Source organism: Electrophorus electricus, chromosome 14, assembly GCF_041902795.1.
Source record: "Electrophorus electricus isolate QZ-2024a chromosome 14, ASM4190279v1, whole genome shotgun sequence".
Lineage (NCBI taxonomy): Eukaryota > Metazoa > Chordata > Actinopteri > Gymnotiformes > Gymnotidae > Electrophorus > Electrophorus electricus.
Window position 1 is genome coordinate 13,530,071 of NC_137510.1, and position 144,179 is coordinate 13,674,249.

At 38.1% G+C, this 144,179-nt stretch overlaps 1 protein-coding gene and 1 long non-coding RNA gene across 9 annotated transcripts; both read left to right on the forward strand.

Moving 5' to 3' along the window:
- The first annotated feature begins 610 nt into the window (after positions 1-610).
- Positions 611-89,542, forward strand: tsnare1 (T-SNARE Domain Containing 1). Of its 7 annotated transcripts, none has more exons than XM_081696490.1 (14): positions 623-702; positions 1,878-1,926; positions 11,609-11,657; positions 17,536-17,671; positions 33,291-33,368; positions 33,462-33,531; positions 46,602-46,692; positions 47,126-47,200; positions 47,423-47,479; positions 50,422-50,580; positions 64,883-64,955; positions 70,134-70,216; positions 76,076-76,180; positions 86,641-87,130. In XM_081696490.1, exons 4-13 carry the CDS (start codon positions 17,587-17,589, stop codon positions 76,169-76,171), a joined length of 867 nt encoding a protein of 288 aa, XP_081552616.1. In that variant the 5' UTR covers positions 623-702; positions 1,878-1,926; positions 11,609-11,657; positions 17,536-17,586; the 3' UTR covers positions 76,172-76,180; positions 86,641-87,130. The 7 variants fall into 7 exon arrangements, 6 of the variants coding, with proteins under 6 accessions (XP_081552618.1, XP_026858199.2, XP_026858208.2 ...); XM_081696491.1 differs by lacking the exon at positions 11,609-11,657 and adding an exon at positions 3,689-3,782 and having other exon boundaries at positions 628-702; XR_014116944.1 differs by lacking the exons at positions 1,878-1,926; positions 11,609-11,657 and adding an exon at positions 83,572-83,718 and having other exon boundaries at positions 611-702; positions 86,641-87,131.
- Positions 89,543-102,175: 12,633 nt separating this feature from the next.
- Positions 102,176-114,684, forward strand: LOC113572859 (uncharacterized). 2 transcript variants are annotated; one of them, XR_003410161.3, is made up of 6 exons: positions 102,176-102,270; positions 103,109-109,208; positions 109,468-109,571; positions 112,039-112,152; positions 112,240-112,337; positions 114,278-114,684. It is a non-coding gene; the product is annotated as an uncharacterized LOC113572859 (long non-coding RNA). The 2 variants fall into 2 exon arrangements; XR_014117079.1 differs by having other exon boundaries at positions 109,468-112,152.
- Positions 114,685-144,179: the final 29,495 nt, after the last annotated feature.

Below are 144,179 nucleotides of genomic sequence, written 5' to 3' on the forward strand. Positions count from 1 at the left end.
GGAAGGAGAATTCCCACTGAGTATGTATAGTAATTTAATGAAAGATTAGCTTAACCTGTGTTTGGGATACAAAACTGGCATAAACGGCACTATACAAATGTATGTTTTAATGTTCAAAAAGCATTTATTCATTCATCTTCTAAACCATTTAATCCAAGTCAGGGTCACGGGGTTCCTGAGCATGTACCAACCGCAAAAGGCACAAGGCAACGTTCAAGAAACATGTTAAAAATATGTGTTCCAAGCAAATTGTATCAAGCCATACTATAGCACAAATATAGCTTAACTTGACAATTAAATAATTTTAAATATTTTATGTAGTGCTTTATAGGGATTCTTCTTTGTTTGTTTCAACTGCAGCACTGGTTTACTGGTAAAATGTCTTTTAGGGATTATTAATGCTTTTCCTATCTTAAAATGGTGCAATGCAATGCATTGCAGTGATGTAGGTAGTTAAATCTGACTACATAGATTGAGTCTCCAATGTATTTCTCATTTAATTCAAATGAAATTTAACTCATTACCTTTTTTATGATTATTTCATTCAAACTACACATCCCAGAAGCTCCCTTTTTATCCATGTCACATGACCAGGAAAGAGGAGGAAGTGGCACAGAGTCATGTGATGTTATTCTAGACTGAATCTGATTTCTAATACTGCGTCTGGAGTGAATGCTAAGACAAAGTGCTTGATCAAAAAAGGTACTGTTTCAGAATCTATTTCCTTTGCTGTGTATCTCGCTGAAGGTATTGCTCTCACTGTTGAGACTAGTGCAGGGAAGAGGTTAGTGGGAGAGGATGGAGGGAGCACGGAAGAGGAGAGGAAGGGGGGAGTAGGCCAGAGAGGAGGCATACTGTTTTCCTTCTACAGCATCCAAGATCAACAGTGTGTATCTGTGTCTGCATGTTTATGCATTAGAGCATGCATCCTGCAGTTAGATTACCACATTTAGGAACTGTGTGGATGTCTTTGTTTAGCAGATTAAATGGCCTTTGGGATGGTAGGTATGCTATGCTGTTGCAGCTGATGAATGGGCCCTCGGTACTCAACATCAGAGACTTCTTTATCAACATCTTTGCTGGTCAGGCAGATACAAAAATCACATGTATTCTTTCCCAGGCCAATTAACTATACAGAAAGAATAACATGAGTTTGGCATTATTTTTGCTGTTGTTTTGTTGATCAAATTTATAACATTTCTGAAATTGATTTCAAGTACTTTTTAAATATCAGTTTCAATGAATAAAATAATTGTCTTTATTGTTAAATACTTCTACTGCACTTACTACTGCTACTGCTACTAATGGTAACAGCATCCTTTTCTAGTCAATGTTCCACATATATTATACCTTACTCTCACGTGTCTTGCTTTTGTTTCCTAATTTGGGTATTTCATATGCTGTCCATGCTGGCATTTCTGATTTTTTGACTTTCTCTCCTCATTGAATCTGATTGGCATTAAAGGGGTATTCATTTTTAGTATCTATCCCAAATTGTTCCTCTAATGTGGACAGAGTATCATGCATCATGAGTTTTATGATCTCTTCACAATGAGCTACTACTAGTAAAACTGCATGTGATAAATTATTGCAACTCGGTTTAGAGTATCTTGTGTATTGTATTATATTAACTTACATAATAGTCTCTTTTGAATGACTGGAATCCCTTATAAAGAAAACAAAGAATAATATTCGATAATATATTTTTTAAAAATCGAACATATTTGATCTTCCTCCTATTAATTATACAGCACAATTTTAGCATATACATTTTCCCCAAAATAAAAAAAAACAATTGTTGGCACCCCTTTGTTCAGTATTCGGTGGAGCCTCCTATGATTAGGATAATGGAGTTTTTTCCTGCTGTGCTTTCTCAGGGTGGGGAACATGCAGTCAGGGAGCTTGTGGCAGAAACATTTGGTATAGGTATGTCCTTCTTTACAGTCTCTTCGGGTCAGACCACAGGTTTTCAATATCATTCAAGTCAATTGAATATTATAGCCATGAAAAAACACATACATTGGACATGTGTTTTGGATAGGTGTGCTGTTAAGACGGGCCATTTCTGGATCAAAATGCACTGATGCATTTTAAAATTAATGATGCAATTGAATTAGATAAGAATGACAATTTAAGATCCTCACAATTTTTTACAGTAGTTACCTTTCATTTTTATAGTAGTTAGGCATCCCCTTCATATGGTAAATAATTGTGATGATTATGGCCCAAAATTTTGGTCTTGGCTAACTACAACAACCAATGCCAATCAAAGTTACCATAGCATTGAGCACTCTACAGTATTCCTCTCACTTTGTTCCTATGCAACATCAGAAGGTTCCATCCTTTTACTGATAAACTTACTATAATTCTAATGGTATTTCTTTCCCACTTTATTAATGCTCTATTAAATGTCATATTTTGAATGCATTTGTATAATAAATGTTGTTCAGTTAAAACTCTTTTTAAATAATAAATCTTGTAAAGATGAGAGTGTAACAACAAAGAAAAAGGCACAGCAGCCAGCTCAAAAAATGAAAGTAAAAAACTCAAATATGCAGGCAGTAAACACTCAAACACTGAGACGCAGAAGAGCAGCTACACTTATGATGTCGATTCTGATACATTACAGGCAAGCAAAGCACAGCACTGCAGGAGAGTACCTGTAAGCTTTATACAGCACTGGAGGAGAGTACAAGTGGGATTTAAACAGGGAGAGGACAAATAAGGCACTGTGTGTGTGTGTGTGTGTGTGTGTGTGTGTGTGTGTGTGTGTGTGTGTGTGTGTGTGTGTGTGTGTGTGTGTCAGTCAGTGGCCATGCCTCTTCTGCTGGGTACCCTGTGCACCATGACACAAGCAAGGCAAGGCAAGGCAAATTTATTTATATAACATATTTCATACACAATGCAATAGGGTCTAAAGTAAATTAAATGAGTGGTAACCTAAATGAGTAGTGTTCTGAGAATCCTGTTCAGATCATATTGCTTGAGCATATCAGATAGTTTCACTGAATGTATTGGCCCCAAACTATTTACAAATAGGTAATAATATCTTAAAATCACTTTTGTAATATACTGGGGACCAGCATAAAGATTTCAAAATTCAAGTGATATATCCCATTCTTTTGCTTCTACAAAGAACATTTTGAATGCATTTTGAATGTACTTAATGTCTTTTTGAAAGACCCACAAGGACACTGTTCCATTAATCATCCCTGTTAGAAATAAGTACATGAATGAGTTTGCCAAATTCTTGTTTTGACTGAAAGTCAAGAAGACACTGGGGGACACCTTGGGTCATAGGCACCCACTCAGATAGGTTTGATAATTTGAACAAAGTAATTCTTACCCTGTAAGTATGATCTAAGGCATTGTAGAACTCTTCCTGAGAGTCCTGAGTTCTCAAATCTAAAATTATTGTATGTTTGATAGTATCAAAAGGCTACACTGTGATCAACCAATAAAAGATGATATTGCCTTATTGCCTAGATGCCTTATTTAAATAGATGTCATTAACAGCAGTATCAGAGCAGTTCTTGTTAAAATAGCTGTCAAAATAGATATTTAAAGGCAGAAAGTTAGCCAGGTGTTTGAAGACTACTTTCTCAGGTCCGATTCCAATAAAAGGAAGATTTGTATGTATCTGTAATTATTTAATTTTGTTGCAGCTAAATTTTTTGCTTTTATAAAGGAGATCACAACTACAGCCAAGGGATATGCAGCAGCTAACAGCAACACTATCATGAAAAAGACTAATAGAAACTGTGATTCAACATGTTTTTGAGGTAGAAGTTGAACAACATAAGCTGACCAAATTAAATAAATATCAAATGTATGACACATATATATTTCTTATAAACTCATGTCAGCCGGTGTTTTAGCAGTTTTATATCAGTACTGTATTGTTTTCTTATTTATATGTTTATTTACTTTAATATTCATTTATTTTAGTGGCAATTTTGGGAGGCCAAATGGAAAATGCAGCTCATTCTTCTGACTGTCTATATCACCAATACTTGCTACATTTGTTGTTTCAACTTGTGTCCAGAATTCCTTTGATAGTGATTATGATTATGATTATGATAGAGATTATGTATCAAACTGTAAATGTTAAAATATTAAACAGTATTCGTTAGCTGATACTTATCCTTTACTAAGTAGTTAAGCCCTGGGATATCCTGCAATATCATGAAAAGTAAAATATAAGAAATAAAACCATTAAATAATCACATTTAGGAAGGACATCTAGAAAAGAACAGCACCAGGAACACACACTGCAGTTAACAGCTGTTTCCCTCTTATCTCAATTTTTACCTCCGATATATCTTGCATTAAGTCCCTTAATTGATTTAAAGTACAAATACATATACAAATACAAATATTGTACTCTGGTTAAAAATAACTATTACATAACTATATATAAATAACTATAACAAACAATAGGTTTAAATCAATCAATCAATAACTCAAGCAAAAGTATAGAAGTACATGCTCTTAGATATACATAAAGTTTGAAAAAATCGTTTCTTTAAAAAGTAATGTTTGAGGGTTTTATTCGAGTGATTAGATGTACACAACACGTGACATTGTAAGTAATGGTCTATACTATACCTGTGTGTTACTATACCTGCTGTCAGTTTTGAGTGGAGGAAAAGCACCATACCATCTACAATAACATATGTAAGTACCACCATCCCAATGTAGCAAGAGCTCCAGAATGTTTTAAATCATCTAAGCAGTACTTATTTCTCAGTTATTTGGATCCAAGTGTGCTCTTTTGAGACAAAAAATCAGTTCTGCTTTGCTAAAACGTATCCTGCATGGTGCTGAGCAGTGCCTATAAGCTATAAAAGTAATCAATCACAGGTGACCTGTAGAAATGTGGAGACATATATCTCATAGGATCTCATACATCTGTTCTTGTTTCACATCCAGATGGATTTCGATTTGTTAAAACTATTGACTTTAAAAAAAAAAGAATAAATATGAAATATATTGACTCAAAGAAAAAATATGAAGTTACAGATATACCCAGATATTTAAAGTACAGTAGTACAGTAAGTACAGTAATGAAGTACAAAACATTAGTTAGTTCCCACCTCTGAAAATAAGATCATGCTATATGAACCACAAGTAAAACACAACTTTCATCAGTCAAAATTTCAAGAACTCTTTTTTATTACATTTTACCTTAATGAGGTAAAGCAGCACATAACAGTGACTCTGCTCTTCACGACACAAAAACAACACATCATGGAAAGAAGTAATTTGCTTGAAATCTGTGTGACTGGACAGCATTGTATGACCATGGAAGAGAAACATGGCTGTAATGTAATCTGTAATGCCATGCAGATGAGATGGCCCCAATCCCGAAAACAAGCCTGTAAGGTTGGAAATGTTAGCTAAAAATGAAGGGTGGTCAGGGCCTCACACCTAATAAACTAATCAGTACTCAAGTTGATAGAGAATCAGGTCTCATACAAATATGTGACACTCTTATTTGGCAGGAAAGGATGAAAGGGCTGTGTCAGTAAGACCCTGCTTCCAAAGAGAGCCCATGACTAGACAGTGCCCATTCACATTTGTGATATTGTTTATGTTGCTGTTTGAACATGACTGTTAAACAAGTTGACTGGCTATAAGCCAAGACCATTTTTCAAGTGTGAGTTTTCTAAGCATAAGTGTTGTATGCTTTCTGAGAGATTATTAATGTTTGTTTATGTATTTCCAACAGTTTATTTTGAATGCAGTCATGACTGCAGAAGTGAATATGTAGGAATTCATAAAAATATGAACTGGGGATTTTGTGTTCTAGTTTGTTAAAGGTGGCAAAATTTAATAGACATGCATGCAAAAGGTCACCTCTAAGGCAAATGTACATATCAGCCATTGTTCCTTCCAACAACTGTGACATGCTGTTTTAACATAACATTGTAATATTCTTAATGCCTTCACCTTGAACTGCAGCATGGCTAGGATATTCATATGGCTTGCTTATGTTCAACTCTCTCTCTCTCTCTCTCTCTCTCTCTCTCTCTCTCTCTCTCTCTCTCTCTCTCTCTCTCTCTCTCTCTCTCCTCTATTGTGATTGGAGAGACTCATTGATTGTATCAGATTGGCTGAGTAATTAATTGTAACTGGTTATTAACCTCTGAGAACTTTGTGTCCAGTACAGAGCTCTGTGAGAACAGGCCTTAATCACCCACAAATGGCAGCCACTAATGAAATTAGTTTCTGGTTCTGCACAGCAAATTTATTTGTTTGGGAACGTCTTTCACAAGGGCACCTGATACTAAAGTTTACTTTTCTGTGAAATATTTGATCCACAACATTCTTTATATTTATCCCAATAGATTTTAGTTAGCAAAAATATTCAGGGTAGTCATTTTACCTTATATATCACAGCTAGGTTTTTATCTAGGTCAATATAATTATGCCAAGGTTTTTAGTGTATGGCGGTTTTGTGTATGGTGGTTATCAGTACAGTGTGACTTGTAGAAGAATGGCTTAGAATATTTATGAGATACTTATGACAGGGCTACAAGGATTTGTTTAGACCACGCCCAGGGCAGGGCATTAGCATAATTTCTCAAATCTAACACATGCCAGTTTTAACCTTTTTAAAAAGGTTTGCTAATTTCTCACTGATTGTAGATGATGATATGAATGGGCAGTTTAGTCTCACAGAGAAATATCCAACAGTGGCATTTGGCCAAATTTCTCAGCAGTTAGAATTGAAAGCCACACTTTCATAATGGTATAGAGTGGTATAGAGTGAATGTCAACAAATGTCACACATGAAGTTTTCTGCATCATCCATTGTCTATAAAAGTTTTTGACTGAATACTAAGCACCAGGTATTTGCAAACCACTTGGCCTCCTTTTGGCCAGCTTCATACAATGGTTCAATTTTACTGTATTGAGACTAATGGTGGCACATTTATAACCAGGCTGTCTTTGCAGATAAAATGGATATTAATTTAATTAAGATATTCTTTAATGCTGGTTAAACAATTTGGAGCAATAATAGTAATTAGTAGTAGTAGTAGTAGTAATAGTAGAATAATAGCAATTTGCAAGACCATAGGGGTTTTGTAGTTGTACTGCAAAACTTCTATAAGGCTAGGAATAGAAACATAAATGTTAAAAGAATAAAAGAAAAAATGTTAAAAGAATAATAACATTGTTATTCCATCACTGATGTAGTTGCAGTAATATAATACTGTGAAGAACACAAACATTCTTTGTAATCACAGAGTTAGTATCTGCTGTTTTTTGTTGCTGATTATTTTAAATGGTTGGAAGAATATAAATTTACCATTTAGTTTGGAACTAAGATTGAGGCCTGACACTATAATGGATGTTTTAAGCAACTTGTCAACTGAAGTATCTGAACTAATTATGGATTTACTGCTGTGCTATTTTGAAAAAGAGAGAAAATGGGCTGGATATAGGACCAAAGCATTATTGTACCACCAACAGAGCTGTTCACTCACTTCTAAGCTCCTTAGACATTGGAAGACTGCTAGCTGTTAGCTTCCTCATAGAGCAAACCATTTCTTGATTGTTTTTACTTGATACAACCTCAGCATGCACCTTCTGTATTTTCTGGTCAGTCATCGACCATAATAATACTGACTCTCACAATAATGTTCAATAATGTTGTCTGAAAGAAAACTAGCTAGCTAGTTCATACATAGAAAAAAAATTGACAGGTAAAAAAAAGGAAAGTCCAAGTCAGGATTTGCTACAGATGACAGATAATTTTTAATGCTTGCAAATAATTTTTTCTTCACAAATGAATAAGTAAATAAATACACAAATGGAAAAAAAAACAAAAACAAAAATAAATGTGAAGCCAGTAAATGTTTGAAGTATAAGAGCAGATTCCAGACTGATCGAACTCTTTTGTTTAGCCTCTTGATTGCTTAATTAATACTTGATGTTTTATATTAACAATTACTTTTCTCAAGAAAGTAATTACATGTGCTGTATATAAAAAAGATTTTTAAAATACTTAACATACACCAAACCAACATTTTCACATACAATATTTGACCCAAGTCTGATTTTACAGTGTACAGAAAATAGGCAAATGACATGAAGCACAGATTTCACCTGTCATCTGCCATACTTTTGTTTGAGGAAGCTACTGATACATGTCTGCTCAAGACAGACCTGCCAGTGATGTCATAGCATAGGCTATGAATATTGGGCTGAAAATCCTTATTGGTACTGACAGTTTCTCATTGTTTCTATTTAAAATTCCATTAAATTCCATCAGTATCTACAATGTATACACAGTTTTTACTACATATACTAGAGCACAATCTGCTGGGTTAAATAAATAGTGATAAATAATAATTATAATTTCATGATGAAACATTATAATTTAAATTAAGTCTGAATTTGATGCACATAATGGTTCTTTGATCATGCATACTATAATACAGTTTATGTGGATCACTGACATGCAGGGCTCAGGTGTGTTGGATATGTACACAGAAGCGTACTCATAGCAGTTGGGCTCAGTAGCCATGGAGATGAGTATTTTGGATTAAGGGAAACCCATCACCATCCTGCAGGGGGAAACATATGTGGCAAGAGGAGAGAACCAGAAGGCTGCAACTTGGATGTCCAGTAGGCCATCTGTCCCTAACCCTGGCCAGGCAGCCATGACAACTCTGAGGGAGAATAACTCTTCCAAAGTCCAGCCCCAAAACAGCTTGAAATCCCTAAGGGAGAATTTCATAGCCATGTGCAACAAAGAGTCCTATAGACTGACAACACAGCTTTGAGCCCTGTGCAAATGTACACATAAAGTACATGGCATGCCTTCAACCAGTGGTTTAAGAACTGCTGGGCTGTTTTAGTAACTAAAATGTTACACCACTTATTCTCTTATTTTGCAATTTTAATGAAATTAAATAAAAATTTAATGAAATTGTTAAAACCTTAATTTTGAGTTAATTTTCAATTACAAATATCATTAGAAGTTGTACAAATGTGTTAGCTAATACATAGGATTAAACCCATAACCTTTTGAATTATACCCCCAGTTCTCTGGTCAAGATCAGAAATTTCATTGCAAAAATCCCTGTCTTTTAGGGCATATATTACTATGAAATCTTGATCATGCCTAGGATCCCACGGTCCCACTCAGATTTGAAAATATGCTTATCACCAGTGTTTATAGAGTTATTTGCTGCAACAACCATTTTGCCATCAGTAGTAACAAGGGAGTATGTCAGTATGTCAGTGCCAATAATCAGGTAGTAGACTGCTGGTTACAAGCTAGCATTAAAATGAGGGGAAAAATGTTTAAGCCTACCTTTTTCCACCAGTCTATTATATTTGTCCATTTATTTATTGTCTTTATTAAATATGCTGTAAAGCAAATGGAACAATGCATATATATATATATATATATATATATATATATATATATATATATATATATATATATATATATATATATATATATAATGTATATGTCCTGGACTGTCTCATTAGATGACTAGCACTATTCATATTGTGAGATGCAGTGAACTTAATGGGCATATTTTTCAGAAGCCTGTCAGCAATCTCATTATTCAGACAAGCTATTTGTGTCATTAATGTTACTTTCATCAATTAGTAATTAGTGTATGGTGTTTTTGAATTGATTAGTTAAGTATAAAATTTGTCATTTAACATTAAGATAAAATAATCTGTGAATGAGTCCTAATGATGATGAATGAGTAAATGATAATGGGGAATGACAGGTTAACAGACTTGTTTAATGTCATACTCATAAATATCTAACATGCCAAAAAAAAAAGAAAATAAATATTTTCATCCACCACCAATAATTGAATTAAATGGGCTACAGGTCACTGCCACCCTCTCAAGTAAATGAAATCATCAAGGTCTTTATCTCCCTGTTTAAGTGAAGGTTACTGAGCATTCTGAATTCTCCTCTCACCATGCGGACACTCAGTATTTTACACATTAGTGATATGCATAGACTAACTGTCTGCCCAATATACAAATTTATGTCTCATTGACTTTAAAACTAGAAATAATTTCTGCCTTGGCATAAATGTTTTTGAAATTACACAGTCCACCTCATTCATCACTGTAACTCCTTTTTAACACTTCTCTGGTAACCTGGTAACTGGCTTCTTTATGGAATGCTAGGACACAGGTATGTTCGGATCCAGATGCGGACATTTTTATTTCTTCTAGGCACAGATAAACTATGTAGGAAGGACTGGCTGAGACCAAGGCAGGTTCGACATTTGTGACAGGGAATTCGCTAGGCAGAGAGTAGTTTTTCCAATCCTGAGATCCATAGTAATTAATTAGAAGGCAACAGGTGTAGAACATCAGTACTGTACTTTGGTGAAGATGATATGGTTAGCTGGTGAGTCTCCCTGGTGTGGGAGAATTTGTATGTGACAGTCCTAGATGGCTGGGCAGAACTTGTGACAACCTCAAAAAAGATTTCATCTTCAAAAAAGATTCCATTTCTCCTCTTGTTCTCCTCAGACTAATAGATTTAGGGTTTTAATAAGCTATTTTTTGGCAAATGCAGCAAATAACTGCATTCTAACAAGCTGTAGAAGCTGTAGCTGACTAAATGAAGATTGGAAAGTTTGTTGATTAGTACATTTGTATACATGGATGCTGCAGATTTCACCATAGAAACAGAAAACTCATGTGTGAAATGTTTGCTTAGCAATAATCATGCAGAGCCATGCTTTGAAGTGTACAAGTATGTATAAGCACAATATGCAAGCTATATACTTTTTAACCAACTATGCACAATTGTATCTAACCCTTTGAAACTATCTGGATTTTTGCATGAATGGCTCCTAAAATATGATCTGATCTTAATGTAAGTAAGTTTCTATAATGAATAAGGGCAGTCAGACTTAACAAGACAATATTTTACATTTTCCTTTTTGTAGTAAATGAACGCATGGTTATATTTGGATAAATACTGCATAACAAAAACAGCCTTAATCTAATTGTGAAGCATGGTGCAGCTAGAACTGTGGTAGAGGTAGAATTGTGATGTGTTGCTTTGTTGCCACAGGACCTAGATAGCTTGTAGTGATTGAGGAAACATGAATTTTCCAAGAAATTCTTACCAGAAGGAAGATTAATTCTGAAGGTCTTTTTGAGAAATTTTATAACAGAATGTCAGGGTGTGTATAATTTAAGACTCATAAGAGGTTTGACCATCCTGTAACGTGATGCAGAACACAGGAGCAAATCAACAACAACATATTTTTCGATTGTCCTGAATGAATCAATCAGTTTTAATAAAAAATGTGCTATAATCTGACATGATGTGAAAACATGAGGCATATATTTCCATTTCACCCCCAAGAATGCCCTTCTGGGGACAAAAAACTGTAGTAACTAGATTATTTAAGTTATTACAGATATTGGCTATTCCACTAGCAACCTTGAAGGTTTATTATGGTATAATGAAAGGTTGGGTCAGTTTTGTTAAATAAGACTGTATTTATTGCAACCCTAAATATTAGATCATATTTTAGGAGCCATGCAAAAATCAAGATAATTCCAAAAAGGTTTAAACACTTTTTTCTCACATTTGCAGATTATACAATGTTGTTCTGGAGATAAGCAACTATGGAATCAAGAACAAAGTAGGTAATTCTCCCTACTGTAGTGTGTTCAAAGATGTGTATTCCCAGGACAAATTGTGGTGAGATCTTGCCCTGATAACCAATCCACAGCAAGGAAAGAGCCCAAGATTGAGACTGAGATTGTATATCTTACATCTCTACTTTTCTTATCATTAGCAAGTTTGTTGCACCACTCATTTCTATGCTATAATTCCAAAGTTGTTTGCCTGTGGTGTGGATACACAGCTGGACATGCTGCATGATTTGGATACAAAACCTGAAACACAAAAACACATCTCAGTGTGTTTTCTGAAATTATGAAAGAGTGAGTCATAAGTCAGTCCTCTGCAGTCTAATTGTCTAAATGGAGCTTGTTAAGGGTTGAAGGAGCGTTCATGAGCTTTTGACCACTATGCATTGAAACTAGCCTCAAACGTCTCCTGTAGACACTTTTTAGCAGGGCCTGTTGTGCTATTCAGACATCTTAATGTTTGTGTGGGGCTGATTGTGTATGCTAAATAAGGAAGCCTATGATGGTAGAAGGGCTGATGGGAGGTTTGATAGAATTACTCACATCAGCTCACCACTAGGGCTCAGGCCCCAGCCAGAGGCTGATGATGACAGCTTGTGGTGGTAAGGGAGGTGGGATCTGGTGTATTTTTGGAAGAAAATTGGGTGATTTATCTCAATAATGAGCTTCTTTTTGACGTGGCAATTTTGTGTGGCAAAGCGTGTATGTGTGAGTGTATGTGTGTAATTTTCAATTTTTGTTACTTGCTGAGAAGAGTCTGAGAAATTACTTGGCTTGAAGGAGTGGAAGAATGGACAGTCAATTATGAAGCTGAGGGATGTTGAGAGTGAAGTCGTAGACCCGAAAGAAGATATTTCTCTTTGCAAGATATACTCTTTGCAAACTGTTGTCTGGCGAAATAGGCAAGCTTAAATGATTTGTATCTTGTTTTTAAAGACCTTAATACCAAACCCAAACTAAATTTTTATTACCATAATAAAGAAGATATACATTTTATAACTTCTTGTCATGTTAAAAAGTGTCTTGATTTACAATTCAATAGTCAATATATTGAATATTGATATATTACTAAGTATCTAAATACTGTATTTCAGTATTTAAATTAATATATGGATTACATACAAAAACACATGATTAATAATGCTGAAAAGACATTTGCCCTCTTTGGTCATGCTTCACACTTCTGATAGTAAACCCAGGAAACTTGAAATGTGAGTGACACTTTCTCTGCTAGTATAATACTTAGATAAAGAGGTGCTAGAAGGTATAGTATCTCCATATGTTGAACTCCTTCTACCACAGTCTTATTAATGTATGTGTATTTGTTAGACTGTCAGAGAAAAGAACATGGCATATTAGGGAACATATGTACCACCACTTACTCCATAAAGGTGAATACCATACCAGCTTTTCTCTGATATCAAGAAAGTCACTGGATCCGCTGTGAACTCTGCAGAGTGCACACATCCACCTGAGCGAGTTGGCTGTGCACAGGCTGTATGTGTATGAGAAGAGGACGTGGCTGCTGTGGTGGCAGTGTCCTTAGCCACGCCTTCTCTCCGCTCAGTGACTGTGCTCTCTCATGCTGGGCTAAGCCTTGCTGTAGTGATAATAGGAGATGAGGGGGCCAATTCAGAATGAGAGGAAGTGATGAGGCATTCTATCATTCCCCTGTGGGCATTCACAATCCTGTCTGTCTTCCGATGGTTGTGTTTAGCGCCGCTATGCTACCACAGACACCACTGATTATACATACTCAATTCCATTACTCTACCACATATGCACACATAAACACATCAATGTCATCAATGAGAAATATGGTCATTAGTTAAAACAAAGAGAAATTGGAACTTGCTCAATAATTTTAACTTTTTCATACTATCTGTCCATACTTCCTGCAGTGGAAGTATATACATGCATCTATTGTGTATAATGTGTGTATATATGGCCAGTTTCTTTTGTGTGTGTATCTGTGTATGTGTTTTTTTTTCTCTAAGACTATATGAACAGTTGGATAAATTTGATTTTTTGGTTCAAATTAGGCTGCTCTCTCTCGCTCTCTCTCTCTCTCTCTCTCACTCTCTCACACACACACACACACACACACACACACACACACACACACACACACACACACACACACACACAGAACCTATATCTCCAGTGACTCTGTATAAAAAGGTGTTTAATATTCCATGTTCCATAATGTCTATCTTAGATACATAATTGACCTCTTAATTTTCACTTCATGAAAACAATCAACGTGATTTCTAAGGCCTGCTTGAAACGCTTTCCAGCTCATTTAGACTGAGTTCTAATTAGCCTCTTTTAATGCTGACATATTATCACATTATATGCACAGTGACCAGTGTAATTTAGCCCTTTGCTAGTATAAATGTAAAGTAACAGAATGTTACTGTGTATTTTTAAACTATTAATGAATTGCTGGCCTGTTTTTGTTGTTCTCCATTTGATGGAATTTACGTAGAGAGTAAAAAAAAAAAGAGAGGTGATAATGGAAACATGTTTAGGTTAGATACAATATCAATTGCAGTAATAGAGTTTTAGTCCTTTTGTTTTTGGACATTAGTCACACTTTTATGTTTTGGCTCTATAATCCAGGATATGACTTTTAAATTGATACAATAAAAGTTAAAGTGCGCACTATGAGCATCAATTTGAGAATATGCAAATTTATATCAGGTCAACCATGTAGGAATTACAGCCAAGTAGGAATTGTTATGCATAGTTATGAAATAGGTGACCACAATGTAAACCCTTGTCCTCTCAGTTGCTTTTGGTCCATGGAGTGTAATTGCATTATTTGTTTATGTACAAGAGCATACAAAATGTCTTTAGTTGATTTTAGATGGGCCGTTTGTATTTGTTGCTCTTGTATCTAAATTTGAGGGCCAAAGAAACAGAATATCTGGTACATAGAGGATGACTGACTCATTTGCAAAGAACATAATTTATTGGCGTATCTTCAGATGATTCAGCACAAGGAGCAAATCACCCAATCTGAACCCCAGTGAGTATACATTTCACTTCCTGGAGATAAAACAATTCAGGTAATATCCATATTAGGAACTGAAGGTGTCTGTATTATAAAGCCTAACAGAGCATTATAGAAAGAAATACCCATATTTATTAATATAGACCCATTGCCATCTGGTGGTGGTGAGTCTAGGGGATGACAAATATCCAAAGTTAAAATAACAAACCATCAAATAATACAATATTCATTAAAGTAGTTGAAATGATTAATTCATAACTCTCCACCCAAACCCCACCCCTGCCCCCACCCCCTCAAAAAACAAACAAACAAACAAGCAAACAAACAAACAGGTTTGGACAATGGTTGGTTATACAGTTATTTAAGTTTATACTGGACCTGAAGCAAGGCATTCAGAACTGCAGGCTTAACAGATAACACCTGTTATTTATTTATTTTTTATTCTGGGACATGAAAAGGTCAAGAAAGAAAATTATCATAGATAGTTTGGAAAGTGTAACAATACTGCCTCCCCTTTGGAGGACTGGAGTTCAGTCCCCATCTGGGAAAGTGCTCTATGCTATACGAATAAAAGTCCTTGAGCAAGACTCCTAAAATTACACTTGCTTACTTCTGTAACATGATTGAAACTTGTAAGTCACTCTGGATAAAAGTGTTGGCAAAATGTGTAAGGAAAAAAAAGTTTGCTAGCTAGCTAACACTATTCAGCCTAAAATTCATTTCTTTTGAGAACGTGAAAAACATTCGACCATGCCTATCTGCTTTTTAGCCTATTGTTGTCACTATCAAGAATACAAAAACAAAACAAACAGCACTCAATTGATGGATTGAGGACAATGCATGAAGACTATTGCCTTGCTCTGCACTGCACTCTTTATAGCTTTCCCTAGTTCATACACACCAGAGCGGTTGCATCCGTTAAAGTTAACTAGCTAAATTATTATCTAGCGCTGTGTAATCTGGAATGAGGGACATTGGTAAAAGTGCAGGAATTGTGGGTGCCCAAAACCCCTGGTTTCTTAGATACATTATTTACTTTAGAGGAACAAAAGGTTTTCCCTCCATGTTGAAGGTGAAGTCACAAAACCTTTTCAACATTAGTTGTTTTCATTATTGTACTTTTTTATGTTATGGTAGTGAGATGGAAACCTTGCCGCACGTCAATGCAAACACTGTTCTTATTAATTTAAATGGTCTGCTGCTGAGAATAACTCACAGCTTCTCATGTCCAGTTGCATTCTTCCACCATACCTGTGGGGCAAAGCATTTGTGTACGACAGGAGTGAGATGGAGAATCACTTAATTGAGAGTGACACACTGATTAACCTGAGATAATCAGCTGCTAAGCTTTAGAGATGAATATTCTGTCTATAATATCACTGCTATATAATCTAGAAAAACAACACAATCCTAGAGGCATCTAATGGGGCTAGCACCCTGAATGTGCATATGCACATGGGTTCAGGTGTATTCAGGGGCAGCCCCAGGGTTTGACTTCTGTAATGTGCAGACTGGACACTTTGAATAATGACTAGCCTACACTATCATTAAATTTACTGGGACATGTCAGTTAGGACAAGAAGTAACCAGCACTTCTGTACTTCTATGTTAAAGGGAATTATTATGAAATATTAAGTGATAGGAGATGAAGGTTACACAAAAATGACAAATTATGGATTAATGCTTGCAAAGTTAACCTGAACAAAATTTTTGCACTGGCAAAATTTAAATATATTTAATGCTGATAGTTTCTCTATAGTTCTCATATAGAGGCATGCACAACTTTTTCTGTCTAAAACCAAGAGGAGAAATATTTGTTGCACTGATCTGTCTGCATGTGAGAAAGAATGAGAAAGGCAATATCGGTGAATCTTCTGTGAGTGAAGCCAGTAGTCCACCAGCTAGGCTGAAAATAAAAGAGTGTATAAATTGTTTATTGGCTGCCAAAAGTAATTAATCCCTCTACTCTGTAAAAATTAATTGGATTATTTGGCCATGTGGCAGAACTAATCTGATGTACTATCTCCTCCATCATACAGCCATAACCAAATAACCCCACCCCCATTCCCCTTTACCCTACTCCCTCAGGGCCACCTGTAATGGGAATCTCTCTCAATCCATTCATTCATATGTATTCATTGCTTATCACATCTTTATCAAAAAACACAATACCCCTGATGAGGTTTTCATAAATATTTTTTCATAAATATTTTATAAAGTAGTCAAACTTCATACTTGAGCCCAGGCCTCCATGTGAGTGGTTGAAAATTATATATAAGGGCATGTATATGCCATGCTAGTAGGTGAGGACATCACTAAAGTCTGATGCCTAGGGCTCTCCATGCTTGCTGCCTGCATACTGCCTGGGGGGCAGAACAACAAACCTCACTGTGTTACTTAACCTTTCTAGCAACATGTCATGCATCTCGCACAGCTCTCATTGGATGTAAATGGGTAATCCATCCAGTACGCTAGACAGAATGGTCTCTATAAAGGAATGATTATTGTCATTGTCTCACATGGGATTTAATTACATGGGATTTAATGAATGCTATCATGGTCTTATCTTAAATACAATCTCTATGCCCATACAAAAATACACATATATGCATGGAAGTGCAGAGGTTAAATAGCATCATATATGCCTATCTTTCTTCTTGAATCATGCACCAAATGTCACAAGTTTAACAGGGCAGATAAATCAGAAGAATGAGCCCTAGGCCTCAGCATTTCAGGCTCATTCATTTTTTTGCATTTATCTTCAATAATAACAATCATGTATTAACGATAATAATAGCTGTGTAATATTTTACATCGAGCACCTCTGATCTGCAGTATTTTTCCTCTTTTAGTTCTTATAGAGTACCAAACTTCCTTCCCCGTAAACCAGAGGAAGCTCCAGGATGTCATATGGATCCATTGATGGCAGCTCGTTTGGCAGCAGGAACCCATTTGGTGGGCCCACAAAACAGGGCTACCAACCAGTCGGTAAAATCCCATCTACCGCCGTATTCTGTATAACTTCATAATATAAGCTTATGTCATATTATTTATCATCATGTATTGTTCATTGAAATACCATAAATCATTTGACAAAGACAAAGGGCAATTTCAAACTTATTTGTAAAGGCAATGCATTCAGTGTTTGCGCTTCATAAATCAATATGCAACTAATCAGCCATATGTCTTATTTTAACAAAAATCTGCTTCAGCACATTCAAAGTTACTTGGTTTGACATGTTATAGTATAAACTGTGACTTTGTCTCTAAATGCGTCTGTGGTAGTAGCTAATAAAAAGAACACAGTAGAAGTTTAAGTACACTGCTAGTAGTATATGCTTGTAATAACTGAAAAAAAAATTGTCTGATGCATCTTTAATAGCGTTTATTAAAGGAAAGGTATATTTATTTATAAACAAGGAAATTCAAGGTGCTTTAGAAAAGTGTAAAACATTTTGTAAATGGAAATAAATACGAGACAAATTAAAAGTCCAATGCTAAAGCTATATTTGGAATTGTTTTATACACACACACGCACAACACACATACTCTCACTCACTTTTGTATGTTTATATATACACCTCTACATCTTTTACTATGGTACACTGCAGTTACTCCCTGGAATTGTCATATATATATATATATATATATATATATTAAACACCCATTTCAAAACAGTCCATTCAGAGGTACTACACAGTCCAGTCAGAGGCTCCGTGATCCATGAGATATCCCAAACATAGTCTCACACATCACAGTCTATTCAAAGGCAGAAGAGATCCTGAACAGAGCACACAAATCCAAAGCTGAGTACACACACAGGAGATCAAAGGAGATAACAAAACACTCAGTAGAGGCCTCCCAAATGGCTGGCAAGACTTTGCAAAGGCTCTAAGAAAGAAGGGCATAAATGTCTGCTGCTAAGGTTGCTAATGGAGGGCAAGTGCAAACAATCTAGTAATGGGTTAGAATTCAGGTCAGGGTGCCCTCTGGCATCTGAAAAGATGGATGCTGGGAGGTGGTGTAAGAGTTAAAAGAAATATATAAGTGAAAAAAAGTACAATTCAAAATCAGAATTCACAGCTTTGGGGGCTACAGCAGCTAAAATGTAGTAGCAATAGTCTGGGACGAACCTGCAACTTGCTGGCAACAATATTATTAGTATATTGAACTCTAACAATGTAAATGTGCTGCGTTGAAATTGTCACAAGTCATACAGTTTGTGACTGGAACCCACCTTCATGGAAAATTAGTAATTAGTGAATTATCTGCTTTGAATTCACCTGTGAAGATAAATACACATCATCTGTAAGACCCCACAACATGATCAAGGTTTTCAAAGGAAATATTTGCTATGAGGACAAAGACCAATTTCTGATAAGAAAGGGATCTGATTACAGAGCAAGCCCATTTCCAAGCCTTCCACAAAAGGAGATGCAAAAGCACACCATTAAGTTCAGAGAGTTTGCAAACCGTCAACTAAAAGACAAGGCAGCTATATGTCAGGATATTAGGTCTAATCAGATCAGAATTTAGTGTAATAACTTTGCAGTTTGTGTTCATTAGTGCATTCATTATGTCAAGCAGACAACAGGTGCATATGAATCTGAATACATAGAAATAATAAGCTTAACAAATAATGGAACAAATATGAAGGAATTTTCACATTCACAGATGTGCTGGTTTGTAAACTGTGCCACTATTAGCAGTCTCTCTGGCTATGTCTGAACTTTTGGGGGCTGGTTATGGCTGTGAATACAAAAATACAGCATCACTTTAAATGAATTTCAGCTCAGTGTGACTAGAATATGTGGAAAACAGGCTTTCCAGAGATCTGAGTTGTGAAAGTACATGTCTTGCAGAGTTGAATGTCAGTTGCATGCTGTCACATAATATATAACTTCTGGTGCATTTTAATGCATTATAGATTAAATCCAGCATCACTTGATCTTAATGTTAGCTTTGTTATATGTCTAGGTAATGTTTCTGTATTAAGTGTTCTGAACTGAACTTTTATTTTTCATGCTCATAAACAAAGACAAAGACACAAATTCATTGTGAAATTAGGTAAGAGCTCTTTGAAAATAAATAATTTTAGATTTTTTTTTCAGAACCCATTTAAGATATCTAACCTGTGACGTGAACGAGCAACTGGGAAAAGGGGCAGGATGCAGGCACGAGTTTCCCAACGCAAAGACATTTATTCGGAATCGAAAGCAAAGCAATACGGTGCAACATGAAGAGTAACAGTGCACGATCATTTACAGTCAAACATGCAGATACGGCTGAATTTGAATGAACAATGACTGACCAAACATGGTCACACACAAGAGTTTAAATACATCACTGATTAGTGAGAGAAAAAGGGACAGGCCCAACAGGTAACAGGCTAATAAGGGGGCGTGGTAGCACGTGAGGGCTGGGTACACAGGAGCACATGGTGACACATCAAACAGAAACAATACAAAGGAGAAAGGAATGTGCCGTTACATAACCATTTAGTACTTTGCTATTAAGATAGTTATCTACCTAAATCTGCTCTACAGGAAACAAAGTAAAGAATAAGGCTGTTAATCTAACAGAAGTCCTACTTACTTACCTGAAAGCATCAAAACCTAAAAGGTGAAAAACTGTTACCTGCATTTTCCCAACTTAAAATAATAAAAGCTCTTTTGTCTTCATGACAGACTAATGACTACACTCATTACAGCTACCTCCAGTTACCATGAAATAAAACATATAAATGAAGTGGTTCACACTAATGTTCCTTGCCAGGTTAAAAACAGGCTGCAGTTCACCTACACCAGTTTGTATGTGTAATGGTGTGGGTGGATGAGGGAGAGAAGAAAACAATGTTATTAGTAAGGGGATATATAGGACGATTGATTTTATTAGATGGTCAATGGAATAGTTCCACATCCAACCATAACAAGAACCCAAATCATAATACTGTCAAAAGGGAGTTCCAGAACTCCCACACATGAAATGCAAATATTTAGCACGCTTTACAAAACATGACCGAGAGAAATTACACCTACTGAGACATCATCCTCAGAGAGTAAATGACTAATTGACTGGGCATCTGAGAGAAAAGAGTGATACAGAGAAAGAGGGAGAGTGAGATTAGGTCTAAGTGTGAGGTAGTATGCTTGGCTGCCACCTGTCCCAGAGGAGAGCAGAGAGAGTGCATGCAACTCCAGTTATTAGAGACAGGTCTTTGATCACAGGAAAACCTATGTTCAGGAGCCTGTCAGTTTTGCTGTGTATCGGCGCTCAGGCGTCAGCCCACTTGAAGAGACTCTAAGGCGATGATCAAAGCTGAGGTTAAGTCTTTAATGGAGTAGTCAGCTGAGCTAATCTTTCTCCTCCTTCCTCCTGCCAAACCTTTCAGCTTCCTCTAGCATATGCATTTTCTCTCCCTCACTTTGGCTCTCACCTTCTGTATCTCGTTTGTCTTTGTTCCCTATAGTTTCTTTCTCTTTTTGAATGTTTTTTTCTCATTTAAATGGGAATATTTCGGACATGCTGACTGGTCCCGTTCTATCCATATTCTCTCTGGTCTGCTTTAACATCTTTCTTTAGGAATATCTTTATTGATAAGACAGCTCCTGACAGAGCTGCAATTCTTAGGTTCTCTGTAGGCTCGGAACAGCAGGTACTGTGGTGTTCATTAATGAGGTTAACTTTAGATTTGCACATATGGAGAACCTAATGAAGGGGCACAGATGCTACAGCAGGTTCTACGTATAGCCATTTAAGTGGTCAAAACAAGAGCATGCACTCCAGTGCATTGATATAATCCTGGCACAGGAAAGCAAAAGTGATAGCAGGCATCATGCATCACGGACACGAGAGACATGACAGCCATCCAAGCTCACCCCCCACAGAGCACAGAGTAATGCTGCAAGTAAGACATGTTTGTCCAGTGCTTGCGGGGTGTGAAGAAGGTTTGTCCGTTTGCTCAGAGTGGTTGAGTGCCTAAGGGATAAGTTATGTGCTTGTTAATGGAATTTTCCACTGCCGTGGAAAATCATGACAATCACTGCAGCTCTAGTTTTTAGAACGATGCTACATATATGTTGTTGTAGACTTTATATATACACTCACAAGCCACTTTATTATGTATACCTTGCTAGTACTTGATAGCCTTCTTTTGCCTTCAGATCTAGCTTAATTCTTTGTGGCATGGATTCAACAAGGTGCTGGACAAAGACACAACAAAGGTGCAACAAACATGCAACAAGGTGTAACAAAGGCACTCTATTAGATTGAGATCTGGTGAAATGTAGAGGCCAGTTGAGAACAGTGAACTCATTGTAATTTACGGCATTTAGCTGATGCTTTTATTCAAAGCAACTTACACTTATGACTGAGTACAAATTGAGCAATTGAGGGTTAAGGGCCTTGCTCAGGGGCCCAGCAGTGGCAACTTGGAAGTGGTGAGACTTGAACCTGTAACGGAGAGCAGTGAGGAGGCAGACGCATGTGTGGAGAAGAGCGAGATTTATTAGGGGCAAATCCAGAGTTGTAGTCATTAGGGTTATCCAGGGTCATTGAGCCAATATGGAGATTACGGGGATACATGATCAAACAAACAAAACACACAAAGGCAAACAGGGGAAGCAGGCTAGGAACAAAGGCTAGGAAGCACGAAGGCTAGCATAAACACAAAGGCACAGAGTACAAACTTAAATACATGCATATACGGGCTTTCAAAAACATCCACCAAACACATATATGCAATGAAGTAAACAACTACAATGAATATTCAAAACCAAGGGCACAAGGCAGGGTTTAAATACATGAACTAAACGAGGGACAGGAGTCGAAAATCAAATGAGGGGAGGAGAAAATTAAACTATGGCATGGAACTAAAATACACAAGACAGGGAAAACACGGAACATGGAAGGTGGGAGGGACTAATTATGACAGACCCAGCAACCTTCCAATTACAAGTCAAGTACCTTAACCACTGAGCTACCACTGCCCATTGTCATGTTCAAGAAACCAGTTTCAGATCATTTGAGCTTTGTGACATGGTACGTTATCCTGCTAGTAGTAGTCCTTGGGTACACTGGGTCATAAAGGAATGGACATGGTCAGCAACAATACTCAGATATGCTGTGGCCTTTAAACAATGTTCAACTGATATTAAGGGACCAAAGGTGTGCTCAGAAAATATCCCCCACATCATTACACCACCAGCAGCAGCCTGAGCCTTGCTTTTATGAATTTTTAATGAAGAGCCATGCATTCATGAAGTATATACCAAATTTTGACCCTGCCATTCCAATGTGGCAGCAGAAATCAAGACTCATCAGACCAGGCAACATTTTTTCCAATGTTCTGTTGTCCAATTTTGGTGAACCTGTGTGAATTGTAGCCTCAGTTACCTGTGTTTAGCTGAAAGGAGAGGCATCCAGTGTAGTCTTCTGCTGCTGTGGCCCATTTACTTCAACATTTGATGTGTTGTGTGTTCAGAGATGCTCTTCTGCATATCCCAGTTGTAACAAGAGGTTATCTGCAATAGTTTTGCCTTTCTGTCAGCTAGAACAAGTCTGGCCATTGTCCTCTGTCTTTGGCATCAACAAGGCATTTTCACCCAGAGAGCTGCCACTCACTGAATATTTTCTCTTTTTTGGACCATTCTCTGTACATGAGAGATGGTTGTGCATGAAAATCCCAATAGATCAGCAGTTACTGAAATACATTTACAGCATTTAGCTGACACTTTTATCCAAAGTGACTTTTAGACAATTAGACTGAATACAGTTTGAGCAACTGAGAGTTAGGGGCTTTGCTCAGGGCCCCAACAGTGGAAACTTGGCAGTGGTGAGTCTTGAACTGGCAACCTTCTAGTCAAGTACCTTAATCCCTAGCTACCACTGCCCTAGCTATTTTTTGGTTTGAATTTCCAGCAGGTTGTTTTGACCATGTTGAAAATATGTATGAGCTAACAGAAATATGAATGGAACAACAAGCTCTGTTCTACAATCTTTATGATGCATCATTTATGAATCTTTTTTAATGTCAGACATTTTATATTAATTAGGTATATAATGTGTCAGACTAGATATTTTAGGATATGTCAGCAGGTTTTTTTTTCCATAGTTTTCACAAATGGGGATGTCAATATTTGCTTTCAGAAGAACAAGGTGTGATAACCAGTTAATAAAAGTTAATTAACAGTCAGCGATATCTGTATGTGATGCAGGCTAGTGCAGGGCTTACCATGGTGGTCATGCTGGTTTCCTTTTCAAAGTCTCTTTACATGCATTTTTACTTTTTTACCAAAAGTGTTACATATGTCTACACTGCATTGGTTCCCTGGGGGACAAGTTGGTGGTTCATGGCTTAGTGGGGGCAGTGGACCTATTGACTGAACGCTTTCTTAAGCCATTTCTTCTTGATGTCACCCTGCTTGATGGAGCAGTACTAGGGCAGCTTCATGATGATTCAAATGTCCTGATAAGATTAGAGTTTGCTGGGGAATAAGGATGAAGCTCTTTCCATATTAGATGTGGCCCCTGTAGATATGAGGGTAAGGTGTTGCACCCTACTTCCTATGGACTTCAATAATACAATCTAAATAATGGTGGGCTACAGCCATGGCAAATGAGAGTTATTTACTTTCCTGATAAAAGAGAATATGGTAAGACCATGACTTTTAGAATCGAGTAGTGACTTTTGCAGCCTACATCATCAAGTGCTTAATTAACAAACTTGACATTAGCCTAATAGGTAGCAGGAACAGCCCACTCTACATCCTCATAATGCTCATAATGTTTTACATTTAAGAGACTGTATTGTATAATAGGCAATGATGATAAAGTAATGGTACTCTTAAGTCAGCAGTAGGAATTTTAAAAAATGCAGCGCATTACTTGTGTATTTTGGCTCTGCACACTGGAATTTAAATGAAACGTGCAGGTTTGAACTCAAGTGTATGCATATGAAAAGCTTTCAATTATTACTGGTTTACTGGCATGTTCTTATAAAAATCAAATCTGTATTAAAATGGTTTCCATCTGGACACACAACAACATTTAGAAATTGCAGGCCTGCTTTCTATTCCTAGTTTTTAACAGGACAATGACACAACTCGTCCTGCAGAGGTAATCACTAAATCCTCTTCTTTTTGAGTCCACAGTCACTAAAAGCTTTATTAAAGAATATCGAAATAATAAAAAGTATATTACATCAGACATATCAAAGTACTCAGATAAAAGTAGAATCTAAGAAGTCTTATATGATAAAGATGAACTTAGACTGGTAGAAGCAAAGTCAGGATTAAACTGGAAACCATAAGTGAGGGAACTGCTCAGCACCATGAACTGCTAGCCATAGGTAAAAAAAAAAAAAAAAAGGAAATAATTTAAGGAATAAATTAATAATGCGCTCAGACAATAAAATTATACATGCAATGAAGAAACTGGAAGCAGGTGAATGCAATAGTTTTGATTCAATGTTGATGCCAGTTAGTTCTCAAGTGTAATCATAGTCTTAAGTGTAGTTACCCTGTGCAATCCTGGAAAAGCTGCTGATGAACCTCTGTGGCTAAACTGCAGGAACCGGTTACTTCCTTCTGATGTGTATAATGGATGCATCACTCTGGGAATAGCTCACTGGCCTTCTAATGTTCATTGTAGCTCATGTCACAAATTTAATTTTACTGCTCTATATGAGAATATTAATTGCATCCAGAGATCAGACTGTTGTTGCTTGCGGACTCAACATGCCATGAACCACTCCCTACTGCAAGAATTGCCTAGAAGCTCTGATTGAAAATTCATTCAGAACTCTACTTCACATACATACACTAAATTTGCACTCAATGCTTGTTCTCTCAGCAATAAAGCAGTACTTATCTCCAATGCTATAGTGGATCATAATCTTGATTTTATGATTTTGACTGAAACAAGGCAACAGCTGAATGACTATTTTACACTAAATGAAACTACTCCTCCAGTATGTTGATAAACAACACACTACTGGACATGGAGGTGGACTGGCTGTCTTCTCTTCCTCCACATATAGGGTTAAAAACTGTCCTGATTAATGTTTTGAATGTCTTTCTCTGAAAATCTCTGGATTCAAGCCTCTGTTGATTGTTCTGGTTCATCCTCCTAAAACCTGTTTTTTATTGCTTAATTGTCTGAACTGCTCACTTTGCTCTGTCCTTGTTACCCTAAAATGCTTCTCTTAGGTGATTTTAACATACTTTTGCCACATGTAACTGCTTTCTCAGATGATTCAATGCTTTGACCTCACTCAACATGTAAACTTTCCCACTCATACCAGAGGTCACATTCTTGATATTCCATTCAGTTCAGTACTCCAACCCATGGGGGACAGCTCTTCATATCGCTGATGACAAAATTATCTTGTATGATCTGTTTATTTCTCATATACAGGGATCTTAGAAATGTCAGGCCTCCTGCACTAATGCCTTGATCAGTCTCCCATCCCTCAGGCTATAATGCCATCTCCTGAGAGCCTGGTCAAGCTGATGATTCACTGTCTCAGCTAGCCTAAACCAGTATGCCCCACTCAGAACACAGACTGTGACATTCTGTCATTCTGCTCCTTGGTTTACCCCTGAACTATGGCATATGAAAGCTTCAGGGCACCAGCTATGACTGTCATATGTTTGAAAGATCTTAAAAAGGCCAATTCTGATTTTTATACCGCTGCTATCAAAAATTGCCAAGGAAATGCTCAAGCTCCTTTCTCAATTGTAAATAAGCCATTGTGGCATACTAATATATTGCCTTTTAACACCATCATCAGAACTCATGCTGTAAGTTTATGACATTTTTTAATGACTAGATTGATAATATCTATTTAGAACTCCAGCGGCCTTCTGAGCCTATGGATAATAACTATTTCTCTACTTTTACCTGAGTAGATGAAAGTTTTGTTTTTAGGCTTATCAGTGTATCCAGATCTGTTACTTGTGTCCTGGATCCTATGCCCAGTCTCCTGGTTAAAGACTGTCTTCCCTCTCTGTGCCCTCTGATAACTAAAGTCACCAATGCTTCTCTTAGATCTGGCTCAGTTCTGTCCAGTCTAAAATTGCCTACTGTTACTCCAGTTCTAAAGAAGCTATGGTTTGACCCTTAAGCCTTTAAGAACTACTGACCTTTTTCTAACTTTCCTTTTCTTAGCAAATTACTTGAACATGTGGTGGACTCCCAGTTGAAAGATCACTTCCAGCAACCTATTTAAACTGTTTCAGCCAGGTTTCAGAGATAACCACAGCACTGGATCTGCTCTGATTAAGGTTACTAATGATTTGTTTGTTGCTCAGGAAATTGCAGTATGTCCAAAGCTGCTAGGGTTCAAACCCATGCCAAGCTGTGAAAACATTAATCTTACTCTTAGTCTCCTACAATGGCTTCCTCTGCACTTTTGCAGTATGCAGTATAAAATCATTCTTATGGTTTTTAAATCCTTGCATGGTCTGGCATCTCCTTACCTTTCTGTTCTCCTTCACCTTCTCAATCGCTTTAGTCTTCTGATATTCACCTACTCTCTATTCCCCATTCGAGGAGATCGGCCTTTTGGCAGAGCAGGCCTTAAACTCAGGAAAACTCTCCTTTTACATCTCCACTGTTGTACGTTTACTCTTCTCATTCAAAAAACAACTAAAACCTTTCTCTTCCAGATTGCTTTTCCTTATATTTAGTCCCTGACTAAATATCTTGTGACTAAATATATGAAACATTTAGATCTTTTCATTAATTATCTCACTTTATTCTATAGTTCCATTTTTTTTATTTCATCTTGTACTAGGTTTTTAACATCTGATTTAATTTTTACTTTTAATGCTTAAATGTTTCATGTTTAAGTGTCTGTTTTACATTTTGAAGATATAATCAGTGTTCATGTACAGTGGGTATCCTGAAATAGTAGAATAAAATTATACTATTAATATTTAAAAATGACTAATAATCATAAATGAAATGTGTTAAACAGGTAAAGATTGCTCTCTGGAATATAGGTGTAAATATTGTAAGGCAACCATAAAGAGAATTTATCATCAAACATATATTTACAGCATTTAGCTGATGCTTTTATTCAAAGCAACTTACAATTATGAACACAGCTTGAGCAATTGAGGGTTAAGGGCTTTGCTCAGGGATATATATATATATATATATATATATATATATATATATATATATATATATATATATATATATATATATATATATATATAATATTATATTATATTATATTAATAGAGGCCTATAGAGGGTCCTGCGATAATGACTTCTAATTCTAAAAACAATTTGATACATATATAATCAATATGTGGCAACTTGGCAGTGGTGGGTCTTGAACTGGTAACACACACACACTCTCACTCACTCTCGCTCTCTCTCTCTCTCTCGCTCTCTCTCTCTCCCCCTTCCTTCCTTATGCACCCGTTTCTTTCCTCAGTTTGGACAGAGAACTCACAAAACCATTTCACTGCAAGTTATACCATGTATGACTATATATGTGACAAATAAACCGAACTTGAATATATATATTCCATCACAACGTAGAAGCCTCAAGAATAAAGAAATAATGTATAAAATACTTTGTCTTGTGAATGAGAAAGCAGAGAAATAGGAATGCCTAGAGAATAAAAATACATACTCATCTTAAACACATCTTAGCTAGCTGTGAAAGGTAGTAGTATGGGTATGTACGGCTGTGGGATTAAAGGCTTGCTTGTTGTTTCTGATGATTTGACTGCCCAGAGCAGTGGCACTATGAATGCAAAGGTATCTGAAATACACAGACCAAACCATATGCCTCAAAACCATTCGAAGACATGCAGTTTATCTTCATAGTCATTGATTAATTTCAGAACTAGTGTAATGGAGCACAGAGCCAAAAACCCTATGGCATAAAATACATATGACTGCATAATTAGCATTTTGTGATAAAGGCAAGTTGGAAGAAAATGAAAATTCTCAATTTACTGGGACTGGAGAGTATAAAGCCTCCATGTCATTTTCAATGATTCTCTTCATAGTTTTAAGTATCTTGATTAGAAGATGGGCTTCAATTTGTCAGTCAATAAGATTCTGTTCTGTCAAACTCTGGGCAAGCTTGGCCTGAACATATGGTATAGTAACTATTCTTCTCCAACTGAATATTGTAATGTAATATCAGAAAGGTTTAGAGATAATATATAAGGTTCACTGGATAGTTTGAACTGTTTTGAAGTCATTTCTACAAAGCACTATTTTGCAAGTTGATTTTGCAAAAGGTTTATTTGCTATACTCATGTTTATTTGATATTTCTCATATTAAAATATTATTGATATAAAATATAATAATCACATTCCAACATTTGGAATACTCTATGCTAACATGTGCATAATGTATGGTATGGCTGCATTTACTGGTGCACTGCATATGATTAGAAACATTAACTGTAGGGTGAGAAGTAACAAACATTGACATCTAAAAAAATCTTCTCTGGAAAATGTTCTCTGGAAAAATAGGAAAAAAGGGGATGTATTTTTTTGATAGTTGCATTGAGAACAACTTTCCAAACAAACAAGTTATACAGCTGAAAGCCTTTTTTCAAGAGTAAGCATCAGTTTATATTTGCCAAGCAACCATTTTACTTTATAAATGTAAAAATATAAGTAATCAAAATAAACTTCTATTAATTTAGGTCTATTTACTTAGGACCACTTAGTACTGAAATCGTTATATTGCACATATTAATTATTTTGCACATATTAAAATAAATTCAAAATAAGCAGTGGTTTTATATATATATATATATATATATATATATATATATATATATATATGTCTAGGTGACATTTTCAGACATTTTAAAAATCAATGTTTGAAATATAAATGTAGGAACCAAAATTGCACTTTTCCCTTTATCATATTCAGCCACATTTACTGAAATATTTATTTGGAAGTAACTGTAGGTACCATATAAAATTACATCTACTGTGAAAATAACTCCATAGTTGCTATATTCAGTTGCTGAATACTTATAAATCACAGAACACCTAAAATATATTTTTGCACACTGTTACCTCTGCATCAGCAGAGAGTTAATAAACCCATCACAACACCAATTACAAATCACCCAGTGCAGTAACTCAGTTCCTCTGCCTGGACTTGGTTGAATCTGGACAGCTTGATGTAAATTTCCAAAGCACTGAGCTTGAAGTTTGGTTGCTTACTATGTTCCCCAAAGATTGGAAAAGTGCTTGAACTGAACTTTATATATATATATATATATATATATATATATATATATATATATATATATATATATATATATATATATATATATATATATATATATATATATATATATCTGAGGAGGATTTGTGTGTGTGTGTGTGTGTGTGTGTTGGTCAGAATGGTGCAGTGAAGCAGTATACTGCTAAGCACTCACTTAAAGACTTGAAAGAACAGACTGAATTACATTCTAAAGAAATGACTCTCAACATAGCCATTCTTCCTGGAGATACACATACTGTACACAAAAGTACCATCCCTTGTGTTAAATTTACGGAAGCTAACATTTATATAAATAAATGCACATGAATGTTACATCTGTAATTACAGCATGTTGCACATGCATATGTTGTGTAAGTGGTGGTCATGTCCCTGAGGGCCATGATAGCCTTCAATTAGCATGATTGACTGGCTTCATAGTTTAACCATAGCCCTAAGTATAAATATAAACACAAGTGTAAACTTAATCATAACCCCATCTCTTAACATAACTCTGCCTTGTACAATTGCATTAACAAAAAATAGCTAAATGACCTTAACCACAACTGATCCCTTGCAATGAAAAACCAAATCAGCCATTTCCCCTTTTTGTGTAATTAGTTATGTTAGTTTTTGATTGGTTAATATGTTGTATATCTTTTACATTAAAATGCTTAATATGCTTTATTTATACTTACCTTACTTAATTTGTGTGGGCATTTAAAAATAAAACTTGCAATAATGATTTATATTATTGCTTTTTTTATGGCAAGGACTCAATAAGAAATTGCTACATTGTCAATCAAAAATAACTGGATGGCCAAAGAAAAGAGTAAAAAACTGTTTTTCTCCAAACTTGGATTTCTAGCTGCTTATGGAAAAAAATTGGATTTCATGCTTAAAGAATCATTAAGGTCAGTATCAATATTACAGGGTGATACCTGGGAGGTCCAAAAATTATTTAGTCAGAGTTTAAAAACCATTTTAATATCAGTCATAGTCTCAAGGTCATTACAAGGTGTGGTGGGTAAAAAAGAAATGTCTTTGAGTAAGAAAAATAAATAAAACATATTTCCAAGGGTCCAAGCAGTTCTATACACAAGCATTTGTCCCTACAGTGAGTCCCTCTGGTTTTTGGAGTTTCATACAATAACACTGAGTGTGGCCACACTAAGCCTGAAGCCCAATGTTCCCTCATCTGTGCTCTGTTGAAAGAATATGGCTTTTTACTGCTGTTCTATGGCAGGAAATACCCTGACTTGCCTTTGCTCTTTCAGTATGAGTTTGCCAGTTTTGCCTCTGAGAGACGCAAGAAGATGCTGACCTCATGTATAATGAGCAGGGAGCTTTTGATTAAGCCATTTTCTGGTTTGAGAATATAATAGAATATGCTACAGAATCTGCATTTACAGTATTGATCAACAAGTATTAATTCAAATATAAATGAATCCCCAGCAGGCCAAGATTTTCAGGCTCATTTCTTTTCTTTTTTTTTTTTTACCATAACAAAATTTTGTTATCTTAAGTATCAGTAAACTGAGCTGAAGTATGTGGATTCTCAATATTGAGGAATGAGTGGTGATCATGCATGCTTGGGTTTAATTGGTGTGTGCCTGTATCCCTTACAGAGTCCAGGCACATGCAGCCACATTCTGTGCCTAGTGGGGGCTGAATACAATGTTTGCCACCCGTAAGCTTGGAAGATCTGATGTGTACAGAGTGGCACGTGGAACATGCATCTGTCATAATGATGGAGAGGAGGGTCAAACATAGGGAGATGTGGAGGTCAGGAGAGATAACAATAAAGGCACTAAAGGTTATTTAACTGAACAATTCACTCAGAAACCTTATTGCCACCATTACACACACTGGCCGGATATGCAGTCACAATATCAGATACTGCCTAGGGTCATTTCTTAATCTACAATGATCATTATGTAGTTCCCTCAGTATCTGGGATAGAGTTTCATATTTAATTGTGTTTACACTAAAATACTGAAACACAGAGCGCATCACTCATACGGAACTTCCTGACCATCTATTACAAGCGGTGCCAGACCAAGGCCAGAAGGATTGTGAAGGACCCCACCCATCCCAACAATAGGCTCTTCTCTCTGTTGAGGTCAGGGAAGCGCTTTCGCTCCCTGAAGGCCAAGACAGAGAGACTGAAGAGGAGCTTCTTTCCACAGGCCATTCGGGCCCTGAATCAGGGAAACTGATAAACTGTGGGGACCACCACCACCATGTGACTGTAAATATGTAAATTTGTAAGCTGGAACTGTACATTGTGTACATACATATATCCACATATCCATATATACATTGTACATTGTGTATACAAACATATTATACATATATTGTACATACACTGTTATACATATTTTTGTATGTAGATAGATAGATAGATAGATAGATAGATAGATAGATAGATAGATAGATAGATAGATATTTCCTTATGTACCCCTGTTTTTTTCCCTCAGTTTGGACGGAACACTCTCAAACCATTTCACTGCGAGTTATACTGTGTATGACTATGTATGTGACAAATAAACCAAACTTGAAACTTGAAACAAAATCACATCTGTTATCTTTCAGCTATTCTTGCTTGTCCCAATGTGTATAATACCTACATTTTTTATCTTATGATGGTAGAAAACACCTCCAACAGAAAAATTCACAAAACATCAGTGTTTTTAAGCATCATTTGCCATTTTCATAGTTGTTCTCTAAGAGTGCATTTGATGAAGAGTCATAGAAAGATGTCAATTCTAGTCATTTTGGAGGCATTGACAGACAAAAGCCTATGAAGGGGTGTGTGTGTGTGTGTGTGTGTGTGTGTGTGTGTGTGTGTGTGTGTGTGTGTGTGTACATTGAGACAGAGGTTGTGAAGTGGATTTGTGTTTAATGAAGTAATGGCTATGTTCACAATATACATTTGGGTGGCTCATGACTTGGTCTATTTAGACAGAACTGATACCAGGAAACTGGTATCTATCTGTCTCTATCTTTTCCATTTGACTTCACTAGAGAGGTGAATAATAGAATTGCTCAGTATTATGTTAGTTAAAACTTATGAAATAGATTTTGTTTCATGTTAAACAATAACAGGGAACTTTTGTTGATATGCCATCAGTATGTGCTCAACAGCACAATAATTATAATGGACTTTACCTGCACTCCTGAAAAATTGGGGAATGCTAGTTATCACTGAAATTAGGCAGGTGCAAAAGCTTTTAAATCATGGTGATTACAAACCACTCTCACCAACTCACTATGTTGAGAGACAAAAAAGTTACAGTTTTTCTTTTACATGTGTTCCAATTAGAAAGATTGAGCTGTCTTTTATTTTTGCAGCCACTCAGGTTAGCCCCACAGAGTTGCAAGATGTGTTCCAGGAAACCTCCTCCAACATCTTTCAGATCAATGCCAATGGTAAGTTAATTTTCCATTAGTTTAATTGAATTCTATTGGTTATGAATTACTAAAAAAGGATATCTCAGAGTTTATGTTTCATTACTTTTACAGTGGTAACTTTAGATAAAAGCCTTCAGTCACTGGGAACATCTAGAGACACAGCAGAGCTACGCCAGAGTCTGTAAGTGTTTATGATCTTGCTGACATTATATTGTATGTATCTCAAGCAGTAGTATATAACTAAAAAAACAAAGGTGCTATTGACATCATTTTAGTATGTTCTAAAGGCAACGTTAAATCTGATTTATATATATATATATATATATATATATATATATATATATATATATATATATATATATATATATATATAAAAGGATATTCTGAGTTGTTAACAACAAGATCTCACCATTAGCCTTACCAAGTTATGTTATGTTGCATTATCTAGTCCCAGGTAGACATGGTCCAAAATAATGACCAGCCATGTACACATTGCACATTACACACATGCCAACTTAATTTGAGAAGTTAAATGTTCATAATAGTAAAGGTACTCAACACTTTAGTTTCTATGAAACATTCTGTGGTGAACAAATTAAAGTATTTAAGTGTTTAATGTGTGTTTAGTGTTTAATGTTAATGGAATGATCTAAGTAGCCTGATTAGACACATATGCATTTTGAATAAGTAGAGTAATTAAATTGATGACTGTCTTATGATATGACAGAGATTGCTGCTTTTGACCAAAGCACAGAGTATTCATCATCATAATAGATGATACGGCTTCACACATTTATGCACTAATCTTACTATCTCTTGCAATTCAGGTATTAATTCAGTAATGTGGAGCTTTTTTCACATTAACTGCTTAACATAAAGATGCCTGCATATGTCCGCTCTTTATACAGAAAGGTTAAAACCTTTTACATTTCATATACTTAGACTCTATTGACTGAAATTTAGATGAAATACTTACTGGCTTGAATCATTCCCAATATAAGTAAATGCCTCTTGACTCTAATTGGAAACCACTGAATCACAATGTGTAGAAAATGGGTTGTTTGTTCAGACTCCTCTTCTGGTTGGATGATCTGTGGTAATAACAAAATAATTAACATAACGCCTGAGTAATCAGCCATTATGAGCCTACCTTCTTACATTTAGCCTAATGCTTTTACCTTGCTTGTGGTATCAGTGTAAAATAATTCTTGAAAGAAATTCCCTGCCCCCCTGCTGCAGCATACATTGAATTATTCTGTGAAATTGGGAATGTTACATTAGCTCACTTACATGTCCTGCGCTTTAAGGGTTGTATTTCTGTATGTTTTTGTTTGTTAGTTTGTATTTGATTTTTTCACATACAAATGGGAGCAACAATGCAATTTGTAGATGTCTATCAGCCTTGGGAGAGGCCATGTGTGAAAAGGCTATATTGCTGGGTACAAGGTTACATGTATGATTATGCTTAATGTCCAGTAGTTATGGCTGCAAGATCCATACATACATGAGTTACATAAACAGAAAACTGCTTATATCTTTATGGATGCAGAAACTATGATAGCTTTCCTTGTAGCAAATAGGCTTTGTTTCTTTCAAGAAAAATAGCATAGGTTACAGTAGGTAACCTAAACAAGCTAAACAGTTAAAATGTTACTGTGAAGCTATTACTGCTGGTACGGCTGCCTTGTGTAGTGTCCACTTCAGAGCAGGTTGTGGGTTTTCTGTCCTAAAACATGACCTCTCTCAGACATTCAATTGATCAGCAAACTCTCCTTCTCAGTAATAATAATAATAATGCATGAAACTGAACAAAGCTGTTAGTGCCTGTTTTTCCTGGTTTATCACCCCTCCCCAAAGACATCGATTACTCTTTTTCAGTTAGACTGATAGCAATTGCAGAATTCATTGCTTGTCACAAAGTGGTCTGAAATAATTGCATTTGTGTAAATTGCAATATACTCACTGGAATGTCATCAGTTCTACCAGCTTTTTTATGATGGCTTTCAAAATCTACTGACATTCATGCACTGTCAAATTCTATCTATCTATCTATCTATCTATCTATCTATCTATCTATCTATCTATCTATCTATCTATCTATCTATCTATCTATCTATCTATCTATATTTATTTATTTAAAAAAATAATAATTTTTTTCCTCCTCATGGATCCACTATATTCAAGCTCGATACAAGTCTTCAGGAGCAAGTGGTTTGCCATTACTGCATGAGCAGATAGTGAACATCTGTTTGTAGCTGCCCCATCTGCTGTTTTGTAAGAGTGACTGCACACTACATTGATAAATGTTTGCAGTGGTATTTTGTGTATGGTAGACTGCTACTGTTAACCATGCAAATCAAATACAGCTTCATTATTGTACTGATCGATCTTTATCTTAATCCAGTTCTTTAATGCTTCGAGCAGGCTTAGTACCGTTGGTAGTTCCCTTAGTCTGATTTCTTATTGCTCTTATGTGACAAATAAGCAGGGAACAATTCTATTCTCATGGGCATATTTAAGGAAAGTGGACATTAAAATGTTTACTGTCATCATGTACAACATCTCAAGAAAAACAGGCTTCTGTGTAATGTGATACTACTTTTAGATGGTACATGGTAATATGAGTGTAAGCTTATTAAAGTCTACTTTAAGTTCAGAGACATCCAGAAACAATCTAAAATAGTGGTTAAGCACTCATCTAGTAATCTGTTGGGCACCTGAGCAAGGCCCTTAACCGTCAATTACTTAAGATGTATTCAGTCATAATTGTAAGTTGCTTTGGATAAAAGCATCAGTTAAATGTAATGTAAAATGCAGGCCTTTTGATTCCTGGTGCATCTTTTCTCTTTGACCAATTGTAATAGTCCTCAAACATATTCACAAATTTGGTCTTCTGGATTTTATATATATATATATATATATATATATATATATATATATATATATATATATATATATATATGTGTGTGTGTGTGCATGTGTGTGTATGTGTCCATATACATAAATTAGATGATGATAAAATCTGTAAAAGCTTCTCATTGCCTTCAGTTGAGTGCTCATGATATTCTTTAAAGTTTAATTCTGTTGCTAGCTAATAGACCCATGGTCTTGATCTCTATTGTTATATAGAGGACCCCGGTTCACAAGTAATTCATAATTAGCTATGTCTATGACAATGACATTAAATGTCAAACCATTGAATGAGCACATTTGCATGCACAACGATATCGGATAATAAACAGCCCACAACAATGCTCATGATTTATTATTATTTTTTGCATTGTTATGCTTGTCTCCACATGGCAGAATATTTATCATTAATTAAATATTGCATAATAGAATAATTAATATTCTAACATGCCTTAAAATCCTATCGGGAATTCCTGCAAGAACAATTTTTACTACAGAACAATAGAAGCTTTCAAATACAATCAGTGCCCCCTTTAAAATGTGCGTACAGTGTAGCACACTTAGTGCTAATCCTAGAGAGGTAATGGTTCCGTACACACTTAGTGGGGCTTGAATTTTTGCTCTCTCTCTTTCCTTTTAAATAATCCCCCTTCAATTTAATTCAACATAACTGAAAATCACTGTCTTACAACACTGGGCTGAATACACTGAAAATATACAGAACTTTCTTCCCTATTTTTATCTCCCATATGGCATAATCCTAAATTACTACTGGAGGGTTATATGTTTTGAAGCTATCTTGTAATATAGAATGGTGTGGCAAGCCAGAGGCACCTTTATTAGGATATTGATTTATGTCCATTCCAATATCTCATGTCAACTTTCTTTCTCTGTTCATTATTATTTCATTTTCAACATTATTTGTTTCATAATACAAGCCTGTAAGATTTCCCAGGTTGCTTAATATATTAATTTGCTGCAGAAAATGTTTCTTTTTGTTTTGCTGCTGTGCATTGTCCTAGTGAATATTTTATCCTTTTTTACTCATTCCTTCATCTCTTTCACTTCTTCTGTCACAAAGCAAGTTGGTTATTCTGAGTAGCTGTTTTTAGGTCTTTTGTCTGTATTTCTCTCAGTTGACCTTGACTGAGCTCCCCTCTGTGCCAGTCTTAATCCTCCACGCCCAGCTTCTCTGAGTAGGGCGCCAGACTACCCACCTCTCTTTCCCCCTTTCCATCTTTCTTTGCCCCCTGCTGCACCCCAGCCATGATTCTATTAGAGCCAGTTTCCACAGAAACCTCTCAGTTCTAGGGTCATACCTCCCAGATGGCGACATGTCGTCCAGCGACCCTGCCTGACTGGTGCCCCCTTACACACACTCACATACTCTATACACACACACACACACACACACACACACACACACACTTAGACTCTCTCTTTCCCTTGCACACCCCCTCCCTCCCACACTCTTTCTCCCCAGTGTCATTGGCCACTCATGGTTGGGGCTGTTTTTGCACCATAACCATAGAAATTCAATTCAGAGCAGTTTCTCCTTCCTAGTCTAGGTTATTAAGAAACTGACCAAAGGTGAGACTGATATGTGAGACCTAGTCTTATGTTGCGTAATTTAATAAGCACAATATTTAAAAATGTCCTCTAAATATCATGGCACAGAAATTATGTGACTCTTGTAAATCCCACAACTTTGTCTCTGAATCTGTCTACATTTATGCATTGTAAGTTAGTCACAATCACTTGGCTAACTGGATTTGACCCATCATTGTAATCAGGGAAGCACATGCATGGCAAAACTAAGTGTCTTAATAATTCACTCCCATTGTGTTTCATTATGTTAGCACATTATGCATTCTCTGCTGATGTGTGTAGGATGTCTGAGGGACACTGCTTGTCACTGGAGCCAAGGACAGATCATGTAAGCTTTCATGTTATCTGTTGAGCCTTCTCTTTCTCTCACTAAGGACTCTTGCACAAGCATAGTAGGCAAAACTTGTGCTGGGAGGCCTGAGAAAGCTTGGATAAGTGCACAAGTAAAAGCTACCTCACCAGTTAATTAAATTCTAACATTTTTTGCTTAGTGATGAGACATATATCTAATATTTTAGAAGAGCATAGAGCAAATTATTACATGTAAACAAATATGTGACATTATAAAATGGGACACACATTTGGTGCTCTAAATTATTGGTAATGGAACCCAAGGTCATTCATATATCATGTTATTTTTTAAAGGTAAAAGTTGGGGTAAGAATTTAAAGCAAATAAAAGTTTTTGCTCTGCTATGTTCTGGTATATGTATCTTGGTCATTGATATTAAGGCTAGGACTATTAAGCATTGCTAACAGGTGATGTTTGTTTCCTGAGATATTTTGGAGCCATTCTTCCAGCATAGGAGTCACAGCCTCAAGTGCCTCTATCACCAATGAGACAACCTTAGACTTAAATTTCCCTTAAACTTCTCATACTCCTTCCTTTGCATCTTCCATCACTTGGGATTGCCACACATATTTCTACTGCTGTTTTGGACATCTTATCTATTATCATGTTGTCTTGTTGATTCACCAGTACTTGTTTTGTCGATCTGGATCCAACAGTTCAACAGATCTTAGCTTTTCATCTTCCACGACTCTCTGTAGCTCCTCCCATTAGGACTTGTGAGTGTCCATATGTTTCTGCATATGATCTCTGCCATTTTGTTGTGCCTCTCAGTGGCAGCTTTCCTGGCCAGCATCTTGCATCCTGTTACTATGTGCTGGATTGTTTCAGGGGCTTCTTAGTATAGTCTACATCTTGGATCTTGTATGATGTGATTCATCCTGCTTTGATTGACATAGTGCTTAGTGCTTGTTCTTGGTCTGCCTTGATTAGTGCCTCTGCCATGATTAGTGCCTTTTCCTGCCTTAGCTCTATCATCTGTCTGTGGCTTATCCTGCTATGGCACCTCCTCTGCTTCAATGTTATCCATGTATCCTAAATGTTTCAGCCACTTTGTCATCAGCTTGTTCTTGGATGCCTTTCCTTGAATTTACTCATGGACATTTTGTGTCTCATCCTGGACAGTTTTACACATGCCCCTTCTCCTATCCTTATGGCTGGTGCACAGCCTTAGGATTTTGGAACTTGATTGGATCTTGAGTGCTCCATGCATTGTGAGGAGTTTCCTTGATGTCAGCAGTTTACCTATCTTCTCTTAGACAGCTTATTGTGCCCAGTGGAGGTTCCTGTTAGATTGGAGAACCACCAGATAATCAGGTGGTAGTTCAATTCCCTCTGTCTTTTTACTTTCATTCGTTGACACTGCTCCATTCCAATGTCCTTGCTGTATATCCTGTCAGGTAGATCACTGAGTCAATGTCCCTTTCCATCTTGGTGTACAACTTCATATCATTCATATACACTTGGCTGATAGTAGCTCCACTCCTGAATCTGTACCCATACCCACTCTCATTCATTACCTGGCTAAGAGAATTCAGGCCTATGCAGAACAACAATGGGGACAGTGCATTCCCTTTGTATATACCACAATTTATATTCACCCTATCCAGATATATCCTATAGTATCCAGATATGTGACATCGTGTTATTTACTTTCTTATAGTTGACCCAGGCAATGCTTAGAATTCTGGTGGACAACCTGGTGGACAAGATGGTGCTTTGAGCTTCTGGTGTTTTTTCCAGACCCCTTGAGAGCAGTGCTCATGTACTTGGACATATGCTCATTTATATGCGCATTTATATACTTGTTAGCTAGTATTCCTGACAGGACCTTTTGTGTTGTGGAGAGGTAGGTTATTGGTCGGTCAGGATTTGGATGGTATTTGGCCCTTGTTGGGGTGCTTCCAGACCAGTAATGTCCTGCCTTGTTGTAGCCAGAACTGATGGTAGCTAGCAGGTGATTCTTTTTTGCTCTGCAAGGCAACCAAGCAGAGCTGTTAGTTTCTTTAGCTAGTAGGCATGAATTATGTCAGGCCTAGGGGCTGCCCAGATTGTCATGTTTGTGACTTGCTCTTGGTCATCTGCTGTTGTAATAGTGAGCGGTTCCTGCTCTGAGATATTGTTGCGCTCTGTTTTAACTGTACCAGTCTTCCAAATATGTTTTCAGCACTGTTTTGTTTCGGTTTCTGGGTGGATCCTCCATCAGGATTTTGTTGCATTGTAGCTGAGACTTTCTTAGGCAAAGTTTATTGTTTGCGTATCTCTACAGACTAGCTGCTAGTTCTGTTAACCTACCTGTTAACTACTCTTTAGCAGACTTTAGGACCTAATCACACACAATATTTGATCTTTATACCTTTCTGGAACTCTGGCAGTTGGCTGACTTCCAACTTTGTCTTGGCTTCCAGCCTTTGTTTCAAATAGGGACATTAGTGGTGGCCTGTGTCTTGTAGGCTACTGTCTCAGTCTTGATTACTGCGAAGCACATACCAGTTTGTGACTTTCAGTTATACTGGCAGTTGGAATTGTGCTTATTGCTGTATTTATATCTCCTGGCATGCTGTTTGATAGCATCAACTATGTCAGTAGAACTGACAGCAATTCTTTTAGACCTTAGAAGTTAGATCTTAATCTTGGTCATCTTCCATATGTCCACAGCTGGATGACACAACATGTCCTCTATACACTTTAGAATTCTGGCATTTCTGTCTGAAGTACAGGCTTAGTAGCTATATTCTGACATGGCATTTCCTCCTAATGTCTGAGTGCTGAATAACTATTAATTTATTTACATTTACGGCATTTATCTGACACTTTTGTCCATAGCGACTTACAATTATGACTGAGTACAATTTGAGCAATTGAGGTTAAGTGCCTTGCTCAGGGGCCCAACAGTGGCAACTTGGAAGTCATTACAAGTCAAGTACCTTAACCACTGAGCTACCACTGATACTGAATTTGTTAATTAATTGATTGATTATTTTTATCGCCATGCAACATGTCAGTGGTAATTGTATCTAGTGCAACAAGATGTAACTCGACTCTGTTGTAACGCAATACACATAACACAAAATAGTGCATATATAAACTAAAGCAGATGAGTTTCTAAATTGGTAAAAGTAAATAAAAATGAAAATACTGAAAATCATTAAATAACAAAAAATGATGGACACAAACTGTTACAAATGTCAGAGAGTCTTTGCTTTATTGGCTTTTCTTCTGCCTCCATCCTTAATCTCTCCTTCACCTCTTTAATATGTATTACTTTGCCTTGTTTCTTGCATTTTATAAGTCTTTGTGTTTGTTCTAAATGGTTTCATTTGTTGAATCTTTTTAAACTATGTCTGGCAAACTAACTGATCATTTTGCCTGTTATGACGGTGCATTTTGTAAGGGACCTAATAAAGTGACTCACTTTCCACCAACTTAGCCTTTCAAGTACTACAACAGACTTCAAGTACACACAAATATCTGAAGGCAAGAGTTAACATCTCAAACTGAAAAGAAATGCAGTTCTATAAAACAAAGAGTGGCATACATTTCAGAAAACTTGGCAAAATCATCATATGCCTGATTAATTGCATGACTGATTTCAAATGTAAATGCATTATTAGGGTAATCACTGAACAAATTAATGATTAAAATAGATGTTTCTATCACCACAGGCTCACATAGAAATAGACTCAGTTTACTTGCAAGTAAATTTAGATGATTTTACATTTAATAAACAAATCCACTAAATTAATGTTGTGTGACATATATTATTTATAATGCCAACATACAAGATACTTGTTGATGAAAAATGTACCATTACTAAATTAAGTTGGTGCCAATAAAAATCTGTTTAGAATAATTCTCTTTTTTGTTTGCATACCTCATTAATCATCAGTACTAATAAGCCTTTTTGGTCATTTTAATGTTGATGAATCATTATGTGCTTTGGCTTGAAAAAACACTCTTTTATCTTGATTGCGATGAGATGATGATGTTGGTATGTGTCATGTTTTTTTCCTTTACTCAATGCTTATTGTGTGTGTGTGTATGTGTGTGTGTTTTGTATTTATTATTTTGTCTTTGGATTGTGCATTCTTGTCCCAGACTGAGAGACTGAGTAATAGACTATATTCAAAGTGATGCATGGAAGTTTACAGAGGTGTTTGGAGTTCAGCAAAAAAAAAAAAATAGAATCTAGACAAAGGTTAAAAATACCCTTTGAATGATTCTTTTTTAAAAAATATTAGCACATATTTATTTTATATTTATACCTTAACTTTATAATTGCTCATTAAATATTGTATGTGTACGTTACCATAACCTTTGATAGCACGAATATGGAATTTTCATTTTATTTATTTGTTTGGTTGTAATCATGCTGAACTGTATATTTTCACATTGCAACCCATGGAAATGACTTGGCAAATTATTACAGCAAAACAAGTAATTCAGTAATTACTTTTAATTGTTTTATATCATGTTTCTGGTAAATCAATATAAATTCTGTGATTAGACAAATGAATATATTTCTGCTGTGAAAAATAATAGTTTGTAACTTTTGTAAGTTTCCAAATTGAGATGTCAGCAGGGTAGCTGATTTTGTTACAGTTTTAGTAGTAAGAGGGTAAAAAATGACCCTAGTGGCTCATGAACATAGGCTATGGCCTGGTATCTACAGATGGAGAAGGGTTTCAGACCACAGAAATGTATGTACACAAATTTGATACAATATGTCACAACTCCCACTTGTACAGGAGTTTGTTATTCTGTCCAGTAACATCCATGTATAAATGAGACTGATAGTGTCATCATTCTGAATCTAATTGATAACACAAATGCTCAGTCCTGTCTTCCTTCTTCAGCTTATTCATTTGCTGGAGGAGCTCTGTCTCCAATGGCAACAGATTTACCACAGTGAGATTTACCAGTATTTCCAGTGTCTTTGAGAACATACTTGTGCATGGCTACTGCTGGCTAAGCCAGCATGTTTTAATGGTTACAGGCCTGCAGATTAAACCTAAGATTGTAATTAAACCTAAGATTGTATTGTAAGGCATAATTTGGTTTTGTAAGAGGGACTCATGGCCTTAGTTGTGCCACTAGCCCACCACAGTGCACTCCACTCCGGGGAAGAATTATCTCAACATACCCTTCCAGAAAGCAGCTACATGAAGATTTGGCCTTCTAATGATAAATCATGCACTGTGAAAAACTAAACAGTTTAATTTGAATGTGATGAGTAATACAAGAACTTTTTCATAACTGCGTCACTACCCTTGAGATGGTGTGGGGGCGAGCCTGAATAAATGATACCTCTGCAGTGCATAGGAAAGAGACTTAATTAGGGGCACTTTGAGGGTGTTCAGTGTATTATAGTTTGGTGAGTATATTTCATGAATATTTCATGAAAGAGCTACTTTGATAAAGGATGTTAGTGGTTTGTTTCAAAATGTTTGAGCAATTTTACTGAAAATCTTTGCTTAAAATAATCTAAAGTACATGAGTAGGCCCAAGATTTTTTTGAAAATGCAGAGAAAAAAAATGCTCAAAAATACATTGTGTGTAGCCTCATTCAAGATTAAATAACTTAGTTTTAATCATAAAATTTGCTGACTAAATCTAGAAACATAGAGCTAATTTTTCCAATGTACTGTAATGTGTTGTTTATTCAATCCAGTCCTAAATAATTGCCAGTTTCATTATTTTAATTGCACCAAAATATAACATAACTAGACAACATAACTAGAAAATTCAAGAAAAGATAAACCTACAAAACATAATATTCAGAAAGGAAATTTACAATGACCGAGCAACAGGACAGGAAGACATGGGGTGTAAATACACAACTATATTAGGAAGGAACAAGACACAGGTGCAAACAATGTAGGGCAGGGAAATGCAAAACACAAGACAAGGTGGAGACTAAAATGAAACAAATACAAAGCCAAATTGCATTTAGCACCATGGGAACTGCATCAGTCAAGGAGGAAACCTGTGACAGAAGGGTTTGTTTATTAAAATTTACTAGGTGTAACCATGTTCTCTAATGTACCCACAAATATACATGTACCACTTTCCTCTGCCTAGAAGACCTATTTCAGACTCTTCTCAAGACCTGCAGATAAAGATTTTACTAATCTTTTTCTAATTTCTTCATTCTCTTCAATTAATATCAAATTCTTTATACAATTGAATAAGACAGAAGATTTGAGTTCTGTTATCTCATCCCTTAGGTTAAGTGCCAGTAATATGGCATATGTCATGGCCTCATATGTATGCATATGACTGCAAATTTGTCATGTCTGGGTTTTGCACAGTGACATGATGATGTGGTGCCATTCCTAATCTTCTCACTAAGAATGAGAGTGGCGACACATCAGAGTAAAAATTCATCAGTAGTTAATCCCATATACCTGAGATGGAGCCAGGGTGCAAAAATTAGGCTACAGGTTAAATCTTGCCTTCAATCCTTTCCTGATCGGCTGGACAGAAAAGTATGTAAATTGACTATAGGTGGCACAGTATTAATATGCACTTAGAGAACATACACATACCCAACAATTTTATGTATATATTATTAAATATCTTCATCAGCTGTGCAAGCAAAGTGCTTGTGTGTGTGTTTGCTTACATCAAGGCTCTAGCTGGGGTCAGAGTGTTGGAGCTATGCAAGGGGCAGCCATATACTCCTGTACCCCTTAAGCAGATGGGGCTTAGCGGCAGTGGCTTGCTCAAGGGCACAATGACAGTACATAGAGCAGGACATTATGTGTGGACTCATTCACACCTGCCACAAGTGCTCGGTACTGCCCTGAAGCATTGGATGCTTGCCTGCTATCAGCAGTGGAATTTAAATCTGAATCTTTGACGTGAAAGTCTGTAGCCTGAGGGACCAACCACTATGCTATCACCAAACTGCTGGTGCTGTTAATATTTCTTTTATATATATATATATATATATATATATATATATATATATGTGTGTGTGTGTGTGTGTGTGTGTGTGTGTGTGTGTGTGTGTATAAACTATGTAGCTGCCCTTTCTGTTGTCAACATCTAAATCTCATACAGCAGCTTCAGTCAAGATTTTTGCATGACCTTATGAATGTATACAGAGCACAGTGCAAATGAAACAGGAAATGATCAAATGTTCAATACACGAATAGGCAATGTAATTCAGAGTGCAATCAAAATAACATTATGTGGAATCTAAAAATAGCACTGGCCCCAGCTAGTGACTACCAGTAATCACACTTTAAATATATAATTACACAGGACATAGGTAGCAATTATAGCTTTGTCTGAGCTTGCAAAATGTGGATCGCATAACCAAATGTCATCACACCACTGCATTTCTGTTATGCCCCATTGTCACTTCATGAGACAACAGGGAAATTAATTTGATTCGCCAAGATATTTTTTTTTCTCTCACCTGCTCCACCTTCTGAGCACACCGTTTCTGTGAAAGCCCAGTAAGTACTCTTCCTGTGGTCTGAGGACGACAGTGAAATGCCCATCATACCAAATACACTGAAGCCATCTCTTCTTCCCATCCTGTCCCTCACTTCCGTCTTCCATCTCTAAATCAATATTTGAGAGGAAGGTGGCCTACTTCCCCTGTGCTACGTATCTCTGGGGAGCAGAAGGCAATGTGGCTGCACTGGCTTTTAAAGGCAAGGATCAGACAGTACAGAACACAGACACTAAATCAATGGGCTTATCCCCAACCTCACTCCGCCTGAGGAGAACAATGCTTTTCTATCACAAGATTATATTTGTTCAGGAACCTCTGACCCCCTCCGCCTCCCTTACTGCTGTACTTTAAACAGGGAAGAATGTACATATAGTCTTTACTTTGTTGCTGTCTTCATGTCTACCTTTTTTTGCATTTTTCTTGTATCTTATTTTGTTGTTTTCTTTCATTCATTCTTTCCTTCTTTCATGTTTCTTCTTTTCTGAAAATTGTATTTTATCTTTCTGTTTCTCTTCTTCACATTGAATATTGACCTGTTTCTGCTTTGAATAGGATCAGTTTGTGTTATGGACAGGATGTATGAAAAATTTGCAGTACATGTTTTTTTTTGCTTGATTAAATTTTTTCCTTCCTTGACATTGGTTGTCTCAGCATTCTATCCAAATAGGAGGCAGATGGAGGCACTACATAGCATTTTCTTATGTTACTTACTATTACTGCCATAAATAATGATTCACTTTAAAGGGCTGAACCTAAGCTATGCAAAGCTAGCGAGGCCAGCCTAGTTAACATTTTTTTTTGCCATGCCATGCCATGTTGGCACTCATATGATTCACTTCATAACCCTGTAAGACCAATAACACACCAGCTCGCTCTTCCTCTCTCTCTCTTTCTCCTTCTATTCCTCTCTCACTAAGACACTCTACACAGCAGCAAACCAATAAAGTTATTACAAGCACAAGCCAACTTATCAAACAACTCTCTGACATCATCAGTGGCTCCTCACGGGTAAAGGCTTCCTTTCAATTTTCTGACCTTCCTATATCAGACGAAATATACCCTGTATTCATAGACTTGACATATAGACATGGATAATGTCAACCTTATTGATGGGGGTGTATGAGATTTTCAATAATGAAAATCCAGTCCTAATCTTAATTTGTTTCCATTAAACAAGCCAAGTGTAACCCCACTATTTATGGAAGTTTACTATATGTCATATATTATGTAAAATGCACTTTCCGTATCAGTACATTTATAATCATTAAGTAAGGCTACTAAAATATAAGTAAGGCTACAAGTAAGGCTACTAAAATGCATTATTAACAACGGGTGCAGTAGCTGAGCTATCTAGTGTAATGAGTTATATAATGGTTTAAATATGATAAGCATCTCATTAGATGTTCATTGTATGTAGTACTTAAGGTTTTTTCTTCTTTAGCAAGACCGTCTCCGTCTGATGAGACTGAAGACAGAGCTGTCAGAATCAGTGCAGCGATATGGAGAACTGCAGAAGGTGAGCAGACCCTACACTCTCTCCTTAACTTCATGCATCTCTCTGTCTACATTTGGGAAAAAATACAATTGCTTTAAGGTCAGTTAATAAAGACCACATGATGCACTCCTATGAAATTCACATTTAAAGTGACAAAATAAACCCATTTCTAATATTCCGTTGTGTAGGTTGTTGTATGGTCTGTTTGGTCAGATTTTGTACTAATAACGTGTTTTTCTTCAGAAAATTGCAGACCGAACAAGGGCCTTGCTTCCTCCAGCAAAGAAAGACAGAAAACAGGTTAGTGGGTGTAACCTCCTCTGCGGCGGCCTGAGTCTACTTGGGTCTTCCTTGGTCTTTGTTGTTTTGTGCATGCACTGCTGACCAAGTGACAGTAAGATAAAGAGTTTGTCTCTGTAACTGACTGCTTGCATACAGTGTAAGAGAAACTCTCATACTCTTATACTTCTCTGGCACAGCATGGGCAGCATGTATATCTTTGCATAATCTTTTTCTTTTTCCTTATTTTTCTTTTTATTATGTAGATCTGACTGGCTTTGGGATATCACAATATGCTCTACATATGATATGATCTACACACTTGGAACTTTCGAACCTCATAGAATGAATCTTTTGATTTAAACATACTTTTTTTTTCTAACACAAACTGATTCCTCCTATTAGAAGCACATTGCTTGGATAGCCAACAAAGGGCCTCTGGCCTAAATGTCTTATTTCTCTGGAAACCTTGTGTACTTCTTGACGATATTGAATATTTCTACATCTTTGACTGCAGTACACTGCAGTTACTCACCTGGAATCTACTTCAGATTTCTTTATATTTTGTGAATTCATCCAAAGTAAAATTGTGCTTTCCACCACTGAAAACACATCTTTTCAAATCCGCACTCCAAAGTGGGTAATTCTGAAAATTAAGCTGTTGTGATGTGGACAAGGGAAAATGTAGCTTTTAGAAAACACTGACGTAAAGTTGTCATGTGACCTTCACAGTCTCTAAATGGCAGAACCCATTGTCTTGCTGTTTACTGCAGCTGGTATTTTAATTTTATGTTTAGCTGCTGGACTTTATCTGTCTAGACAAAGAAGCTGTCTGCATTTTATCTTGCCATTTTCTCTGCATGTTGGCTGCTACATTGCACACTACTGCAGTATGTAAACAAAATGCCATGATTACCCATGTTAGTGTGGACTAGGACTGAGATTAGGCTTAATATGACTTTTCACTGAGAGGCAACATGTTTTGAAGATGACTGCAGAGCTGAATCCTGTTTGTGAAATACTAACATCCATCGGGTCATATTCCTCCAAGCATGACATCTTTTGATATTGCTTACCGTTATAGGCTGTCAGACTGACACAAAAGCATTCAGTACTTGGATGTCACTCCAAAGTGTACATCTGAATTCCTGAGCTGTCATGCACCTGTGATGCAGACATGGCAGCCCACAGATACACAAACCCATCCAACCGCTTTCCCCATGCACTCCTCACTGTGCTCCAGCCTCATCTTTCTTTTTCATTCCACACTCCCTGTGGGGGGTACGGAGGTGCTGTTTTCAGTTGCTGTTTTGTTACCTGGAGCTACTTCCCTCATGTTCCTGTCTCATGTTAGCTCCTCTGTGAAACTCCCAACAACAAGCTCCCCCAAACAGGACATCCATTTGGATTAAAATACATATGCACATATATATGCTTGATTTTTTATTTATTTTTTACCTGTACCTTACTAAAACTGTTGCTGCTCAGTGTTTATCACTGTGGCACAAGCTTGCTGAAAACAGAAAATGAACAATAAAGTCATTATAAGAAATCCAGTGACAAGCTATACTTTTAAAATCATATTTCATAAATGGGAATGCTAGATTAAGCATTACTAGTACTAATGATATAAATTTCTTGTTTCAAAAACTATTAATGTGTGGTCCAGTCAATGAGAAGCTACAGAAGAGAATTAGGTTTCTCAAAGGCTGTTGTAAAGGTTGTACTATGTGGAAAATAAATTATGGGGATAAACAATTTTAATAAAGTATGAATTGAAAATAGTGCACATATTCTTTAAGACAGGTGGAATTATTTGTAAAGAGTCAGATTTTGCTGTTGTTTGATTGGTGAGTTCCATTTCCTGGAGATCAAAGAAGTGATTCAGTATCAGAAAAGGCAATCTCTGAGTGTATCATCAGGCTGACTCCAATTTGTACAGAAATATTTCTGCAGGGAAAGGTCTTAGGTTGTTTCAGGACAAGGCCAGACAAATTTTTACGGGACATTCAAATTCTACATGTTTATTTAAGTTTTGTAAGTAACTCCAATTGTTTTTTTAACGTTTTCTAAGTTACTCCAACTTGTCTCTTTGGGGGTTTGTTTTTTTCATGTGTTTTTACATGTTGTCAGTAGCCCTGTATTGCAATTGCTGCAGGGAAACTTGGCTGAAATCTGGTATATGAAATCTGGCATATGTTACATGTATGAAAGATACCCTAAGTAAGACAGAGTAGCCTACATCGATCAATAGATAGACTACAATCCATTTATGGTAATATCTAAATATTGAGAGCTGCATTATAAACAAATCTTTAACGAGTGGGCAGAACTTTTTGCATCCCTGAGGAGATGGAGCTCTTCAGAGTGTCATAGAGCTGGAGTGAGATGTAGCCCATTAGGCGTGCTAATCATGAGATGGGGGGGAAATGGAATATAATGAGTCATCCAGTGAACAGCAAAAACAATAACATGCCTTAGGCATTCTATGTCATATATACACAATTAGAAAGTGCAGATCAATGTGCTGCTCTCTCAGTGACCAACTCCCACATGGATTTTCACTTTAGTTCAGAGTTCTGGCAAACAATCTCTAACTAAAGAAGTCTACGTGTAAAAATATAATATAAATTCATTTCAGTCAGAGAGAGGACATCATTGTAGTCCTTATAATAAAACAACCAGTTCTGTCCTACATTCTGGATCAAAATATTTTACAAAGTGTTTCTCATAGAGTGCAGAGTGTTATAATGAATGGCTGTAACTCAAATGTCTGTAAACAGCTGTAACTTTATCTGCAGTAATTAAAAGCATAATCTATATACTTTTTCTCTCTCTCTCTCTCTCTCTCTCTCTCTCTCTCTCTCTCTCTCTCTCTGTGTGTGTGTGTGTGTGTGTGTGTGTGTGTGTGTGTGTGTGTGTGTGTGTGTATTGTCTTTTGGTGCACATATTTGTCTGTACAGAGCCCGCAGACACAGTTCACTGAGCTATATGAGGAAGACCCGCTGTTTGGGGCAGCAGAGTCTGTTCAAGGAGACGGGCAGCAGGCGTTCCTGTCTGAGATCACTGAGGAAGACATGGAGCTACTGCACCAGAGAGAAGAGGCCCTGCTGCAGATAGAGGTGTGAGCTTAGCTGCCACACTTAGAGAACATCCCACTGACAATGCCAGGATTACTATGCAGAACATATATAGAATTGCTGGGAGTGCAGTGTTGGCCTGACTCCATTTGTTCTGGAATGGCTCTTTTCCAGCTTCTTCTTCCCTTAAGTTATTACAGTCTTGGACCGATGTGGTCCAGAATTTGGCTCAAAAATGTGTGCTCATGAAACTATTAAATGTGGTACATGTGTATGTTTTGATTTCCTGAATGGTTGTGGATATTCATTCACATTTGAATACAAATTGTTTGAAACATTAAAAAAAAAAAAGCTGGTTAGAATACCAGAACTTTATATTTGTCACTGGAAATGCATACTTTAAGTGTAACATGCTTTGACATCTGAGCAGTTACTAGTCTGAAGCTTTTCCTTTTCATTGAATAAATGAGAATGTCAGTAAAATATAGTCAGTACTTTCCAGAAACTGTCCCAAGTCATGGAAAAATATATCTATTTTTCCATCTTGCCATGCAATCCCAAAATGTGTTACTGTAAATTCAGTAGATCCCATATGAAGGTTCATATTGGATCATGGGGTTGGAAGAAAAGTTGCTTGCCCTGTTTCACTAGCATTGCCACAGTCTTAGTCTGGGTCCAGAAAATACTATTACTGTTCTACAGAATGCTGTAATATTTGGGACAAGGTTTTTATAGGTCATAGTTATAAGTTACATGGGGTTTCTCAGCACTGCGTAATTTCTGATCAAGCATTAGGAAGCCACAGTAGCTGTTTTTAGCATTATGGGTTTCAAGATTATTGTAGAGGGGGCTGCTGAGGAGGGCCTTTGTCCTTTGGTTGATTGTATGTTTGATATGCTGGAAAATACTCCAAGAAATACTTGGTTTCAGCAGGGCAGTTAGCCTGGAGACACTGATCATGAGGGCTGAAGAAAGCTGCCCGCTCCAGAGGATCCTGGAGAGGGACACTGATTGCATCAGAGTAGCAGCCAGCAGTAATGGTAAACTGGGACTGGAGCTGATTTATCAGAGAACAGAGGCCAAAATTCTTAATCCCTGCCCTGAGCCGCTTATTCTCTTCCATATAGTATGGCAGGATAGAAACATGAAAAGGCAATTAAATGCGACTTTTGTGTAGTCACCCTGTTCAACCAACATAAATCATAAAATGTAGTATTGGGTGTACAGTGCAGTGCATTTTATTCCTTATAAGGTAGCCTGATTTAAAGCAGCCCACAACATAGTATAGTGTTTTTTTATTGATTCTGTTTCTGCCACATGGTTCTCTTTCCTATAAATAATATTTGTGTTATAAAAATAATGGGTTCAAAATATATAAGAAATGATGTGGTTGGTGAACTCGTACTATAGGTGTTTATAATTCTCACAAAATTATGTTTTTTTGTAAAATTTTGTGACAATTCACTAGACAGATATGGATGATTTTTCAAAAACATTTAAAGCTGTTGTACTTTTAAAATACTTATATCTGTGCCTGTCAGACAATGAAAACATAATGCAGATTTGTGCTGATGGTTTGGGGTTCTGGCTGAAGACAGTGTACCTGCATAGAGTTACTTGAACATAATATGATTTTTATATTTTCCAGGCAGCAGGAAATCTGTTCCATTTTATTTCCTTTTTTTAGACAGTTGCTCAGTATGCTAGACCTGTAAATGGGCAAGGTGCTCTCAATTAAAAATAACAATCTGCTTTGCCTTTCCTGGGTCAGCATGTGCCCCAGGCTTAAGTATGGTACTTTGCTCTGAGACTAACTTAATAAGCCACTCCATCTCAGCTCTGCAACAGTAGTTCAAAGTGACTGTATGAGAAGCTTATCCAAACAAACTTCAGTAAACCGTAGTGTCTGTACAGGAACTAAATCATTGCTTTAGGATAGATTAACACATTTGCACTGAGAAAACAGCACAATGGTGATTTTTTTTCTTTTTTTTCTATACTGAATGAACAAATCCCTAAAGGCCAGGGAAGCTTATTTGGTGTGGACTCAGTCATCTATCTTCTGCATCCTTCAGTAAATCTAACAGTTAACTTAGTTTCTAAGGATAATGTTTTGATGGTTTGTTCTTTTGTCATACATTAGCATTAGGTGATTTTGCTTACAATTCAGTTTTGAATCCTCATCATCTGCTCAAGGGGCATTTTTCTCCAGATGTGCCCGCAGATGGGTTTAGTCTCTCACAGAGGATGGTGCCACTCTGCTGTTGTGGGACATAATTTCGGTCTAATATCAAAGCCATTTTTATGTACATTTCAGTGTTTCTTTGCTTGTTATGTGTGTGGTATGATTAGTATGGATGTGAAAGATAAGAAAAGCCACATGTCTTCATAACAAATGACAAAATCTAAGAAGCCTAGAAATTAAGATATATGGCTTTGTTTCGAAAGGCTTCACTAAATGTCAGACATCCAGTGCCAATTCAGCTGCTACTAATATACAACTGCAACACAGACTGTCATCAGCCCTCAGATAAAGTAGAGCCACCTTCACACATGAGGAGCTCAGCCAATGCACACAGCATCTGTGAGGCAGGGGGGAGCAGAGTTGGACTGATAGGAGAGGTGACAGCGACGTGGTCCTGCCCACACTGCGTGAGCTCCGTGGCAGGTGCTGAAGGGCTCTGTGCCTGAACTCGGTTAGGCTCATCACATCTGACAATGTGCTTTTTCCAGTCTAAATCCCCACGCTCTTCCTCCCCACCCACTGCTGCTCAGCCAGCTCCACACAGCTGAATCCTCAGTGTCTGGAACTGAACTCAACTCTCTTGCTCTCTCTCTCTCACTCTCTCTCCCTCCCTCTCTCTCTCTCTCTCACTGTGAGCTAGCTTGCTCTCTCTTTGTGTTCACCACTCTCCTTCCAAAAGTTGATCTGGCAAAGTGGTCTCTAGAGGCTGCTGTGGTAAGAGACAGTGCATGGCTTTTAAACGGGAATGACAGGGAGAAGAGAGTTAAACCACTCATCACTGCTTTGGTATATTCTTACAAGGAGAGGAACAAGAGGAATTACGTGTGCCTCCTGGGTGGCTAATTGAATTCAGATGTACTGTACTGTCCTTCGGTGTCCCACTATGGGGTTGAGTAAAGTGAGAGATACAAGTGAGTGTGTGTGTGTTTATATATATATATATATATATATATATATATATATATATATATATATACATACACACATCACCTAGACAGTTGTTTAACTGAATGCATTATATATATATATATATATATATATATATATATATATATATATATATATATATATATATATATATATATATATATATATATATATGAGAGAGAGAGATGGGGAGAGATAGAGAGCGAGAGAGAGAGAGAGAGGGTGGGTGGAGATGAGCTTTAGCCTCAGGCTCGGGAAGGTTGCTTCTTCCCTCTTTTATGATATCACCTCCAGCTGCACCTTTAGCACTTTGGCACTGGCTAACATTTCATTAAAATTAACTTTGAAAAAAAAAATGTCTGTGGGTATAACAGAGGACAACTTTCAAGGGGAATCTGAATGCAACACCTGGCCCAACTGGAAGGAAAAATACAGACACCTGTCTCCCCTGCAAATGTAGACAGCACATTTGTTTTACCCTAGAACGAGAGAGAGAGAGAGAGAGAGAGAGAGAGAGAGAGAGAGAGAGAGAGAGAGAGAGGGAGGGAGGGAGAGGGGGAGAGGGAGGAGGGGGAGTAAAGTTATATGCTGAGTGTTAACAGCATTTAACATTATATTCTATCACAGAAGTAAGATGAGTCTCAGGACAGATTGTTTTTTAAATTCTGCCAGCTCTATCAATGGCACCACAGCAGGTTTTTGGAGAATACCTCAGACAATCCAGTACAAACAAGTGGGCCAGTCTATAAACCTGTGTCCTCTGTAAAAAGGCAAAGGATACTACATAGAATGTTTATTTCTGGCACACTGTCTGAAGGGGTCATTTCAATTTCCCTGCCATTTCAACAGTGTTTGACTGATAGTATAAGACCAGTAATATTATATGTTATTCTTTTTACCTCAGGAGGTTGTAGTCCTTAAGGTTCTGATTCCATGGATCTTTTTGGTCATAATGTTCTGTATAGTTTTTAAGACAAATATTTGTCTCATATTTGTAAGGAAATAAATTTTTCTGTGGTTCTATTCTACTGATAGGAACAGACTGATTTATAGGTGGAGGCCAGAGGGGAGTCATCAGCAATACACAGATATCAAGGGGCATCTCACAAAGGTGAGATGCTGTTGTGTTGATGCTGGCCAGCTTGAATGTAGAGATAGTACACAGATACATGTAATATGGACTAAAAATGACAGAATATATTACAATGTAATATGACAGACATGCTATATGTTATAGTACAGTGCTAAAAAAAAAGCAAGACAGTGAAAAAAGTGTGGAAAAAATAACTTTAAAAATGATAACAGAAACTTCTATTTGTGCCACATTGCTTCTGTTGTTGTATATAGTCATATAGAAGAGGAGGAATAAAATAATACCTGTGATGAAATACATTTTTAGCACATAATTTAAAATCTCCAGAAGTCATCAAAACTAATAGTTTTAGTTGTCTGTTATATCACAACTTTACTTCACTTCTGATTCTAGTATAAGTGCACCCCTCAGGAATGACATTAACATCATTATATTGTATAACACTACTTTGTAGTGTACTTTCTGTAAAAATCTATTGCTATACTTGGTATAGTTTTTGCATGAAAAGGTAGTTTCAGAAATTATATTGCTTATGAACAATGCTAAGGAAGTCTCACTCTTTAAAAAAAAGTTTTTTATTTGGAACATAAATTAGTTCTTATACTAGGACTTTGTAAGATTTTCTAAGATGTTAATCAACATGTACATTTTAGAATGTATTTTTTATTCCTGTAAAACTTCTAAAACAATGATAAAGTCTCTTTAAGATTCATGTAAAATTAATAATTAATAATAAATATTTTGGTTGTTTTCTTTTTTCCAACTGACTTTCTCTCAGGGTAACTCATGCTCATGGATGCATGCAACCATATGCCATGTTATTCTGGCAGTGAATGTGTGCCTTGAGTTGTAGGGTCCTCAGGGCTGGAGCAGCAGAGGAAACATTTGATTCTACATTCTAAACCGTTTATTCAGCAAGGGCAGAGAGAGACATCTCATGCATAAGCCGTTTGCAGGCAGTGCAAGAAAATGTCATCGTTTTTTCCAACAGTAAGCGTGTGCGTAAATCTGCTTAACAGTTTTTCTGCTGGGGCAGTGACACTCCGTCCTGCTGCCCGATGCCTTTGGCCAGGGTGGGAGATATGGGGGGGATCTCATATCAGCATTAAACACATTTGGATGGGGGAGGGGAGCATGGATGAAAGAGCATTGAGAGAGAGAAAGAAAAGGATGAGGACATGGTTTGGCCAAGTACTGTACTAACACATTAGCCTTCACAAGCTAAGATTATGGTCATGAGATGTTTTCTTGAAAAAGAAGATATAAAATGCCTTTAAATCTTTTTGTAGCTGTCTTATTATAAGTATGTTTTGGATACTCTGCAGAAAAGCCCAAGAACATGGTCAGTTACTATTGCACATCACAATTACCAACAGTATATTCTCTGTAACTTCCTTCAAATGATCCTTTACATAGTTCCCTATTGGTGTCCTTAGTAAACTTGAGCAGAGAGGACAGAAACATGTTTTATTGTGCATCAAGTTGATGAACTAACATAGGTAACTATAGTAAGAAATGGTTGTAAGGAGGTAATGGTGATCTAGTGTGTAGAGCTGTGGGTTACTAACAAGAAGAGTTTGGGTTCAAATCCCAGCTCTGCTATGAAGCCACTGTTGGGTCTTTAACCCTGTAAGCTTCAGGAGTGCTGTTCAATGGCTTCACTCTGACCCTAGGATTCCCAGAAGCGGTGGGGTAAAACAAATTTCATTGTGCGGTGTGTGTATGTATACACTGCCTGGCCAAAAAAAAAAAGTCACACTCTCTAATATTTTGTTGGACTAGCTTTGATTACAGCATGCATTCACTGTGGCATTGTTTCCACAAACTTCTGCAATGTCACAACATTTATTTCTGTCCAGAGTTGCATTAAGTTTTCCACAAGATCTAGTATTGGTGATGGGAGATTTGGATCACTGCGCAAAGCCTTCTCCAGCACATCTCAAAGATTCTCAGTGGGCTTCAGGTCTGGACTCTGTGGTGGCCAATCCATGTGTGAAAATGATGTCTCATGCTCCCTGAACCACTCTTTCACAATTTGAGCCCGATGAATCCTGGCATTGTCATCTTTGAATATGCCCGTGTCATCAACGAAGAAAAATCCATTGATGGAATAACCTGGTCATTCAGTATATTCAGGTAGTCAGCTGACCTAATACTTTGGGCATGTAACGTTGCTGAACCTAGACCTGACCAACTTCAGCAACCCTAGATCATAGCACTGCCCCCACAGGCTTGTACGGTAGGCACTAGGCATCATGGGTGCATCACTTCAGCCGCCTCTCTTCTTACCCTGATGCACCCATCATTCTGGAACAGGGTAAATCTGGACTCATCAGACCACATGACCTTCTTCCATTGCTCCAGAGTCCAATCTTTATGCTCCCTAGCAAATTGAAACCATTTTTGCCGGTTAGCCTTACTGACAAGTGGTTTTCTTAAGGCTACACAGCTGTTGAGTCCCAATCCCTTGAGTTCCCATCGCATTATGCATGTGGAAATGCTCTTGCTTTCACTATTAAACATATCCCTGAGTTCTACTGTTGTTTTTCTACGATTTGATTTCACCACATGTTTAAGTAATAGCCGATCACGATCATTCTTTTCCGACCACATTCCTTCCCCAAAGATGATGTTTCCCTACTGTCCTTCCACTTTTTAATAATGTGTTGGACAGTTCCTAACCTGATTTTAGTAGTTTCAGCAATCTCCTTAGATGATTTCTCTGCTTGATGCATGCCAATAATTTAACCCTTCTGAAACAGATTAACATCTTTTCCACAACCACAGGATGTGTCTTTCGACATGGTTGTTTAACAAATGAGAAGCTACTCTCTGCATCAGTTAGGCTTAAATAACTTCTTGCCAGCTGAAATATAATTACCCATGCAGTAATTATCCAATGGGAGGCTCTGACCTATTTCATTAGTTAAATCCAGGTGGTGACCTTTTTTTTTTGGCCAGGCAGTGTATGTGTCTAGACTTTCTGTCTATATCCTACATCTTTTAACATGATTCTGTCAGCATATGTTCTGTTTAGTAGTTGTAACAATTGTTCTAGGAAGGCTTACATATCTTAAAATATGTAAATATGTTATTGCATAGCTTGCAGAATAAAGTAGTGCATTTAAAACATAAAGACCAGTGATTATTTCTGTTAGAATAGCTAAAACTCACTGTCTCTAAGCCTAATCATCCAACATGGAATTTGAGTGACTTTTCAATTTATATTGCTGCAGAGTGCACTCTCTCTCTCTCTCTCTCATATACACATTCTCTTTTCCCCTCAATCTCTGTTCATATTTCTTCAGCTCTCCTAGAATGTATTTGATTGATATGTTATCTCTCCTCTACTAGTCACTGTTTATAAGAAACAAACTTTTTGTTGGCTGACAGACTGGATCCTTTGATGGTTTTTGTAGACATGTCATCATGCACATTCTCTGCCTAGGGCAGAAGGCCAGTCTTTCATAATGGCCACTATGTGATGAGCCCGTAGTAAAATCTTGATGAAAGCTTGTCAGACTGTACAAATCCTTCCCATTGTGTCTACATCATAGCACTGGCAGAGATGAGTATAAATCAAGACATGGGACTGACATAACACAACAATGCTACTCTGTCAGTCTCCTGATTTGTAACATTGCTAATGGTCTTTTTGTTAGGGTGTGGGAGAAATTGCAGATGATTTTGATAACTTGTTGTCTCACCACATTTCATGTGTTTAACTGGGCAATCTGTTCATTAGATAGAGAGTTTCCTGCAGTGGATATATATGAGCAGAAGTGGACAAAAATTATTTTTGACTGACTCAGGACTCAAAGTTCTTTTTAAATATTGCTCTACACACTGTGGATGAGGTCAGGCATGCACTGATTCTTATCCATCTTTCAATCGGTCCGAGTCTTCCAATCTCCTCAAATGTGAGAATTGCAGATTTTTTTTTTTATGTCCGGATGTTATGTTGTGGCTTCAAGCGCTAGCCCTGCTGCAGTGCAATTAGGCACAAATATTTGTTCATACATAAATGTAAATGTAAATGTTAGTACACAAGAAATTTTGAATTTTTGTTTGGGCGGGGGGGATAGCACTGGCAAAAACAAAGTGTCATGCTATTCTCTGAGAACAACAACAAAAAAAAGAAATCAAGAGTCATGTCTAAGGGGAGATAATAGTTATAAACTACAGAATCCATCCCTCAGCCTTCTCTGTTCATTGTTTCCATAGATGGTGAAAAGTAATATATATTTTTAAAGGCAGCTGCTGGACTTCCCTAACTTAATCTTACACTTACTTGACAGACTCAGTCTCGAACATTTTTGTTTGAGGGGGGGTGGGGGGGCACATTTTCACTAATTTACCTAAATATAAATAAATTACTTGATGTGAGATGTGGCTAAAACAACTCACTTGAAATATTTGGTCATTGCTTGTTCAATTTAGTAAAGGACAACAATTGGGCCATTATATTTAAAAAAGGTTATTGCATTTGAAGTGATCCATCATAATTGCATGAAGTTGCCAACAGTTATTGGAAATGTGACAAACATGATCAAAATACATGATCTATAACTAAGTTCACTTGCATGGTTTATATTTTGTTGGAAACTTGCTGAGCATAGTGAGATGAAGCACTCAGCAGAGACTTTTTCAAAATTTGATACTTAGAGACTGGAGGAAATATGCCTTGGGTAGCTATGAAGGAGGTAAAATTGTAATGAACAAGACATTTCCATTTAGTTTTAAGTGTCTGCCTTTCAACCATTTACAGCTTGTACCTGCTTGGGTGACAGCAGCCCATGAAGGTATGCATTTGTGTGTGTGTGTGTGTGTGTGTGTGTGTGTGTGTGTGTGTGTGTGTGTGTGTGTTTGAATAAGAAATTGTTATGGGTTTCCAGTTTGCCTGTTTGGCAACAAGATGATTAATCAACTTTTACCACATACATAAAAAGACAGCATGAATTAACCAAAGTCATACTATTCTACCTGTGACACAAGGTCATTACATGCCTCATGTTTTCTTGTCATAAGATATTAACTGGGTTATCATAGTGGTGCTACAAAAAAGCATTTGCCCTATCATCAGGAGATCGCAAGTTTGATCCCTGATGATGCCACAGCCATCTGTGGACAGAAGGCTGAGAGAGCAAAATTGGCTGTGCTGGAAGGGAGCGAGGAGTGGCATATTTAGTCTTACTCTCTCTCCCTCCGTTCTCTCAATTGCAATGATGCACACCAATCATGTGACACAGGTGCCTGTAAGCACATGCATCAGAAGGGGACAAATACTGCTATCCACTCTCCCTGTGATGTTCCATAAGCTGCTTGAAAATAGTAGTGATAGGTTACATGTACCTTGTATGAAGTATGTGATAGGCTTCACTCTCCCTTGTTGTCAGGGGAGAATGAACTGATGGGTTTGAATCTGGGTGGCAAAACACACACACAATAATGCCCACACACAAAACAACAAGCTGCTGTGACGTGGTGCCCGCCGTCCCCGCGGGCACCTTGGCGTCTCTGTGGCCTCAACGGACACGCAGGGGTGCATGTCTGCTCCGGTTCCAGACATGCCACCTCCCTCAACGGTCCTCCTCTTTCCCACCGCTATAGGAGCATCCCAGAAGCGGCTTGCCTCTGGGACTTTGGGCAGACCCCTCCAGTCTCGCTGGCGAGTCCGCTGAAGGGAAGGGACTCGGGCTTCAGCTCCGCCCTCTGGAGATCCCGATGGCTCCACCCAACTGCCCTCTTTCTGGTCGTCGTGGTGCCCCTCGGTCCTCCTCAGCCTAAGCTCAACAGTCTCAGGGCCCTCCCCAAGAAATTCCCGGGGGTGTTCCCCTCCGCTTCCCGAGAAGACACGGACAGCGGTCGCGGTCCTCTCCCCAGTGTCCAGGCAGCGGTGGAGGGGGGTGCCTGCGCACCTCCCACTAGAAAGTCCGTTTTTAGCCGCGGGAGCTGGCCTCCTGTGGTGGTTGGTCATACTGTAATGCATGGTGGCCCGAGTGCCACAGGGCGAGGGGCAGAACGTACAGACTCCAGTGACTGGGACGTACATTTATTTACATATATACATAAAACGATGACGGCACTCTCAAGCATTACAAACACTAAGCACAAACATGAAACGGTTAACATTAAACATGGACGATAAACACGAATACGTTTAACAATGACAAAAGGACCATTACATCAAGACGTTACTTCCACAATGACCAACAATCCTGTACACTACGACGAGGGTTTAAATACATAAACAAAACAAGGTGCAGGTGTGTGCAGGTGTGGTCACAAACAACAATCCTCCTACTGCACATGGCAGGCCAACCCATGTGACTTGTGGGAGACAGATGACAGATGAGATAATAAAGGCAATGCATAGAAAATGTCAAAAGAAAATTTAATTTCTCAAATTAAAATAATTTGGGAAATACTAACACCTATGTTTATGGATATCATAAAGAGAACATGGCTATACAGGCTGGCATTACAACAAATGAAGCATTCAGTGAACATTCAAAACAAAAGTGAAATAGGCAATAATATAGGCAAACAAGCATGGCCAATTGGAGAAATGTTAGAAGGTAGTTAAGCAACAGCAGACTCACTGGAAGAGGAAAGTGCAGCTAAAATAACATGTTGACAATGGAGAGAGTAAGCAGAGACACTGAGTTATGCTTGAAGGGTTTGTGCTCACAAGGAAGTGATAAAGAGGCCTAGGTGAGGCAGCAGTTTAATCAGTCTACTGGGAAGTGTTTGGAAACAACTCAAAAGAAGGATCATAATGTTCGTATCTCATACTGAGACAGTAAAAATCATGGAACATATTCCAACTTATTTCAGAGTTTCAAGAAAAGTGAATTCCAAATCTAGTTCTTCAAGATGGAAGAGTGACATATTCATGGTGCAAGTATCATAAAATTATCATATGTTTCAGGATGCTATGAGTGTTCTGTGCAGTTCTGTGAAAATCCAAATGTGTGAGGAAACAGTGTCTTTTGGGCATTATTTCATTTACTGCTGTGCCTGGTAATAAAGTAGTCCATGTCCTAGCATCTAAATTCCTTGTTGTTTACGTCTTGCCTTTATTTTTCCAGATGTGTTTGTCTGTCAGGCAAGCTTGCAGAATGATGTTCATCAGAAGATTAATCAGTGGCTCTTAGCTGCCCTTTGCTGATAGCAGAAAGAGTGATCAGTTCACTGTTGTAAAGAGGTAATAAATACCTTTGGACAAAGCATTCTTCCCCCAGATAAACCAGAAGGATGAGACGTTTTGCAGTAATTTCCATATGCAGGAAACAATATGTGGTGTGCCTTTTCAGGATACACAAATCCAAGTTAAAAATTTGAAATTTGAAAAAGTTCATAAGCCCAACCACCCCGCAAATTAAAATTAACATTCATATCAGCCTGAATAGGCCCTAAAACATCTTTGTGTAATCATACACCTTACAGCGAAAATGATTTGCTCCAGTAAGCCACAGCGAACTGTGCTGTTGGCCATGTGAGCTGATAATCATTTGTCTTCCAAGTTCTTGTGAAATGGAAAAAAAGACAAAGACAAGGATGACACTGATGATGCATTCTCTGCCTTGAGTGGCCATCCTGTCTTTTGTAGCTATACTGATTTATAAATGCAGCCTTTGATATATCCCATAGGAACTAAAATACATTGGATGAAACTGGCATGCCTGTGCTAATTTTTCCTTTTTTCCCTACTTTCATTCTAGTAGATTATTCAACACATTATTCTCATTCTGATGTTCATTCTGAGTGCTTTGTACTGAAGCTATTCTGGATCTTAAAACCACTGAATTACTGTACATACACGTTTGTACTTTATGTTAGAGTAAGGCTGATTCATTCTCTTGGTCTTTCTCACTTTTTTCTCATCCTCTTTTATATTATTGCCTTATTTATCTCTTATTTTTCAGTCACCTACCATACTGTACTGGTGATCAGAGATTCTGAAACCAATGAATTACTGTAGATCCCCGTTCTTACTTTACTAGAGTAAGACTGAGTCATTATCTCTCTCTCTCTCTGTTGCCTACTCTCTTCTCCTCTTCTATACTGTTGTCATATTTTTCAGTCATACTGTACTACTGAACAGTAAGCACACATTCTCTTGGAGACACACACATACAGTACCATGTGTCTAAATATGGAGCCTGGCCTTGAGAACAGCACAGTAACTTTGATATAGTGCACTCACTGTGAGGACTTGAAACCAGCAGTAGTCATTGCAAATGATGCATTTTCAGGGTGAATACATCAGCCTTTCTCAGGGCACTGACTTTGTCATACCACATTAATGTTTATCTGAATGATCCTGGCTTTCTCGCTCTTGGGTGCAGAGAATGCGTCATTTTATGTAAAGTAATATAAAATTGTCATTACACTGTATATTTAAGAAATTGTCATTGCATTGCATATTTAATAGCTATTTTGTTATTATTGCTTTGTCAGGAAGAAAACTTAATTCTATATACTTGTTATCGATTGCTATACCTAAACTCCTACCACAACCAACCAAACCCCCCCCCCACCTCCACCCTGCACCCCCAAAATGTCCTGAAAGTTAGCACATAGTGACACTTATGTTCCCTTCTTGTCAGACATATCCTGTGTTGCTTCTGTAATGCCTGGGGCTATGGTACTGTCAGTCTTCTTCTGTAGGGGTGGGGCTTTTTTTACTCACATTGTAACATGCCTTATCAACCCACACATATAATTCTGTAGGTGCAGCTCCTCATGGTTTGCGTCTATGGAGTGTTTGTGTGTGTTGTGTGTGCTACAATGTTTGCCTTTGTGTCAAATGAAGCAGATGTCTGGCTCTCACACTGACATTTTCTGTCTAATGAAACAAAAAGATATCCTCTGTGTCCTGTCAGGCCTTCCCCCTCTCTTTCTTCCCCACTCTCTATCCTCTACCAATAGACACAATACTAATGGAGAGTGAAAGAGACAGATTACAAGCAAAAAGTGGTCCCATCTGATATAATTTCTGCACTGATTTAATGCTATTTTACTAGGCAGTGGAGACACAAAAGAAGTTGTCCATTAAGTCTTGCACCTTTGGTCCTTTGTTGTCCTTCTGTTTGTTCCAAACTGAACAAGTAAATTCCTGGTAAGGGTAAAAAGGCTGCTTTAATGCTTCACATAACTGTCCTTTTAGGCCAGGAATGCCATTGCTGTCAAGGCTGACTCCCTCTCAGCATAGTCTTTTGATTAGGGTAAGTGGCACTTTTTCTGATGCGGGTCTCAAGAGCTGGGTCTTTACTAGGGATGCTAAACACCATGGGCTGAATATAACTCCATGAATGATGTAGAGCAGAACTCAACAGCCCCAGGATATGGCCAGGCTTTCCTCAGACACCAGAACACAGAGCACCAGAGCACTCTAACAGTCAATATCTCTCTATGCATCTCTCTCCTTCTCTCTTTCTTCCCACTCTCTTCCTCTTAACCTTGTGAATATCCACAAATCCCTCCCTGCCAACTGAACAAAACAATTCTTTTCACTTCATCATTGTGACAAACTGGACTCGGCAGGTAAAATAAATATGTTGTGGAACCATTGCTGTGTGATGGACTGGACTGCCCAAAGACAAATGCAAAAAGTCTTTAGTATCACGGGGTTTGCCAGGGGCCATTTTGGCTCCAGCCAGATGGTATTTGCCAAGAGCTAGGAGATCTGCCAGTTTCTCAAACAATCACAGCCACCTGTGATGAATGGCTCACTGGCCGCCACTCCACCAGCCCAGCTGCAGTTGCATGGGCTGTGGATGGGAGCTGGGGGAAGCTGTGAGGGGAAGATAGAAACCAATAGACACCACCTCTATGTTGCCTTGGGCCTGTGCTCAAAAGGGGTTGAGGGGAGAGAGACTTTTCTGATTTTGTTCCCCATTACATGTTTTTTGTCTGCAACATCTGCAGTACCTTTTCAGCCACTTGATCTGAAAAAAAAAAAAAAAATCTCTGAGCTTGCCATGCCTAAAATATCTTTCCTGAAGATGGCCTGAACTGGTGTGAAGAGCTCTTTTGTATGTGTTTTCTAACCTCTAGCCTTTTCCTTGTTGCAGAGAGATATGCTGGACGTGAGCCAGGTTATGAAGGACTTGGCCAGCATGGTGCATGAACAAGGTGACACAATAGGTGAGGCTTTGAAATCATGTAGGTGCATTCATATGGGCCTATGACTGTGTTTGCATATCTGCATCTCAAACAAGGGGAACACTGATTTAAACTAGATTACTTTTATTGATAACCACTCCTCCAACAAGTTTGGCTACTTGTATCAGTAGACAAGAAATATGAGTAATAATAATAATAATAATAATAATAATAATGGCTCCTAATGACAAAGCAAAGAACAAAATGTAAAAAATTAAATACATTAAGATAAAAAAACAATATAACAACAAATAATATTCAACAACAGGAAATGCAGCAATAATTAAAAGCTAAACTTATTATATAAGGCTTAACCTTCCACTTAGAAGTTCTTAGATCAACTAGAGTCTTCACGTTTTTAGTAAGGAAATCTCAGGGCCATAGTAAGAAAAGATTGTCTCATTACTCTTTAATCAGATAGTGGGTATGGCTGGCAGGTTACTGTTGATAGATCTGATAGCTTTTGAAGGAACATACAATAATTAATTTAGTCAGGTACAAAGGGACAAAACCATGAAGGCATTTGAAAGTAAATAGGAATGTCTTAAAGTCCATTCTGAAATCGTTCTCATGTTTGCCAAAAATCTCTTTCTTAATGGTTCATTAGGACTAATTATATATATATATATATATATATATATATATATATATATATATATATATATATATATATATATATATATGTAGTAGAGGATATGCAGCAATATATGCAGCAATATATCCTCTACTGCTGCAATAAAAAGATTCTGCTTTGTAAGACAAATGTCCAGTTATAATGAGGTATCACTCTTTATAATGGTGATGACCAAAGATGGTGAGAGAATCTGCAGGTTTCACTAATTGCAGTTATGTTGACATTTAAGAAGTAGTTACATAAGGAAGTATTTTTGCATTTGACATCAGTGAGATTCCTCTCAGATGCAACATGCAGTTTTTGGGCCAGAGAAAAAATAGCAGTGTCAAGCTTTTTCGAGACACAAGGCAGTGCCTTTAATGTTTGAAAATTAATCAATTACATTCTAATTGGTTCTCTTCAATTACAGTGTTCTTTTGTCTCACAGTTTAATTAATCTTCTGTCCTATACTTTTCTTTGGGCAGCTGAATAGCTGAATTCTTGTAGGAGAGTTTTACGATTTGCCTTTATATGCAGATGTCCCGTACATACCCTTCAGGCCCATTTAACACAAACACACACACACACACACACACACACACACACACACACACACACACAGAGCAGAGACTCCATAGGCGGAGAGAAAGGAGAGGCTGAGTGGGAAATGAGACAATATAACTACTTTGTCTCTGACTTCTTCCTTAGCTCAGGCACTTAAGTTTTATAGAGCAAAATGCCATCAGACATTGAGGAATATCAGAAGATATGATTAATGTAACGAGCAAAAGTATGAACATGCATAGAAATACATGGCAAGGGTGCAATATATTGGACAATAAAGTGTCTTTGGCCTTTTTAAACAGGGTAGATAATATGCAAGTGGAGGACACGTGGAGATTCTCTCTTTTTTGTTACATTTATTCTGGCAGTCTCTCCACACCCCCATCCTCACGTTTCCTTTTCTCTTGGTACGGTAGCTTGCCTGAGAGCTTGTGCTGACAGTGGAACACATATAGAGTTTAATCAAGACAATAAGATGGTGGAGAGACCACATGGTCTTCTGGTTTTTGTCTTCTACACATGCAAGGGAAAGTCTGGCAGATGTAAGTGAGAAAGTAAGAAAAGTTTATGGAAAGGTTAATTTGGCAAGTTGCAGCTTCCATTCCCTCCAACTCTCTTTTTCTCTTCATTAACAGTAAACATTTCTTTATGAGGTTGTCAAAAGTGGAGTGGAGATTAAAGGGAAAGGTTGATCATATTTAGTTTTGATACATTGATTAGTTATTGACATGCTTATTATAAACCAGTAGTGGTGCAGTAGGTGTTGCTTTTAATCTGTGTGTGTGTGTGTGTGTGTGTGTGTGTGTGTGTGTGTGTGTGTGTGTGTGCTTGTGCGTGTGCGTATATAGGAGACTGTAAAAGAAGTTTGGATTACTGCTTTTAAAAAGCCGATGGACTTTTAAAAAGCTGCAGCAAAGCCTGTATCATGACACATTATAAAGACACAGTTCACAATCATGCATTCATGAGAGATTCCTAAAAGTACATGGATTAACTTGCATGATCAATTTAGATACATACTTAATACAGGCAGAAATTTTGGGGGTGTGGGTTTGCTGTTCGCTCGTGTATTCTTCATTCTCTCTTTGCTTTTGTGTTACAACTGAAAGACAAGTCAGCTTCATGCACTGTGCCTATTAACTGGCTAAAGAACTGCTCTGGTTCTGCAGCAAGGAACACTGCGCTGAGCTTCAAACTAATTAGATGTTTGTTTTGTAGCTTGGCTTGCCAGTTCCATAATTGGTTAATTATTTGATTATTTCTGCCCTACTTTTGAGCTATTTGCTCCATGTGAGAGAGTGTGTGTGCACACGCACGAAGCTGTGGTGTCTTTAAATAAGAGTTTGTCAAGTCTGTTCATTTAGAGTCATTAACAGTTTGTTCATATAATTCCTAAATGAACTGAGGATGTCGAGCTCATGAAAATTAAAAAGCATCAGTCAATTCATTGTGTTTTCATAACCTTGTTTGTGGATGCTTTGTTAGGTTATACATTTATTTTGCTTGAGGCCAGCCAATGCATATGAAAAACCAGGTGAGAACTGAAATGTGAGAGTGGGGTTACATCACTTAACTGTAAACCTCAGTGGATTTAAAGATTATGTTTTGCTAGAATGAATTTGTTCACACAATAAGAATAATTTAGACTTTTAAACTTGTGAACATGACATGTTAAGAACTGTTTGGTATGATTTGTGATATTGAAATGGTGTAATAAATTCTGTTTTAAAGCAATGGTCACAAAGGTGTTAGTCATGGCCCTCTGTGACCACAAGGTTCATTTAACTTTGCCTCATATGGAATTCCCATTTCATAGTTCAACCTAATGACCCATTGCACTCAGGCTAACACTAGAGAGATGTCACCCACCCTGCAGGGTCTTCATACCACACATGTCTGGAGATTCATCAAACCCACACCTCTTTTTCCTCTTTCGCTTATTGAAATATTGATTGATTTAGTGACAGCACTATGTGTCATCTTCCTTCTGTGTTTCTGAGTGAACCATTCTTTATTTTTGCTGGCTTTTTGCTGGCTTTTTACTGGCATGGTAATTGGTCATGGATGATAGATCAGCTATCTAAAATGAGACAGGAGAATGTGGTAAGGCTGGGAGGGTCATACTGGTCACTGGTATTCTCTCTTTCTCTCGCTCTCTCTCTCTCACACACTCACACACACACACACACACACACACACACACACACACACACACACACACACACACACACACACACCACAAAGCTTTCCTCCTGGGTTCCCCTGGTTATTCCAGTTTTCTGCTCTTTAAACTCTTCTCTGTCACTGTTTTGTCACTCTTCTTTGGTGTGAGTCACTGGGTCTTGCTGACCAAGCTCCTGCATGAAGAAAAAGTCTCTGTCCTTAGTGACAGAAAAGAAGGTGGTGGATAGGGTGTGGGGATCAAAGAGAAGCAGGGCCTGTGTGTAGGAGTGAAGCAAAGAGCAGTGGCTGCAAGACAGATGAGCTGTTCAGCTTTGGTTAGTCAGATGAACTCTTCAGTTTTGGTTAGTCAGATGAGCTGTTCGGCTTCAGTTAAAGCAATCAAATAACTTTTTTTTCCCCATTTGACCAAAGCTCTGTGTTTCTTAGCCTCAATCTGGCCGTCTTTCTCCTCTCTTGGCCTCTCTGTCTCTGGCATGACAGCAGGCGGCAGCAGTGACCCCTACCAAATCAAATCAGAAGGAGATAAACAAAACCTCATTAGTTCTAGCGGCTACACAGAGGGGGAGGCTACAGTGCTTGCGTTTGCTGAGGCTCCCCCACTTTAACCCTGCTATATCTCACTCACTTCTGCTTTAGTTGGGCCCTCGTGTGTGTTGAACCGCACATTTGTTTTTAATTGGGAAGGGAATTGAGTTTGCATTTTGAATCAGAGTTCTCACTTGGTAGAATAAGTACATGTGCATTGATACAAGACAACTAATTTGGATTATTCAAAGCTAATAATTGGTTGGGTTTCTCTTGAATTAAAAAAAAAACAAGAGCATATATCCCTTTGTGCATGTCTAGGCTAAGATTGCCAAATAGACTGGCTTTACAAGGTGGAAAATTCTTATTTATTTTTTTTTTTCCCATATAAATTCCAAAAGAATACTGATATCTTGGTGGTATAAAATGTAAATGTCATCATCAGATTACTCCTTGAAGGCTTTAAATCATATCAGATTCTAAAGATACTAGTCAGGTATTAATGCACTAGAAACATGATTTCAAATCACAACAAACTTTATACATACCTTTTGCTACTTTTGCAAATGTTTTGTGCTCCATAGACAGGCTATTCTGGGGTTAGCAATCTGGGGTTCGTATGTATGAATGTCTCAAACAGCATGGAGCTTTGTGAACACAGGATCCAAAGCTGCACCTCTATATGAGGTTTGACAGTCTGGTCTGATTTTGGACCTATACAACTAAAAGCAGGGCTTGGATGGATGTTTGCAAAAATAAACAAATTTACATTTGAACTCAATGCTTTTAAACACTCACCACATCTTAGCTTTGTTTTAAACCATGCATTGTACTGTTTAAGGCAAGATATCATTTCCAGGTTTGTCAGACGTGACCATTTCCGTGGTCTGTCAGACGTGTGGCTGCACAATGAGGCCACAGACTGAGTGTATCTAGAGAGTAAGGTGTGGTAGAACTGGAGCTAAAGATCATGCTCTTTCTTCTTCTGAGAGAGAACATCATATAAGTAAGGCAGATGAAAGAGAGATGCAATATTTGACAGTAAAGTTAGTGTTTTTTGTAGAGGTATGTTTTCATGGCCTGTACCCTCTCCAATGAAAGTGTGCTTATAGCTTGTAAAGATACTCAGGGTTATGAGGATGTATATAAGGACAAACTGAAAAGAAGCATGTTTCAAAGACATAGAGTATGTGTCTTCCAGCAGTGATGCAATAATCATGAACCCAGTGATACTAATGAAGCTAATTATAATTCCAATATACTCTCTCTTCAGACAGCATTGAGGACTACATTCAGACCACCACCTCACATGTGGAAACTGCTAATCAGGAGCTTGCAAAGGCCAGCCATCATCAGGTAATAATTCTGAATCCGATGTCTGTATGCATAAAATAGATTTTCTATATCGAGAGTGCATAAACACCTTACATGAAGCTTTAGTGCTGTAATAAATTGATTGCAGCTTGAACCACTGAGTGCTGTAGAAATTTAATTACAGCCTGAACCATTGACATATTAAAAACTTAAAAATGCTTGTTTTCTGTTTTTAACCAAATGGACGTACTACATGTTTTTGATCTACATTGAAGTGTGTGTGTGTGTGTGTGTGTGTGTGTGTGTGTGTGTGTGTCTGTCTGTCTGTGTGCGTGAACACATGCATTGGTTTAATAAATAATAAATATTAATAATAACTTGTGCTATACATGTGTTTTGGGGTAAATAAGCCCTTGCACTGATATTTGGAATATTTACGTCATTTGTTATGATAGGATTAATGTCCTGTGACTTTCTGATATTGATTAATCAGTATTTGTTTAATGGAAATACATTTTAGCAATTACAGAATTACAGAAATGCCTGAATACAGTTACCTGAAATGTGTTTTCATTGTTTTCTTCAATTACACAAAAATATTCATTTGTATATTGATTCCTGAAGTTACATACATTAAAAGTATGCCAGATGTTAACTTCCAAGTGGACAACCAAGTGCATTCCATTAACATTTGCAGTGCATTATTTTACTCTTAGTCACCCTTCTTTCTCTGTTCAACAGTACATGCTTCTCCACGTCTTCTTTGTTTACAAATCCAAAAGCCGAGAAACACCAGATTAGATGATTGTGATGTTACATTATGATTTGTCCCTCAGCATAATGTGTTTTCGTTTTATCTAAGCATGGATTCTCTCCTGTTTTTTGTTTTTTTGATGACTGTTGCTTTCTGCTCCACACGTTTCTACTGTCATTAACACGGAACTACAAATCCTTCCCTGAATTATGAGTATAAAATGATAGTTATTTGTATGTATGGGGGAAGGAAGGAGAGTAATCGAGCTTGTGTACACCTGCAGAGTTCTCAAGTTCCACTTCTGTTTTTCTTCACGCATTTTTGATCAACTCTGCATATTCATAAAGTCTCTAATATCAAAGGAATAAAGTACTTTGGAACGCAAACGTTATTGTATAAAATTCCAAGAAAAATATATTTATGCATCCTCTGTAATTTGTCCTTTTTAGTAAATTTGTAGTTTCCACATTAAGAAGTCAATCAAAATCCACAAATCATCAGACCCAGTGGGTGTTCAGCTGGAAGAAGAAATGGGGATAAACCCAAATGTCTGCTCTTGCCTCCCACATTCAACTCCATTTTCCCTCTCCTTTCCTTCGCGCCTCTTACAAGTGAGCAAGTGAGGGAGCAAATGAGCGAGTGGCAACAGCTTTCCGATTAATTGTCATTTCATTATCTCAAGGAGAGCTCAGCCGTGACCAAACCCACACAGAGCAATTTAGCACTCCGCCAGTCCCGCTGGCCGCTCACCGAGGGGAGGGAGGCAGTGCAGGAGTGTGTCTGGCTCCAAACAAACCCACATCTCTTTTTCAGCATCTCTCTTAAGCCTGTATACATTGCTGAGCATCACATGCTCTGGCCAATTAAAAATGGCAAGTCATTTCCTTTTCTGGCCCCAGCATGTCTCTTAAATAAATGTCCGAGATAAATTGAATTTATAATCTGTCAGGCCAAAAGTAAATCCTCTCTTCTCTTGGAAGTGTATAAGACCAGTGTTGTCAGCCCCATCAGAGCTCAATGGACCAAGATAAAACATGATTGTTCATTACCACACAGCAGCTGCATGCACTAAACTTCAATGAGCAGGTTCTGAACATAGCATGTAAAGACTTATATTACTACAAATAAGAGGGAAAAGTTTCACAGGGAAATATGGATGATCTTACTTGATTTAATAGAGAACAAACTTGCTCATAATTAGAGCTGCACTTATGTCAGTAAGACTCTGCAATCATCTGCTTGCTTGAACGTGTATTTGGTTCTGCATGGGTGCAACTGTGTGACAGCCGGATGCAGGATGATCTTCTGCACTGAAGCACATGGCAGGGGTTGTTGTGTTTGAGGTATGCCTCGCTCGGTCTGCCTGAGGCGCAGGCTGTTGTGTGTCCATGTCGGTCAGACAACTGGCTGCCACACGCAGAACACACCCGCTGCCAGAGATGGCCCCCATCCCTCACACACAAGAGCACAGAAAGCAGAAAGCTATGTACAAGGGCTGATCATAGCAAAAAACATTTATTAAACTCCTTGCTGCTGTGACAGCTAATTGCATTTACTGGGAATTGAGCAGTTCTTTCCACATATGAAGTCAGGCTAAATTTTTACTTTTTGTAAGCTTAGTTTTCCATGGTCTCTTTTACCTTAGCTATGCAGACATTCTTTAAAAGTTTTGTTGATGTGCCAAGCGATACTGTTCATTCCACATGTGTATAGATCCTCTAGAATAATGTTGTACTGGATTATGTGAGGGGGAACTGATCAATTCCATTTCATACTGTGATGAGAGATTTAACAACGCAAATAAACCATGCAGTACAATTTTGTAGTAATAAATGACATGAGATAGGGCTAATGATTGCACCATAGCCCAGTGTCTTACATATTAGTAGCTTGAAGCTAGGGTTTGTGAACATGTGAGTAATTCTGTTTGTGTAAGTGAGATTATATTATTTTCTGAAACTAGGAGTGTTCACATTATATCTAAATTAGAGAAATTGAACTTATGAGCAGGGTAGTCATGACTCAGCAAGAGAACAGTCATAACACACTTCCAGCACAATTCCAACTCAAACCATGCTTTCACATTCTTACTGCTAATATTAAAATGTTCAAATATGTTGTACAATACTACCAACCTAAGGTATCAAATAGTGTCTAGGTATTGTGAAGAAAAATGATTTCTTAGGATTTTTCCACAGTTAACAATAACTGACCACTAATCCTGCACCACCCTAAACAGTCATATATTTTAATATAAGTTGGGACACAAACATTTCATGAATTTGCAAATCACATTTCTACGTATGTTTTGTAAGATTTTTTAGCATTGATTGATCACTGTATATATAGCTGTAAATATAGCTGCCTCCACATTGTTATAAAAAAAATCTGATTTTCCCCTCCTCTATATAACCCACAGATATTTAGGGTTGATCAGGGTGCTTTGCCGGCAGTATTCTAGTGAATACACTGCTGTACACTGATGCTAAATTAAAGCAACATAGTGGTTCTACAGGAGTCCCGGGAGGTGGCCGGCTCTGTGCAGTCATGTATAACGACTGCAAAACTGCAGTGCAGAGCAGAACCACAAGTCAGTGTTTATTTGCCATGCCTTCTAAACATCATAATCAGCTAGACTGGGACCGAATTTTTATGCAAATTGTACATAAGCCGATTACAAGCAAGGCAGTAGCACTGCAAACATTACTTATTTTACGGACCTCCAATTTTCCAAGAAGATGAGATAAAGGCAGAATAACATTATGTCAGTAATCATTCTGCCACATTGTTATGGTATTATGAAGAGATTTCACATGTCACACAAGGTAAATAGCTTTCCCTACGGACACCTCAGCTGGAATCTATAAGTCACAATCGCAAAATGTTCAGGAGATGTTAAATATGGCTCTATACAACTGTATGGCTTACTCTTCCCAGCATGAATGGAGATCAGATGTAGATGTCTTAGGTACTCGCATTTCCCTTTTCATTCAAATCATTAATATATGCCATGTTTGTTATAAAATGTATACCTTTCTGTTCTCTCTAAACAGCAAAAAACTACTAACATCTAGAAAAGCAGAATAAAGTGAAAATGATAACATTTGAATTTGCTGCTCTTCTTTTATCAAGGGTTCATTCCCTGTTTATGCTTTTAAATTCTGGAGCATAAAGCAACATAATCAAACTTTTGTTGTATTGTGAGTATTATGACCTGACTTCTACACTGGGGTGGAAATTTTCCCCACTGTATTACCATGGTAATGAATGGTGAGGAATGCTTATTTTGGGTTGTTCTGAAATGCAAATGTATATATTATCTATTTACATGCAGTGGAGAAAGAGCTTGCTATAGTTGCCCAAGTGGCAGAAACTCATGTTGACATCCTTTTTCAATCTAAATTGTTCCCATGAGTAAAATTCAATATTATCAGAAGTTTGTACTCCTTTGAAGCCTTTACTCAAATAATGAGTGAGTGTTAATAATGCAACCTTAATCAAATGCTTGTTTAAAAAAAAGTTCATTCACAAAATTAAATTATGGCCATGCTGTACAAAATAAGTAAAGGCATTCACTCCACCCCATGCTGCTGCTTCTCCCAGGATTCTCCACACCTCATCATAATCATGTCTCCCTTTTCCCCAATGTGGGGGAAATTCCTGCTGTAAAAAAGAGCATCAGTTCTTTTGTTGTGCAAAGCTCTTTTTCTGTTCCCTTTCACCTTATTCATTTTCTTATTTTCTTGTTTCTGGTGAATGACAGTGGAAGCCAGGATGACACAGAGCGAGAAGCAGCACAAGGAGTCTGCTCTGGGAGAGGGAGGGAGGGAGGGAGAGAGAGAGAGAGAGAGAGAGAGAGAGAGAGAGAGAGAAGAGAGAGAGAGAGAGAGAGAGAGGAGAGAGAGAGAGAGAGAGAGAAGAGAGAGAGAGAGAGAGAGAGAGAGAGAGAGAGAGAGAGAGAGAGAGAGAAAGTAAGTTAGTTTAGGAGGAAATGTAAGAAAGAAGCCCGGGAATCTGTGGTGACCAGCTGCAAGAGAGGAGATAGCAGAGAGAGGCTTTTAATTCTCAATCCCACAGAGCCTTTGAAAATTACCAATCTTCTTATCACAGACGCAGGGCTGCTTATGCAAATTGTTGTGGAGTGGAACGTTTAAACGGAAAATTACTCGACAGCAGTTTTTTGCTCCCCCCTCCTCTTCTTCCCTCTCTCTCTCTCTTTCCACATAGAAAGCCTGTTTCCAGTCTAAGATAAGAAGATGAATTGCTCTTCGCGCTTTGAAGCGCGTCAGGACTTAAAGACTCCAGCTCAGCTCTGGTCTAGTCCTGCCGCTCTCACTGGCTTTGTAGCAGGAAACGAAGGGGAAAAAAAGCGAAGAAGAAAAGTGTTTCAAAACATCATAGAGTCTGTGCTCCCTCTCAGCTCCCAAACACGGGTGCTGCCTGCGCAGTCAAGTATAAAAATATATATTTAAATACATCTACTCAGCGCACAAATATATTTACTCAAATTTTTATTAATATATTTGTAGTTGGCTGTTGAATGTCTTGGGTACAGGCTTAATTTAAAAACCTGACAAAATAATGCAGAGGCAGGGGGCACTCATTTCCCATGAAGAGAAATGGTTTGAAGCAGTTAATATCCAAATAACACTTGTGGCATTCTCTAAAAAAGAAAATCCACAACAGTAAACACTTATCAGGGGAAGAGGGCACAGCATGAAAAGCAGAAGGGGTTATATGAACAATTAATGTGTTCATAAACAGAGGTGTATATCGGTCCACTCATGCTCTTTCAATAGCTATGGGACCTCATGTTTGGGAATTTTTTCAACGGCAACAACTGCACCTGAATTAACTTGGAAAACTATGACATAAAACTTATGTTTGGACATTTTGCAATGTGGAACCTATCTAGAATCAATACTGTGGTCCACTTTAATGTTCTTCCTGAGAGCATTTCCATATGTACATGTGTTTCATTCCATTTGTAATGAAACAGATAATTTTCTACAAATGTGGATCTGACTTGACAGTAACCAAGGAGATCAGAATGAAATTACCATATGCAAGTTATGTCAGGTCCTTCACTGTCCACATGCTATTACAGAAAGGATCATCTTATATCCCCCTCTTCTTTCCTTCCACAGAGGCAGCTGAGAAGGAGGAAGTGCTATCTGCTCATAGCTGGGTCTTTCATTTTGACTCTTCTGATCATCATCATCATTGTGTCAGTCAGGAAATGAGAGCAGTAGGTAAGCCATCCACCTGCATCTGCTGTTCATCAATACAGAGAACAACGAAAATAAGTTAAATAAGGGAATAGCCCTTTTCATTGGCAACCTGAATCATTTCCAGGATACTAGTGCACGTACAAAGACAGTATGCTATGTTCATTTTAAAATAGGTAACATTTTATTTACTGTGATAGCCACTAATTATTCTAAATTAATATAAGGTTTGCCAAAGTACCATAGAAAGCTGCAACAATTTTCTAACTGAAAAGAAACTCTTGACTTATGTACCCTATGATATTATATCAGCATTGCATTTGTCACTCTAAAGACCTTTTTTCCAGACAAAGTGATTCAGGGAATCTCCTTTTCATCCATGTGTGATATTTCTATTTATGACATGGATTACCTCATTTTGGTAATGGCACAAGGCCAATTTAACCTACTTTCTTTCACTTCAGCATTACTATTCATTTCTGGGCAAGTGGCTTTGGTTTATTCCTTCACTTCATTCATAGCCTCATGATCGATAAGTGAGGGTGAGAAGCTAGCAGACTAGTGGCGGACTGAACTGGTTTCTGTGAGGTGAGAGATGAGATGTTAATCTTCCCGTGGGAGAGCAGACTGAGGTGCAGGCTGGACTCTTCCACATATCCATCAGTGTACACCCTTCTTCCGCTCTCCCTCTAGATAACCTGTGCTGCTTGTCTCTCTCCCTCTCTGTCTCCCTCTCCCTTTCTTTCTCTCTCTCCCTCCTATCTCTCTTTAACCCTCTCTATCTCTCTCTACCCACATTCCACTGCTCGAATATTACTACCACTCCATTTTAACTTTTCCCTTTAACTTACATACATACTCTCTGCTCTTCTGTCTCTGTCCACTTTTGTATCTTTTTCTCTTTGATAATTTTTCTGTCTTTTGCTCTCTCTCTCTCTCTCTCTCTTTCTATGCCACTTACTTCTGACCTCTCTTGCTCTGTCTCTCTATTCCAGTACTACTTCCGCTCTATTTTCACTTCCACTCAAATACATGCTTCTTCGCTCCTAGTCTCCTCTCTCACTCTCTTTTCCTCTCTCTATCTTATGAATGTCCCATACACCTCCTATTCTGCACTTCATCTGAACGTGAAGCCAGATAACATCTTTAATTAACTAGCTCTTAACTGCTGTTTGTAAAATGGCATTAAAAGAGAGAAAAACTTGTTTGAACTTTGGCTTCAAGATCTCATCTTTTGCAAAGTGCTTTATGCATTCAAGGCACACTGAGGAAGATTTAACATTACATTGTCATAAACATTGATAGGAAGAATTGATAGTTATAAGTATATTAGTTTGATGTGACTTTGATGTACTTCAATGTCAATAAGTAGTTTTTGAAATGATTCAGAGTCTTGATATTACTGAATGAAAAATACAACGTATATAGTGTATATTGCACTAGGACTCTGTTCTGCCTAAGCAGGGTCCATTCTTGAATATTAATATTCTGCTTTTTCAGCCTGGTCACTTGTTGGTCTTCCCTCATTCCTTGACTAAAGAGCTTTGGCATACATCCTCCAGTTATCTACTCCAGGTCAACTCCCTAAGGTTACGCATTACTGGTTTTTGAGATTGGTGAAGCAATGTGTACAAAATCATATTTGCAGTGGAGATGGGATTTCAGTGCAGGCTCTGTGCAGTGTGTGAGGAAAGGGTTGGGGTGGCAGCCTGAGCAATAATGTCTGGTACTTTGCCATCCCAGATTCTGTTGTAAGCCTGGGAGTACTAGCCAGTCCACTGTTTACAGGGATCCTGCTCCAAAACTAGTATGGATTTATCCAGAATTAACAGTTCTGAATGTATCTAAGCACAAAACATGCAGCTCTGCTGATAGCCTGCTTTATTCATTCTTTTCATGTTGTGTTGTTCATTCTGTTTCTCTGCTGCTTAAGCCAAGTTGCTCACACTGTTGTGCTGGGTGCTGCTACAAGTGGTGTGTTTTGAGGGATGTTGCAAAGATCATGTATTAAAGATCATTCATTATTTAGTACTCCAAATAAAAACAAATATTAGTAAAATATAATGATAATATCGGTAACAGATACCGGTATACTTTAAGAGCTCCCTGAAAGAGGCACAACAAGGAACAACAAGGAAGAAACAAAAGAGGACCAACAAAGCAAAGCAGGGAAGAACAAGAGAAAGAGGCCTTTTCTGAGACACAAAGGCAGAGGGGAAAGCACAGAGCCTAATATATCAGTTTAATGAGAGTGGCAATGACAGAAATAACTGGGGAGCTGCTTCGCCTCTCAAATCAATAGCCTGGCGCTTTATGGCACACTAAATAACGCAATAACTGCACCCTGACACTTATTCCTACGAATTATGTTACCAGTGCTGCCCTCACATCTTGTTTACAGAGTCATTTGGGGGGGAGATATTCTTCAATATGCATGTCAGTGCCATGTGCTAACTGTAGCGTGCAGATCTGTTAAAATCAGGGGCAATGAGGGACTGGCCCTAGTTCATGCAGTCACTAGGCTGCTAAAAATGAACCCTTAATGGTGTGACAAATGGCTATTGCTCTTTTCAGCTCTAATTTGCAGACCATGATGTAAAACTGTAGGAATAGGCTACACTGTCTATTAGTCAGTATGAGCGATTGTTGCACCTAAAATAACTGATCTGTACTTCACTTCAGCAAGTATTATGAAGTGTAAAGATGTACCATTTTATATATACAAAGTTGCTATAATGCTAACAAAAATACGCAGATTAGTCACTCATGTCAGCCAATGAGGGAGCAAGCAGCAATAGTCTCTGCAAGCATGTGGAGTACTCACATGACTCTTAAACATGTTACATATGTTACACACACACACACACACACACACACACACAAACACACATGCACGATTGAAATTATTTATATTGCTGACCAGGTTGATCTTTTTTCCACCTGAAATTAAACTGAGATTGTATATGCACAGTGAAATCACTAAATGCATGTTTTATACTCAGCAGTATCTTATGAAGTAAACTTCTACAAGTGTAGAATTGCAGTGGTATTATGTACATTACAGCTGCTCTGTTATTTCCCATGCTTTTTTTCCCCTCTATTTTTGTCCAACTGTCTTAAAAGAGATACACACACACAGACACACAAACCCAGAAACACTCCCCTACTTCACAAAGGCAGATGCCTCTGAACAGAAGGGCATGTGGCCAACATGCTTCCCTGGGCATACCTGGCACAGGTCTGCATGGCTGGGCGAAGTCTCAGCTTGACCCTTATCAAGTCAGAAGCTGACCACTGAGTGTGGGATTAGCAGGAAGGAATGCATCTGTGCTAGTCACCACTGCTCCCTCCGACTCTGCCCTGTGCGTTTTCAGACGTAGTCGCTGAGTGAAAGGACAGACGAGCAGCCCCACCGCAGAGGTATGCTTCAGCAGGACAGCATGCAGGCCACCCCACCTTCTAATGTTTACCTCCAAGAACCCTCATGATCCTTTTAAAACTCCTTTCTCACCCACTGCTTTTATCTATGCAGTGTGTGCAGGCAGAAATGCTGCATGCGGTACTGGCAGATGGTATTAGGTGGTTTTGATCTCCATTTTATTTGAATTTCTTTAAACTATTATTTGTGGGGTGGTTTTTAATGTGATTTAGTGGGCTCTATGGAGACAGGTAAACTTCACCTGTCATCTGGCCTTAATATTAAGTTCATAACCAGCACAGAGCATGATAATGTCCAAGCATCATATGGATGATGTTTTCAGAATGCATTAACATTTGTTGAATATTTTCCACCTTTTACTTTTTGAGGGTGAGATAAGGGCGTTGCCTTTGACAGTTTTGTGTTGTTTTCAAAATGCAAAGTTTGACTAATGACACAAACAGCTTGCTCTCACAGCTTTATGCTTGGTGTTATAAGCACCAGCTGATCGCTGGCTTTTCTTGGCAGGCACAAGCCTTTTCACCACCTCTTTATTCTATCTTTTTCTCTTTTCACATTATTTAGTCAGTCTGTTATTTACATATTCAGCATTTCCAACCACCTCAAAATGAATTCCCTAACATGGCTTTGAGAAGATTTCGGATTTTGTTAATTTTATTGCTCATTTATTTATTTATTTATTTAGTGTTAGTTTCATTAGTTGTTTTTTATTGGAGCTCACTTACTTGCTCCCATGTTCATTCATTCATTCACTTAATTAATTTGTTCATTTTAATGGATTGAGCCTGGTCTTGTACTTTGGTTGGTCAGTAAGGATTGTCCATTAGAAATGCTAGTTCAGAACTAGGTTAGACCCAAAACTACTAAATCAACATAATCAAGGATTAAAAGAGGGTGAAACAAAATTCACTGTCAAAGTCTTTTTGAAGGCCACTTATTTTGTGAGAGCTTTCATGCAATGTGTATGTTCTGTGGCTTTTCTCTCAGTGAATACTTCAACAAGGATGAAAATGTATTTCAAGCACCTTGATAAATATTTAAGAATTAACACACAAGCAACATTTTTATATTTAGCTGCTAAAGCTGATTTAGTCAGAGCAGTGAAACAGAGCAGACAGGCTCAAGAAAAAAAAAGAGGCTTATTCAAATGAATTTAAAAAGGCAAGCTGACAACACAGAGCTGGGATCCATGTTAAGACACTGCAAAGATGAGAGGAAGAAAATCCAAAATGAAAAAAGTGCCAGAATAGTAATGGGATGACTTAGAGTATTAAACGTGAAATCTAACAAAGTCAAAAGTGTATTTTCGGTTTGTTTGTCATCAGTATGTAATACACTTTGTTCCACTTCTGACATGATACAGCCATTTACTGTCATGACCAGTCATTCTCACAGTTAATTTATGGCAGTGTGAAGCCAGTTGATTTGTTGTAGAATAAGCAAATGTCAAACATCATATCAAATATCATATTTGCATAGATCAACAATTGGACATTGTCAGTAGACTACTGGTTAGTGAGCTCTCATTTGAATTTTATTGTGAGGCTTTACGGGGAGGGTTAATCATTATCACTTTCTACATTTGAAGGAGAAACTGTACCAGAAGTCTATGAGTTATGAACTATTTATCAAATTAGTTATTCAAAACATAGCTTACATAGCCTAACATTGTTGCTTAAAGTAACTAAATAAAGATCTGGCTATGTATTTATGAAAGGTTTCTGGTGAAACAGCTTCCAGTACTTGCTAGCTTCATTAGTTTCATAGAACCAGTGCAAAACTAATAAATGCACCAATCATGTGGTCTAATCGACTGCTAAGTGTAAAATTATATTGATTATTGATTATTGCCAAACAATTAATTTAAGAATACTTGTTAACTTAAAACTTTAACCTTTAACTTTAGTCTTGCATCTCCAACACCAAACAAACACAAGTTGGTACAGCAATGGACTCTCCCATGTCTGGCTTACTCTGTGGAAGGTGTCAGAGAAGACAGCAATCATTAGAGTTCTTACCTTGCACCACATAGCTGCTCCCTATCCCTGGGCCCTCTCTTCTGGAGCTTGTTCTGATGCCCTCACTCATTAGCCCATAAGGTGCAGGTGTGCTGACTCCACGCTTGCAGCAGGTGGAATGGGAGCCTAGTGATGCTGGCTTTTTTGAGAAGAAGTAACACTTTGGTCCAACCAGTGATTTGCCTTACACCATGTTAGGTGACTCTGAACCTGATTTAGACATTCCAGACTAAGGTTATAAAAAAAAATTCTCTGGAGTTTTATAATTATGTTTAGTTGAAATCTTCATAACTGAGAAAGTATGGTGCCAATTATTCAGCCAGTATGTTCATGTCCTTTCAGCACGTTACAGTACTGCTAGTTTTACCTGTTTTAGGATCACATTTGGGCTATCTGTTACAGGCTATTCCATATATATGTAATTTAATTATATTGTCAAACCTGTGTCTCAAAACTGTGATGGCAAAGAGTACAGGTTTGGAGTTATCTCAGTTCTTCTTCACCAACTTGCTGTGCCCACAATCCTTCAGGAGTGAACACTTCATCTTCATTTGTACAATATGCTGAAAATGAAAACAGTAATCACAAGATAAGGCCATCCTCATTGAGATCCTCACTAATTCTTTAAAATTTTGTTTAAATAGTTTAAATTATGAAGCACTTCTTAATACATATTACTGTTCCCATAGAGTGGCAGACATTAAACAGAGGAAGGAAACACTCTGGTGTTAGAGTTCGGTATATTGCCTTAGATCTAGTAAGGTTAATACATGTCTAGGACAAAGCTCTCTATCTGGACTTTTCTTAGACAAATCTCCTTAGACAAAGCTTTGTGGGTAAACTTGCTTCATGCAAATTCCAAACCACATTAGCTTTGAGAAACTAGTATGCTGCATTGAGATTAATGAGGGGAGGTGACTACTTGATTTAATAGGGTTATTTCACTGCTTCCAGGCAGGAATAAACAACAAATGTAATGCAAGACATTAGTCACTCTCTTCTCTGAGTGAGAGAAGTTTCTGAGTTCACTTTTTGACTGTGGTTGCACTCATAGTCAATATCAGTACCCTATTTGTTGTTGTTGTTGTTCTTTATTATTAAGAAATGCATTTTTTTGTCAGTAATAAATAAATATTTAAATAAATAAATATTGTTTTCAGTATATGTGGTTTGGGATATTAATTGATTAGTTAGTGATTAAAAGTGACTTTCAAAGTATTCTTTTAAAAACAGACTAAACAATAAAAGTATTTAAATGTTATTTTTCTGTACCAGATGATTGTGACATAGGAAAAGACCTGGATTTGCCAACTGTGTTGGAGGTAAAGGATGAAAGAAAATGCAATTATCTAGTACAGGATGAAATGTGAAAATCCTTTATTTATCTTTTTGGTGCTGTCAGCTTATTCTAAACTTTGCTAGTGGGGATTACAGGCACTAGTGTAGGAGAACAGCAATCACTGCCACATCCATGTCAGGTAATGTCATGTGACAAGGAAGCTGGGAGTGTACGGAGTCCCAAAACGAAATCTCTGTATGATATCAGTAGATTACAGAGAACGAATTTAAAAATATGTATCGACAAAAGAAGACATGAAAAAGAAGACAGAAAACAGTTTTGTCCTTCATGTATATGTTTCTCCCAGTGGTTTCTCCCAGTGAGTGATGCACCCTCATCTAATTCCTCCTCCTGCCTGTGTCTCCAGGAAGAGCTAGGATTACCTAAAGCTGATTGGTCGCCTTAATGTGTTAGGCTCCCCATGTTCCCCAGCTGAAAGCTCAAGCTGTCACTACAGCAGCCTGATCAGCACTGAGCTCCTCATTCGAAACTGCTCACACTCCGATGGGAAGAGCGGGGCTGACGGTGTTCAGGGTGGAAAGCATCACAACCAGCTTGACTTTCCGCTTCCTTTAAGAGTCGAGGATCTTTTTTTAATTTTACTTTTTTTTAATTGCAGAGCAAAATAAAATAGGCAGATTGGCAAGCAGAGAGACGGCCCTTCCAAGGCTGTCAGTTTGAAGGCTGCAGCCTGGTGTGTCCTACACCATCCTAGGAGCTGGGGAAACTATGTTGGACTGTGTCTTCTAAAAATTCTCAACACAAGGTACCTGGACGTTAGTTCTGGAAATGCCTGCAGATGATACGGTTCCATCTGTCCTCTCTGAGTTACCCTAAGCAGTGTTTAACTTCTCTATCACATGATGTCTAGTTTTTTGTTTTTTTTTTAAATGTGTTAAGTGCTGATTCCTTGGAATTCCTTGGAATTCCTTGGTATTTCTTGGTACTTATTATTTTGAAGACCTTTATGATCAGATGAATAATTATGAATTAAAGGATAAAGTCACATGGTCTCTGTATCAAATCTGTTCACATGTGTTTAGCCAGTGTTCGATTTCTGTCTTTTGTCCTACCATGTTATTTTGAGCTTGATAGTGATTGAGGAGGCTCTCTAACTCCCCCTTCCTCTCTGTGAGGTTTAGTGCACTGGGCTTGTGGGCGGAAGTATAGCTGGCAAGCAGGCAGAGAACTGGGAGTTGGTGGATGCTGGGGGAGATCCTCCCTGCCGTGGCAAAGAGACAGGCTTTGATGTGGATATAGCAAGTAGAGTCTGTGTCTTGGCCTGAGAAGCAGCCTGAGAGGAGAGTGCCCTCTGATCTCTGTCGCTTCAAAGCAGGTGTTCTTCCCCTCACTGTTGCCCCTTCCTCCTCCAGGATTCCCCCCTCCTTTCAGTCCCCTTCATCCATTCAAACAGTGAGTTTCTCTCTCTCTCTCTCCTCTCTCTTTCTTTCTCCCCTCTCCTTCTCTCCTTCTTTCCCTCTGTTTCCCTCCTTCTTCCTCTCTCACTTCTTTCTCCTCCATCTCTCTCTTTTTCTCTCCAGTCTCGCTTGCTTTCTCCCCCTCCTCCCACTCAGTGTTCTCAGCCAACATTCCCACACAGTGGAGCAGTAGAGATGGTGACATCAGATCTGATGGACAGATTCCTTTTTATCAGCCAATACACCACAGACATTCTACTACTTCTCTCCTCCCTCCCCCTCTGGCTCCTTCTCTCACTCCTACTTCTTTTTTTCATGTTCACACTTAATCATTATGTACCCCCTCCTTTTTGTTGGTATCTCAGAAATCCATATGAGGCATAAAATTAGTCACACTTATTTTGCTGATTTTAAAACAATGTCACAAACTATGGCATATGGCAATACCTAATGTGTGATAACAGTAATGTGAAATAATAAGGAATATTTCGCAGCAATTGCTGTGAACACTAAATCTCTGTAGAGGAATAAATATATATTGAACTGTATGTAAGCCATTGTGGCACTTTCACAAAGATGACAATTAGTAGTCATACAGTATGATAACAAAAGAAATGTAGCAAAACATTTATAAATCTAAGTGACAGCTCAGACCTCAAACCTACATAACACATTATGGCCAAGCGGTCATAAATATATGATTACATGTTATTTATTTGTCCATTTGTATACACATGAGAAAAAAAACAAATAGTATGACTGAAGTGCCTTTGCAGACTCACTGGAGTATCTCCTCTCATTGCCTACCATCCTCCCACATTTTACCCATTTTCTGTGTCTCTTTACAGTCTGTCCCTGTAGCCTTGCTTTGTGTCTGCAGTGCTGCAGATCACACACTTCATATATTGTGTGTGTGTGTGAGATTAAGTGTGTGTGATTGAGTGCGCATGTGGGTGTGAGTGGGTCGCTGAGACATGGCTGGGGGATGCAGTGACAGTAGTGAGAAATGCGTCATGGCCATCACTCCTTCAGAAAATGGCAGTGAGTCCCCATGCTCTCATTTCATGGATTGTGCTGCCTTTCTCTCTCTTTCTCTCTGCCTCTTTCTTTCTCTCTGCTACTCTTTCTTTTTCTCTCTCTTTATCCCTGTCTGTCTTTCTCTACCTCTTTCTCTCTTTCTCTCTGTCTCTCATTCTTGCTCTTTTTTCCTGACTAAGAGGCAAGAGAAGCAGGTCGAGGAGCTACCTGGTCAGAGGCATTGTCCCTGATCACACGCTGGGACGTAACCCTGAGCCCTTGGCAGAGCCAAGCAATGCAGTGCAGAGAGAGTGACAGAAAGTGAAGTGTGTTTGCTTCTGAGTGGAATGGGAGGCAGGCAGTAGACATGTGGTGTAAAAAAAGAGGTAATGATGCACGCAGTCTAAGAGAATAGTAATACTAGATATAAACGGAAGTAAGAGAAATGGGGTGCATAGATGGAGGAGGTGTAAACTGATTGATCATTTTTCACATTATAAAGCGTCTTGTACTTAGATTAAATACAGGCACATTCTACTAATTTTCTATATTCAGTAGATGGTCATGGGACAAAGGCTAAAAAACGCATTAGGCAACTGGTAGGAAAGACCCAGATGCTGTTTCATTACAGACATTTTTTGTCCCATTCACTCAGCCATGTTGTAGCCACAGGCTGACAGATGACACACACTTTCTGTAATGGATCTGAATGAGCTACACCTCGGATTTTTGTGTGTTAGTCAACTACAACCATCAGCTGCTGCTATGCATTACACTACATTTCCCATTCACCTTGAAAACCAGTAGCTGATGAGAGCAGATTTGTTTAACTTAGTTAAACGTGTTTTAAATGACAAAGCCAAATGCCAAGTATTTTCGTTCTGTTATGAGCTCTTTTTACAAGTGTATAGTTGAATGACATTAAAGAAATTTTTAATCTTGAATCTGTTTTGTGTTGGTGAACTTGCTGATTATAGTTTCAGATAAAAATGAGGAGCTTGGGTCTGTAATGATTAATGATACAGTTCTGTTGTGAACTTGTTGGACTTTGGCCTGGACTTAATTAAGGCTTTAACTTCCAGTCATAAATATTCTTCAAAGCTCAGGATAATTTAAATATAGGGTGCAACCAAGTCATGTGGGTGGAAGAAGTAGATGCATATGACATGGATGTGCCTTGGAGATATACTGTAATGTATTTGTCTATATCAGTCCTTTGACCTGTTTCCTCTTGCTGTGATTCTCTTCTACAGATCTGAGTTCCTGCACTGCTTCAATCTCTCCAGCATTCCTCAGGCCATACGCTCTGTCACACCTCCTGTCTCTCTCCTGGTTTTGGGAATCTGTGTGTGTGTGTGTGTGTGTGTGTGTGTGTGTGTGTGTGTGTGTGTGGTATATTAGTTGATTATAGTGCTTTCAATTAGCTCTGTACTGTACTGTGTTATTAATGCTCCTTGCCATTTGAAACTGAGCTCAAATCAAAGAACATACTGCAAATGGACCTGAGGCTTCACTGCACTTTTCATGAACAAATTAGATTTTTTTTTAGATGTTTATTATTTGTACTTGTAGGGACTGCAGCTAAATAGTAATGTGATAGCATTCATTTCCTAGAGCACAAAATATCTTATATATGGTAACAATAAGTCAAATACTTATTTTGGAAATAACAGATTTAGCTTTGAGCAGGGATTTTTGCTAATATGTGTGTATCTGTATCATATGATGAATAAAAAAAGTTACATTATAAAAGCATCGGCTTTCTTCTTCAGTAGCAATTTACATTAACACAAGTGAAGGTCACTATGAAGCCAGGACTGCAAGCTTCCTCGGAGTTTGGCAGGATTTAATCTGTCCCACAGTTGATTATGACCATGCTGGGATCTGTCCTGTGCCAGTCAAGGCTTAGCAAAACTGCTTCTGAGCAAATTATTTTTCTTTTCAATTTCTGTGTCTGGAATAAGTGGTGGCCTATGTTGATTAAACAATCCACTCTTTTAGTTAATCATCATTAGTTGATATTTAATAGAATGTGTACAGAAGAATCCTCTTAGCATTATTTAGATTCCAGTCCAATACATATAGAAAGTGAACTTGGGAGTTTCAGAGTGGTACAGTATACTGTCAGACTTCCCTCCCTCCATATCCTCTTTTTATATGACACCTTACAATCATACAGTTATCACAATTATACAGCTTCATTGAAACTGATATTATTTTAAATATTTATCAATACTTCCTTCCCTTCCTTCAAGTTTTCCTTCTCCCTCAGAATTCTCACACAGACACACAGCAAATGCCAATTCAAGATGATTCAAGACATAAAAACAAGACAGGTTTGTCATTGCCTCAGGATTTCAGCCATTAGCTAATCAAGATGAGGCCAACATCCTTTACATCTTTCCCTCAATATATCATACAGAGATGGTAACACATTTGATCTCTGTTTAAAATAATTATAGTACTTTCTGTTGAATGATTACTAAAATAGAGACAGTGCCTGTTTGTTTCAAAGCAGCACAATTATATGGGGATTGTGCAAATACACCAGAATGCTGCAAGGAATTAAAAAATGAATAAAAATATGAATGAATGTGGTCATTATCTGTTGCATGGTCAAATGCAGAAGATTCATTCAGCATATTCAGTAAAATAAATGAGAAGAAGCCTCATTCTGATAATGATGATTTGTATAGATTAATATATAACAAGTTGTATAGATTAAAATAATTATTTGGTTATTTGGAGCTTTTCACTGTATTTAATTAACACAGAATTTACCTCACTTTACCAGCATGTAATGTGGGGTGGCCCGAGTGCCGCAGGGCGACGGGCAGGACGCACAGACTCCAACATCTGGGATGTACATTTATTAATATTTAACATAGAACACTAACGGCACTCACAAGAATCACACACGATTAATACAAACAAGAAACGGTTAACACTAAGACGATAAACACGTATACATCTAACAATAACGAATATAACGTTTAACATCAACACTGACAATAACACACCACATTAACACGTTACGTCAACAATAACCAACGTCGCTGCACACCCTGACGTGGGATTAAATACACATAGACAAACCAGGTGCAGGTGTGTGCAGGCGTGGCCACAAACGAAGGTCCTCCCACTGCACGTGGCTGGCCAAACCACGTGCCTCGTGGGAGGCGAGCGTTCCATGACACACCATTACTGATAAAGTAATAAAACATTAAGAAATATCATATGGATATTTGTAGACTTTTTGACCAGTCAGCTAATGGTAAAAATAGAGACACAAAGATGTTGAGTTTTTTCTCAATGAATCCATCTTTATTTGGATGTTAAAACATTGGCTAAGTGGCAGGAATGGTGCATCATTAGGCTCTCTCTCTCACTCCCATTTGCGAGTGTGCTAGTGGAGGATAAATCACTGGGTTATTGCTCCTCGAGGCCTCATGAATCAGACAGCCCTCCATGGTGAGAAATTAACAGCTTTCTAATGGGCTGAACTGCTGGAACATATTGCATTTGTGAACACAATGGCTACCCTTCTCATACTGATTTGTGCATCTAGTTCTGCCTCACAAACCTTACAACGATGAATGCAACAAGTTGTCTCAACAAGGATGGCAGGGAAGTACATGGCCAAATCTGAGTAATACTTTTAAATTTAAGGTGTTGTAGTCAAAGCTGTTGTTACAAAAGCAAACGGAAAGGTATGACTTCTAGAAAAGTTCGAAACAAAAAGATTACATCAGATAATTTAGGAAAGATTTGGGGTTTTTTTGTGATGTTTACACAACTTTCACTGCAATGTCAAATACTTTTACCACAACACCACTAAGTTTTTGTCATAGTGATAGCTGCAAAGAAAACAGACAGCTTGCTCATTAATAATATGTCTTCATTAGCTGGTGGACAGATAAAGGTCAAAATATGAAAAAATAAGGGAATGTATCTGTTATGGATGATGTCCTAAATGCCACCAGCTCACACTAATCAAATGCATGAGATTTGTGCCCATAGGTCGGAGTGTTCGTGAGGTGAAAGGCCGCACGGCTGTGACAGGATGCCGCTAATCACAGCCATATGATGAAACATCTCCCAGTGTATGACATTCAGCTCAGCACACTTACCAATTTAAATATCACATATCACAGTCCATATAATAAAATGAACACAATATTAAAGTCTTGAGACTATGTGACAACATGTTCGTCATGTCCATTATGGGTCCATATTTAATGTTTTTCTTGCTACATTTTATTATTATTATTATTATTATTTCTGTCTAATACAATTTTTGAGTTTCAGAGACATGCCCCTAAAACTAAATTAGGATTGCAAATAAGGATGAGTACCAGAAGCAGCCATAAAACTGAAAGATTGCTTAGGCTCAGCAATCTGTATATGGTAATACTCATAAAAGACTCCCATTCACCCTCAACCCTGGTCAGCAATTCTAAATATATGCTATGCAATTGTTGAAAAGTAATGTCACACACAACTTATGATACTTAAATATTTAAATTGACATGAACACAAAATATGTCGATCACAAACCTTCATCAGGGAGAAAAAAATATCTCTCTAAATGATGGCAAATGTTGTCATCACATCTAGAATATGTCTCAAATGGAACTGGGACTATGGGTATGTTCTTTACAGCTTCTGAAGGGAGATTGTGCTTTTCGAGTATACACTCCTACACTGCGGAACCGCTTACGCTTGATCATTACACTTGTTGAGTCTAAGGATTTGTTAAAAAAAGACTAAAAACCCATTTGTATACCTTAGTCTTTGAAGGCAGGACACATGCAATGCTGTACATGTTATTATTATGTGCATCTGTGCATGGTCTGGTTTAATTGTTTTTTACATATTGTACTTAATTTTTGAATTTTTGGTCATTGTGAAGCACCTTGTATCTCTGTTTTTGAAAGGTGCTATAGAAATACAGGTATACTTATTACAGAAGTTTTAAAAAAACTATATTTTTGTTAAGTAGCACAATGATTTCACAAACACTTCCTTATGTTTGGTTACAATTTGAAATTTAAAATCACCTTTCATGCAATAAAAGAAACATTGTGTAATAATTAAAAATTTGGAAAAATCATATCAATTAATGTTTAATATAGGTATTAACGTATCACATGAAGGAGAACTGCTGGCCCTAAACTGATAAAAATACAGATGGCCCTACTGCCTCTTACTGATAGCTTATAAATAGACTGAAGAAATCCTATTGGCCTAATTGCTTTCTCACAGGTAAACACAGCAATGTTGACTTGTGGGTTTTGACTGCACATGTTCACAGTGCCAGCTGTCAGTGAATTGAAAGGAATGAGACAATTTAGAAAGTTATGAGCATTGGAGAGATGTTATTCTATTGGAAAATTATATCACAATATTTGACTCTTCATCAAAAGTAGAAATGTAATAGTACATTTCATGATCATTATTTTATTCAAATATTTTGTGGTGATTTGTTTGTCATAGCAGCAAACTATAAGTGCTAAAGTACTAAAATCTCTGTAATCAAATACATGGAACTTACAGCTCAGATCATTGGCTCAAATCTAGGCTCAATTGATGTAGAGCAGCCATTTTCTATCGTGGCAGTATGCCATGTGCAGCAGTCCTACACCATGTGCGCTGAGGCGTCTGCTTTTGGAAATGAAGAGGTAAGCAATCCATAGCTGTCTCAAAATGTCTTGATGGGTCATACACTAACACATTTGCACTCTCACCACCAGTAAGTTTTCTGTCACTATAGGCAAAGGTACTGAGCTGTCTTCAGAAACCTGTGAATTAGGACCCTGTGCGTGTAACAGACACAGCCCACTGCACAGTGACAGCTTGAGGTTGAATAACAAAGAACAGGCACCAAAGAATTTTGTTCCAGGAACATGTCTGTGGAAATCACTAGATATATATATATGTGTGTGTGTGTGTGTGTGTGTGTGTGTGTGTGTGTGTGTGTGTGTGTGTGTGTGTGTGCGCGCGCAATGTATAAATGGATGGATGAATGATCAAATGAACAAATGAATGAAGCTAACCATTTTGAACATTTAGGCAGATCCAAAAAATGGCTACTTCTATTTTCATTAGCTCTTGAAGCTCTTAAGGCAGTTGTTGTTCTTAATTTACTATGGAAATAATATAATCTTAAATGAAAGCGCAAAATTAAATTAAGCACAAAGCACCATTGTAAGCAAACAGATGAATGTGGATATACTTCACATAGTCTCTTATTGCCACTCTGGCCTAATAAATTTGCTAATATGTTTCTAAAATAAAAAATAATCAGTTAGTGAATTGAATTCCATTATGAATGTGTTCCCTTGCTTTTAAAATATAAAATATATTTATACATATAAGCTCTATTTCAGACCACAATCAGTGTAATAAACAATACCCTACAATAAGTATTAGAGTTTCAACATAGGAGCAGGATCAGTGGTCATTTAAATATTACCAAATAGATGAGTCTTCAGTCTGCATTTGAAGACTGGAAGGGATTCTGCTGTCCGGACAGCCAGTGGAAATTCATTCCACCATCTGGGAACCAAGACAAAGAATAGTCTTGATGCTTGTTTTCTATGAGACTTGAAGCATGCTATTTCAAACTGAGCCAAACTTGAGGTTCAAAGTACTCAAGGTACAGATCGGGCTTTGACCATTGACATTGTGTATGGAAGGGCTGGTCCATTTTTGGCTTTGTAGGCAAACATCAAGGTTTTAAATCTGATGTGGGCAGCTACTGGAAGCCAATAAAGGGAGCGCAGCAGTGGAGTGACAGTTATGAACTTTGGAAGATTGATGACCTGTCATGCTGCTGCATTATGGACACATTGTAGAGATCTGATGGCTCTTGGAGGAAGAGCAGCAAGTAACAAGTTGCAGTAGTCTAGCTTTGACATTACAAGAGACTGCACAAGTGCCTGGGCAGTTTCTTGTGAGAGAAAGGGCTGAATCCTTTGTATGTTATAAAGGATAAATCTGCAAGACTGGGTCAGATTTGAAGCATGAGTTGAGAACGACAACTGGTTGTCCAAAGTTATGCCCAGGCTATGAGCAGTTTTAGATGGTGATACCAGGGAGTTCTCGAAGGAAACTGTGAGGTCATGGTAAGGGTTTGGAGTTCCTGGGATGTACAGAAGCTCAGTTTTACTGGGGTTGAGCTTCAAGTGGTGGGCTGTTATCCTTGATGCAATGTCAGTCATGTATGCCGCGATACGACTGGAAACCTGCAAAAGAAAGAATTCATTGAGAGTCATCATCATAGCAGTGGTAGGAGAAGCCATGAGAAGATATAACATCACCAAGAGAACAAATATACAAAGAGAAGAGGGCCTAATACTGAGCCCTGGCAGACACCGGTGGAGGGTCTACATAGATTGGATGTGGACCCTCTCTATGTTACCTGATAGGACCATCCCTCCATATAGGACTGAAACCATTTCCATGCAGAGCCAATCACACCAAGTCTGGAGAGAACAGAAAGGAGAATGTTCTGGTTTACTGTGTCAAAGGCTGCCAAAAGGTCCAGAAGAATCAAGACAGGTGACAGTTTGACAGTTTTGGCAGCACGAACTTTTTCTGTCACTGCTATGAGGGCTGTTTCAGTTGAATGTGCCGGTTTGTAGCCAGACTGATTGGGATCATAGAGCTGGTTCTGGGTGAGGAAAAGAGATAATTGATTTTAAACTGCTCATTCAATAATTTTTGATAGGAAAGAGAGAAGTGATACTGGTCTGTAATTGGTTATGTTGGAGCAGTCAAGTGTGGCCATCTTAAGGACTGGTACCACCCTGGCAGTTTTGAACTCAGTTGGTACATGTCCAGAAGATAAGGAGTTATTGATGATGACAGAGATGAAAGGAAATAGATCTCTTGAGAATAAAACGGAATGGAAGGAATGGTATCCAGCGGACATGTAGTCAGATTGCTGGAAGTCAGGAGTTGAACAATTTCGTCTGAGGATAGAGGAGAAAAATTAGGTGTGGAAGATCTTGCAGGTCTAGAGGAGAGAGGGCATAGAAGAGTCATTGATGAGGAGAGTGTAGAAAGTATTAGTAACTGTATCCAAGGAGAGAGAAGAAAGCAAGTCAGTGTGAGGAAGGGTGGCTAAAATAGTTGAAGTAAGAGAAGAAAGAGTGATGGAGCACAGATTGCGATGGAAGGAGGAAGAACATGTTGGGGAGGTATGGATGGAAAGACAATGGAGGGAGAGAGGGTAGGATAGAAAGTGATGGTCTGAGGGGGTGACTGTGATATCCTATGTTGTAGTGCTCCAGGTGTAAATCTGGTCCAAACTCACTTTGTGAGTTGGAGGGCAGCTGGAGTCGCTGAGTTCTCAGAGGAGATCCAGGTCTCTCCTAGAGCCAGGAAGTGTAGTAAGTGGAGGGATGCTAGGGATGAGATGAAGTCAGCCTGCTGGACAGCAGATTGGCAATTCCAGAGCCCTCCTACCACCATAGTCTGTGATTGTGCTGAACGTTGGGAGTAAATGAGGTTGCTGAGATTGTGATGTCTATGATGATGAGTGTCTAGGAGATCTGTGGGATATGTAGATAGGAAGTGTGAGACACATTTCAGATTGGAAAGATATTAGGTTTGTGAAAGAATGCAATGAACGTTGTGTGAGGAAAAAAATATTTAGATGAATTTTAGAGGGCTGGTCTCAGTGTAGATGAAGAACTAGAAGAAAAGTACAATCTGTAGAAGGCTTTCATTTGGCTTTTCTTCTAGTTCCTCATCTGCACTGACATACGTCTGTAGCGGAGCCGTCCTAATTTAACAATTCAGTAAGTGCTGTGTCCCCCCTCCCCCAAATCACACCTAGAGCCAAGGCAGTGAGTAATTACAGCCAACAGCAAACAAACAACTAGGTTCAGAGAAGAAGCCTTGAATTTAACAGAATCTAAGGCAAAAGTAAGTGAAGTAAGTGAAGAGCCAATGTTAACCAACCAGATGATGATCCAAGAGAAAAAACCAAAGCACATTGCACACCAAAGCCTATTTCACATTTTCTCCACTGTGATAAAACCTAAAGTGAACAGTAATAACTATGAATTAGCCAGAGCCCACACATAAAACCTAAAATCTAAACCTAGCTAAAACACATAAAATCTAAAAGCAGCTATCTCAATGAAAGTGTGAATATGTTGACTTCATTTTGTAAAGCAGGCCTCTGGGCATCAGTAGATAGAATGTGTAAAGGGTAGGGATTGCATCGTAGAGCAGAAAATCTGGCTTTGCATACAATATGTCAAGCTCAGTTAGGCCTGATAAGGAAAACTAAACCCACATACCACTCATTATGCACCACTGTATTGCTTTTGCCAAATGAACAAGTCTGTTTTGATTACTAGATGCTTACATCACACCAAAGTTAGGACAAATGATTAATAATTTTAGACAAGAGATCTCTGCAGCATCTAGCAATATAGGTGTAAATTAGCTCATGCCTGCTGTGCTCAAATAAAAGTGCTTGCACTATGTTCACATGAGTGACCCATCTGAGCATAGTGTGGGTAAAAAAAATAGGGAATTTAATCTCCTATCATGTTGTTAATGTTGCAATAGTTAGTGGCTGGATAATGCGGAGAGGAATTGAGGCTTTTCTTGTTGCTATATTAAAAACAGAAAGAAGACATATAGGTTACACAGATACCTTTTTGGAGGTACATCGGGCAAAATCTGCTCATTTATAGCTGGCTATGTTTAGCCAGTGTAAGTGGCAATGTCAGGTTGTTTACTTTTTTGGAGTTCCTCTCATTTCAATCTAGACCAAAGATTTTTGTTTTCATTCATCAGTGATATGTCTTGGGTAGTTCTCCTCTGGTTTGTCTTTTCCTTGCAGGTGCTTCAGTCATGTTTTGTCAGAATGTGAAGAATAGATGGCAGTGAACTCATTAAAAAGCATTACAACCAATAGGTCACTCTCCCTACAGCCCCTTTGAATTAGGAGCTTCATATTCAATGGCTGCATTTTTCACCTCTCCTATCCAAACATGGGCTGCTGTACCTGAATGGTCCTAACCTCAACTAAAAATCCTTTCATATGATGGGCATTCAGTTACTTGGAAGAGGAACCTTCTATCATTTTCCTTTTCTTCTGTTTATATTTGATTTGAACATCCATCAGTATGGTGCAGATTTGGTGCTTTAATGGGGGGGGGGGGGGGAAATGCATGCTCTAACTCCAGTATTTGTGAACGTAGAAATGACATTCTGTCAGTGTTTGGCACAGGCAGAGATGCTTGGAAAGACAGGCTGAAGACTAGGCTGTCGCTGTAAGCAGTCAAGCGGTTATTCATGAAATGGAATTACTTTCTGACAATAGCTCTGCCTACTTTTGAAGCTTCCTCCTTTTGCTGAATTGTAAATCCTTTTTCCTGGCTGCCACCTGTTTTGCCTAACCTCAAACATTTTGTCCCATAGCTGCATGTGATTACAGTTGACTTTTCATGTGAGGTTTGGCAGCTTCCTGACCATACTGCAAACAAAATGCTTAACAAGAAACAAAAACAGTTATTGACAGGCATTTCTCTTAATTATTTTAATTACAGATTCATTATTTTAGGCTGAATAGAGTTTTTACATGGGGAAATATCTTGCTTCCATACAAATATCAAAGTATACTTTGTTGTGTAGTACTGACAGCTTGTAGATTAGGGTTTCGTAGCATTCGGTAATGTATAGTGTACATTCACTATTATAAGCAGTACATTTATTCAAAATGTAATAATTGATGGGTTTTTTTTTAAATGTTAAAATCAGCAACCTCTTCCATATATTGCAATTACTTCTTGTAACGGCCCGAGCGCCACAGGGCGAGGAGTAGGACACACAGGCTCTGTTGACGTAGACAGACATTTATTATACACAGACAAAGAACAAACATATTGGCACTCACACAAAACCAGGTAGGTGAACATGGACAACAGGTTACAAACATAATATGCAATACTATCATGAACATGAAAATGTAGTCGAACATGAATATAACATGAACAAAGACCAAACAACCCTGAACTCTCCTGCAACGGTTTAAATACATGTAAACATTAGACACAAAAGCAGGTGTGCGAACATAGGTGTGGTCACAAACAAAGAGACAAACTCCCACATCATGTGGCGGGTTGTACCATGTGACCAGTCGGACTGGGAGCAGTCCATGACACTTCTATAACATGTACGCATTCCATTAGCACATAGTCGTTTGTACTTCAATCTTTTTTTCCTTTGATCTTTCTTTTTTTCTCTATAATTGGGATATAATAAGAGACAGCCATTCCCTCTTATTTTCTTCTAAAACAGAGATTTTGTCAAGGTTTGTATAATGTTGGTATAATGTCCAGTTTAAATTATCCTATTATCCTAAGGTGGAGCGGTCCTGTACAGAGATAAAGCAAGGAAACTATCAACAGGATGAAATGCTTCACACACATCTGTGCATGGCTCATTCTTCCAGCTTGCTGGGAGTTCCTTCATTTAAAAAATAAAATGCTAAATCATTTGCAAGTGGAAATGATTTGCACAGGTCCAGCACATAAGGGAGACAGGGGGAGCAGAAGCACTCTGAGTGTTTTCTTGCTTTTGTCTTATGGTTTTCAGTGCCTGTTGGGCTTAATGCAACTTCTTACTGATGAAGGTCAGTTTCTTCTCTCCATTATTTCACTGGGTATAAGAGAGAGATGTAGAGTCTGGTGTAGGGATTCAGATGCTGACCTTGAAAAAAGGACACTGATGTTGTGTTCATTAGTGTAAACAGGATTCAGGGCCTTAAGCAGACTAGTACAATTCTTTGAAAAGACTTGGCTCTCTAAAATGTTTTACAACATACTGCTTTTGAAAAATGATCAAAGAGCAAAAGCTGAGTGAAAGGATAGACACAGATATGGGGACCAAACTTCAATTTGTATCTCAAAAAGCCAATTCCAGAAAGTTCAGAGAAGCTGGTTCCTTTTAGCTGCAGCACTATGACTAATGAAGGCACCAGTCAGTGCGTTAGTGAGCTCACTTTAAAAAGACATGAAATAGGGGTCAATTATCATGACCCAAAGACTCTCATTAAACAATTAGACGTCAGCTGCTGGCATCAAATATTGCTGGCTGCAGTCATTTTACAGTGCACATATGGGGTGAATCTTGATTCATTAAACATTTTAAAAAACACAACATCTGGAGCTCTATTAAAATTAGATTTTTTTATCTGTCCTTTGCTTGTTCTAATGCAACAAGAGTGGTTTTATATCTGAGCCGAATTTCAAGCTTAGTATTTGACAGTATTTGGCTAACAGGATTTATACTTTGGTGTTTGTAGTTACACCTGCCTTTAAAAACATGCAGGTTGGCTGTTAAATGACATGTAATAATCAGATCTCTCATTTCAATTGCAATGTACAACTGGGACTTTTCTCACTGTTTATTAAGGATGAGCAATCAATCCTGCAATATGTTTTACCCTCATCCAGGCCAGTTTGGTTTCATTTACAATACAAGACAGCTTGCTAGCTAGAATCACTTTCTGAGTTCTTGTGTACCTTTATAAATGCTGTAACTGCCATCATCTTGCTCTGTTATTCTAACAGCATTTGGATATACAGATTGTAGTCTAATGACATTGAAAACTGTTCAAGAGAAAGTTGACATCATCGCCGATTATGTTCAAGAGGAGAAACCCTACAGGCAATATTGATTATCACTAAACCTAATTAGGCCTAAAATTACAATGCAGTACAAGAACATGGAAAAAAGACACCTGTCTTGAATAAATAAAGTCTCCACACCTTACCTATAATGTTCCACTTTAATCCATATGAGAGACTGGATTATAGATATTCTCTGAATTGCTCCACATGGGCCTATAATAGCATCTGATATGTTCAGCCACAGCTTATTGAATTTCCTATTTGTTTGTGTACGCTGTCTGGTGTGTGTATGTATGCACGTGTATATATTGTAGGTTTGTGCCATGTGTTGATCATGGGTGCTGCTAGTCTCTAACCATTCAGTTTTAGGCAGTGGTGAGTGCCCACAGTAGCATCTCTTCATACCACTACAGAGTACCACACACAGCAGGCTATTAGCCTGTCTAATTACTAGACAGCCAGGCGTAAGTCAACAGCCCCTGGGAATAACCTGCCCTGCAAGACAGAGCAGTCCTTGCGCCCCAGAACAAACACTGCCATCTATTTTAATGGAGCTTTCCATCAATTTGGAGATCATGCATGGGTGGAGAGCAATGAGCAGAGAACATAAATTGCTATCATCCTGAGATGACTAATAATTATAGTCTTGGGATAAGAAGGAGCATTGCTTTTAAATAGAATCACTCTTGTCTATATTATGAGACCTTTCATGCTTTTACATGCAAGTGTGAGTCATCACGTCTGAAACTATGGATCTTAAAAACATGATAACATTTATATGTTTCTTACTAAGAGTTCTTATCATGTCCAAAAAAAGCAGACTGCCAAACCTTTTGAATGTGAATGTGATGGTCATTGCTCAGGGAATCATATTTTCATTCTGTTTTATATGTGATTGATATTTCACATTTCAAAAGGCATTTCACTGCCAGTTGTACTGTGGATGACTATGTATGCGACAAATAAACTTTGATTTACCTTTGATTTACCTTTGGTCTTTTGTGGTTAAAGGCAGTCCCAGTCAGGTACTGGCCACAGACTCTACTAAAGCTGTATAAAACTTCCCTTTTGGTTTATACAGTCTTACCCAGACTCAGGGCTGTGGGTCAGGTCAGGTGGTGAAAGCAAGCAAGGTTAAGAGAACAAAAGTGGTGGCAACTCTGAGCTTGAGGTTAGTGGAAATGCTTTTAATGGAAGGGAAATGCAACTACTTCTGCTATTCATAGCTGCAACTAGAACACACTCTCTTCCCCTATCCTCTCTATTCAGTTTTCCCCCTTTAACCACATCTCTCAGATGTTTCTTTGGTCAACAGCAGCCTCAACTATTCAGCAAATATGTAACACAAACTTAGTATGAATCATGAATTATTGCTTTCAGTTGTTTGTGATCTGCACAGTAGCACTGCACAGTTTAGTGTTTTCCCATGTTTTAGCATGCCTTTATATATATATATATATAAATATAAATAAATTAGCACACTCTGATCAGTCATTGGCTAGAAATGAATCATGTCTTAATTAGGCATTATTAACTGTGTTATTACTGTAGTTGTTTTAAAAGCGGTTGTTTGAAAATACAAGTTTAACTCATCACATAAGGAAGGCACTAAGAATTACATACAGGCAAATTTCCCATGCATTGCTGAAAATATTATATAGCTCATAATGGATAACATGTTAGATGGCAGCGACAAAAAGACATACCTCTTTGGAAATGCTTTCCCTCTTAATGAGTGAAGTTGTTTCATTTAAATGCATGGAATTACAGCGAGTAAAACAGTTTGTGTAGTGGAAATGGCGAATGTATTATTTGTGTTATTCAATTACATAATAGAGGCAGCGCCTATGCCTTCACAGTATAACAAATTATCTCCAAACACATAATTAACACTGGGCATAAATCACTTGTCATATTTCATTATGGTCCAATCAGAGAGAAATCTAGCCTCATAGCTCATGAGTTCTGCCCAGTTTGACCCCTTCACACTGTGTGTGAAGTGTGTATATGTGTGTGTGTGTGTGTGTGTGTGTGTGTGTGTGTGTGTGTGTGTGTGCATGCATGCATGCATGCATGCATGTTTGTGTGTGTGTGTGAGAACACTCAGCTGCACTTAGGTAACCCATCTGAATATAATTGTGACTTTACCTGCATTACATACTGTAGAGCTCTCTGATATGGTCAACTAAGTCTTCAACCATCTGGCAAATCTTTACTCAGTCAAGGATGAATAACACTAGAGTTGTTCTGGAAAAAAAAGGTAACTTAAAGTTCTCGAATGGGTGTTACCTAAGGTCAACAAACTTAAAATGAGAATCTAAGGGCTTTACCTGAATAAAGCATTCTCTAAAAATACCAGGTGTAGATTCAGGTGTTTGTTTATTTTTTAAGTGATGTTTTCCTTAACAAAGCTTAAAAATAAGATGTGAACTCTATTAATAGTGTCAGAGGATGTAGAGGATTCATTACTGTTTCCTTTTTAGAAGGTTTCTTTATTATCTTTATTTTTAGTACTGACTGTTGTGTGAACCATAAGCAGCCCACAACTGACCAATACCCAGGAGCAGAAATAAGACTTACAAAACTAGAAGTGGACTTATGTCACAGCTTGGAGACTGGCCAGTTAACTCATGTTTCAAGAGATACCAAGTGATATACTCCATTTCAGAGGCCAGACTTGAGGAACTAACAAAGGGAAATTGATTGTTTAGTGCACACAACAACAGATTAAAAACACAATGGTTTAGCACACAGAACAACAGAGATAAGATTAAAAATTGCCATTAATTTTGTGTGTATATATCTATATATATTCAATATTGGGCCAAACATATTTATAAACATCATTGTGATAAGTCACATTTTAAATGACAATAAGATTTAGCTATGACTGTATTATATTAGGTTGCAATTTAAGAAGTGTCGAGAACAAATAAGGACAACAAGCTAAAAATAAAATAGTAGTATCTTGAAATTTTGAAAACATTTCCACCCATTGTGGGAGAGGTTTAAGTTCATTTTTAGTAAATGTGGTGCAGTGTCCTTTGTTTCTGAAAATATCTCACTTCTTTCAAACATTAGGCAGTGAAATTCTTCATCTTTCAACTATCTTATTGGTAGTGCCTGTGACATATTGGTTAAGAAATATTATAGTAAATTCTTGATAGCACTGCACCTCATGTATGGAATCATTTAATCACAAACTGCACTTTCATTAAAAAGATCTATAACAGATCATTTGTCTTACATATTACTGCAAGGCCAAGGGTGATCATTTCAGCAAATCATTTTCATTATAAATAAGCAGTCTGGATTCTTTTCCATTCCCTAATTACACTGTTACACTTAGGCCATTTTCAAATGAGAGCCCAGGGTTATTAAACCACTCTGTTATGGAACTGCACATAATTAACAGCAAAAATTGGGCTTTTTAAATGTGAAAGCTCCATATGAACAATTAATGTGCTAATCAACCTTTCTGGAACATATTACCTAGTTGATTTAGAATAACTCTCTTGTTTGCATAATGAACTCATCTTAAATAAAGGGGAAACCATGCCAGACAATAAGGAAAATGCAGTGATTGAATTTACTAGGATTCACTCTTTAGTCTGCTGAAGTTTGCACCGCTGATTAGAACATGGCTATATACATCCATCATAGCAATTTTTGACTTATTACCATAATTGGGCCTCTGTAATTACATGTGTGTGCTTATTTCCCTGTTTCTTGTGTATGGAGCATAAAACGTTAGTGCTGAGATACAGAGGGGGTTATGTCTATTTATGCAGGGAATCTAGCCATTATAAAGAGTCTCAGTACTTCCGCCAAACAGGGCTGCTTAACTTATGTTCATGTTCTTCCTCCTGAACACTTATTCAACATTATAATCACACGAGTAAAAAAAAAAAAGAACTTTTAGGGTGGTGGTGTGTTAAGGATAAGTATAATAGGGTAACGCACACAAAAGTATGGTCACTTTTTTGGTCCAATTAAATTTCATTATTTAAAAACGCAGACAGCAAAGAGGAGGAACTGTCAATCTCGTGAACGTTTATTACGAACAAGGAGGTCTTGTGCGTCACTAGAGGGTGCTGTGAGGGCAGACACAGGGAAGTAGTTGGGTAAAACATAACAGTTGACTTTACGTTTCTTAAGACAAAGAACGGCTTTTTGTGAGGAAATCCATTTATGTTTCCTGTCTGGTTTTCCCCAATTATACAGGTGAGTTCACTAGAAACCCTCAGTCAGTCAAAGTGATGAATGTTATTTAGAGGGATGTGAAGGATACTCACTGGTAGCATGAAGCTGAGTGAATTGTGGAGTTTATCCTTAAAAAAACTGAATTGTACAACGCTAGCATTATCTGTAGGTGCTGAGGTAATTTCGAGTATTCAGATTAATATGAATTTTAACACAATATTTCAGTTTATAGTCTTTAACTTGTCTGAGAAGAGTTTTATTGTAATATAAATTGTTTGCGGTGGGTCTGTGAAACTTGTTGAGTGACGGGTGGCGCTGTGTTCCTTCAGGGAGACATCGAGGTTGCAACAGTCGCATTCGTAAAGCTGGCTCGTTTTCGTGGCGATCTGTAATGTTACCCTCCATGTTAAGAGCTAGCTAACTAGTTTTGCTAGCTAACTACAGTTACTATGTTTGTCACCAGAGTTAGGCCGACAAGAGAGTTCTTATGTGAAATGAAATTAAAATGGCGACTGGACAATAGAAGGCTCATGTTTATGCATCTAAAGTCGCACAGATATGCATCTGGGAATATTAACCTAGTATACTGATGTCGTACATGTAAGTTTAAACACGAGAAATACGTGTGGGGATATTGTTTTTCTAGGACATGATTGGATTTAATGAAGCCGTGAGTATAGTTTGTAAATTACACTAATGTGTCTGCTGAAATATGTTTAAGTTAGAACTGTTTTGTATGAAAAGAACAGAAGTGAAAGAGGAAAAAAATGCATCAATGAGATGTTTAATAAAGAAAAATAACGGCCTGCTCCGAGGAAACCCACTTGTGTCTCCTGTCTGTTTTTCTTTAATTCTACAGCTACAGATGCATAATACACTGTTATGGTGCTCACACCCTGAGACCTGTAACAAATATTTGGAGGCACTGCTGGGGTAGGCATCCCTGATCATTGTTGGAGCCTATCCTTCACTATGTGAATCCTAGATTGGGGACACATGATCCATGAGAGAAGCTTCCAGTGGTTGACAGAGGCAGTTAAGGAAACTAGATAGAAAGTGAGTGGATCCTAGCTGTGAGAGGACGACAGTGTGAGTGCAAATCGTCTTGGACTGTGAACCATGGCTGACAAACAGAAGCAAACGATGGTGGAGAGTGAACAGAAAAGATTAAGAAAGCTCCTCACGAACTGACTGCTGATGAACTCCAGGTTGAACTTCCATGTTGCTGAGATCATACTGGTACCAGAACTCGATTTCTAAGCAGTAGTTGTGGGTGATGAAGAGTACTGTTATGACTACATATGTTTTTATTTATGTTATAAAACACTCCTTGAGCTAGAGGATCAGGGACTGTCTCACCTGTTTTTTAAGGGATGCCATTGATGATGATTGCGATGAGAAGACACAGGGGTATGTCAATCTGAGGGCACTGAGGGTGAAATGTATGCATCTAGACCTTCGCACAATTTAGCCCAAACTAAGGTAGTGACTCACTTACCTGTAGCTCCTTCTGGCTCTGTAGAACAAAACACCAAGCTTATCAGAAGATGGTAGCAGATTATGGAACTCTGATAGATCAACTCACAGAGCTTTTAACACTGCAGTGCTCCCATGTCCTAAGTAACACCCAGACAGTGGGGATTAGAACTGCACCACAGACAAACATTACTACACCTCACTCACCACACACAGATACAAAGAGGATTAGCAGCCACACACACCACTCCTGCCATTCTGATGAGGTCAGGCCTGACAGCCTTGTGTCCATAAGAGATCGGTCATTCCTACAGCGTAAAGAATTCATGATTCATGGAGGTCATATGAGCAACAGTGCATCCGATAGCTGCTACCACAGCCTGAGCAAGCAGGTGAAGGTGTATAATCCAGTCACATGGAAAGTGAGATTATTCATGGAATACTCTGTGATATTAAACCTGGACAATTCAGAGACATGCTCATAAACAAAGATGACCTCACGGTTACTAAACTTAAAAGTTTTCTGCGTTCACACTTAAGTGAGAGAGGTGGTAGTGAGCTTTTCCAAGATCTTATAAGCACAAGACAACATGAACAGGAAAGCCCACAACAATTTCTATATAGGATGATAGGACTCTGAGAGTGATGCTTGCATCAAAACAGCCACTGAAGTTGAGTATGAGCCTTGTACAGTCCAAAATGTGTTCCTGAGAACCATTTACCAGGGCTTTCTCTCAAAATACAGCGACATCCGTAAGGAGTTTATACCCTTGTTGTCTGATAGTTCATTGTCTGATGATGCTTACTGCAGCATGTGAGTAGAGTATGTAGTGAGGAGAGTGAAAGATGAAGATTAGGTTATTGTCCTCGTCACAAAGTGGCACAGGTCCACAGGACTACCTTTGAATCAGACGATGTGGGAAAAGCAACAGAAGCTAAGATGAAACCACACAGAGGTTGAACCGAGTGCAAAAACTGCTCTGACTAAAGCTGTTGATTCCTTAGTAAATGCAAGCACTACAGAGAAGATTCAGTAGCAGTATCAAGCTAGGTTTGTACAAACACCCAGTTGTTCACTTTGTATTGAACAGGGTGTAACAGTATGCCATCACTGCTTCAGTGACAAGGGCCATCAAGCTGTGCGGTGTCTCAGAAAAGGAGAAATTAGCCGACCATCAGCCAACCAACATGGAGCAAACCTTAACCAGGAACAAAGACCAACATGTGACAAGGAGATTCAAACCAGGCTGGAGCCGACTCTTCACTGCCTGAACAAGGTGTCCCTAGCCATAAAAAGGTGGCTCAGCTTGTTGGGAACAAATACACTATCAAGTGTTTCATCCACAGCTATGTTGTTAATAACTTACTGGACACTAGGAAAGAGTATATTGAGCATGTATCCCACATTTTACAGACTGTTGAGAGTAGTCCAGATGAGTCATACTTCTGAATTATAGTTAAGCAAACTGTCCCAATCCTGAGTCAGGGACAGGCTAAATGCTGGTCCACCTGTTGACATAAGCCACTTGAACACTGAATAGCAGATTGACAGGCTGATGTTATGGGAGGAATCCAGTGCTTTTGCAAAAGATGATGGTGACATTGGCATTATCCCTACCTTTCAGATGTCCTTGACACGTTAAGACAACTTACCTGTGCAGAAGTCTTCAGCAGCTATTCCAAAGCCTCTCGGTGATGAGGTTAAAGAGTATATTGAGAATTTGTTGTCCAAGGGATGGATCATGAAGTCCCAAGTCCTCCTACTCCTATCCGTGTGGTCTGTGTACATAAGAAGGATGGTTTCCTTTGGCTGTGTGTTGATTACAGGCTACTGCACCAGCAAGCCATCCCTGACAGACATCTTCTACCGAGGATCCAGAATCTCATTAACACCTTGGGAGGCTATACCTGGTTCTCAATTTTAGACCAAGGGAAGGTGTACCATCAGGGGTTTATTGAAGAAGGATCATGACACTTGACAACATTCATCACCCTATGGGGCCTTTATGAGTGGGTCTGTATCCCTTTCGGCCTGACCAACGCACCAGCTGTGATTCAACGGAGTATGTAGGAAATGCTCACTTCATTCCATGATGATTTCTGCCTTCCATATTTAGACGTTTCATGCTATGCCCGAACATTTGAGGATAATGTGGTAGTACACCAAAAAGATCTTCAGGCACTCCAGAAGCATGGAGTTAACTCAGACCAACCAAGTGTGAGCTCTTCAAGCACAAATTGAGGTGTGTTGGCCAGTTGGTCTCATCACAAAAAACCAAGAGGCTGTATATGCCTTGAGAGATAAAACTCCTACAACAGTGGATGATGTACAGTTGTGTTAAAAATAATAGCAGTCCAGCATCACTAACTAGATCATATTTCTACATGGCAAAAAATGTACTATTAAGTGTGGTAGAGTAATAAAAAACCAACAGACCCAGCAGTCATGACATGCATGCTGCTGATTCTGTGTAACTGAATAATTAACTAAAAGGGGCGTGTTCAAAATAATAGCAGTGTGAAATTCAATTAGTGAGGTCATTCATTCTGTGAAAAAACAGGTGTCAAACAGATGGCCCCTATTATAGGATGAAAGCAGGAGATGTTGTGCATGCTGAGTAAAAAAAACTGAGTAAAATGGGCCGTTCCAGACATTGTTCAGAAGAACAGTGTACTTTAATTAAAAAGTTGATTGGAGAGTGGAAAGCATATAAAGGAGTGCAGAAAATGATAGGCTGCTCAGTTAAAATGATCTCAAATGGTTTAAAATGAGAACCAAAACCAGAAAGACATGGAAGAAAAACGGAAAACTCCCATTTGAATGGATGGAAGAATAGAGACTCAGCTAATGATCAGCTCCAGGGAGATCAGAGAAGGTCTAAAGTTACCTGTGAATACTGTAACAATTAGAAGACGCCTCTGTGAAGCCAAGCTATTGGCAAGAAGCCCCCGCAAAGTCCCATTGCTGCAAAAACGACATGGGCCGGATTGGTTACTATTCGCCAAAAAACACACTGACTGGCCTAAAGAAATGGCGCAACATTTTGGGGACTGATGAAAGCAAGATTGTTCTTTTTGGGTCTAGGGGCCACAGAGTTTGTCAGATGACCCACAAACACTGAATTGAAGCCACAGTACACTGTGAAGACAATGAAGCATAGTGGCATAAGCATCATGAAACACGGTTGTTTCTCATACTATGGTGTCGGGCCTATTTATTGCATACCAGGGATCATGGATCAGTTTGAATGCATCAAAATACTTGAAGAGGTTGTGTTGAATCATGCTGAAGATGAAACACCCTTGAAATGGGTGTTTCAACAAGACAGTGATCCCAAACACACCAGTAAGCATGCAATATTTTGGCTCTAGACCAAAAAGATTAACTTTATGGAGTGGTCAGTCCAATCTCCGGGCCTTAATCCAATAGAAAACTTGTGACATCAAAAATGTGACAACAAAAATGCTTGGCAAAACCAAGAAATGCAGAGGAATTGTGGACTGTAGTCCAGTCATCCTGAACTGGAATACCTGCTCACAGGGGCCAGAAGTTGGTAGACTCCATGCAGCACAGATGTGAAGCAGTTGTCAGAAACAGTGGTTATACAACTAAATATTAGTTTAGTGATTCACAGGAAAGCTCAATATTCAAGCATTTTTTCAGTTTATACAGTAAATGTGAATTTTTGAACAGCCTAATATTCTCTTTTCTTCACTTTCTGTAAAGTAATAACACATTTGATTAATTTTAATTCGTGTTTTGATTTGGAATAGAATGTGCAGTGTTCTCAATGCATTTGTGTGTATGAAAATAAAAGCTATTATAAGAACTTTGAGCTTTACTCACTTTTTTAAACACCCTGCTATTATTTTGAACACAACTGTACATAGGTTTGCAGGATGTTTGAGCTACTATCTCTCCTACATCCAAGATTTTTCCTGCATTGCAAAACACATGAGCTGCTCCAGTGAATAACATATTTGACAAAGCAGTTGTAAGGCAAGGGAACAGGTGCACAGCTGCCTTCCAAAGCACCTGTGCAGTGGACAGATGAGCATCGACACCCTGAGTCAACTGATTGACATCTTACCCAGACCTCAACCTACCATTTGTACTGCACATGGACGCTTCAGATAAAGGGCTTTGAGCTGTGTAATATCAGCATCAGGATGGCAAACTCAAGTTATTTGCTTTGGATCAAAGACATTCACACCCACTGAGAAGAAATACAGAATCCATGCAGGGAAACTGGAGATCCGTGCACTGAAATGGGCAGTTGGTGAAAAATTTAGACATTTCTGGGAAGAGTCAATGCCGATGCAGACACCCTTTCAAGGTGTCTACTAGACATCAACCTGTATGTGTCCGAACTTCTCACAGAGGTGGTCAGCGCAATCTGGGAGGGCAATCTGGTGAATGGTGCTCAGGATGTGGCCTGAGTGGCTGCAATGTCTCTACATCAGTGATCAGTTGGAGCCTAATAACATTAAGCTACTACCAGCCATTGATCCAGCCAATCACTGAAGAGCACAGAGGGAGGATCCCACCATAAGTGAGATTCTGAGGCTGAAAGACTCAAACATAATGCTGACTAATGAAATTAAAGGTAATGCAAGTGGACCTGTGAGGAAAATGATGTCTGAGTGGGGAAAATTACAGGAGAAAAAATGGGCTACTGTAACATATCCTCACCAACATACAACAATTAGTCCTAGCCTTAGCCTCCTGCTACAAACGCCTGGTCCTGCAAAAGCTACATGGTGACATGGGTCATGTTGGTATGGGGCAAGTATTAGGGTAGCTTAGAGAGAGATTCTACTGGCCTTATATGAGGTGTTGGGTTAAGACTTACATGACCAGACAGTGTCCGTGCATAAAACAAAAGAAACCAGTAACGTGCATGCCCTCATGTTTAGCATATGACCAGTTCACCTCTTGAACTAGTGTCTGTTGACTACTTACATTTAGAACCTAATGAGGGTGGCTACTAATATATCTTATAGTACATCTTATCTTATCACTTTACGAGATATGCTCAGGCTTACCTTACAAGAAACAAGTCTTGGTAGGACTGCAGCAGGGAAGATCTTTAATGATTACATCCAGAGATTTGGATACCTGGCCAAAATACATTACAACCAGGGTTTTGAGTTTGAAAACTGACTCTCTTCCACACTGCAACAGTTGAGTGGTGTATGACAATCAAGGACTACACCTTACCATCCCCAGGGTAATCCAGTGGAGAGATTTAACTGAACGCTGTTACAAATGCTACATACCCTGGAAGACAATGTAAAGGACAGATCATTCATGCATATAATTGCATGCTTCATGAGGCTACGGGATATTCACCTTTCTTTTTACTGTCTGGGCATCACCCTAGCTTAGCCATAGAGTTTACATTTGGCTGATATCTGAAGAGGAACAGAGGACACCAAGAGGCTATGCTGAGAAATGGGAAGGAAGAATGAAGAAGCACATGGTAAGAGGTATTACGACAGACACACGAAGGGCGTAGTACTACAACAGGGGGTTGTGTGTTTGTGCAGACCATGAATGAGATAGGGGGCCAGGGAAGCTAAGATCATATTTGGAACAGACAATCTATGAGGTGAAGGAACATATCAAAGATAGTCTTGTATATAGAATGTTTTCTGAGGCAGATAATTCCAAGTCTTGTGTTCTGCACCGTAACTTGCCTCATCTTGTCAATGACTTACCTGCGGACATTCCCTCTTCAGCAACAAAGGCAATTGCACCACAACTCAGAGGAAAGGCAAAACCTTCAGGAGTCAGGACTTCAGCCACAATGGGACAGGAGAGTGAGACTGACACAGATTCTGAGGTATGTTACAACTTGAGGTACATTATATTGCCAAAAGTATTCGCTCATGTTGGAACAGGAATGGGCCATCCCCAAACTGTTTCTACACAGTTGGGAGCATACAATATCTTGGTATGCTGAAGCATTAACAGTTCCTTTCACTGTAATTAAGGGACCAAGCCCAACTCCTGAAAAACAACCTCACACCATAATCCTCCTTCCAAACTTTACACTTGGCACAATGCAGTCAGACAAGTACCGTTCTCCTGGCAACCGCCAAACCCAGACTCGTCCATCAGCTTGCCAGACGGAGAAGCTTGATTCATCACTCCAGAGAATACGTCTCCACTGCTCTAGAGTCCTGTGGCGGCGTGCTTTACAGCACTGCATGCAACACTTTGCACTGGACTTGGTGATGTAAGGCTTGTAAGGCTGGAACTCACTGAGTTCCTGAGAGCGACCCATTCTTTTACAAATGTTTGTAGAAGCAGTCTAGGTGCTTGGTTTTATACACCTGTGACCATGGAAGTGATTGGAACACCTGAATTCAATTATTTGGATGGGTGAGTGAATACTTTTGGCAATATAGTGTATGTTGTGAAGCAGAGACATGATGTGAACAATTTAAAATCCACCAGCACCCCGGTAGGTGACTGGGCAACATGCAGAGTGTCAACTGAACACCTGAGGTCAGCACCCTGCATAAGATCTGCAGGAAGGAGAGAGCCTGTAAGAGAGACCGTCTGTGCTGGTAGGGCAACTGATCAGAACAGAACAACCACAGTAAGGAGTTAACAAAACAGAATCAGAACACAATCCTGTAGCCCAGGGATTTGACCAGACTAATGATTATTCAGCATCATACAAAGAGGTGGAAGATGGGGGTAAGTCAAAAAAATAGCAGTGTTCAAAAAAATAGCAGTGTTTTCATTTTCATTTACAAACTCAAATATTTACCGTATAAACTGAAAGTTGTTTACAGATTTAGCTTTTCTGTTGATCACTGAACTAATATTTAGTTGTATAGATTTTATTTCTGATAACTGCTTTACATCTCTGTGGCATGGAGTCAACTAACATCTGACACCTGCGAACAGGTATTCCAGCCCAAGCTGACTGGACTACATTTCACAGTTCTTCTGCATTGTTGGGTTTTGCATCAAAAACAGCATTTTTATGTCACTCCACAAATTCTCAGTCAAATTGAGGTCTGGGAATTGGGCTGGCCACTTCATAACATCAATCTTGTTAGTCTGGAATCAGGATGCTGCTCACTTGCTGGTGTGTTTGGGGTTGTTGTCCTGTTGAAACACCTATTTCAAGAGCATTTCTTCTTCAGCATAAGGCAACTTGACCTCTTCCAGTATATTGATATATTCAGACTGGTCCATGGTGCCTGGTATGCGATAAATGGGTCCGACTCCAAAGTATGAGAAACATCCCCAAACCATTATGCCTGCACCTCCATGTTTCACAGTCTTCACCGTGTACTGGGGCTTGAATTCAATGTTTATGGGTCTTCTCACAAACGGATGTGGCCTTTATACCCAATAAGAACAATCTTGCTCTCGTCTGTCCATAGAATGTTGTGCCACTTCTCTTTAGGTCAGTCAGTGTGTTCTTTGGCAAACTAACCTTTTCAATATGTCTTTTTTTCAACAATGATACTTGTTTCTTGCAAATAGTTTGGCTTCACATATGCGTCTTCTGATTGTTGTAGTACACACAGGTAACTGAAGATCTTCTTTGATTTCCCTGGAGCTGATCATTGGATGCTTCTTTGCCATTCTTGTTATTTTATAGTCTACGTGGATGGTAGTATTTCTTTTCCTACCATGTGTTTTGGCAAAAGCATTTGAGATCATTTTAGCTGAGCAGCCAATTATTTTCTGCACTTATTTATGTTTTCCCCTCTCCAATCAACTTCTTGATCAAAGTTCTTTCTCCTTCAGTACAATTTCTGGAATGACCCATTTTACTCACTGAGCAATGGCTAAAACCAGCAGGTACAACATTTGCTGCCCTCCTTCTTTAAATAAGGGCCATAATTGAAAGCTGTTTCTTCATAGAACGAATGACCTCACTAATTGAACTCCACACTGCTATTAATTTGAACACTCCCCTTTCATTAAATGAGTCAATTACACCGAATTAGCAGCATGCATGTCATGTCTGTTGATTCTGTTGGTTGCCCATTACTCGGCTACATCTAGTCATGAATGTTTTTCCATGTTATATTATCTTTTCTGCCAAAATCAGTAATTAAATTCATTATTGATGCTAGACTGCTATTGTTTTGCAAATAACTGTATGACAGGATATGCACATCAAACATATTGGGGTGTTTGTTAACAATAAATGTGATTAATATAATGTAGGGTGTCAGGAGTCATTCTACTGTATTGGAAAGCATGTGATTCACAAAAGTATGGTCTTTTTTTTTTGTTGTTCCAATTAATTGTCATTATTTAAAAAAAAAAAAAAACAGACCGCAAAGAGGAGGAACTATCACTCTCATGAACATTTATTACAAACAAAGAAGCCTTCTGTGCCACTAGAGGTTGCTGTGAAGGCAGCCATGGGGAAGTAGCTATGCTCTGAGGTAACCCACTTTTGTCTACTGTTGGTTTTTCCCTAATTCTACTTTAGTTCATTATAAACCCTCAGGTCAAGTGTAAATTGTTTCCAGGAATGTCAAGGATACTCACTGGTAGCATGAAACAGCAGAGTGAATTGAGCTGTGTTCCTTCAGGGAGATATCGTGGTGGCTCAATTGCATGTGTAAAAGTAAGTTCGTTTTCTTGGCGATCTATAATTTTACCCTCCATGTTAACAGCTAGCTAAAAGTTTGGCTAGCTACAGTTTCCATGTCTGTTGTCAGAGGAGAGTTCTTATGTGAAATTAAATTAAAATAGAGATTGTACACTCATGGCCAAAGGTTTTGAGACTGACACAAATTTTGGTTTTGACAAAGTTTACTGCCTCAGGTTTTTTAGGTCCTTTTGTCAGATGTTATGGTATAGTGAAGTACAATTATAAGCATTTCATAAAGTTTTTTAAAAACTTTTTATTGATCTTTTATTGATTCATCTTCTGTGCAAAATCTTGACTGATGGCAACTCAGTCCTTGGAGTTGGTCACAGTTTCTGTGTTTTTGTTTGTCCACCCTCTTTTTGAGGATTGACCACAGGTTCTCGATGAGATTGAGATCTTTGTCCATGGACCCAAAATTTCACAAATTTTGTTCACCGAGCCACTTGGTTATCACTTTAGCCTTGTGACATGGTGATCTGTCATGCTGGAAAAAAGCATTATTCATCACCAAATTGCTCCTGGATCATTGGGAGAAGTTGCTCTTGGGGGATGTTTTGATACCATTCCTTATTCATGGCAGTGTTCTTAGGCAAACTTTGAGCAAACCCACTTCTTGGATGAAAAACAACCATACACATGAACGGTCTCAGGATGCCTCACTGTTGGCATGACACAGAACTCATGGTAGTGCTCACCTTTTCTTCTCTGGACAATCATTTTCCAGATGTCCCACACAGTCTGAAGGGGCTTCATCAGAAAAAATAACTTTACCCCAGTCCTCTGCAGTCCAAACCCTATACTTTCTGCAGAAGTTCAGTTTATCCTTGATGTTTTTCTTGGAGAGAAGTGGCTTCTTTGCTGCCCTTCTTGACACCAAGCCATCCTTCAAAAGCCTTCGCCTCTCTGTGTGTGCAGATGCACTCACACTTGCCTTCTGCCATTCCTGAGCAAGCTCTGCACTGGTGGTGACCCGATCCTGTAGCTGCATCCTCTTTGGAAACGATCCTGTAGCTGCATCCTCTTTTGACTTTCTTGGGTGCCCTGAAGCCTTCTTCACTGCAATTGAACCTCTCTCCTTGAAGTTCTTGATGATTTCGATAAATGGTTGAATTAAATCAGATGCCTTGTCCTCATTAACACCTTCTCCTGAGCTAACGATCACTGAAATGATGTTAGCAGGCCATTTTGTGGCAGGGTTGAAATGCAGTAGCTGGAATGCAGTAATATTTGTTATTAAGTTAATTTTCATTGCAAGGAATGACTTTGCAATTAATTGCAATTAATCTGATCACTGTTCACAGTCTATTGCAAATTGCCACCATAAAAACTGAAGCAGCAAACTTTGTGAAAACCAAAATTTGTGCTAGTCTCAAAGTTTTTGGCCATGACTGCACAATAGCAGGCTTGTGTCTGTGCAGTTATGCATCTGAGAATACTAATCTAGTATACTGACGTCGTACGTGTAAGGTCAAACACGTGTGGAAATAGTTCTCCTAGGACATGAGGGGAGTTAATGAAGCAGTGAATATAGTTTGTAAATTACACTAATGTGTCTGCTGAAATGTGATGAAGTTAGAAGTTTTCTCTATGAAAAGTACAGAAGTGAAAGAGAAAGAAATACATAAATGAGATGTTTAATAAAGACAAAGACAAAAAATGGCCTGCTCTGAGTAAATCCACTTATGTATCCTCTTAATTTTCTCTTTATCTTAATTCTATAGCTGTCGGTTCATAATACACTGTTATGGTGCTCAATCCCTGAGACCTGTAACAATAGTAAAAGATAAATAAATAATATTGAACCAGGAATGAAATACAAATCTAAAACTTTACACTGCACTAATAATGAGTTTGATGCTTTGTTTGTATTGCATATATATATGCTAACTAACTTTATCCTTTCATTTACACAGAGTCTCCTTGGCTGTTTGTGGCATTTACCAATCTGAGGATCCTCTGGAAAATTTCTATAGCACTGTGCATACCCATTTGTAATAGAAACTTTGTATTTAATTAAAGTATTCTTAATATGATTGCATGCCCTAAAGGGAAATATTAGTTCTGTTAAATGCATTTTTGGTTTATGCTTAAAAAAGCTACATTTGCAATTTTCTGTTAACACTATTCTAAAAATATGTTTACTGGTATGTCTGGCTTTAAATTAAATAGGTCATCTTTTTAATTTGTTGCTAGTGCTTCAGGTTAATAAACATGACTGATAATACAAAAGGGTTCAGCTAGCACACAAATGCACTGTGTATGTAAAACTATGAATTGGTGTAATCAGACAGAAATTGCAGTGATATGTGGCATATTGAGATGAGTTGTTGAGGCTTTTTGCTACCAGTATACCTAGAAAAATTCTTATGGTAAATTGCCCATAATTTAACTTCAGAAGGGCCTACAAATTTATATTGCATGTTAGACATTTCAAATATAAATGTTAAGACCTATGGCTGACTGTAATAAGTCTATACATGCTTTGTCTGCAGTGGTAGCATAAAAGATAGAAAGCCAGTTGAGTTTGAAATATGAAAGTGGTCGTTATGAATTTGGACTTTGAAAGATATGGTGTCCAGGAGAGTCAACAAAGTTATAGTGGCCAACAGCATTTTCACAGCCAACAAAAGTCTAGAATATGAATGCATTATGAGAACACAAATACATTAATGGAGAATACAGATATGTTTAGCAAAAACACAAAATTATTACAGAAAAGAAATATCTAAAAAACATTGGATTTGTTGTTAGTCAAAAGCTCATCACAATAATATTAAATTAACCAAAATGAAAATAATTTTTCAGGTCATTAACAATGGAAGTGCTCCTGTCCACAAAGGGTGGATGTTTTCCACATGAATGTTTGAAGACTGAACTGTGGAACTGTCAGCAAAGCACTGCTACTGCCAATTTGTTTACCATCTTGCTACTAATTGCCAAAAAGCTTACATTTCTTTAAAAATGGCACTGAAATTGTGATGTCAGAACAGATCATTTCTTGTTTTTCAGCTTCTTGTTTTGTTCATGTGTTGATAGTTTAAAATATAAGATAAACATGTCTAGTGGCCAGGAGTCCTGCCACTGTGTGTGATGTCAAATGCAGTGGGGGTTTTTTTTTGGGGGGGGGGGGACATTTTGCTTTGTTTGCCTTGCCTGTCTCTAGCTAAACCAGACCAGGAGAAAAGCTTTACACTTCCTAAAGCTTCCTAAAGGCAAGAACAAGTTCTATAATTACAATACATTTCATACATGAAAATGAATAAAATAACATTCAGCATCAACCCTGACTTTCACACGAGTATGAGAGATCACAATAAGCATACAAAAATACATCAACAAAGGCTAAATGGAGCTGCCATGGGAGTACAAGAGAGTACCTAGCAGGTAACCATCACCACAAGGAAACTTCAGGAGTGCTCCGCTTTAGTGCTACCAATTGGAAACTTGAACACCTGACAGGAACAGCCTGTTAGAAGAGATACCTCACCACATAGAAAATCTAAGGCATACCAAGAACAGACAACAAAGAAAGCTGTGGAGACATCAATCACACCATTCAGAGACAAAAGAACGTATGTCCTGGGATGGGATGAGATTATTTAACAGAACATTAGAATGATCCTTTTATTTGACAAAACCTCAAGCAATCTACATCGAAATATGTACATTTGTATTACTACTAGTGTCTGACCACAAATCTGAATGCCTTATTTGAGATTATAGAGATTATATATATTCTTCTCAGAAGTGACAAAAAGGTAAATTTGTTGCTAAAGGAAATAGAGACACGACTGCATGAGAGAGGAATTTCAGTTTAGGTGAAAACTGCAATAAAGAGCATTAAGGTCATTTTTCTAACTGATTATAATGAATAGTTTCATTGTCCACCATTTATTGGTTTCACTTGTTCATTGGACTGATGTTAGTGACCCACAGTTTCATCACCACTTGTTGTATTGACATCTTAGGATGCAAAATTTCCAGATTTCCTGTGCTGCCCTAGCAATCACATTTCAGCCAGAGGTTAGAGAGGAGGAGAAAATAAAACAAGATCTAAAAGGATCGATAAATGTTTCATCAGATTTAAAGGATGCCATTACACTCAGCTTTATGGAAGCTTTGACACAGTTTCAGGGTGGCCAAGTCCTTGGGATTTAACAGAAGAGTTTATGGAGCTGTAAACATGCTGCTATTCTCTCTTCCATTTCGTCCACATAAAATGCAGACAGATCAGTAAATCTGCAATGCAAGGTGTTTGTAGACTTTATTCTCTCTCTCTCTCTCTCTCTCTCTCTCTCTCTCTCTCTCTCACACACACACACACACACACACACACACACACACACACACACTCACACACACACTCACACACACACTCACACACACACTCACACACACACTCACACACACACTCACACACACACACACACACACACACAGCTAGGCCATTGTATTGTCCATTGCACTATTATTTAAATGAGGGAATTTATCTCCTGGTTCTGAGACATTCGTTCTAATGTAAGCAAGATACATGTATGTATTGTCTCAGCACCAGCTGATATTGCCTCTGATACACAATGGTTTTGGAAGTGTGCCTGAATGGGGAAAAACAGAACCCTTCCAATTATTCTTTGATCAACATTAAAAAAGAATGTACTAATTCGTTGGTGATTTCAAGTTTTTAAAGTAGACATGATAAATTACCTTGATATTTTATGGTGCAAGTCATTTAACGTGCATACTTTTTAACATTTCTAAAACACTGAATACATAGATTAAACATAGCTTTAAGATGGGCGGCATGCACCATAAAATGTGGTCCTGAAATATTCAGAATTCACCAAGTCTTAAAGACCTTTGGATGAGTGTTTCCAGAAAGCATTGCTGAGAGCATGTTAACAATCATGTGAGGTTAAACATACCTACACTGAGACAATACTCAGGTTCTTTGTAAGATGGAGGGAGTTTTTATTATACTTTCCAAGTCTCTATTCTTTTTACATAGTCTAAAGTTGTTTATTTAAAAACCAAACAGTTAGGTCAATATGAAAATCAAACCTTTATTATTAAATAGAATTAAATATGTTCATTAAATCATGCACCTTTTAATGTAGTACGTTATTTATGCATTGTTTATCATTCCTTTTAATCCACCCTCTGATGGTGTTATTACATGCTCACTATAATATCTCATAAAGAGCAACAGTCAGTTGAATGAAAATCCTTTTGTTCAGTAGTGAAAGACCTAAAGCAACCCTAGCACATAGCATAATGTGCTTTGCTAGAAGAAAAACAAACCAATTTCATTATAAATGTCACCCAGTGTGTTTATGACTCTCAGCACTATACGATTGACCAACATGAATGTAGCACTGTGGCATAACAGGCAGATCAGCCAGAAAATTAAAACCAATGACATTACAATGGCACCCTTCAAGGGGAAATATAAATTTACAATCAGTGCATGAAGATGATGTGTTGGAAGCAGGGAAAATGGATAAAGGTAAAGATTTGAGCAACCACCATTTTTTATAAAATAGCATTACCTAAATACTTCTTTTCATGTTCCACTGCCCCACATTCACTTATTCCATAAAAATATCATACAGTGAGAGGAACTATGTAAACAGACACTGGTAATAAAATAAGTGGATATTCTAGGGGACTCCTTGGGAGCATGTGCTTTGGAGAATTTTCCCCCTAGCAGGCAGTCTCTCTGGAGCACGTGTTAAATTTGGGTCAGCACTTTATAAAATGAAAAGGATGCCTCAGTCAGCCTCCCCTGAGGGATCAAATTGTATCTCCTATTCCTTGTGACAGAAACGTAGGTGTTATGATAACAGGATGGTTGGGCCAAATCATTGTAGCCCCAGGGTTCCACACAGAGGACTGCGGCCAGAGGAAAGAGAGAGACAGAGATGGAGTAAAAGGAGCAGAGGTTGGAGCACAGGTGGAGAAAGGCCTGCAGTTATCACTCTACTGCTTCGCTACACTGCTTTGTACAGTCTATGGGATGTGTGCTGGTGGTCACTCTTCTCAGTGACTCATAAACCGACATTGCTTTTGACAGTGTTCATATGTCAAACTAATATCACATAACTTTTTAGCCCTTTAAGCCACATAGCTTTTGAGAGCAGGTACCCAAGTGATAAAATCTGCATATCTTTTAAATTCTCTGTCTGGAGTAAATTTTGTGCCTACCTATTGGCCAGAGATCTGGGGTAGACACAGTTTGGTTTAGAGTGCAGAGATCCAACTGCTTTATTTGGCAGCAAGGATGCACAGATTCTTTATATCTGCTCAGATGTCTGTCACCTCCTTGTATGAATTGTAAGGTGCTTGTCAACCATACATATCAAATTAAGTTAGAGGAATATTGAATATCAGATGTTTAATAATCATTCTGGTTGGCTTTACAAATTTATAAATGGCCAATTCTAACCTATTTTCACAGATTTGCCAATTCTAACCTATCTTTGATTTTTGGGTGATAGATATGACAACCCTGAACAGATTTCTTGCAGTGAATCAGACACTAATAGAGGTATAGAAAAGTAACATTTAAAACTGTCACTTGAGCATTTGTCCAGAATTTAGGGAATTAATTCACATTACAAATGTTGATATGTTCTTCTTAGCCACACTGTGAAAATAGACTCGATTTTGCAGCTCAAGACTAGGTTTCCCAAAGGAATCATAAAACAAAAATCAAATGGCAAAGCAAGTATCACACTGAACACTCTCTCTCCCTCCCATTTAAGATGATATTAAAACTACAATGCGTTTGGGAAACAGGGCCCAACTCAAGATTGCTTTCAAAAAGGTTTCACTCAATCTTTCAAAAACTGTTACCAGTCATTCACTTGAATGTGTCCAAGGCATCTTATTGGTAAATCCATCTGATCTTATAACCAATTTTTTGGAAGTATTTCATGTGGTCTGGAGAAGCCTGAAGACATCAGAGGGACACATTTTTGAGAGTAAATTTTTCCTTTTGTTCAGTGATCCAGCTGTGTTTGGGAGACCCATAGGTAATGACAACAAGTTCTTTAGATTTGCCTCTGTGTATTCTCATGCCATGCGTTTGACTGCTGTTTGGATTCATGAGTAGAATGATTGACTGCTGCTGGCATACTATCTGCCACCAGAGCCAGCACTTGCTGACAAATGACACAGGGGGGTAGCAGCAGGGGAAATCACACAGCTCTCCCATAGACAGCTCCTAATAATTCCCCATGTTTGTGCTCATAGTGCTGCTTTACTGCTGTTGTCCATCACTGCCAAAGACATTGTGATGCAATAGTTTCTGCCGATAATATACCGTGTACAGTCATTTATCAGATGAATTTAGTACACTTGACTCATGTGTTATGTATAGATTGGTGGTTGATCAGTGGCTGTACTACTATGCTATACTGCTATACTATGAACATGATGGAATAATGAAGACTACTCTAAGAACACACTGTTATCTTGGGAGTGATAAGAGATTCTACCTCTAGCAGGCAGAGGGTTAAGCTGTTAAGCAGTTTATAAGTGCAAATGACAATCCTATGTTTATTTTGCAATAAATTACTAAATAGGTTATCCACTGGCTATGAATACTGCCTTGACCTTCACTATTCAAACACTTTCTGCTTTGCAGTTGAATGTTAAAACATGTAAAATATTGTCAGAGGTATTGCTTTTGGTTAAGTTTTGATTGTTGAAAGGTTGTGTTCAGGTGATATTTTGAATTAACATCCAAACTTTTGGTATTAAATCATATTCTGAATAAATTCTACTTTCCCTTTATGTTCCTTACCTGGTTGCTTTGTAGCAATGCTCTTCCACTTACAATTAGCTATGCTCTCCTATGTTTCCTTAGCCTATGGAGTAATTAAAGTAAATTTTATGTTGCTGAAAAAGCAAGTTATTTAATGATGAACAATTAATTCATAAATCTGTTTCAGCAAAAAAAAAAAAATAATAATAATAATAATAATAATTTTTTTTGTCTCTGTTGCAATGGTGGTAATAATAACTTTCAAAAATATAAAAAGAAGCAACTGCTTAACTGTGTTTGTATAATGTGCTAATTCAGTTTGCTATATTGAGACAGTTGGCAGATGCAATTATGAGGACAAGACAAGAAAAATAAAATAGCATATTATAGAGCATTACAGTCAATTAACTAGAAAGGTCCTTGGTGAGTCACTACTTTCCCCAAGTGTTAGGAACTACTTCTGTAAGCATTTTAATAATAAATGCATATTGTTGCTGTCAAATGGAAGTCCTGTGAGTGCTATTGTATGGAATAAGAGTGTAGAGGAGTGCTACCAGAACAGATGTCCAGTGACAACTTACTTTCAAGAATCCTTTGCAAGCACTTTCCCTCCATCAACCACACTCTTCTTGTGCAAGTGCATACACATACAAATATTACATCTGGTGCTAGAGGACACACACACACACACACACACACACACACACACACACACACACACACACACACACACACACACACACACACACACACACACACACACACACACACACACACACACACACACACACACACACACTCTCCAAGGCTCAGAATCCAACTTTGCCTTTTGGAGCTAGACAGGTATAGTAAGTATTAGTGCTTATGTATGTCCATGTATGTTTTACACACCCTGCTTATTTTGCTTAGGAAATGTAAAGTCTGATGGTGGACTTATAAATACCCACTGACTGTCCTTCTCTGATTTGCCACCATGACCCTAATGGGGGCACTAATCGAAGCTGCAGTGTACTGCTGGGGATAGCATGGGGGCGGCTGGCTTTTTCACTGCTGGCTGGAGGTGATAGATGAGCCCAGTGTGGACCAATCGGCATGGCTGGGGCAGAACCACCCCCTCCTGCTAACCCAGCCTGACAGCTCAGCAGCCCATCTGCAGCCTGCACTTCTTGGGTAGCTGCAAGTCATTAGCACGCTCTAGAGGACAACAAAAATAGCTTATTCCTCAACCCACGCTCTTACAAGATTCGCCTGATACTGCTGATCTCTGTAGTACTTGGTCCTTGTACAGGGTCCCAATTCAAGTTTCCAAAATATTGGAATAAAGGTGGAATCCTTTAAAAGCTTTGAATTTGAGCTTGGTGTTAAATAAACAAGTTAATCAAAAAGGATGGTAAATCCATTCTTTGTATTGCGGCTTCTAGAGGCATATCAATTTAGATATTTTTGCTTTATCTTTACATAATGATTATATTGTGGAGTCCAACACTGGACTGCAGGGAGTGGGCCAGTGGGACAGCAGAGTATGGTCAGGACTCCCAGAATGCCATGCACCTCTCCACATACTTTATTTAGTTTCTAATTTAATGTTTTACTGCTGTTCATTTATATTTAAGTTGTATGTGTGTTTTATTCAGCTAGACATGTCTTTTGTTAATTAATTAGCATTTGGGATTTTCCTGCTGTCTTCATGGTATGAATGTCAAACCACTACTGAATATAACAAAAATGTCATTCTCTGGCTCTTCTTCCCTGCCAACACAACAACATTCACTGTCAAAATAGCTGTAAACCTGTCCTCCAGTATAAAGCAGGTTGAAATGTTCAATTTCTTATAAACAACAGGTTTATAAACAAAGGGTTTTTTTTGCAAATGTTATATAAGTGAAAATCTATGTAACTTGTATAATCTAAAACCTGAAAGAACATCCAAATAACAGTGAGGCATTACAGTAGTTATCACTTATCCCCTTGGGCTGATGAGAACATCTTTCAAGTTCACATACCTTTTTCTGCATCTCAAGTGCTAAAAATTGTCACAGGATCAATTTGATTGACTCAGCCACAATTTGCACAGCCGCTTGTGGCAGCCAATTAAATTGAGTTATTCCAGCTGCAGCAGTTTTAGCCTGACAGGTCTACCAAAGTCTCTGTGAGCCACATCTCCCATGTCAAACTGAACGTGATACCTTTTTATAATAAAATAATAATGAACAGAAACACACCAAATAAAAGCTAAAGTAGAAAATTTAAGCTAATGTTTTAAATATGAAAACAGTTCACCTGCTGAGTATCTTTGGATGGGAAATGTTATATATGTAATGCATGAAAAATGCTTTTTCTCTGTTTACCTATTCATTTAATTTTTAGAAAGCCTACACTTAATCTTAAAGCCTAATTACACAATACACATTTACAACATACACAAAAATCTTGAGAACAAAACAATGAGAACAAATTCTTATTTACAGTGACTTTCTTGAAATTGCAGAAGATGCTTAAAGGGAGGGAGAAAAAAGGGTGAAAGAATAAAGAAAAATGCAAATATAACATAACAAAACATTATAAAACACAAATGTTTCAAACAGAGGTAAAACAAACCAAATTTAAGTAAAACATTACAACTATCATTAAAAATGTATGTAGGTAGGCACTTAAAAACAGCAATGAGATAAATTTAGTTTTAGTGTTCTCTGTATCAAGCTTCTAAACTATTTAAAACTTTATAAGGTAGTAAAAAACCTTTGAAATCTTGCTTTTTGAAAGCAAGTTGAAGCTGTCAGATGATTATGTGCCTTACAATATCTTAAGTTAAAAGATATGAAGACACAAATTAAAATTAAAAGATACAAAGACCCAAAATAGGCTTCATTTTTTAGATGAAAGAAAGCTGTCTTAAGGTGCATTTACTTTTGTAGTTCAGTTCCCTTGGTCTACATCTAAGACGAAAATGATCCTGGTTCACATGGCATTCACACTGACATATTTAATCAAAGGATGTAAACAAATGTAATGCTGATATGATCACATCCTGATTAAACAGCTTTTATAACATATATTTTTGAAACAATAGCTATGATGATGCCAACTAAACTAGAGCAATGATCTACGCTGGGCTAATTGGAGAGTGAGTGTATATAGGGTGGCATTTTTACTAGGTAAAAACTCAGGAAGACCTGGCAAAATGCATTAAGGAGAAAATAGTATGGATATGCTCATTGGACCAAAGGTTAATGAGCCATTTTATGTCCTCATTGCTCCACGTTTACCATCTGATAATTTTTATTACCACACCTCTCTTCACTCATATGGTGTTTAGGATTGCATCTTGTGACACCATGTGCAATGTTTGGTCCATTTGGTGCCTTTGAGGCATACTGTGTTCATACTTCAAACTAACCGCACCACAGTTCATTTGCAAGCATACTAAGAACAACCTGCTTAAGGGTTCCTGGTCCACATATTTTGTGTGCACCAGAAGTCAAAAGGCAGATGCTATATAAAAATGTCATGCTACTATATTACATACAGCATACTACACTATTATATACTGTATATAGTATACCACTCTCCATAGTAGATTGCAGTAGGTCTGTATAATCCATTATGACATTTAGCAGTCCTGTACTACAGAGTCACATGACCAATTACTCCTCAGAGTGGTAAAGTTGCTAGAGGGAGAGTGCTTAATTTGTATCTTAGTTATAGATAAACTAAAATATATATATTTCCATATAGAAAGTTTACAGACTTCACCTGCTGTTTAAAATTAGAGGTTGCTCACCTGAGGTGATTTACCTGAATAACTTATTAGTTGCTGGTTAGCCTCAGCTATTTTGTTTATATTAAACTGGGATGATCATAGCAGTAGTACCATTTCCAAGATAAATATTTAAAATTTTAACTTTCATTTAGCAATTAGATTAAAATATTATCTGTCATGCCTACCCTTCCTACTACTCCTGTCACTCTGTCACTCCTATGGACTACACTTCCCATGATGCCTTCTCATCTGTTGCTAATTCTCTTATATGAGTGTCTGTGTATATAAACCCCCGTATTGTTCCTATTCTTTGTACTGATGGCAAACTGAAGCTTTCTGAAGCGTTGAAGCTTTCATCCTACCTGTATTAAGAAAAGGTTAATTACTCAAACTTCAGTGCAAATTAGTGACATCTGGTGGCCAAGACCTCAAAGTGCTTTGTGTACTGGAGGGACAAGAGATCCTTTAAACATTTTTTTTTTTTACAGTTTTTAAAACTGTGTTCCAGTACATTAAAAAAAAAGCCATTTTGTTGTTTCAGTAAAAGCAACTGATAAATTTGCATGTCTTCAAAATCTCATTGTTGAGTTGTACACATCCATTCAGGGTTTGGCAGAATACTTTGATCGCTGAATAATGTAATCTATTACAATACAATACACAATACAAACAATACAAATTGTCATTTGTGTCTGTTCAGTTGCTGTTTCTCTCTCTGCCAGTTCTTGAATGTCCCTTGAAGCACACATTAGTATTTGTTGCTTTCGAATAGTCCCTGAAGCAGTCACATAGCTGTGTGCCAAAATGAAGCTTCGGATATTGGTGGTCATATGATCATTGTAGAATAAATCAAACATCGACACAGTGAATCAAAGCAATAGTGTCATTTTTTTACATAAGCCTCAAACTTCAGATTTAAGACTGACATCACTAATTCTTTGTGAAGTCTCATTTTCTGTATGCTACTGCATATAAGCCAGTCTCAGTCTGTTTAACTTGTGCTTTTTGCCTCGTTTGCATCATCTGTGGGTTTTCTCCTTTTTGGCTTCTCTTTCTTTTTTTGTCTGCCTGGTTGGTTTTGCCTTTCTGTGTAGAACCTCTTCTTGTTTTTTTGGATTTCATCTTTGGATTGTCCTACTGTTTTTATAATAAATCCTTTGCTTTATTGACCTTGTATTCAGCTCCGTCTCTCTTTGCCCACCCTGACAGAAGACTTCACCAACATATGGAGTCAGCACATTCTGGTTCCCTGCCTGACAGTGTAGCATCACAAGGACAACTGTTGAGTCAGCACCATCAGCTCCTCAAATCACTCAATGAGTGCAATCTTCAAAAAATTAAAAAAAACATAGCAACAAGCTGCCCCTGTTGCAATTGTCACTGAACTGACCCAACATTTCACACTTTTTACACGAGGTAAGGGGAGAACTGATAGTCCCCTGGTTCCTCCATTTTCTTCTGTTTCACCTTTTGCTGTATTTTTTTACACACTCATCTTAGCCCTGCATTACAAGATTGATGGTAATTAGTCTGGTTGTTGTGGCTTCCTTATGCAGTGTTAACTATATTTTCCCTGTCTGTCGCCATGTACTGATACCTGTTGCATTGCACTAGTTATTTCTCTGTTGAATGGGAGAGCATTAGGCTGGGCCACTGCAGTGTATAACAAAGGAGGAGATATGACCAGACTATGAATGCTTTATTGCTCATTTCACCACCCACTCAAGATTAAGGCCAGTGGGGATCTGCTTATCACCCTGAAACAGTTCTCGCTCAGCTGCTGACTACACATTGGAGCTCAGGACTCTGGCACTTAGCAGTAGTTGGAATGATGCGGCCCTTCTTGTAGCTTATCGTCAAGGTTGGTGGACCAAGGTGGTCACTGAGTTCATGTGCAGGGATGAATCTACAAATATAGAGGAGCTCATATCACTTGGCATTCACATCAACAACCTGCTCTGGGAAAGAGGCCTTCATGGTCTGTCTCTCAGGCCAGTTCATCGCTTTGTGTCCCCAGACGCTGATGCGATGACCCTGAGGACATGTACATTGACATCATGTATCCCTCTGTGGCAGACAGATTAAGGAGGCTGCAACCCTGGCCTTTACTGCAGTGGCACTGGTAATCAGAGCTGAGATTTCCCTGTCTACCCACTAGGGCATAACACTACTTCTTCTGAGGGGGCATGCTGAAGGGTCCACTGTGGTGGGTACATCTCCAGTCTTTCATAAGTGTTATGTGCCAGGTGTGCACATTTGTGTTCCATATTGGTTGCTTTTCTTGTTGCAGGTAACCTAATGAGAAGCTTATGGGTTATAATGAGGAAATGTAGCAGCAACCTTTACGTCTGGTTCAACTGTGACAGAAGTCCCCTCTACCTCTGACTCTCCAGATACCTGTATCCCCTGATCATTTACCGGAACAACAACTGGTTGTGCAGGCAATACACCATGCTCCACTAGATTTTCTATCAATAGCCTGTGAATTTCTACTTTCAACATAGACCTTGATACAGGAAGATCAAAATAACTTTTGTATGCTTTCATAAGTCATGTCCATTTGTGTTAGACACCAAGATCCATCCTATGCAATGGTGTGTTCACTGTCATTCCAACAATGATCAACTAGGATCCACTGGTGACTTTGTCACTGATGGTCTAGTGAAGTGTCTGAACTTACCCACATTCCCTATCCAGCCCTGTTTAATGCCCTGTTACCTGAATGTAAAACACCTAGACTCATTACTCACAAAACACTGCCCATCACCCTTTGATGCTGTGTGACTCACTGGGAGAAAATTTCCCTGCATGTGGTCAGTGCTGTGCATAGTTCCTAGAACTATGAAACAGAAACCGCCATCTTTCTTGGCAATAAAGAAGAATCCTCAGTCATGTAGCCTTCTGTAGTTTTGCTCTCTGTGAGACATCGGGTAAAGACAGGACCACAGTAAACTTTTACCAGGGCTACAGCACAATCATAAGGCTAGTCATCATGTATATGGACAACAGCCTAATATACTCCCAAGAATCTGCAATATTTTCTTGCTTTTGCCTACTTCTATACAAGTGTAGCAAAAGCACATCATTTTATGAATTATTGAAAAGGGGCACCACCCTAAAATATGTCAACAAACAATGGTGAAGTACCAAAGGCTTATAGACGTTATATCAGTCTCATTCATAAATTAGTTCATATCTTGTGCAGTGACTGAATACGATTGCTTCAAATATATTTTCCATGACAACCGACTTGTTGAATAAATGGGAAGTTAATTGATCAATGACATTGTGAAACGGGTGCTATAAACTACTATGACAGACTTGGCTCAGGTGTACAGAATATCTAATGCGTGACAACTGAATGAGAAAAGAACAGGGGCAGAGGAGATAAAGAAAACTAATCAAATAATAATAAACCACCAACCAAGAAAAGAAGTGGGATCAGAGGGAAGAACTTTTGCAGAAGCCAGAGAACTCTTTAGCTAGGGTGCTAACTAAGGCTAGCCTATGCCAAAAAGGTAATGGAGCTAGCGGTGAATGTCGCTGCCAAAGGGATAGATAGATAGATAGAGATAGATAGATAGATAGATAGATAGATAGATAGATAGATAGATAGATAGATAGATAGATAGAGATAGATAGATAGATAGATAGATAGATAGATAGATAGATAGATAGAGATAGATAGATAGATAGATAGATAGATAGATAGATAGATAGATAGATAGATAGATAGATAGAGAGATAGATAGATAGATAGAGAGATAGATAGATAGATAGATAGATAGATAGATAGAGAGATAGATAGATAGAGAGATAGAGAGATAGAGAGATAGAGAGATAGATAGATAGATAGATAGATAGATAGATAGATAGATAGATAGATAGATAGATAGATAGATTCAACTTTATTCTCATTGCTCAGTACAAGTACAAGGCAATGAAATGCAGTTAGCATCTACCAGAAGTGCAAATAGTAGCAATGTGCAAGACAGAAGAGTGCCAGAATGTGCCAAAGTATGTAACTATGGCATTATATATAAAATATATATGTAAATGTTGTTTATGTATGTAAAGTGTAACAACATATGTGAGATATATCAAGTATAACAGGATATATACATAATATTTCAGTATAACAAAATAAGTTACAATACAATATAGGTAGTACATACAATAATATAGTGACTATTTATGGTGTATCTTTACATAACATGTACAGAATAAATATAACAGTAGTGTATGATGTACATACACTATATCCAGTATGGTGAATGCTAAATATAAATAAGTCCAGGGTACACCGTATAAACGGTGTAGGGGCAACAGTATTTATCAGTATATTTTAGAGTTAAGTAGAGTGATAGTGAATGGAAAGAAGCTGGACCCGAGCTGACTGGTTCTATCATGGATGCTCCTGTATCTCCTCCCAGATGGTAGAAGGTTAAACAGTGTGTGGTTGAGGTGGGAGGAGTCCCTGATGATCCTGCATGCTCTGTGCACACAGTGCTGGTGGTGAATGTCTCCAATGGCAGGGAGCTGTACACCAACGATGTGCTGAGCATTCTTCACCATTTTTTGCAGGGCCTTCCTGTCAGCCACAGTGGAGCCGCCATACTATACTGTCACACAGTTGGTCAGAACACTCTCGATGGTATAGTGATAAAAGTTAGTAAGCATCTGAGGAGCCAGATGATCCTTCCTTAGTCTCCTCAGGAAATAAAGATGCTGGTAAAGATGATGAGATGTGTTGAGTGTCCATGAAAGATCCTCAGAGATGTGGATGCCCAGGAACTTGAACCTGGAAACATGCTCTTCTTCAGTTCTGTTGATATGAACAGGAGAGTTTGTTTGGAATATGGTCTTCCTGTAGTCCACAATGAGTTATTTTGTCTTTTCAGTGTTGAGGGAAAAGTTATTGGTGGAACACCAGGTTGCCAGATGCTGGATCTAAGCTATTTCATCATCATCGTTGATGTGTCCAATCATGGTTGTGTCACCTGAAAACTTAATGATGATGTTAGATCTATGCAGAGGCACACAGTTGTGGGTGAACAAGGAGAAGAGCAGACGGTTCAACACACAGCCCTGCAGCACGCCAGTGTTCAGAATGAGGCTGGAGGACATGTGACTGCTCAACCTCAAAGCCTGGGGTCTGTTGGTTAGGAAGTCCAAAACCCAGTTACACAGCGGGGTATTGACTCCCAGGTCACTGAGCTTGGTAACTAGCCTGGTGGGGATGATTGTATTGAAAGCTGAGATAAAGTCAATGAACAGCATATGTACATAGGTGTTCCTATTGTCCAGGTGGGTGACGTCAGAGTGAAGGGCAGTAGAAATGGCATCCTCGGTCGATCTGCTTGTACGATACGCAAACTGGTGGGGGTCCAGTGATATATAGCTCTTACGTCAGTTTCCAGGGACAATCATCAATTAGGCTTGTCTGGATCACTGAAGTTTAGGTGTGGCCATGGAAAGCTGGAAATACACCTGATCCTGAATATTCCAATGTGCTGCCAACAGCCCTGTACCAAATGTTGTCCTGAATCGGTAAGCCTGAGCTTCACCTAGAGTGTAGAACTGAGATGGATGGTTAGAAGGCTCACTGCACTCAAGGTCAAGCTAACAAGATGGCACAGAGCAGGTGCACACAGATAGAAATTGTGCTGCTCTGACATTAGGGGATATTCCCCTAGCCGTGGCTACTCCTGAGGGCTCCCTATTGCTGACATCCCAAGCTGCTGCCTGGATCCCTAGATGTTGGGGAGCGGACCTCCCTAGATGTTGGGGAGTGGCTTGCAGCCACACTGGAGGAGGAGGAGGACACTGCCCACTCCAGGCAAGGAGTGGACCCACCCTGGAATTTCTTGGGGGGGGTGCTACCATGCCAAGCCCGTAGGGAGCCAATTGTCACCTCTGGGGCCACTATGGGTGGTCTAGTGGGTCCGGCTAGGTCTCCAGCTAGTGCTTCTGCCGTCTCTTCTCTTTCTCTCTTTCAAAAGGAGGCTATGAGTACTTGGCGGTTTCACCCAACACCCAGGAAGAGGACTGCCTTAAAGGTGTAGTGAAGATAGATTAGAAATTATTCCCCTGATGAAGTTCTAACCTGCTTAGAATGGGGGCTCTCTTCAACATCTGGGCCAAAGACCAGACCTGGGACATGCTGGTGCCTTGAGCTCCTAATTCTCAACCCCCTTCTCTCTATGGGTCATAAACTGATGGATGGTAAGGTGAAAAGCTCTTATCAGCCTGGGTATAGTAAGGAAGACCATAAATTCCATTAGACTCAAATTCCTACTAAGGCATATACTTTGCTCATACCACATATACACAAAATATCAACTAATCATTTAATCTACTATGATGTAAAATAATTAACCAATAATGTATGGTTATTTTTAATATAATTTCCAAATTGTAATGTGTGCTCCTGTTATTTTATAAATATCCATTGTTGCATTATTCTGTTCATTACTTGTCTTTCATTAATTTGTATTATTCACTCACATTACCTCATCTGTATGTTGCTTACCTCATGTATATTGTAAACAAATTGTTACTCATTCCTAGTTATGTTTAACAGAAATCCTATATGAACCAATTACACAATATAGTAAACTTTGTAATATCTAGAAACCAGGAAAGTAAGTAAACGGATTATCCAAATGCTCTACCTTCATTCTAAGACCAGGACATAGAAATCATTATTTACATTTCTTTATTGCTTTATTTCTTAATTTTCTTTTTAATTGATTACTGTATAATTGATTCCTGTATTCCTATATCTCTTAAATTTGTTTCCCTGAATTGTGAACAGAAGTTATTGAATATGCATGACCTTGGCAGGCCTTCTTTCTTATAAAAGATAACTGATAAATTCTACCCCTTCAGCTGAGTTGAAAAGTTAAGTTCATGAGTTGGTAAGTTGGTAGGAGAAGTTGAGCGATGAGGAGAGGAGTATGTCAAGTCGAGCAGTCTAGTTGTGTCAGAGTTGTGAACAGTGACTGAAACAAAGAAGGTTGGGGTAACCCCCATCTAAACATTGATAGAGACAAAGTTGTTTTTTTTCTTCATTTTTAAACAAGCCAATAACCTCTCGAAAAGCAGCTAGAAATACTAGGTTGTCTTAGTTTACCATATTTTAATTGGATGTTATTGGTTTTTTTTTATCTTATTAATAACCCCTATGTGCACATCCAGTTTTAAGCTTATTTGTACTTGCTCACTTTATTGTTATTATTATGTACTTGTTCACTAGTTATATGAAATTGTACACATTGCACAATGATCATTCAGTATTTAAATTGATGTAGACACTTGGGACAAGACATCCATTCACATCCAGGCTTATTTTTCCATCATTTAGGTTCCATTTGAGCTCATCTAATAGAGAAGAAAATGTAAAAAAAAAAAAAAAGCAAAAAAAAGCCTTTTATTTTGGGGGGTTATCATGTGTATTTGGATGTTGGAGATCCTTTTTCAGTCATGCTCTACATTTCCTGATTCACCAGGGTCTTGTCTAATAACACAAACACTTTTGAGCATATCCATGAAGTTATTTAGGAGCTACACAGTATTTTCTACTAGGTGTGGTAGAGATCTCCAAAGTGCCCAAGAAGCTCTCCATACATTGAGTTTGCAATATTTTCTTTGCTAAAACATCACAACAATATTCAACAACTTACTAAAAGACAACATTAGCTTCATTATAGCTTCATTGTTAAAGGCTAAACAATATTAGCTTCATTGCTATTAGCTTCATTGCTATTAGGCTAAAAGGTTATGCTGGGGAAAATACTGTAATACTGTAAAGAAATAGTATGCCTTCTCATTTATACTTACAATTTGTAGGAGGATTACAAGTTTTCCAGCATTGAATGGAAACATCCAATGATTTACAATGCAAACATTATAGCTAGTCCATGCTAGTAGCCACTGATACAGCTCTCAGCTTCCAGCTCATAACTGCACCCAAACAACTCCACATAAACTTCAGCTAAAATAAGCCTCTTCCTTTCCATTATGTCCAAAATTATTGGTGATCAAATTATTAACTAAAACCTATTGATTTTTGCATGAGTTTCACCAAACAGTGTCACACACAAGCGCTACACTTTATCTGATTACAAAGAGCATGTTTTGCTGTGTGCATGGCTCTAACTCATGAGGTGGGTAAACAAATAAGGCAAGTGAGGCATCTACGTTTTTGTCTAAGCATCCTCTATTTGCTGAAACAGTTGCCAATCACTTTGCTTGCACCTAGAAAACACATGTGAAATAATTTGATAGCTTCTTCCCCTTCCCCCTCACACCTTAGTCTTTGGTAAGTGTTGAGGGTCTATCCAGGAACACTTCAAGGGTGGGACTGAATTATTACACATTAATACATTCATTAAAATTTATACATTTTCCCTGTTAATCAGGGTGGTTCCCCAATTAACTATGACTGACAATTAATTAAAAGTATGAAAATCACTACAAGGGCTTCGCCACCATGATGGTCTCTCCCTGGGCAGCTGGCAATGTGTGGCTCGTAGTCCATCTCAGCATGTCTGGACCCAGGTTGGATGTGCCCCTCTGCATGTCCTGCTGAGCCAGGGACATGCCTACAGTGCCTGCCCTTCCAACAGGATCTTTGATAGTGCACCTTTTGTGTTCGTCTGCAGGCATACCAACTCATTATTGTGTGGACAGTCTACTGTCCATGTGGGTGCATTATGTCATCTGTCTAAGATGGGTCCCACCGAGGCCACTGTCGTCCACAATCACCGCAGTGCTTTCAGTCCCATGCATTAGGAGCCATGCCCTTGGGGGGAGGTAATATCATTGTATGCTCCCCTTCCCATTGATCATGTGGTACAGCCCACCACATACAGTAGGAGTTTACTGTTGACTGTGTTCAATGTGACTGCCTTGTTTGTTGCCACACCCCCTTGTTTACACACACCTGCACCTTGATCTTTATTTCATCTATGTTTGTATTTAAACCCCTGTGTGATATCTTGATGTCAGTCATTGTTATTGTTCAGATTCATGTTAGGTGTTCATATTCCAAGCAGTTGTAGCTCAGTGGTTAAGGTATTTGACTTGTAATTAGAAGGTTGCTACCAAGCCCCACCCCTCCCAAGTAGCCACTGTGGGGTCCCTGAGCAAAGCCCTTAACCCTCAATTGCTAAGGTTGTACTCAGTCATAGTTGTAAGTTGCTTTGGATAAAAGTGTCAGGTAGATGTTCATATTAGCATGTAATGCAAGTTCTTGTACCCAATATTGTTTACATCACACTGCACTACCTTTTTATGTGTGAGTGCCATATTGTTTATTGTTTATGTGTTGTGAAAATAAATGTCTGTCTACATTAAGCGAGATCTGTGCATCCTGCTCCTTACCCTGCAGCACTCGGGCCATCACAATGTTGCATTGCGGGATGCAGCATTCCACAAAGACAGCTCTGCCCACATACTAAAACTTTTGGCCAGAGCAGTAATGACACCAGGGTATGGCATACTGGCGAAATTCACTTTGGTCATATACTATTTCTGGCCATATGCATACAGCATACAGTGTGCCATTTCAAATATAGCCAGCATTCTCACTTGCTCTACTAAACAACACTAAGAATCACATCAGGGTTTGTTTTAATAGTACCAAAGCTATAAAGTCTGAACATACCCTTAGTGAAATCATTCTCCTTACAATACTAGTAAGACATTTTAACAGCTTATTTATAATAATAGCATCACAGGAACGCCTAACTTCGTGTTCTAGAGCCACCGTAGTGAAGGCGTACTGAGAATGAACTTTTCGTGTATTGAGTGTCTCCCAGCAGCATAAAAGTTGGGCCCCCTGGGTCACTGATGCCAGCAGGGAAATAACAACAGTGGGGAGTGGTACAAAGCAATCGATGTTGATGATTTTCCCTAATGGTAATGGTACCTATCAATAGGATAACACACCACCTCACCACACAAGGGTTGTGCATGAGTGGTTTCAGGAACACAAGAGTGACTTTGATGTCCTACCAAGGCCTGCTAACTCTCCTGATCTCAATTCTGTAGAGAACATCAGGAAATACATTGGATTGCCAGGTTCACCATACTGACCCACAACCACACAATCTTAAGGAACTCAGTGCTCTACTGCATCTTCAATGGGCATGACTGCCTCCGGATACCTTACATCACCTAATACAGTCCATGTCACGTCTCACTAATATCATACGTGCCAAGGGATGTTATTCCCACTATTAGGTAGGTGGTCATAATATTCTGATATGTCTGTGTGTGTCTGTGTGTATATATATATATATATATATATATATATATATATATATATATATATATATATATATATATATATATATATATATATATATATATATATTTATATATATTAGTAGCAGACTACATACTCTGTGATCATTCTTTTGTAAATACTATTAGTATTAGTAGTGTCATTATTGTATAATCAAAATGAAGAAAATGTTTCATTACTATTTACAATGTTTTACACAACAATAAAATTAAGTATTATATCATTGCATCTGACTAAGTACATATCATTTTCAATTATCTATGTCATGGATTCCATGAACCAAACTCATCCCAGAACTTCCACACCCATGTCTTCCCACCAAAATCTTGTTTGCCTGAATATTAATTTAACACACCTGTCGACTATTCTCTCCCTTACTACCCTCCTATTTAAGCTCCCCTCTCTTGTACTCCCTTTGTGAAGTATTGCCAATCTCATGTCCCATAGCAAGCCTTCCTGGTACGTATTTGTCTTCTACCTGTTCTACAAAACTCATCTACTGCCTGACCCCTGGATGCCTTCTGGACTCTGCCCCGCATTCCTGACCTCAGACTGGTCTGACCAAGATTACCAGCTAACCCCCTCTTACCTGACTTGCAATGCTCAAGACCCTAAAGCCTCTCCCTTCAGTTCCCCCCTGCCCTGTAAATTAAATAAAACCTCTAGCAATTGGATCCTTTCCTTCATGTATATGTGTGCCTTCATTACAATCTATATATTATTTTACTATTTTATACTAAATAAATTATTATACTTCTGTTTTATTCATGCGGTCCTTCTGATTATGAACCTTTTAAATTGATCTAACCCTATAAATGCGAAGAATTCAGTAAGTCCCATAGTTGCACAAGGTACTCTGTATTTGAAGTGAAATCATTTTTCATAACGTGTCATTTGCTGTTCACTGTAGTACATAAAATGAGAACTGAACAGGACCTAGTGCACTGCCCTCTGGTACACCATAATGAATGTATGTCTTTTTGAGAAACTATTTCTTAAACTAACAAACTACAAAATCTTCCAGTTAAATGTGTCCAAGTAATGTAATAAATGACCCACAATTACCTATCCATTACTTAAGTTGTATCATTAGAATACTCTGATCAGCTTTATCAAATGTATCCCTTAACTCCTGAAGCACATGAATTTAGATGTTATGATTAATGTGTAGTATCATATAATTTATCTCTTTCATTATACTCTTTTATAAAAAAGACACTGTAAAATTGTCATTTTAGCTGTTTGTCCTGTTAGCCTAAAGTTACACAATAATAAGGAATAATTTGTTTTACACATAGGGAAAGGGTGTATTCTTGGGCCCACTCAAATGATTCAGGGAAAATTAATTATTTGCATTCACTCAGTGCTGCTTTTTACCATTCTGCATTCATACTTTCATTGTGTGGCTTATTTTTTCTCTGCCTAATATCACCTATAAAAACTGGTGTTTTTTCCTATTCAGTGAAGAGGAGCCCATATTAAACTATGTCAAAAAAACAAAGATAATTAGATTAACCACTGCTGTTTTTTTCAGTGATTTTTGGTATGATTTTGGTATGATTGCCTTTGTTTTTGAAAAGATTTGTGCATCAAATTCTAAAAATGTGGGTTTGTGTTTAATTTCTTATCTGAACTGAATTTTAATATGATACATGGGATACCACAATGTAAAAAGTCATATTTTAAATATAGCCTGCTACCTAAGGTTTAGTCATTACCTTATATCAAGCATAATTCAACACTCAAATTGTGCTCTCAGGTAAACAGTCTAAGATTGTAAAACCTAATTTTGTAATATGAACTGCAAAATGTAACCATGCCTTTGTGTAACTGTTTGTGCATATGTGTACTTGTGATTCTACAGCCACTTAGATTGTTAATTGCATCTGATTTGTTATTTTGTTGAATTCTCTTTTCGGAACATGTGTACATAAATACTTTGGGACTCTTATGTGTTCCCTAGCCTCATGCTGTCTTTTCCAATTTCATGTTATTCTGCTTCCCATTCCCAGTGTGCCGAATACAGTGGATCACTGCTCACACAACTTAATTATGGAGGGAAATTTAGTTTGACCACACCACTTCACACCTTAGGTCACACTGAACTACAGGTCACAGGCTGGTCAATAGGCTCCTGGGGGCATCTGCAACAGTAATTCTGTATTTGCCCCATTTTCACACTTTTGATGAGAGAGAAAATGAAAAATTGCTGCCCATTGTAGCTGTAATGGTGATCTGTTGTCAGCACATCTGGCATACAAATGTGCATGATTGATCCATAAACTACATACAAGAGAGCTGCGAGAGTGATAAGTAATACTCTCAATATGGAAGGAGAGCATATGTTGCAGGGATGGAAGATGTGTTATGAGTCACACAGGTCTAAGTGTAGTTAATGAGAACACAGCACCGGAACACAAAGGAAGGCCTCGACAGAGATTCACTGGGCTAAACTAGGGAGGGCGCTATTTACACCTAATTATTGAATAATGACACCAAGGAGTCTGCATATTTATGCACTGCATCATGTTTCCTGAAAATTAATAAATAAATGTTTTGTTATTGTGCTGCTAAACCACTGATACCAAGCTGCATTTTATTTCGTTAATATATGCCAGCTTCGACCCAGTGCCGTGACTTCCATTCTCCTGGACACATTTAGTGCTAATGTTCCACAGCATTAAATCAATAAGCAATGGATTGTAATGGCCTAAATCTATTAGCTATGGAAGACAAACCTTTGACTCAAAGATGCTATCCTTCCCCCTCTTGAATTCAGTTATATAGAAAGTGCCCCATCTCAAAAAGCAGCATGCAATGTAGTCTGCTTGATTAGTGAAGTATTAAATGGGAGTAATTTAACGTAATGGTCCATTAGAGTGTACTGACAAGCAGGCTTCTCTCCAAAAACTCACTGGACAGGAGCAGCATTACCTAAATGAATGGGACTAAATGAATACAGAATGGGGTGGAGGGAGGGCGAATGGTGTTAGGGGAACATAATAACAGGAAAAAAAATATGGGGAGGTGAAATTCATTGAGATTCATTGCATGTGTGTTTTCTGTGAATACTTTCATGAACCGTTGATGGGTTTATATGCCATTGAATCTGAACATTAGGTTTTAAATGAAATAACAACTAAGAAGCTGTAGTATTCAATGTCAGCTTTCATTTTAGAGAACTTGGGATCTGATTTGGATAAAACATATGTACCACTGCTTTTTTATACATAGTCCCCACATTTCACTGGGGAAATTACCATACTTTTATAGTCATGGTCATGATTAAATACCATGATAAAGTTTAATGCATAAACAAAATGGTCATGTTTAATGCTAAAAAAATTGATACTGTTGGCTGTGTATCTTCTGAAGGACTTCATGCTACATTTCTCTAGTGATGCTCTGCCAGGCTTATACTGCTAGCATTTTCAGTTCTTAACTGTTTTGTCTTGCATTTATATTTACAACATTTGGCAGTTGCTCTTATCCGGAGTGACATAAATATTTACCAGTTTGACAGTTTGCGTGCTCACAGAGAATTGAACCCACTTTTGTGTTGTTTGCACCTTGCTCTACCAGTGTTGTTGAAGTTAGGTGACTGACTTGGCCAGTCAAGAACTTTTTAGCCCTGCCATTATATGCTTACATTAGCTGAATAGGAATTTTAAGATCCATGGAATTCTAGAGTAAAGGAAGGTTGTGCTTTGAAACACATCAACACAAATAGCTTGTTCCCTTGAACCACCTATACATGCTAATATGGCAGTGACAATGTCCCATCCTGCATTATCTCCAACCCCATTAGAGTAAAACATCCTGCCATTTCCTGTCTTCATTCTCCAGTGTTTGGGGGCTCATGAGATAAGGTATCAGAAACAGATAGTGCCAAGTAAATGTTTGGTTGCTGAGGATATTACACTGTATGTGACCCCTTCAGTAAGACAGCTGGGCTAAAGCACTTTTGGCAGGGCATTTCTGCAGTGAACTAATGGTGCTTGTGGGGTGACAGGCTTATAGAAGGAGACCCACAGAAGGCTCTCTAACTTGGCCCACATGTCTGCTTAGCCCGCTGTCTCCTCTATATGCCATCCACCCACAAGGACAGCCAACTAATTTAGGCATGACCAGTGAGAACCATGATATGATAGCTAGTTTGGTCTTTTTCAAGAATGGGGTAAACCCATCAACCATTCTTGAAAGTATGTGTACATGTAGGCATACAGTGAACTTCTCATCACTTGCCCTCATAGGCCATCTGGATTTAAACTTTGCCAAACCAATGTTTGCTACTCTTTTTGAATGCTTTGAGTGAATGTTTTGAATGCATTATGCACTTAAATAGTGTTATCAATTAGGGTGAAATGTATTATTTATGAAAGCCCATGAATTAAATGTTTCTTTTGTATTCTGGAAGACCTATACAAAAGTAAGACATTGCATTGTGGAAAAATAGAAAAATTGTGTGGATCTCTGCGAAATGTTCAAACACAAACTGGCTTACTGATGTAAACTGACAAGTATTTTTGTGGAGCTGTGGAAGATTACAAAAACATTGGTTAGGTGATTTCACTACAATTTGTTCAGATAGGCTTGAGAAGATGAGAAGAGATCGCACAGCTGCTCCTGGCTGGGCTTTCAGCAACTCAGTTGGTCAAAATGCAGTGCTTACCAGGGCTATATTTTGCAACTGGATATTTTTGTGTTTTCTACTGCATTGTTTTTCAGAATTGGCCTAAGCATGAGTGATGTCAATTTTCTGGCTGGGGTTCAATCCTTATTTTGTCACAGATGCACATGTCTTTGAGGAATGAAACAACTCTTTACTGATGTTCTCCCAATAGTGAGAGCTGGCTTGTTCCTCAAAAAAATGTGCTTTTAGAAGGTAGCTGTATTGTTCATCCAAAATTATTTAACTGAAGGCATATTTCACAACCTTTAATATAGTTAAATGAGACTACATATGAACCCCAGTGAAATTGCAGAGAAACATTGTATTCCAAATTGTATTCCTCCAATATCTTGTACAATCTGCAGATAATTCCACCCAAGCTTTTTCCTAAACCTATGGCAGTTCTGATATAAAACTAAATATGGATGGGACTGTAAGTAATTTCCCTAAAAGGATCCTGTTGTCAATTTTAGGACTGAGTTTTAAGGTTTTAAGAGTTTTAAGAGTTTTGGAATTTTATCAGCAAGAGATTGTAATAATCCTTTACTGGTAAAATTATTATAATTAGTATAATAATATTATAATTATGATAATCAGACTACAGCAGATCAAACATTCTTTTTTTTTCTTTTGTAGTAATTCATTTAAAGCTGCTGTAAATACAACCCTTTCTATCTTCCATCAGTCTCAGCCATGAAAGCAATCATTCCGGTCCTTCAGTCCCAGCCCATTCCTCCCTCCAAACATATACACATTTAGCACTTACCCCACCTTTCTGTCTGCTGTGTGCCCATGCCAAAGAATTGACCTCTCTGTAGAGAAGTGTCCAGATTGGTTAATTTAACCAGACCATGTGTTGAAATTTTTAGATGCTGATTACAGACCCTAAGACATTTTCTTTTCTTAGAGCAATTATTTTAGTTACAGCTAACAGGATATGTGTCATGGTTGGCCAGTCATCCAGCAGGAGGGACACGCCCACTCATGCTCGGAATCACACCACCTACCTGCCCCGCTCCCAATCACCTGCTTATTAATTGTGTTCACCTGTTCCTTATTTTCGTTCCCCAATATTTAAACCCACAGGTCCCAGAAGAGAGCACTGCACAATAGCTGACCATAGAGCTGTGTTGAAAACACAATGCTGCTTTGAGAAATTACTGTTTCTTTTGTTTCATTAGTAATTTCAGACTTTGACTTGACATGGAAAATAAAGAGCACTTACCCACAACCTCACCTCTCGCTTCCTCTGTGCCACCAACATCACAATGTGTGGCTATATAAAGACAGTTTAGTTCATATTTTAAAAATAAATCACTGACAGTAGGTTATCTTAAAACTTGGGATTTTTTGATTTAGGATTTGACGATAACGCTTACCCAAAATGTGGAAAATGCTACACAATTTTCATTTCTGAAAAGGATTTTTTTATTGTTGTTTTTGTAAATGTGAAATATTCCTTTTCCTTCAAAAAGCCAGGAGGTTTCCCCTAAAGAAAGTTTTTTTCCCATAATTTTACTAATGATGTTACATAACGGATTGGTACATTAATGATGTGGTATGTAGGTGTGATTAGTGTTGCTGAAAAACCACAAGAAGCAGAGTTCAGACTAGAAGCATAGTTCAGACACAGTTAAGACGTTATTTTTCATGTGTCCAATTTAATTGAAACCCTTTGAAAAAATTCACCTCTATATCAAAGGAGGGGTGGGCAAGACAAGGTCAGAGAATTATTTTTTTGACAACCATCACAGGTCTTGGTGAAAGGTAAATGCCTTTTCCAAATATTTTTGTTCAAATGTCTGCATATGACTGTTTGTCTAAGATAGTAGAGGGCAGGCAGAAACCAATCTCAGTGCTGTCTGTGCTAACAACACATGCAACAAGAATGACTGTATGCACAATAGGCCAGTATTTACATGCAGAAGGTTGCTTACCTGCTTCACACACAGGGAGGAAGGAAATGGTGGGAAGGCGTTATGTGTGTGATGTGTGATAAGATTGGCTTAAGGCTTTGAGCTGCCCTGTGCTGAGGTGTGAACAGGACCTGTGTGTGCATGTGTAGGTGTGAGGGGATGAGCCACAATATGGAGAACTGTTTCCAAGGTTAATATTTTACAATGAAAATGAGCCCAATTTCAGCACAGCATGGTATATAGGAGAATATAGGCTTATTCCAAAATATAATGTTTTAGTGTACCACAATTATGTGCGGGGAAAGGGATATTGAAGAAATGCTACAAATGATTGTAACTAATGTCTCTCCTTCAGTACAAAATAATTATGTGTGCAGTGCTGTGTACTGTCAGAAAACAAGTTTGTTCTCCTTTTGACCCACATGTGTGAAGGTGATAGTGTACAATGATGCTTAAATTTAGCTTACACATTAGACTTTATGAATAAATATTTATGTATAATTAAGCAATCTAGACTAGACACACACACACACACACACACACACACACACACACACACACACACAGAGAGAGAATTCTAGCAGTATTAAAGGTTAAAATACTCAAATATCTGTTCCAAAAAGATTATTGCCTCTAAAATGCTCTGTGTAGCTTCAGTAGGTAAAGACAAAACAGATAATAGGCTAGACGAAAAGAACATTGTCAGTCTATAACCAAAGAGACTCTCCCCTATCCTGCAGGGTTAACCTTGATGTGAAAGAGAGGGCAATTAATAGCTTCACCTCCAAGTTCTTTGGCTGAAGCCAAATCGAGTATATGTGTGTGTGCATGGGTGGGTGAGTTTGTGTGGTGCATGGGTTGGGGTTTGTGTGTCAGAGACAGTCCTGAGCCGCATTAGCTTCAGATTAAAGGATATGAGAAGTATTGTATAAGCATGAGGGTAAAATAGCCACTTCACATTTGGAGATGATGTCTCCTCTAATTGAGTGTCGTGTTGGGAGTGAAAGTTGCTCTGCCTGCCCATCCTCCTGTTGCATACAAGAGTTGTACTGCCAGCACAGAGATTATTACGGATGACAGATGCCATCATCTTGGGGGAAATAGAGGGATTATGTAGTTCTGGCAGGCTCTGTAGTGCAACATGACAATAAAATCCAAATAAACCAGTTTGGGGCAGAGCTGTAGAAAACAAATGGATGCACATGGGCTGAAGGGACTCAGGGAGGCAGATGACATCCAGGATTGCAGAAGAAGTGGATCACTTGTTTCAAATTAAGTACATCTGACAGAAAAATTGTTGATTTTTGCATCATATTTTATTTTCTGTCCAGTAACAATACTGCATTTACATTATTTTTAATTAATAAAATCTAAAAGACAATAAGTAGCCTAAGACATTGCAAAACTATCTTAAAGGAGTGCTGTGAGTCTTATGGAAACCATTTCATAGGCCAACTTTATCTCAAGATTATAAGAATTTTCATGCCCCAAATTGCATGACAAGTTATGAATGATTAAGGTTAGGGCTAATGTCAAGTATTACATTACTGTCTTTTATATGACTTTTTATTACATTTGTTGTAATAAAGTTGTAATTTATTTGATCTTTTGGTGAGATCACACTCCCATGGCCCCATAAATGTGACTGTAAATATTCCATTTTCAATTTTCTTTTTAATTCATGAGGCAAGTTTGTGTCCTAAAAAGCATACAGAATTTAATGGACATATTTCACGTGTGATGCATTTTAAAGAAAAAAAAAAACTAGACTGATTTATAAGTAAAAATACTAATGAATTCAAAATATATAAACTGCACTGACAGTCATTTGTGCTCACATCTTCAGACTGAAAAACTATAGTTTTTGAAGGATACTACATGAGACGTATATTGTACTTTATTAGCTGTTGTAGGAAGGCTTTGTTTCCATGATGCTGATGCCTTGATACAGCTTCTTCCACATTGCCATTAAGACCCTTTTCCTGAAATCATTCAAAACAGCAGTGCTGTCATTGTTTCAAAGGACCAAGTGAAATCTTAAAATGAAAAAAATGGGAGACATTTTAGAAACACTTTACAACAGATAATCCTACACCACAGTTCCTTCTCAGAGTGGCCTATTTGCTTATTTTATTTTATTTTATTTTATGTATGTATTTATTTATTCATGGCTGTCCACCTGTTCCTCTGCATTATTACCATGTAAAAAGTCTCTGCAGTTGCATCTACTAGTGACAACAGCTGAACCACATTTTTTCAGCAGATTAACGCCCCACAACAAATAACAGCAATTAACAGTATTAAAAGTGAAGGCCCCAAAAACCCCACTGATGCCCCAGATTTTACGGAACTGTCCAAGGTCAGCTGAGCCTAGCATTTCTGTTTTCATGCAGTGTTGCTATTTAATGGAGTGCACATTAGGATTTCTTCCAATTCAATGAATACAAATAAGGAGAAAGTGCACTGCCACAACCTTTTCATGTGAATGAAAATAAAAAATTATCTTGACAATCCCAGCATCCCAAATCCCAGAAAGCAACACCATAAGACTGCACAATGTATTGTTCGTTAATCATTAGCGCAATATTAACCTTTGCAGTACTGGTATCATAAAAGGCTAAAATATGCAAATTAATGCTATAACAAATAACAACATTTTTATTGTATACTGTGAGCACTCTGACCAATCTCAGGCAGTCCAGATGACTGCTCTTTGGCTACATGATAAATTATGTCATTCAAATCCAACAATCATAAACCATTTCAGTCAAAATAATGCAGACCAGTCTTTAAACATGGCGCATCAAGGGCTCCATAGGATGTTTTAATATGTTGTAAGAAATATTATAGATGCAATATATAGTAATTTTGTACATCATCCATCTATTTTGTGAGTTAACACCATATCTCTAGAGTCAATTCAGGACACCTTTGTCTGCCACTCATGTTGTCACTCAGCCCATCTACATAACACTACCAGTTTAATCCATTTCAGACCCAATGGCTGTTAGTTATCTGAGAAGGTCAACTGCCGACCTTTAAAACCAAGGTACATCAGATCTAACACCTCTCCGAACATCTCCCAGCAGGACATAGAGAATATATTTGTCTTTGTGTATCATGTGTATGTGTTTGTATGTGTGCGCATGTTTGTGTGTGTATGTGTGTGTCTGTGTGTGGGTTGGGGGGGGGGGTGTCCATATCTGTATGTGTATTGTGCATCAATATCTGTATGCATGTTGTGCATTCGTATGTGCTTGGACTTGCAACCTGTCTTCAGTATTATGATAAGATGTAACATTATATAACACTGTATTTGAATCTGTGAACTCCAGGCATCAACACACACTTTTAAGTCTTCTACACCCCAACTGTTCTTTTCTTTTATTG

Coding starts and splice junctions, on each gene's coding strand:
- tsnare1 (XM_081696492.1), top strand. CDS start 17,587: ATGTCATATGGATCCATTGATGGCAGCTCGTTTGGCAGCAGGAACCCA. Junction 17,672..33,290: donor ACAGGGCTACCAACCAGTCG/GTAAAATCCCAT, acceptor TTATTTTTGCAG/CCACTCAGGTTAGCCCCACA. Junction 47,480..50,421: donor CAAAGAAAGACAGAAAACAG/GTTAGTGGGTGT, acceptor TTGTCTGTACAG/AGCCCGCAGACACAGTTCAC.